This window comes from Panthera tigris, chromosome B1 (genome assembly GCF_018350195.1).
Source record: "Panthera tigris isolate Pti1 chromosome B1, P.tigris_Pti1_mat1.1, whole genome shotgun sequence".
Classification (NCBI taxonomy): Eukaryota; Metazoa; Chordata; class Mammalia; order Carnivora; family Felidae; genus Panthera; species Panthera tigris.
Window position 1 is genome coordinate 200,797,514 of NC_056663.1, and position 123,328 is coordinate 200,920,841.

The 123,328-nt window shown below is 63.2% G+C and overlaps 2 protein-coding genes across 20 annotated transcripts in view; one reads left to right on the top strand and one right to left on the bottom strand.

Annotated features, from left to right (window-relative positions):
- Positions 1–33,769, bottom strand: part of ABLIM2 (actin binding LIM protein family member 2) — a 140,179-nt gene extending 106,410 nt beyond the window's left edge. For all 17 annotated transcript variants that reach the window (XR_006217108.1, XR_006217107.1, XM_042985053.1 and 14 more), the window contains exon 1: positions 33,626–33,769. Coding sequence is in view for 15 of the 17 variants with exons in the window: in XM_042985053.1 (XP_042840987.1) it covers positions 33,626–33,635 (10 nt within the window). In the remaining 2 variants the exon portion in view is untranslated. The remainder of the gene's footprint in view (positions 1–33,625) is intronic.
- A 19,299-nt stretch (positions 33,770–53,068) lies between these two features.
- SH3TC1 (SH3 domain and tetratricopeptide repeats 1) lies at positions 53,069–99,982 on the top strand. Of its 3 annotated transcripts, none has more exons than XM_042985022.1 (18): positions 53,069–53,197; positions 73,447–73,668; positions 75,089–75,163; positions 77,238–77,365; positions 77,990–78,095; positions 78,848–78,994; positions 79,662–79,866; positions 80,664–80,740; positions 81,478–81,673; positions 84,106–84,239; positions 85,963–86,004; positions 87,688–89,346; positions 91,352–91,532; positions 92,540–92,690; positions 94,265–94,387; positions 95,051–95,201; positions 95,998–96,194; positions 98,579–99,982. In XM_042985022.1, exons 2-18 carry the CDS (start codon positions 73,479–73,481, stop codon positions 98,834–98,836), a joined length of 4,020 nt encoding a protein of 1,339 aa, XP_042840956.1. In that variant the 5' UTR covers positions 53,069–53,197; positions 73,447–73,478; the 3' UTR covers positions 98,837–99,982. The 3 variants fall into 3 exon arrangements, with proteins under 3 accessions (XP_042840956.1, XP_042840955.1, XP_042840957.1); XM_042985021.1 differs by lacking the exon at positions 53,069–53,197 and adding an exon at positions 67,758–67,915; XM_042985023.1 differs by lacking the exons at positions 53,069–53,197; positions 75,089–75,163 and adding an exon at positions 67,758–67,915.
- Positions 99,983–123,328: the final 23,346 nt, after the last annotated feature.

The window sequence follows — 123,328 nt, forward strand, 5'->3', positions numbered from 1 at the left end:
TTTACAGGCTGTGCCTCAGGTCAGGAGTAGGTCCCGCTCTCTCCCGCCGCCCTCCCCCGTGCTGCGTGTCGGAAAATCGCTTCAAATCACACGGGAGCGCTCCCTTCGCTAACCTACTTACGGGCCGACTGCTAATTATAATCACGGAGCTGGCCGTTCTCTCCGAGGCCGTCGGCAGCCTGGGCCCAGCAAGCAGGCTCCCCAGACGGGCCAGAGGGGCGATCCTGTCTGACCCTTCCAGGAAGTCATTCATCCAGTCCTCCACCAGCGCCGGCGAAGATGCTGCGGGTGCCTGCTCCCTGCCGAGCTCGGGGCTGGGCCGGGGCCCCGGCAGTTCCCGCCCCCAGGGGTCTGCACTCCAGGGCACAGCATTGGGGGACAGAAACACCCCACCCAGAAGCTCGTTGCACCAGACGCCTGAACTCTCAGGCCCGTTTCGATACCCACACCGTCGGACCGCAGGGAGCCCTGTCCCCCTGGGGATGCCACCTCGTGGAAAGCTGTTCCCTCCACCCCCCGGGAGTGACCTGGCCCTCGGCCGGCTCCCCACAGACGTGGCCTCTGGTTTCTCCGTGGGGCTGAGTGCGCCCACACGAGCCCTGGACCTGCCCCAGGACCAGACTGCACTCGGCCGGCAGCGATCAGCTCTGCTTGACCGGGTTCTAGGACGGGGACGTGGGCTCAGCACAAACGTTCGCAGGCAGAACTGAGCATGTTAAAGTGCTGCACGCTCCCGGCCAACTTCTGCCCGACACCATGACGTCCGGGGGCAGAGCCACCGGGGGTCCCCTGGGCCCCGCTCAGGGCCGGGGACACGGCAATAGGTGTCTGCTGGGTGGCTGAGCCGAACCTCCTCTCCTGTTCACCCCACTGTGCTGAACGTCCCCTTCACCCTCGGGGGCCCCGCACCCAGCCCAGCGCCTGGCACCTGCTAGGCGATCGAGAAATAGGACGAATCAACACATACCACACTGAACTGCAACATTTTGGGACAGGTGCCCGTCTCCACCTGCACGCCGCGTGCCTGGGCATCCGGCGATGTGACCGCCCCTCCTTCTGGAGGTCTGGACGCTCACCGCTCCGAGCAGTTCCGGGAGGCAGATGCCCGTCCCACAAAGCTCTTCTCCAATGTGGCTTTACCACATCTCCCACTAAGTGTCGGGGCGTGAGACCCCTCCCCTGGAACACGGGTGGACATCTGGGGACAGCCTCGGCCAACAATGTGATGGAAACAACTCCACGTGGCTTCCAGGCCAGATCATCGTGCCACAAACTTGCTTTTAAGGACGCTCATTCTTGGAGCCCAGAGGCCACGCTGCGAGGAAGCACGACCACCCCAAATGCAGAGCGATCGCACGCAGCGCGCACGTGAAGCTGTTCTGGCCGCCAGCCACGTGGGCCGCCAGCCACGTGAGCCACGACGCCTCCAGGGGCTCCGTCATCCCCAGCTCTCGGGTCACCCCCAGTCTTTACGCCTTCCCAGGCGAGACCACAGACATCGTGGAGAGGACAGAAAACGCCCCTGCCGTGCCCTTTCTGGATGTCTGACCCTCGGAACCCGTGAATGTCCCAGAATGCACGTTCGGTGCTGAAGATTTGGGGCGGTGTGTTATTCGGCCGCAGAAAACCACAGCCAGACCCCCAGAATCCCCTGCCAAGTCCCGACATGGCGTGCCTCCCACCTCTGCACACAGCCGGCCTGAGGCTCACTCCAGACCTCTCCAGACACAGGAACGTCCCTCCCTCCACGGCCCAAGTCCCGCGAGGTTGTGCTGGCTGCTTTGATTCAGGGAAGGAAATGCCCAAAGTCTGGCATGACCTTGTCTGGAGTCCTCCCTGCCACCCTGGGGTAGACACTCTTGTGCCCTTTTGGCAGAGTGAGAAGCCAAGCTCAGAGAGGTAAGCTAACCAGCCCAAGGCCACACAGCCAGGAGGGGTAGACTCAAGATTCAATCCCCGGTCTGCCCTCCTCCCGCCAACCTACCCTGGCTCCAAAGTCCCAAGTGTCTCAGGAGGTCCCCATTTGGACCTGGTGGGAGACTGTCCCCTTGAGCCCACGGGCTCACAGCAAGGGGACAGCACGGATGACGGAGCCCCCAGGGCAAGCTCTCCCAGCTGGCAAGCTGGCAGGACCAGGGAAGGCGGCCTTGAGCACCAGCAAGGTCAGGTCCTTTGCTCGGGTCCCTGACCTGCTCGATACCCTGCCCACAGCCCATAGGACCCATGTCCCCGAGGGACCCCCGCGCCTCCACGCCCCGCGCCCACCTGGTTCCCTGACTTCTCCCCCACTGCTTGCTGATCCCAGACCCTTTCCCAACGTTGTCCTCGACCGTCCCAGCACCAGCCCCGGCCCCCGCCACGCCGTCTCCTGGGAGTGCGGCTCCTGCCCCTTCACCCGCGAAGACGACTGACCTCTCGGGCCTCCTCTGTACCCACAACGCGCTCACAGGGAGCCCGCGTGCTGAGCCCCACGCCCTGGGGGGCGCTCTGGGCACTGGCTCCTCTCGATGCCGCAGCAGCCCTGTCAGGACGCTGCTCCTATTTGACAGACCTGAAAACTGACACCCGGCAGGGGGGTCCCCCTGGGCCACCGACTGCCACCTGGAACAAGCGACATCTCCTCTCCAAAACGGCCGGTGAACCCCTGGCCGCCTCTGCTGGAGACCCCACTGGGGGCTCCCGTCTCTCTCCGGGGCCCCCTAAAGGCCAGCACGGGGCTGGGGAAACAGAGGGCCCAGTTCACCTCAGACCGCCTGGCTCACGCTCCCCGTCCAAGAGGCCCGGGTGTGGGTGTGCATCCTGGGCCGCCCCGCCCGACGTGGGCCCCTTGCTCCCAGGGCACTGCTGCGGGCCCTTTGGGTAGGTTGGGGGAGCTGCACAGGGTCAACCCCACCAGACCCAGGGAGGCCGGGGGTCAGAGATCACTCTCCATCGGAGTGACAGCAGCTCGGCGTCGGGATCCCGGCGGACGGAGCTCAGACCCCGCTGCCCCGTGGTTCTTCCTGCCCGGAGATGGGAGCACATTCCCACAAAGTCACTCTCAGCCACACACAGCCTGGCGGGGGGGGGGGGGGGGACACCAGGCAGCCCCACGGAGCCTGGAATGAGCCTCATACTTGATGGGGGGAGGGACAAAAAGCCGGCCCTGTCTCCCTCCCTCCCTGCAGAGAGTGTGTGTGGTCAAAAGGGGGGTCCCAGGGGCCACAGAAAGAGCCTGTCTGTGACAGCTGAATTGTGTCCCCCCCAGATTCATACGTTGACCCCCTAGCCCCCAGCGCTTCAGAATATGACCTGACTTGGAGGCAAGGTCTTCACACAAGTGGTCAAGCTAAAGTGAGATCATCGGGTGGGTCCTGCTCCAACACGACCGTCCTTATGCACAGCGGACATCAGGACACAGAGGGGACCACGTGCAGACACAGAGACAGGACAGTTGTCTGCAAGCCGAGGAGAGGTCCGTCCCTCACAGCCGTCGGAAGGACCCCACCCTGGTGACACCTTGATCTCAGGGCCCCCCCCCTCCAGAATGTGAGCCGACATCTGCTGGACAAGCCCCAGTCGGTAGGACTTTGTTACTGCATCCCCAGGAAAAAAACCCACCATCCCCACGGGTGGAAAGAGCTGGAAGCCAGGCCTGGGATGTGCTGGTGCCCCACCCCCCCCCCGAGCCTGTTTTCCATCCGCAGGGGGACGATGATGTTACCCGCCACCCCCACCCCCCCGCCAGGCTTTCTGAGGAGGGAGACGGGGCAGGGCTGGCCCATGGGGTGGGGGGGGCTCCTCCCCGAGGCAGAAGCGGGGGACAACGCGGCCGTGAGCAGCCCCCGGAAGCTCAGGCTGGCCGCAGGGCCTCCCGCAGGCCTCAGCCGGGGCTCCTGGCAATTCCCAGGATGCTCCACGCTCCAAGCAGCTGGTCCGGGAGGCCTCTCCACCCACGTCCCCGAGGGTATTATTTCATTGCCGGAAGAGCGGCTCCTCCTGACCGGAGAGGCATCTGAGGACCTCACGGGTGGCATTCCGGAAGGTCAGGGCATCTGGGCCCGTCCTGGCCCCACACAGGCCCAGGGGGAATGGCCAATGGCAGAGAGGGGCGGGCCCCGCCCAGGTCACACAGAGTCTGGGCAGGCCGGGCGCGGGGCTGGGGTCTCCAGGCCCCCAGGCCGGTACTTGACCCTCCGGTCACGTGGCCACAGGCCACAGGCCAGAGTCCGACAGCGACCCTGTCTGGGTCGGAACGTACACCCAGGGTCCAGTACCCGGCATATGCCCCAGTAAACGTTCCTCAAATCTAACGGGAACAGGACACGTATCCGATGACTCAAAGCACTGCACCGGGCATCAGCACGGGTGACAATGACGTGTGTGACATCATCTTTCGGTTCCCGTGCCCGGGCTAAGTGCCAGGCGCTGCATTCGGCGGTTTCCGTCCCCGATCGGCTCCCAGAGCAGGATACGGGGACGGGGGACAGCTGAGACAGGAACGCGGGCCACGTGACCTCCGGCCCCAGCTGTGGCCTCCCACCGAGGTCTGTGAGGGCCGAGGCCCTCCCGCCGGGCCAGCTGCCACGGGACCCCGTCGGTGTGGGGCCCGCTGGCCGGAGGCTGCCAGTGCGCCCCCGGTGCACCCTGGCCAGTCAGGATCACCAGCCTGTGCAGCCCAGGACTCAGAAGACAGGGCTGCAGCCGTGACCCGGAGACACCCCGCCCAGACGGGGGCCCAGCTGCCCCACTGGACGCCGTCGGCAAGTCCAAGCCCCTAGGAGCGCCCTTGGCTTTGGATCCGGCAGGGGTGGCCACAGGGGTCTGAGAGGTCACTGTCCCCCCTTGACCTCGCCTCCCTGTCTGTGTCCCACGAGGACGCCGCCCATTTCCTGAGGCTCCTTGGGGCTCCTGTGGCACCTCTGCTGCCCACGGCAAGCGTCCAGGGCAGCGAGGGGCCCGCTGGGTGATGCCACTTTTCTCCGGGAAACGTGAGCATTACCAGCCTGTTTAGTGGTCTGTGTTGGTGATAAAGGGTCTCGGTCTGCATCTGAAAATCGTTGCCGGGGAATCCAACCACACCAGATACCCCAGGCCGCCAGGACGCAGGAGTGAGCCTGGAGGGGCGGGGAGCCTGCGGGACGTCTGGCCGGGGCTTGTGGGCCCCCGTTCTCACCTCTGCTGGGCAGCCGTGCCCCTCCAGGCCTCCGTGCCCTCCCTCCTTCCTCCGTGGACCGCCAGGGCCTGGGGAGGATAACACCAGACGCTCATGGGAGCCCCTGAGACACATCTGCCCAGCGGGGCGGCGTCTGGGGGTGAGGTTGGGGGTCCCCTTGGAGTCATGGGGCGGGGGGCGACCACCAGCGCTGACCTACAAGCGGGCAGAGACAAACTTCAGCTTCCCGTGATTTGGGGGCTGTAACGGCATAGGAGCAGACGCGGGCGGGTTCAGGGCGTGACGATGCCCCCCGTCCGTTGTGGGCCCGAGAGCTGTGACCACCCCACTCTGCAGATAAGCAGCCTGGGGCTCAGAGATGCTCAGCAGCTTGGGAAGATCACACAGCTGTAGCTGGAACGGGGAGGGGGGCGGTCACAGGACTGGTTTGTCCTCCTCGGGCCCTTCCCCCACTCACGTGCGGGCCCCTCTGTGCTTTCCTCCTGCTCGCTGGGCCACGGAAGGGCCGTGGCAGGGGAAGCATGTCCTGAGTCTAATTAAAACCAGGCATCCAGAGTGCTGGCCTGGGGCCCAGGGAAAGCTGAGACGTGCAGGACATCAGTTCGACACACACACCACACCGCCTGTCACCCCGACGTCTCCCGGGGCATTTCACGCGCACTGACAGGGTCCAGTGCACAAACCAACAGCCACAGACCCCACCCGCCTCTGAGCTCAGGCGCACCAGGGTCACCAATGCCCGGTCACACAGCCCGTCTGTGGTGACGGGCCCCTGCTCCACCCGGACAGGCCCAGACCTGTGGCCTTCTGATGTCACGTGGTGCCGCGTGGGAGCCCGTCCCGGAGCCGCTGCCCGCCCCCCGAGACCACAATTCCTTAGGTTTCGACAACAAAAATACCTTCTTTTTGGTGACCCAAACAGCACACAGAAGTTGAAGAAGAATTACAATCCCTGCTAACCTTCTACGCTGACATTAGCCACCGTGACCCTCCCAGCAGGCAGCCCCGTGAGCCGCAAATAAGACATTATCCGTATACGTTCTTACACACACACACACACACACACACACACGCACACACGCACACCTAGGACGTGTGACATGCTACGACCTGGGATGCGATACGATATAACAACGTAATCTTCTCGGGGGACAGAACCGATGCCCTGCCCTCGTGTCCCAGACGCACTCTCTTCAAAAACAATACCCTGAGCACGCGCCCAGGACCCACGCCGCTCTCCAGAAGGTGCCCCGCGTCCACTTCAAACGAAACTTTTATTGAGCTACAATTCACGTGCCACACAACTCACCTGCCTAAAATGCACAACTTTATGACTATTGGTGTAAAGGTGACCCTTGAACGACACGGGGTTGGAGGGGCCAACCACCCCTAATGCAGTTGAAAATCCAAGCATAACTTTTGAGTCCCCAAAACCTTAACGACCGCTAGCCTCCTATTGCCCAGAGCCTACAGACAACGGAAAGAGTCGATTAACATGTATTTTGTATGTTACGTGGACTATATGCTGGGGTTTTACAATAGCGTAAGCTAGGGGAAAGAAAATGCTATTAAAACTATCATCGGGGGGCGCCTGGGTGGCTCAGTCGGTTCAGCGTCCGACTTCAGCGCAGGTCACGATCTCAGGTTTGAGCCCGCGTCGGGCTCTGTGCTGACAGCTCGGAGCCTGGAGCCTGCTTCGGATTCTGTGTCCCCCCCTCTCTGCTCCTCCCCTGCTCGTGCTCTGTCTCTTTCTTTCGATAATAAATAAGCGTTAAAAAAAATTTAAAAAAATAAAAATAAATATCATCATAAGGAAGAGAAAACACATTTCCTGTGTTGTATGTATATTTGCTGAAAAAAATCCACGTATAAATGGACCTGCTCGGTTCAAACCTGTGTTGTTCAGGCATCACCTGTTTTCACAGAGTAGGGCGTCGGTCGCCACGATCAATTTTAGCACATTTTCATCGTCCCAAAAAGACTCCCCCGCCCATTTCCGTCACCCCCCCCCATCCCTCCTCTGTCCCAGCCCCTGACAACTGATAATTGACTTTCTGTCTCTACAGATTGGCTTCCACGGTTCATCCGCACTGGAGCGTGAGTCAGGGCTGAAGGGCTCTTAACGGCCACTAACATTCCATCCCACGAACGCATCCACCTGTCAGTTGACGGGCTCTACGGTTGTTCCCACTTTTCGGCCTGCTGTGACCATTCGGGCACGATCCCCTTCGTGTGGACATGTGAGTCCATTTCCCTTGGGTACGTCTGAATTGGGAAGTGGCCATTCGCACGGTGACTCCGTGTTTAGCCATTTGAGGACCCGCCAGACCTTTGGCTACATGGCTCTGCCGTTTCCCATTCCTACCAGCCGCAGGGGGAGAGCCTCCAGAGTCCCCACATCCTTGTTTTTCCGACCACGGCCACTGAGCAGGTGGGAGCTGCCCATACCCACGACTAGTGACGTTGAACACCTTTCGTGTGCTTGTTCAGACTTGAAAATCTCTTGCGGGGAAGCGTCTATTCGGACCCTTTGTCCGTTTAATGTGCTGTCTTTCTGGAGACCCGAGCTATAAGGGTTGTGTGCATGTTCCACGCATAAGTCCTTGATCACATACAACACTGGCGACGGCCGTCTCCAGATCTGCAAGCTGTTTTTATCTTCCTCACAATGTTCTTCGCGGGATGAGAATGTTTAATTTTGACGACATCCGATTTATTCGCGTTTTCTTTGGCTGTGTCCGTGCTGTCGTTTCTAAGAAAGCACCGCTTCATCTGAGAGCACAGAGATTTAGCCTGATTTTTTTTTTCCCTAAGGGATCCACAGCATTTTTAGTTTTTAGCTTTTACTATAATTTTACATAAATAGAACCACATTTCCTTTACTGCAATTTTTATCACAAGATGCCGTTTCTTCATCCGTCAACCGGGAGCAGCGGTCCCTACTGCACAGGGTCTGGGCCATCTTTCATGACCCCTGTTCGCCCCTCGCCACCAGCGTCCCCGCCCGCCGTCGGGTGTGAAGGACACGGTGTGTCCGGCTGAGCAGGGAGACCCATCCCGCGTCAGCATGGAAATTCCACTGGAGAAACGCACATCATGGTCACATGCCTGGGCTCCCGGGATCCACTGGGGATTTCGGAACAATCCGGCACACCCGCCAGGCCGGGGGGACGTCACCTGACCCCAAGCCAGCTGGTGCCGTAAGCACGGCCAGCGGGGGCGAAGCCACAAGCTTCGGGGAAACGAGTGTCAAATGTCCGCCGTGTCCGCTCACGACACCTCGGGCAGGGGAGCCACAATCAACCTCAGGTTACGGGGGGGGTCGCTGGGGCGCCCCCGGGAGCGGCCAAGTGCCCTGTCCAGGGCGCAGCAAGGCCAGGCCAGAGGGGCTCGGGTCTCACCGGTCAGCTTCCGGGCCACGCTGCCCCAGAGCTGCCCCGGAGTGTGAGGCGCGGACGGGGAGATAAGGGTGAGGGGGTCCCGGCCCCTACTCTGCAGGAAGAACCGGTGAGGGGAAGGATCTGTCCCAGCCGCCCGGACATGAGGTGCCCACTCGTGCCCAGACAGAGGCCCCATGAGGCGAGGCACCTGTGGGAGGCAGGCACCGCACCCCCTCCCCCCACCGCCCGGGCTTCAGAAGCTCTTCCTGGTACATCCCCGCCTCCCTCTGTTCCTGGGGGTCCAAGCTCCCTTTCCCCGGGTTTCGGCCTGTTCGTCTGTGAGATGGGTCACTCCACAGGGCTGTTATCAAGACGCCGTCACGGAAAGTCCCCAAAGCCTGGCATACAGTCGGCGCTCACAAGTGCTGGCCCTCACCACGTTCACAAACAGCGGCGCTCCGTCAGACCGCCTCCCTTCGTGTCAGACCCCCCACAGCTTGCTTGTGGGACTCAAGCTTTCCCCTCCGCCCGGAAGGTCTCGGCCAAAAGGGCACTTGCCAGCTTTACCTGTGTCTCCTCCCGGCATCCCCATGGAGCGTGGCCTCCTCTCCGGGGACCGGCACCGGGCGAGGCTGCGGGCCGCGGCTGAACCAGCAGAAGAGTCTCTGGGGCCGGCACGTCTCCACCCGGACTCTCCAGAAGGTCACGTGGCAGCTGCCATCCACACGCCCGAGGAAGGGCAGGGCCAACCCCTTCCCGGCACACCGAAATAGACTCCCACCAACCCCCAAAGGCGCACCTGTTTCCCCGGGCGTCCGGGAAAGGGACTTTGGAAAGACACTGGCGGGGGTGGAGGGGCCGGGCCCATCTCCTGCCCCCGTGTGCCCGGTGCGGGCAGCGCGACCCCACGGCCCGTGTGCTGGGACTGCCCGGCACAGCCCCACAAACAGGGGGCTTCACGTGCGACGTTACGTTCCCGCAGTTCCGGAGGCCGAAAGCCCCAGATCTGCGTCCACAGGGCCGCACGCGCTCCCTCTGGAGGCTCCCGGGGAGGATCCCTCCCCGCAGCTTCCGGCTCTGGGGGCTCCTGGCCACGTCACAACAACCTCTGCCTCTTTCTTTACGTGGCCTCTCCCCGCGTGTCCACGTGCCCGTCCCCTCCTGTCTCTGGTAAGCGCGCCAGTCACCGGATTTGGGGCCCGCCCTGGTCCCGGATGACTTCATTTCCAACCCTATTTTGATGACACCAGCAAAGACCCTTACTCCCAATAAGGTCACGTGCCAAGCTTCTGGGTGGACATGACTCGGGACGGACCTTTTGAATCCACTGCACGGCCCCAACGTGCCAGAGGGGAAACTGAGGCTCGGGAAGGACGCTGGTCGTGAACGGCGGTGCCGGGGCCCCGGGGGGTCCAGCTGACGCGCTGCACGTCCTCAGAGCCCCTCTGCCGGCTTCGGTCCCGGAGTTATACGCGCACAGTAAGCACAGGCCTGGGCCCAGCATGTGGCCACAGGGGACCCACAGGTGTGTGCACACCGGTCATCAATAACCAGCACCGGATCCACCGTTAAGAGGCTTTGGGGTGACACCAGCGGCCCTTGGTGCAGCGCTGGGCGGGCCGAGGGACCCCTGAGAAGGTACCCGGCAGGAAACACCCCATCCCACCAGCTCTAAAGAGTCAGGCGCAGGTGCTGGCGGCCGGGATGGGGCTTTCCTCACCTAATCTGACTGCCACCCGTCGCCACGGTCTGACACGTCCTCCTCCCCACCTGGTCGCTGGGGCTGGTGTCACTCAGGCCACCGCAGGAAACCCCCAGGGCTGTCTGGGCCGTCACTACCGGGCCCCGTGGGACCCACACGTGAGCACAAATCATCCATCCGGGGCACAGGGTTATAGCCTCTTTGGCTCATAAACGAGAGGAGTTTCCTGTTCCCCGATTCTGCCGTCCATGCTCTGCGTCCCCGTGCCCAGCTCCGCACAGAAACGAGGATGGTGACCATGACCTCAGCGCCCCTCTGAGCACTCAGCAAGTCCCACGTGCTGCTCCATACCCGAGACAGGAGCCATCGTGTCCCTGTTGTCTCCAAGAGGAAACTGAGGCAGAGAGACAGGCGGGGTGCAGCCGGCTCTGGTGAGCAGGAGGGGGCTGTGGGCTGTGAGTCGGGGGGTCCAGCAGAGCCCTCTGCGAGTGACCAGTGCCCCAGAGGGCACCCCGGAGGAAGGGGCCGGTGGACACGCAGAGGCCGAGGGGCAGCTAGTGGCTGGACACGGGGAAGGAACAGCCTGCGTGAGGCTGGACAGGAGACGTTCTAGGAGTGCGGAGGGCCCCCGCCCCATGAGGCTGGGGTGTTCGCTGCGGTGGGAAGGCGGGCAGGGGCCAGCCTCTGTCTTACGCCCTCTCTGAGCCTCTCAGCCCCGGGTCCCCTCCTCAAAGTCGCCCCCAGGGACCCCCAAGGCCGCATACCTTCAGTCCACCTCGGCCGGGGGCCAGAATGCCCACGAGGAGGGCCATCTGCCCCAATGCTGTCGGATCAGCCTCCCGGGAGAGGGGGGCCGCATCACGGTGGGGGCTCCGTGGACTCTGGGACCCTCGGGCAGAAATCACAGTGCAGGCCCGGGCTCCGTTCTTCTCCAGGTGTCTGTCCCGGCCCCCCGCTGCCTGGGCCCTGGCACCGATCACCCCACGGAGCCCCGGCCCCACTGCACCGTGCGCCCCCATCTGCAGTGGCCGTCAGGTCCCCGGGAGGCTGTCCCTGGTTCACGGGGACACTGAGGGTGGAGACAACCCTCACCCACAGAGGCCCGGGGTCCAGAGACTAATGGCTTCCTCCTCCACAGCCTCAGGTGGGCTCCCCGGCTCGAGGCGTGGAGGGGGTGCCTTCGCCCTGCCCCTTCCCCACTGGCTCTGCAGCGGGCAGGAGGCACCATGTGGCGGGCGCCCAACGGGAGGGAAGGTTATAGATTCCCAGCCTCGCGGGGGAGTCTCACCCCTTGGCCTGGGCCTCAGCCTTCAAGGTCAACCATGTGGTCTGAAGGCCAGGGACCGGGACCCCGACGGGCTTATGCTAGTTTGCAATTTGCACATCCCATCCTGGGGCTGTGACCAACGGGGCTTTGGGGGAACCACCCTCTCCCCTCCCCAGACCCTGCAGGATGAGCCCCTCTTTTCCTCCAAAGATGTGAGGTGAGCAGGTGAGGCTTCCGCCCCACCTAGAAACTTCCAGCCAGAAGCTCAGAAGAGTCGAGCAGACAGGCAGAGCGGGGCCGTGACACCCACCGACCTCAGGATCAAGGGCCCTGGGAGCAAGCTCTGGGCTCCGTGTCACTGGCCAGTGGCTTCCCAACTGTTCCCACGCCAGCACACAAATCGGACGTGTCCCCCAGACAGGGGCCCCGGGGGACAGGTGTGCATGTACCTTTCCGGAGTCTACCCCGGGGAACAGAGCACTCTCCTGCCCGGTAACTTCCTGTTTGCTCACGTGGCTGCTTTTGGCCAGTGACCCTCGGGCGGAAGTGACCGCGTGCAGCCATGCCTACAGGCCTCACACGTTTCCGCCTGTCCTATCGAGCTGCTGCCTCTGAACAAGGAGAACGTTCCCGCGCCAGCGTGCTGCTCCCAGGAGGAAGGTTCGAGCGAGAGCAGGGCCACCACGTGGAGCCCCAGCCAGCCACGGGCCCCGAGCCAGGGTGCGGGGCTCTGCGCGCTGGGCTGCGTGCTCCACGGTGCGTAAGCTTCCCACGGCGGCTGTAACAGACGTTCTGGAACCGGGGTGCTTACCGCGGTTCCGGAGGCCCGGAGTCCAGAATCGGTACCGCTGGGCTGAAATCAAGGTACCCGCAGGGCTGCAGCCGTTCTGGGGACAATCTGCCCCCCCTGCCCCCCTTCCAGCCTCTGGGGCAGACGGCCCTCGCTGCCTGTGGCCTCATCACCCCCATCCCTGCCTCTGCGGTCACGTGTTCTTCTTTTCTGTGCGTCTGTCCCTATAACCTCCCTCCGCCTCCTCTTCTAAGAATAACCGTGATCACATTTAGGGCTCACGCGGCTAATCCAGGATAATCCCCCCATCACAACATCCTTCCTTTAATCCCATCTGCAAAAACCGCCTCCCAAATACGGCCGCACTCCTAGGTCCCGTGGACAAAGACGGGGTACAGTTTGCAGGGCTCAGTCCTCGGTCACCACACACAGCCGTGGTTTATGCCGTGCGTAAATACATAGCTATTGGTTTTCACCAAACAATACCTACTTTTATCACTCGCGACGGGCGCTGCCGTTTCTCTAGCCAGTCCCCCTTCTTACATAACCAGTGCCGATGTGACCCACTGAACTGATTTCACGCCCACAAATGGGTCGCCACCTGCCGCGTAGAAACTTCTAGCCCAGCATCCACACCTGCCAGGGAGGGGGGCCCGAGTGAAACAAAGTGATCGAAAGAAAAGAGAGAAAGGTGCTCTTTCTGCACAGCGCGGGTGGGCGGGGCTGACAGGTGCCTGGAAGGACACACGCACGCTCGAGGATGTGGTCCCGGCCACCCTGCCTCGTGGACAGTCCTCCCCTGCCACCCACACAGCAGCCTGCACCCCACGAGCAGTCGGGTGCATCAGGCGGCTTGGGAAGGGGCTCCGACCAAAAAGGAAAGGAGTGTGTGGTCCCAGGCGGCCCCAGCATCTCCGCCAGTGAGGATCCTATGGGCTCCCTCCCCCTCCTCCCGGCACACCCCTGCCCCACATTCCGGCATGATCCTTCACTCCCCACCAATCACTGCTCTGTTGTTCACTCACATCTGCTTAAAAGACGAGAAACAAATGAGATCGGAGCCTGGAACTTTCCAGCAGATGGTACAGATTCTCAAGGTGACTTTAAAGGAAAGAAGACACCGACGCTTTTTCAGGGGCATAAAAATTGGGGTCTGGAGGGATCTGCGACACCGTCCGGGCCCTGAGCAAGGATTTCTAGGGCCCAGCCCCGGCCTCTCCTGAGCACTCAGCCCCCAGAGCCAGCTGCATGCTGGACACCTCTGCCTGGAAGCCCCCGGCAATCCATAGCGGGGAAAAGAGAATGCCGCGCCCGTCTGCGTCCACCTGCCGCTTCCCTCACCTCCCCTTCTGCAACTCGGGCCGCCCTGGGTGTGCAACCAGCTCCATCATCGCTGAGCAGCTGGGTGACCTTGACCCAGAGACATAACCTCTCTGAGCCTCAGTCTCCTTGTCCGTAAAAGGGGGATGCCTACCTGCCGGGTTGCAGGGAGACAAATGACAGGTTGTAGGTGAAGGCACCTGGTGCCCAGCCTGGGAGACGGTGGCGCTTGCTAAATGACGTCTGTCCTTCCCAGCTGGTGACGGCATCAGGTTTCCGCAGCTGCGGTGACAAATGACCCCACACTGGGGGGCTTGAACGGCAGACACCTGTGCTCTCACTGTTCGGGAGGCCGAGGCCCCGAGTCAGGGCATCAGCAGGGCTGGGCTCTAAAATCTGAAGGGGAGGGGCGCCTGGGTGGCTTGTTGATTAGGCGTCCGACTTCGGCTCAGGTCACGATCTCACGGTTTGTGCGGCTCGTGGGTTCGAGCCCCACGTCCGGCTCTGTGCTGACGGCTCGGAGCCTGGAGCCCGTTTCGGATTCCGTGTCTCCCTCTCTCGCTGCCCCTCCCCTCTTCACACTCTGTCTCTCTCTCTCTCAAAAATAAACATTAAAAAAATAAAAGTAATAAATAAACAAAGAATCGAACAAATTCTGCCGGCTTCCGAACGAGACAGAGAAAGCTTCGGAGGGGCAGTGGGTCCGGCGGAGGGGTCAGCAGCTGGGAAGCCTGGGGCCACGGGAAGCTGCAGGAGGCCCAGGGACACCTCGGTGGCCCCGAGAGCCGCCTGTAGGGCAGACCAGCCACCGAGAAGGGTGGGCTGGGGGGGGGGGGCGTGTTTCTGCCAGCCGGGCTACTGTGCCACCGACACCCTCGGACACGCACACCCCCCCCGGCCCGTGGGGGTGCCATCCCGCACCGAGATCGCCGGGGAGCCACCCCCGGCCTGACAAAGCGCAGTCCACACACCCATCCGCCTCCCGAGTCAACAAACACAGATGAGCAGCCGATAGGAAAATAGGCAAAGGAGGGACAGGAAATCTGCGGAGGCACACGTGGCCCGGAAATGGAGAAAGGGCTCTCAGTGCCCCCAGTCCCCGGGAAGGCAGCTCAAAGGTGGGGGGCGGGGGCTTGCTTCCCATCCTCTCGGCAAATAGGAACAGACACGCTGCCCGGCACCGGGCTGGGAGGGGACGGGACCGGGAACTCACGCCTCCTTTGGGCAAAGGCAGAAATCGGGACGGCCCTGGGGAGAGCAGTTTGGTGGAAGTTACTTCCATTTAGCACTTCCGGCCCCGGCCATCTGTCAGGTCTGCACGGGCACAGACACCTCCGCGGGGCTCGCGGCGAGTCGGAACACGCGTGAGGCCAGCGGGCCCGCGTGCCCCCCGCGCGGCCCGAACCCCCTCACCCCTCGCCGGTTCCTCCCCCCGTGTGAGCCAGCACGGGACGCAGGGTGGGACCCCTGGGGCTTCCACGAGCCAACGCGCTAGCCAGCGAATGGACCAACGCAGACAGGCCGCTGGACGCGCTCCGGGGAAAGGGGTGATGTGGGTCCCCCACGCGGCCACTCCTGCATCCAGCGCCCGGCACCTCGCCGGCCTCAGTTTCTCTTCTGTGCACCGGGGACACAAACGGCGCCCAGCCCCGGGAGGCCGTGGGGAGGGAAACCCAAGAGCCACGCGTAACGTGCCCCGTGAGGGCCCGGCGCCCGGGCCCTGCTGAGGGCAGGACCACGGGATGGTCGTGAGGCCACCAGCCGCAGAGCTGCTGATGGGACCGTCAGATCAGGACCGCATACCTGTGGCCACCGCAGATGATTCACAACAGGCAAGGTGGGAGCAGCCCGGGGGGGCCACCAGCAGGTGGATGATCAACAACGGAATACTGTTCGGCCCGAAAGAGGAAGGAAATTCTGACGCACGCCAGGCACGGATGAACCCCGGAGACACTCGGCTCAGTGCAAGGATCCCACTTCCACGAGGGGCCGGAGGGGTCAGATCCGCCGACACAAGTGGACGGTGGGGACCGGGGGCGGGGAGCCCCGTGTCAGTCCAGGGACACAAAACAGTTCTGGGGAGGAGGGTGGGGACGGCCTCACGACAACGTGAATGCGCTTAGGCCACTGAGCTGGACACCCGGAAATGGTGAAGATGGTGAATTTAATTTAATTACGCAACGAAAGCAAAACGTGCCAGTCGATGCTGTGCCCAGGGCGGCAAACCCCCAAAGCACGACGGAGGGGGGGCCCCAGCCGCCGCCTGCCGCCCACCGTGGCGTCTGCTCCGTGGGTCAGCGTCCCTGCGTCCCAGACAACGGGGCGCCGTGAGGGGGCCGACCAGGGCGGGCCTATGAATCACGCTCCCGGGACCGGGGAAGCGGGGGAATGAAGGGGCGGCATGTTTTCCAGCTCAGTGTGGATAAATTTACACCTCAGCGCCTGGGCCCTGCAACTTTCCCAAGCACGGGGCTGTGTTTCCCAGGGAGCCCCAGGCCACCCCGCTCTCATGCGGACGCTGTCCCGGTTCCTGGGAGCTGCGGCCCGGGGTCATGCCCCCCACCCACAGCTCAGGCCTCTGGGCTGCAGCAGATGTGTGCTGGCTCTGGGGCGGAGGGGTGGGGGGAGCACGGCGGGGGCGGAGAGGGGTGGGGGAGGGGTGCCGAAGTGCCTCCCGTGGGATCCCTGGTCGAGGGAGGGGGACAGAAAGGGCACAGATGCACCCAGACACGAGGACACACAGGTGCATCGGTGGGGGGTGGGGGGAGGTCAGGGAGAGCCGGCTGGAGGTCACCCAAACGCTGGCTGATGGAGGGGGGAAACGCAAGGGAAGGCGGGCCCCTGAAGCAAATTTGCAGGGGTGGGAGGAGGGACCCCTAGGAGCTCAGCGCCACGGCCCGGGCACCGGTGCTCACGAGGAAGTGACGGGCAGTGGGGTGGGGAGGGGCCGGGTCTCAGCCCCTCGGCCGAGCCCCGGAGTCCGCCCCCGATGCAGAAATCTGGATTATGCCCGAGGAAGCGGAGAAGAACGGGTACGTGCACCCCTGTGGCCAAAAGCAGCCAGGTGCCCATCAACAGACGAACGGCGAAGCACAACGCGGTCCACCCGATGGAGCGTCTCCCAGCCTGGAGCAGGAAGGACCTGGTGACACCTGCCACCACGTGGACGGACCTGGAGGACGTTACGGTCAGTGCAGCGAGGCAGCGGCAGAGACAAACACCGTGTGACTGCACTTCTGAGGTCCCCAGAGCATCAGATGCCTGGCGAAGGCAGAATGGAGGTCGCCAGGGGCTGCGGGCGGGGCGCACAGAGAATCAGTTCAGGGGACACGGTTTCCGTTGGGGAGATGGAGACACCCTGGAGACGGAGGGTGGTGCAGGTTTCACAAGAATGTGAATGTCCTTGACACCAATGTAGGTTCTACATTATGTGTATGTTATCTCAATTTAAACATGTTAAACACACAAAACAACAAAACGGGAAACACTGTCCACCTGGTGAAGGAAAGAGAGAATGTGGTCAGCAAAGCATGGAGAACCCGCTCAGAGCCACCCGCGGTCGCTGCGATACTGCTTGCCATAGAAGCTTCCGGAAGGTCGAGGAGACAAGCACGGGGTGCCACCTGAGGGTCCACGCAGAGGCAAGAGCCGGGAGAAAATACCGCAGTGGGGCCTGGGGGCATTCCTGTGTTGCTGGGAGTCACAGATTTTTCCTTTTCTGCTCATCAGTCGGCTTTTGCAAAACTGGATGCTCGGGGCCCCCCTGTAAGGTCCCCTCTGGCCAGAGTGGTACCCAGATGCGTGTGGGAGGCAGTGGAGGGCTGGTGACAGAGTTTAGCAGAGAGGCAGGCTCCGGCTGGCCAGTTAGGCGGGCGTCAGGCAGGGGTCAGGCGGGCGTCAGGGAGCCCAGAGGCCGCTGGGAGGTGGCGAGGACCAGGACACTTCCCGTGAGCACAAATGGGGCCTGGGTGTGTGAACCGTGTCTTTTAAAGCCTCTTTTCTCATTGAAATCATTGGGGTCACCTGCTGCGGGGCAGGTGGGCGGGCACTGCTCCTCCAAGGTGATCCCACCCGGCTTTGAGCTCAGCCGACCTCCACCCTGCCCCCACCCATCCCCCTTCCCTCTCCCCCCACCCCCAGCCATCTCAGGGCGGGGGGTGGGGCCCGGGGCCCAGGGCACAGGCAGCCCTGACTCTGGCCCTGTGGCCTCAGCGTCCTGCCTCCCCCACCTCCACCCCAGAGCCCTGAGTATTTCCGAGGATTCTGGAAAAACTAACGGTGTCACAAACACCCCAGAGCTGGGAAGAAACATGAGCTACAATCTTACGGAAGACCCGTGGGGACCCGCCAGTCCGGGCCCGGACGTGCCCCGCAGTTAATTACCAGCCCACCGTCCTCCTTCGCCAGACCACAGCCACATGGGGCCTGGTTCAGCGTTTGCCTGCAATTCATTTCCCTTCGCCAGAAGCTCGCGGGCACGCAGGGAAGTGGCCTTTGCCAGCCACGAATGCGACTCGGGTCTCTTTGTTCAAGCTGAGTCAAGTAATCGATATCTGAATAATTCAGTGTCCGCACAGGACACCGCGGGGGAGGGTGGATCCGCTGTGCTCAGTATTCGGGGCAGGTCCCTCGCGGGTCTGCACACGGGAGCCCCGTTTGCCAGCGTGATTCTGGGTTCTAAGTAGGAGGACCGTTGTCGACGACGCTCTCAGCGCACTGGCTCGCCCTCCTTTCCTCCGCATTCCAAATTTGCTGACGTTCGGCCGTGTGTCGCACGGTTCCATCACCTCGGACAGAGAGCGGACGAGTGTCTGAACAGGAAGGGGTACGAACAGCCCGGCACCTGCCACGGAGCTCAGAGGCCGGGGAGGGGCCCAGCTCCTCCGTGGCAGCGGTGGTGGGGCGGCCCCTCCTTGCCCGCCGGTCAACACTCCCCTGCTGCTGCCACGGAGGCCAGTGACCGTCCCCACCCACCGCCAGCCACAGACGTCCGCTGCCAAACTGCCGCGGTCCCTGGAGTCGGGCACGCCATGGGGAATGGAGAAGGTTCTACTCCAGAACTGGGACAGCCGCGGCCCGGCTGTCACCAGGGTTTCGGACTGGCCCGAGGCCCCTCCCTGGTCTCTGAGTCCCGCTGGTCTAGGTGGCACTGAGGCACTAAGGCCTGTGCCTGTATGGTCCCCTGCCAGCCTCCCTCGCCGGACCGGACTTCCAGACGGCGGGGGTCTGGGGGGCCTCATGTCGCTGCCCCAGCAGCCCCCGGCCGGGGAGAGCGCCGTAGCCGTTGAGATGACTCTTCACCTCAGACGCAGCGGGCACACGCCCTTGTCACCTGTGTCCCCTGGCTTCACAGAGTCACAGATTTAATGACATGGGGAAAGCCTGAAAAAGGGCTGCTTCTTCTATTCTCAGGAGAGCTGAGGGTGACGGAGGGCTGTGGACGGGCTGCGGGGTCAGCCTGCTGCGTGGGAGTAGGGGGTCCGGGCTTCCAGAACAGGGGCTGGCTGGCACGCCCAGCCTCTCTCCCGCCCAGCCGGTGCCACCTCCCTCCCCGAGATAGCACCCCTGTCCCTGAGCCCTCAGAGGAGGTTGACCCCACGTGACCCTCGAGGAACCCCAGTCCAGAGGGGCCAAAGGGCCACGGAAGACAGCTCGGCAGCAGGTGGGGAGGACGAGGAGGGGCCTCAGCACGGCATCCCTTCTGTTGCTCCCGCCTCCCTCTCCCCTGCACGGGGACCCGCAAGCCCTCCCTGACCCGGGCACGCCAGCTCTTGGGCAATAGCTCTCTTGCAGGGGTCGTGACACCCACAGCCCCCTAAACCTGGCCTGGCCTGGCATCACCGGCTGAGTCGCCAGCACCCTGGACCCCAGCAGCCCTGTCAGAAGACGCAGGGTCTGTGCCTGCGGAAGCACGAAGTCCTCCCTCTCCCCTCCTCTCCCCTGTGCCTCTTCGGCCCCTCACATGCTCCCTGAACACCACCTGCGAGCGCGATGCCAAACAGGCGCGGGAGACCACGTACAGGAGAGGCAGACAGGGCTGTGGGGCCCTGGCACCTTACCCAGGGCCTAACCTGGGGCACCGACACCGGTGGAGTTTCTCCAGCACACCCTCCAGTCTCTCCTCCAGGGCTCTGTGCCTGCTGCGGGGCGCCCTTCTCCCCACGGCTTTGTCTGGCTAACACCTACTTGCTTAATGCCACCTCTTCCAGGAAGCCTGCCAGGATTTCTCTCTCCGAGCAGCTTCACTAGCCGGCTTCTCTCTGTCCCCAGAGAAGTGCTTTCTCATGCTGTGTTTTCATCACGTACCGTCTGGCTTTCTCATTATGCCTGGACGAGTAACTAACTCAGGGTCACCTCCAGCACCTGGCCAGCAGATCGATACACTCAAGTGAAGCCACCACCTCTGCCCCCCCCCTTCCCCCATGGACGCTGGGCTGGTTGGCTGCGGGTTGGAAGATGCTGCCGTGCCGTCCACAGGACCCAGGGCGGGGCCCCCTCCTTTGGGGCAGAGAGAAGGGTCTTCTACGAAGGGGGTGTCCTTCCTGGTATCAGTCCCCCCCACCAGGGAGAGGCAGGTCCTCACAGAGGAAATAGGAAGTCAGTCAAGAAGGTCCAGGAAGGGAGGCATCAGAGCCCCGAGCAGGACATCAGTGCTGGTCCCCAGGCCACTGGGGCGGGGCAGAAACGGCCCTCAGGACCCCACTTTCTAGCAAGATGCCCTTTCCAAGGTACCCACCTTGGAGGCTGTGGGTCCTATTTTAAGAAAAGCAACGGTTTCTGTATAAGACCCTTTCAGAATGTTTCCTACCCTGTCCCCAGGGCTCTGGGCAGTGACAGCCACCGCCGACACCCCAGCCCAGCCGCAGCCCAGCCATCAGAGCGTCAGGAGCCCCCTGGCCTCGGCCAGCCGAGGTGTGGAGGAAAACCCCACACGCACATGAACCAACGCAGGCTCCGAGCTCAGGGACGGGTCACGCAGGGTCGCAGAGGGTCCCAGGAGGCGTCGGCGGGAAGCTGACCCACATTTGGTGCAGATCACAGGAGGCACGTCACAGGTCAGCGGGAGCCCAGAGTCCAAAGGGAACGCCCGAGGGCAAATGCTGGTTCCACCTGCCAGCTGGGGACTCCAGGTGGCCTTCTCCGAGCCACCTGGCTTCCACGTCCCCACCTGCAAAACAGGCATGTGGCCGCCACCCCTCAGTGTCCGGGGGGCCAAATGGCCAATACTTGTCCACTGCTCTCGTTCTCGCCACGGCCGTTCTCGCCACCCCCGAGGCACCTTTTACGGAGAAGCAGGTCGATCTGGAGACCTCACGAGGAGACACGTGTCCCTGGGGGAGGCGGCACTGGGGGGGGGGGGGGTCTCCCGAGAGCCGGCCAGGCCCGTGTGAACCCCGCCCCCTCGTCACCAGCCGCCTGACCTCGCGCACGTCGCGCGTCCCGAGCGAGAGCGCCCTGTGCGCAGCGTGGGAGCCTCGCCCCCGCCCCACGGGGATCCGCGACTTCTCCGCCGGGCCCGGCGTTACTAGATGCTCCGCGAGCAGCAGACATCGATTTTTATTAGACAAATCAATCGCTCCCCCGAGCTCCGGCCGCGGCGGCGGGGGCGGGGGCCCCTGCGGAGACCGGCACAGGCCCGGGCTATATTTAGCTTTCCTGCTGCAGCTCGGCGGGGTGCGGGCACCCCGGCTCTCTCCTCACGGACCACCCCGGAATCTGCTCCAGAGCAGAACCCCCTCCCGTCTGTAACTGCAGCCGACGCACACGCCCCCGTGAAACTCCCGTGCTGGTCACGCGTCGTGCCACCCACCGCCCCACTTCCACGGCGAGCACGCTCCTCCCGAAATGGGGAATGCGTCCCCGGAGCCGGCGCGGGGGCCGGAGAGCCGGGCAGCTGCGCTCCAATCAAGCCTCCCTGAGCCGAACCCTGCCCCTTGCGCGTCCTCAAAGTGGGTCGGCAGGAGCAGCCCGGCGTCAGCCGGGGCGCAAAAGGTGCCCACGACCCTCCCGCGCGCTGCTGCGTTTTCTCCCCGCGCGTCTTCCGTGCGTGCGTGGCGGACACGGAGCGGCGCGGGGGATTCCGCGTCCCCTGCTCCTCACCCGTCGCCAGCACTGACGCGTGGGCTCGCCGACCCCTCATCACCGTCGTCACGACTGCAGGGCACCCCGCCTGGACCGGCGGCTCTCCAAGGAGTGGGGGCTGGGAGCACTGGGGGGCAGGGGGCCGAGACCCCGTCGGGGAGTCAGAGCCACTTTCGGAACAAGATTCAGATGCTGCTTCCCGGGTCCACTCGCACCTCGTCCCGAGGGCACGTGCGGCATCGGGACCGGCTGGACACAGGCCAGAGTGAAGTCCAGCCGTCGTCTCTCAAGCCGGACATTGAGGAGACTTGCCCGACTGTGAACCAACGCCCCTCGGGCCACTAAAAACACATGTTGACATACAAAGGGCTGTTTATTATCCGTCGAGTTAACGAATATCTTAGGATCTTCTCCATCTTGACGTCCGGCTCAGGAAACGCCAATAAATACAACCCATTTAGAAGCGGGTCTGAGAGCCCCCACTGGACGGACAGTGATGAACGTGCCCCACGCTCTGGGGGCGGGACGGGCCACGGTGCACAGCGTGCCCGCCCTGCGCTGGACGACAAACCCGTGTCTGTGCTCCAGAGCCTCTGCAGAAAGAGTCCCGAAGAAGCGATTCCTCTACCAAAGGGCGCGGATGTACTTAAGGCTCGGTGGGTGTGCCTGAAGCTGGCGCCCCAGTCGGCAGTCTGTGACGGGATCCAGCTCATGGGGTTTGGGGAAGTTTAAATTTAGCCGAGTTAAGAGTCGCATTTTTTTTTTTTCCCCAATGAGAAGTCATCCTCGAAAACCCTCTGCCGGGCTGGAGACCCCACAGGGTGAGGACAAGTGCGGGTCCCAGAAGCGGTGGGCACGGAGGCTGTCTGCCGGATGCTGGGGGATGCCCTTCGCCGCAGGTGCGATCCGGTTAAGGGTCTCGAGACGGGGACCGTCATGGATGGTCCGGGCAGGTCCTGATGCACTCACGAGCGTCCTGGTGGGAGGGAGGCAGGGGAGACGGGCGGGAAGGGATGGGGGGTCGCTGCCCCAGAAGCTGGAAGAGGAAGGAGTGCGTTCTCCCCGGAGCCCCCGGAGTGGTGGCCCCGCTGACACCTTCACTTCAGCCCGGGGACGCTGGGGGGAGCGGCCCGCCGGCCTCCAGAATGGTGAGGAAATTATTGCTGCGCATCGCCCTCCAGTGAGGAGGGGCTGAGTCCCCCCTTCTCCAGCCCCGTGACCTCCAGCCCACGGCATCACCTGCCAGGAGAGCTTCCTGCACTGGGCTGCAATGAACCCCCCTAGAGGCCCTCACGGGCCCCCACCCCTCCCCGCCCTGGGGCTCGGGCACATAAGCCACTGCCTGTCCAAAGTCCTCTCGGCTCCTTCAAAGCCTGCTGGCTGAGCCACTGCCCACAAGGGCACAGACAGAGAAGGGACCGCGGTGCAGGAGACCGGAGGCCGAGGGAGGAGGGGAAGAGGCAGCATCGGTGGCGGGACGCGTCATGCCAGCCCTAGGCCTTACAGGCTTCGGGGGGCCCGGCTTGGCCAGGGGGACAGAGCGAGCAGGGAACTAGAGGGCCTGCAGGGGAGAGCAATCAAGGCAGCCCGAGTCCCGGGTGGCCTGCAGACGGGGCACCGCCACCCTTCGTCCCCCAGCACCAGGAGCCCCCACCCACCCAGCACTGGGGCCCCCGCCCATCCCGTGCAGTAGCCCTTGGCCGGGCCGCGCCCCACAACACGCTCTGGGCCCTGCAACCACGCCCACACTGCCCTGCACCCACACCCGCCCTGCCCTTTAGCCACACCCACACTGCACCCTACTCCCTCCCCCACTAGGGACAGGCAGGGAGGCGCCTCGCTGGATGCCGGGCTTCTTGTACACATATCGCATTTCCTGATTTCTGCAGCACCCCGGGACATGTGTGAGGGAGCTGATGCGCGTAACCCCGCACCCACAACTACTCCCCGAGCACTTGGCAGGCCAGGCCCGGTTTCAGTGGGAGGCGAACCACTAGATCAGAACGACAAACAAGGAGGCGGATCGGGGGGGCTCGGAGGCCCACGAGTCGATCTGGGCTTGAACGCGGGGGTGCTGGCACCACGGCAGGACAGAAGACATTCGCCAGCGCCATGGCTCCGGGCCCACCACTGGCGCGCACAGCTGGTCGCCGTCCTGACTCCTTCCTCACCGCCGGGCCTGACCCCTGCCGTGCGGCTCATCCGCTCTGGCCCCACCGGACGGTCTGCTGATGCCCGGACACCCTCCTTCCCCACCTCCCTGCCTTCGTGCTGAGCCTCCTGCCTCCCAGTCACCACTCACGTGCCGGTCCTGGGACTCAAGTCCGTGCCCTCTCCTCCAGGAAGCCTTCCCTGATGCCATACGGACGCGATCCCTCTTGTCCTGTCCCCATTCGGCCTCCCACCAGGTTCCGATACACCTGTTCCCTGTCTGTCTGGGTTGTGACCTCCACGGGGAAGGGTCCCTGCCGCCCTGGTCTGCCCAGCGCCCTCCGTGTGTCGGGCACAGGGCTGCGCATCCAGAAACGTTTCTCACGTCTCGGTCCGACCAGCTGCTGCTTTACCTGAGGCGGGTGGGTGAGAGAGGCAGTGGGCAGGGACCCAGAGGGCTGAACAGTGCCTAAGGTGTCGCACGGGCAAGAGGCCCCAGCCGTCACAGGGGCAGCGGGAGGTGTGCTCGGGGTGCCGGGGCCCCGGGTGGGAAACACCGCGGCCACTGCCATCACCTGCCTGCCTGAGAGCAAATCCTGTGTCCCGAGGTGCCCACACCCGGGTGCAGGGCTGGCAGGGCCCGCAAGACGCCCCCAACCCCAACGGCACGTGAGGGGTGAGGCCTCCGAGGGTGGAGGCACCTGCCGGGGGGACGCAGCCAGAGCTAGGACCCAGTCACCTCTCCACCAGACCGTCCTATGTCTTCCCACCGACCCCAGAGCCGCTCACGCACCATCCCGAGACCCGGGCTCACCCGGTACCGGGGGAAAGCAGATTGTGTGAGATCCCCCTGCCCCCACCCACCCGGGGGGTGTCAGACTGTGCCCCCAGAACTAGAGAAAGGCCTGGCTCCAGACCCCGCAGACGCAGACCGTCTGAAACCGCACAGATGTCGGGGGTCAGGTCTGACACTGACCACAAGAGAGGAAGGCTGGCTGAGGTCCAAGAGGGCCACGTGAGCAGGGGCGAAGTGGGTTTGGATCCAGGAGCTCGCAGGCTGGAATCCGGGCTGGTGACTTATGGGACACACCACGGACGTCCAGCCCCGGTTTCCCACCCAGTCAGGAAGCTGGGACTAATCAGGAGGAACGCTCAGAACACGGACCATCCGTGCGCAGGCCCCGCCCGGTCGGTGAGCGGGCGCCCTGGCCAGGCGTCCGGAGCCTGGGGCACGACCCCACCGCCCCGGACACCGAGAGGCCCACGTGAGCCGGAGCGGGAGCCCGGAGGTTCTCGGTAAACACCGGCCCCTCCCTGCCTTTCCTCTTCCAACGGGCAGTCCTCGCGCATTCATTATTCACGAAGGTGCTCCCCAAACACCGCCAGGAGCAGGAGGCCCTGGCCGCATGCGTGCACTGAAACCACACAGCCTCGCACCCCTGAGGAGGTCGGGAACAATCCCCCCTTTGCAGACATTGCCTCTCCCTGGGCCTCCCGACCCAGCAGCAGGGAAGGTGGGGAACGTGGGCCGTCGGAGTCGCAGGCAGCAGCTGCCACAAATGGTCACAGACCTACAGGCTTGAAGCAGACGTCATCTCTCACAGGTCTGGGGTTCCGAGTCTGAAATGGGTCCGCAGGGCCGGCTCCTCCTGGAGGCTCCCGGGGAGGACCCCTTGTCCGCCCCGTCCGGCTTCTGGAGGCGCCTGGTTCCTAGGCTCCCAGACCCTCCTCGGTCCCCCCTCCTCTGACCTCTGCTTCGGCCCTCCTCTCCCCTCTCCGCCTCCTGCTTCCCTCTCCTGAGGGGCCTGGATCACGAGGGGCCCACTGGGTAGTCTCCCCAAGGCAAGGTCCTTAACTGAATCCCATCTGCAAAGTCCCTTTCCAACATAGGCCCAGGTTCTGGGGACAAGGACAGGGACATTTCAGGGGGCCATTACTCAGCTCACCACACCATCCCAGACGAGGCATTGGGGGAGGGGCGAGACCTAACCCTGGGTCACACGCAGCAGGGACCAGACACAGGTCCTCAGCAGGAGACCCCAGCCCTGCCCACCGCCCACCAGCTCTGCGGAGGGAGGGCAGCGAAGTCCCCGAGAGAGCGGGGATAGCGTCACAGCCGGTCTGGAGCTCTGGTTGGAAGCCTGGAAGACTGAGGGGGAGGAGCTCCAGCACAGGGGCCGGGGGGGGGGGGGGGGGGCGGGTGGCAGTGGAGAAAGCGGCAGGAAAAAGGCAAGCAAGGGCGTCTGGGCACCACAAGCAAGGACAGCATTCTGCACACAGTGGGTGCTCAATAAACAGTCATCGGAACATTCTGGAATGGCTTTGAGCCCTTGAGGGGCTGCTGATGGCTGGGAACAGAGGTGGCCCCGAGCTGAGGCTGGACAATATCCGAAGTATGTGGGAGCCACAGCGGGTGTGGCAGCTGCGGTGACACCTGTCCCCTCCCCACCCCTAGGTCTCCCGTGGCAGACAAGGACGGGAGCTGGCTGACCCCTCCGTGCTGCAAACCCATGCACCACTTCGCTTTGCAACCTGAGGCTCCCCCACAGCACGGTGGACACTCGCTGGCCCTGGACCGGACGGGGGGGACCACGCCCACCCTGCAGGGCAAAGACCCCAGCATCCCACTCCCCCCAACACGGGACTGCCCTGAGGAGCTGCCCACCCATGTGAATGCCCCCACTCTCCCCCCTCCCCTTCTCCCCCCTCGTCCTCTCAACCTGTGCCTCCTGGGGTCGCTCCCCCGGCAGTCTGCCTGGACCCACGTCCTTGTCCCCAGAGGCACCTGGACTGCGGCCATCACAGGGCAAAGGCTGGGGGCGGGGGGAGTCATCCTGATGGATTTGAACCTGAAGTGGGGGCCACGGGGATGGTCCTGGCAACTCCTCCTTCTTGAACTTCACACCCACCTGCAGCCCCAACTGAGACATCATCTTCTGGTAGGATCCTGGGGCCGCCCACGTCCGAGGAGAGGCAGAGGGTCAGAGAGAGGCTCTGGACGCTGGCAAACACTGGAGAAGGCTGGGGTGCTCTTATCGCCACTTTATAGGTGGGGAAACTGAGGCAAAGAGCAGCTAAGCAACCCAGATGCCGGGACCCAACTAGCAGATGACAACTGGGACTGGAGCCCAGGTCAGCCTGACCCCCAAGCCACCGACGGTACTTTCCAAGGCATCAACACGACCTCTCTCGTTGCTTAGAAATCTTCAGGCGAGGCAAATGGCGCACAGAGCCCCCCAAACGCGTCCTGTTCAGTAGAAGCCTGGCTGGGCTGCCACCAGCCTAGGAGCCCACGGAGGCAGAAGGCGCCCAGGACCAGCCCCGGCACCCAGCGGGGCTTGCTGTTGGCTGCGGCCAAGGGAAAGTGAGCGCCACGAAATGCAAAGCACACGTTCCGCCCTCCCCAGTCCTGCCCACGGACAGGGAGGACGCGGGCATCCCGGCTCGGGTACGAGGCAGACGCCCACAGACGTGGCTTCCCTGGCAGGCTGCGGAGAAGCCTCCTTACATCAGGGAGCCTCCGTGTAAAGGCCAAGTGCTTCCTGCCACCGAATTGTCAGACGAGCTCTACGTGGCAGGAAAGGATGATGGGGGCCATGCTTCCCTGAGATGCTGGCTCAGCCTCAAGCTCAGACCATCTCTCTGGGGACAGTGGAGGGGGGACAGGGTTGTCAGAAGCGGGTCACATCCCTGAGGGTGACGGTAGGCCCTGTCTTTACAGACGGGTACGCTGAGGCCCAGAGAGGGAAGACAGCCTGCCCAACGTCACACAGCGGCCCGGGTGGGTGGAGCTGGGATTCCCGGGAGCTGAGGCACAACCCATGGGGCTGGATGATGCCAGGGGGGCTGGGCCGGGCGCCACAGCGGGGACGCGGGACAGTCGTGACTGCTGCTCTAGAAGGTCTCGGGGACCTGGGGGAAGGGAGAACCAGGGCCAGTGGGGCCGGGCTACAGAGAGGCTTGCGGGCTTGATGGGGTGAAATTCTCCCTCGTGGTCTGAGCCATGTGGATGCGGATCTCTGGGTGGTGCCAGGACCCCAGGCGGGAGCCCCTGGAGAAGGCAGGGGAAAGAGCGTGCCCTCTGGAGGCAGACAGAGCTGGGTTGGAGTCTGGCTCTGCCTCCCTGGCTCTGGGAACGCAGGTGCTACACCTGAACGATGCAAATATGCTTCATGCCCCAGGGGACAAGATGGACCCTGTAGTCCCCCCGTCACTACAAAGCATTATTACGAAATGGCCAAGCCTTATCCAACCCAAACTCTCAGCCACGCATTACTGGGGGGCAGTAAATGGCAGGAAAAGCCAGCTCAGGCAAGCGCAGGGGGCAGTGGGGGGAAGGTGGGCGCACAGAGCCCACCCACGTGGGAAGAGGAGTGTCTGGGCACATGGGGTTCAAACCCGGGTGTGGCGCGACGCCAGGCGGCCACCAGGCCCTTCTGGGTATTTGCTTCCCCTCCCGTCACGGGGACGCCTCCCTCCAATCATGGGGACACCCGGGCAGCCCCGAGAAGCACTGTGAGAACTCAGGAGCATCTGGCCGGGCGTGGGGCCCGAGGGAGCGTCCCGTGAGCCGTGGCTGCGGTGACACTGAAGTACGGTCCTTCCTGACACCCTAGAGGCCGCGGCAGTGGAAACATCCCCGAGTAAACAGAGACGCTCCGCTCAGGTTGCTCTGCCCCGCGTCCTACCAGCCCTGAGGCCCAGGGCTTTCCGCCCATGCGAGTCGGCACACATCTGGCCGGTCCCCTCCGTGGCTCCCAACGTGGTCGTCACCCACAACTGAGCCGCGATCCGAACACCACCGTGTTCTCCTATGGCAGCTCTTTTAGCTGACTTCTCCAGCCTCTCCCACACGTCAGGACCCGCACCCTCAGTCCCTACCCGAGACCCCCGGGGGAGGCGGCATCGGAGGCACACAGAGGTTCCACAATCAATAATGCCAGCAGGTGACCGAGCTGGAATGTCGACACCCGAGTTCAGTGGAGGCCTTGTCCTGTCCTGTCGAGGCAGGGGCAGAGCAAGGGGTGTGAGGAAGTCCCCGTGTCGGTGCAGAGGGGAGGGACCAGAGTCCTGGCAGCTGCTGCTGTCGGCCACCACGGCAGGCCCCGCCGAGGACCGGTGCCAGGACAGACCCTGCCGGCTGGGGCCCTTCCCACCCTCTTCTGTCATCACCCCGAGGCGACCATCTCCTCCGCGCAGCTCAGCTCTCCCACACTCCAGATGATGCTCTGGGGAGTCAGGGTCCCAGGCGGGTGACCTCTCCCTAAGCGAGGGTGACACTCCCCTTTCTGGGACAGTTAAGACCGGACTCGCCAAGAGTTCATCAAAGTCAAGGGCACCTGGGTGGCTCAGTGGGTTAAGCGTCCAACTTCGGCTCAGGTCATGATCTCACGGTTCGTGGGTCTGAGCCCCGAGTCGGGCTCTGTGCTGACGGCTCGGGGTCTGGAGCCTGCTTTGGATTCTGTGTCTCCCTCTCTCTCTCTCTCTCTCTCTCTCTCTGCCTCTCCTCTGCTCATGCTCTGTCTCTATCTCTCAAAAATGAATAAACATTAAAAAAAAAAAAAAGAGTTCACCAAAATCAGAACTTGATTCCAGAAAATATGCCATCTAACCCCAAATTAACCTCAACGACAGAATCCAAAGGTCCTGGGTGGCAGGTCAGGGGGTGCCCCTGAACACGAGAGGAAACAGGTCAGACTCAGGGATGCCCCTGCGGAGCCAGAGCGTGCCAGCTGGTTCTCGGGCGAGAAACCGCCCTTTTCAGATGGATTTCTGGGTCAGGATGATTGGTCTTCTGCACCTGATTCTGACAGAGTCATGCAGAGAAGCCAGGCACCAGGGCCCCTGCTTGTGGGAAGCTCCCTAACACCGTCCACCCCCACTCCCAGCCAAAGGACAGCGGCCCCCGCAGGACGGAATGTTCTGGAACTCCCACCAAGTCACGGACTTCGTGCGCCCTGCTTAGACTCGGCAGCACTCCTTGCCCACTTTCACTGCAAAAGGAGAACATACGCAATGAAGAAAACTTGGGAAAGTCGCAGAGGGTATATAAAGACGCAGACGTGGGGAACCTTCTTTGTCCTCTTTCCACGAGAGAGGCCGCTGCGGACATCATCGTGACGCGTGTCCCCCGGCTTTTCCTCCTTTATTGTGTCTGCAGCCTGGAGATCGCGGATGACGTACAACCCTGCCCTCCGCCGTTGTCTAAATTAAACTCGTCTGCTCAAGCGTTTCTCCCAACGTTAAAACCTCCTCACATACTGTTAACTAGAATGTTCCCCCCACCCCCAGGCCGTGAGCAGCTCCAGCGGGATGGGGACTGTGTTGGTTCTTGTCCACTGCTCTTCCCGGGGGGCCTGGCGCTGTGCCGGGCACACGGCGGGCGTGCGGTAAGCATGAGCCCCCCGAACGAGTGACCGCACGGCGGGCTGGTGTCTCGTCACTCCCCTCCACGTTTAGGCAGCTGCTAACTTCCTGTGGCACTGATGTGAGCACCTTTGCGGCTACCCACGGTGGGTCCTTGTCCACACTCGGGTTAGGTGAAGGGCTGTGTCTCTGTTCCAAATACCCAGGGCTGTGGTAACCAGAGTAGGGGACCGGGGCTCAGGTTCTGGCTCTGCCGCACTCTCTCCTCGACCCTGGACGGTTGCTTTCCCTTCTCCGGGCCTCAGCTTCCCCTCTGTGCATGTGAGTGGGTTTGCTCCCCGACATTCTCCAGATCCCTCGTAGCTCCGAGATCTTAACCAGGCAGCCATGAACTCAGGACAGTGGAGCCGGCCGCCCAGGCTCTCCACCTGGCCCTGCACCTGTTTGGGGCTGAACCGTGCCTCCCTCCAAATCCACATGCTGAAGCCCTACCCCTGGTAACGCAGAACGGGACTGCCTTTGGAGAGAGGGACTCTATGGCGTAATTCAGGTAACACGAAGCCAGTCACGTGGGCCCCAATCCAGCATGAGCGGCGTGCCCTTGTTAAGAACGGGAAATCTGGACCCAGACACAGACCTAAGGAAAGCCCTGTGAATACAGAGAGAAGAGGTCCGTCTACAAGTCGAGGAGGGAGGCCTCAGCGGGAACCAACCGGGCCCTCACCTTGAACTTGAACTTCCCGCCTCCAGAAGCGAGAGAATAAACGTCTGTGGTTAAGCCGCCCCGTCTGTGGTGCTTTGTTATGGCGGCCCCGGCACATTGATCCAACCGGCCAGGAGCCAGGAGCCTCTGAGCAGCTGGGGATGCCCACCTGCCAGGCCTGCAGCCGCCAGGGACAGTATCTAGGCCCAGACAGAGCATGGGTCTTGCTCGAGGACCTGGCATCCATCAGAGCTGGCCCTGGGGCCTCTCCCAGATCAGGGACTCCCCTCAACCCCACCTCGCCCGCTGTGACCCCCCACAGGCTGCAACGTCAGGAGACCACCACACTCCTCATCTGCTCGCCCCCGTGCCAGCAGGCCAAGGCTACGTGCAGAGCTAAGGGCATTCCCTCCATACCACAGGGAAACTGAGGCACGAGGAACCCGTAGCTAGCGCGTGGGATCTGGATCTAGGTCTGACACAGGATGCCGCCTCTGACAATTTCCCTGGCCACCCAAAATAACAGGCCACAAACCAAGCAGGCAAATACACGGGGCCCTGAGGCCACACCCAAGCCATCTCAAAGGTGACCCACATCATGTAACTGAAGGAAGACGTGCCTGCAGCCTGGTGGCATGGAGGAGGGGAGCCTGTGACCTGGGAAGGTTGTACAGACTCTCGGGCTTTGCCCAAAGGGCCCATCTAGGCAGCTGGATGCCGGACAGAGTGATGCCCACCTACACCTGTTAGCACCAAGCTCTGGGATGATGCCAGTCTTCTTGGCGGAAGGGGGGCATCAGGGCACTTGCCCTCATTGATGATGGAAGCCCCTGACCCGCCAGATGTGCACAGCGGCCACACACGAGAGCCAGGCGCCAGGCACGCGGGACCACCGCTCCCCCCACTGCGGTGTGGGGTGCACATAACGGCCCGGGGACACATCTGGGGCATGAGCCACAGGTGGACGGGAGCAGGCGCGCTGGCATTTCCAAAGGGCTGGGCAAACTCACAAAGACAAGGGAACGTGGCCGCCTAGCAATGACCGTCACAAGCTACTGAGGACCTACTATGTGCAGGGTTTCCCACTCGAATCTCATCCGCTCCAGGTGGCCAGGAATATTGTCTTCACACCCCAGGAAGCCGAACTCAGGAAGGTGCCACCATTCGCCAAGATCACAATTTGCCACCAGGCGGACAGCACGGTTCAAACCCCAGCCCCCTTGCTCGTTGGATTCACGACCCCGCACGGCCCCCGGTGCCCACAGAGCCCCTCTCCCAAGACGACCACAAATGCTGGTGCTCCTTCCAGGGTTCCCCTTGATTACAGGAGGGACCGGAGCCATCAATTATGATCACAGAAAACCTAAAATTACCCTGTGTGCACCCTGTCATTATCCCCACCTGCCATTAGATAAATGTGTCTGCAGGTTCTGCCGGGTCTCAGGGCGCCCCGCTCCCCAGCCACCTCCAGAGAACAGGTTGGCCATTTCAGAAATCCTCTTCTAGAGAATTCTGCCTCCCGCTGCCTGCCATTTGCTCTCAGCCACTCTCCCAACGCCCACTGCCAGTGCGGTCCCTCCTTCCTTGGTTGGAGGGGGAGGGGACTATTTCCCCTGCGAGATGGGTCCCTGGAAACAGTCCTCCTAAACCAAGAGCAGAGCTCGGGGCAAGCACTCGCTAAATGCACACTCCCTCCCTGGTCCCATTTCCCCCCAGCTTGTCCCGGTGGTTTCTGCACCATGGCCAAGGGCCATGCTGCAGTCTTTGGCGAGACAGGCTCAGAGGAAAGAGCACAGGAGGCAGGCAGCACCAGGTTTGAATCCCCACTCTGCTGCGTGAGCCGAGCAAGGGACTCAAGCCTGGTGAGCCTCGTCGCACCCTGAAAAATGGGGTGACGGCCCCTCCCTGCCAGGGAAGGTACGGACCAACCGTCCGCCCAGTGCCAGGCCACAGGAGACTCTCAAATCAGGGGCCCCTCTGGCCGCGCACCAGACTCATGCCAAGGCCTCCCTGCTATAGGTCTCAGTTTCCCCAAGCGCAGTAGGTGCGGCTGGCTTGTGACGCTGTGGGATTTTCCAGGGCCACACAGAGGCTGTCAGATCCGGTGGGTGCGGCGGGAGGCAGCCTGAGGGACGCGCAGGGGTGCGGGCCCGAGATGCCGAGCGGTGGGAGATGGGGCGGGTCGCACCCACCTGCGGGGTCTGTGCCCCCAAACCTGCAGCTGAAGAGCCCAAGACGCCGGGGGTCGACCTGACGCCCCCCCCCACCCCGCTCAGGCGGCGCGAGCGCAGCACAAGGGCGGCACCCCCTGCCGCAAAGCCCCCCAAGTCATCACACCTCTCCGTGGCAGGGTCTGCGGCGGCCCTGCTCCCCACCGCCCGGACCCGGTCGCCTTCTGCAACCTGCAGCGACCCGGGACCCGTGAGAAGCAAAAAAGTGGCGCCTTCCAGACAGCCGGGCGCAGCCACCCGGGCCGGCGCGGTGGGAAGGGGTCTCCGGCCCGGGCTGCAGAGCTGCGCGCGCCGCAGGCGCAGGGGCAGGGGGCTGCGGACCGCCCCTCGGGTTTGCCAAGACCCCGGGACAAGAGTTGGGTGGAGCCACCGGGTGATTTCCCCGGTGCTGCAGGTGCAGCCCCAGAATGCCCCCACAGCCCTCGCTGCGCCGCGACCCAGCTCGGGGACGCGCCGGTCCCTCGGTCCCCACACTCACCTGCACTCATCTCGGCGGCAGCAGGGAGGCGGGCGGTCCGGCGTTGCGGCGGCCCGAGGCTCCTGCCCGCAGGGGCCGCGCCCGCGCGATCGCCAGCCCGCCAGCCCGCGGGTTCCCGGGTCCGCCAGCCCCGGGCAAGGTCCGCGCCCGCCCGCAGCGCCGCCGCAGCCCCCCGGCGCGCCGGCCCCGCCCCGCCGGCCCCGCCCCCCGCCAACCCCGCCCCCTCGCGCGGCCCCGCCCCGTTCCGCCCCCGCCGCGCCGCTGGCAGGACGCGCCCTGGGAAGTGTAGGCGCAGCGCCCCCGCCGCTCCGCCTTCGCGGCCCAGCCGCCGCACGGACGAACTACAAGTCCCGGCAGGCAGCGCGGCCCGCGCACGCGCAGCCAGGCGACGCCGCTGCGGCCTCCCGCCGCGGCCGGTGGGTCTCTGCGGGGCTGTCAAAGCGGCCTGGCTGGCGCCTTGGCTGGCGGCGGCTCCCGAGAGCCCGGGAGTGACAGGGAGAGAAGCCAAGGGACAAGAGCTTGGTGCAGCTCCAGTTGAGTCGTGGAGTTGCAGGGGGCCTGAAGACCTGGGCCAACCCCCGCCTCACCCAGTTGTGCAGACAGGGAAACCGAGGCGGGGCGCGGGCTGGCGCGCGGCTCCCGACTCCAGGTCTAGGGCAACACACCGCAGGCTCCCGCCGCGCTGCACTGGCTGGCGCCTTAGGAGGGGCCGCGTCCTACCCCACGGTAGTCCCCGGCCCCAGTCTCTCCCCCCCCCCCCCCCGCTGTCACCGACTGCCCTCTGTGACGTCAGGAGCCCAGCACGGGGCGGGGTCCGAGTCCTGGAGAGGGAAGGACTAGGGGTGGGCCTCAGGAAAGGACTGGGAGCGGGCAGAACCCGCTGGTGCCTGGTACTGACAAAAGGGGTCCTTGGGGTGCAGGCGACTGGACTGGAGGAACATTCGGGAGGCAGGCTTCCGGACCTGGCACGGCGGGGTGAGGTGGCGGGAGGACGATTGGCTTGGGCCGAGGCTGTTGGGAGCTGCAGCCAACAAGGGAAGGAGGGCTGGCCGCAGAAAACGTGGACTCTGAATGGCATACCGAAGCGGGAGCAGATTCTCTGGCCCATCTACCCTGGACTCCCGGGAAAGCCCAAGCCCAGCAGAACCGGCCACAGGCAAGGCCGGTCAGGCCCGGCCGGGCGCCCTAGCAACCCCAGGAGGCCTGCCCTGGTGGCTGGCCCTGCAGCTGCAGGCTCTAATCCCTGTTCTGGGCTTTTCCCCAGAACACAAGCGCGGTGTGGTGCGAGGGTCCGATGCCTCCCTCCCCGCTCGGCTTCCCCTCTTAACGCGACCCTGAGCAAGACCCTTATGTGGGCATCAGGACCGATGAGCGAAGTCGGCTGAGAGCATGAAATCTGGGTCATCGGTCTTGGCCGGGCAGATGCAGGCCAGCAGGGACGGAGGAGCCTGGGGTCTGACCCACCTGGTAGGGAGCCCAGCTTCACCTGCTCGTGCAAGGTGCCTCGTGTCCATCATCCAACCAGACAGAGCTCCTGCCTCACAGGACGGTTCTGGGGATTACACACGCTAATGTATGCCGTGCACGCCTCTGAGTTGAGATCGATAAACGTCTTGGACATCATGCCATCATTATTACTGTTGTTCTCAGTGCCTTGCACGGGGTCTGCGGCAGAGCGGGCTCTCCCCACAATCCCCACAAACGTCTGTGGAGTGAAGGGGGAGAAGGATGGAGGCAGGAGAGGGTGGGAGCACCCCTGCCACCGCTCACCCTCCTCAGGAAGCTCTCTGCCGAGCCCCCCGCAGTCCTGCTTCCTCCCTGGCAGAAGCATCAGCACCCCTGTGTCTCCAAAGATCCCTAGGAACCTCCTGGAAGCATATGATTTCCTCCGCAGAGCCTGGTGAGGACGGCAGGGAGGCCGAGGTCACACCGCCCGGCCTCGGGAAAAACCAAGGTGTGGATGCGGGTGTGAGTCAGGGTGGGTGTGCTTAGCCTGGTTCCTGGCTGGTCCCAGAGCTCAGCCTGCTGTGTGGCCACCCCGGGCCTCCCCATGGAGCTGGCATGAAACAGCAGGAAGGGGGCGGGGGGTCACAGCAGTTTTCAACCCGGAAAGACCTCAGGGTCATGTGATTCTGGTACATTCTTTCAAGAGGACGGAACCTAAGGCCCAAGGAGGCCCTGCCCAGAGTCACCCAGCAAATCAGAGGTAAGGGAGGGGCTTGACCCAGGTCTGTGGCTATGCTGCCAGCCCTCCGCCCTCAGCAGGTGCCCCGGCAAGGGGACCTGTCACCGGGGCAGGCCTGCTCGCGTGTCCTCTCTTCCTGCACAGCACCTGCCGCCACTGACTGATTGGATAGACTGACCCACACTTTGGTTCTCATCCCTGGTATTGTGAACCAGGTGTGACCTCGGGCAACTTGCTCGCCCTCTCTGTGCATCATTTTTCTTACCTTTCAAGGCACAGTATGAACCCCAGTAGGGTTTGTTAGGAGAATAATGGAGTAATGTGTCTGGCAAGAAGTCAGAGCCCCATAGGTGTTATTATCACCATTGTTATTAAAACAGATCCGGGAGACACATCACTTCCCCTAAAGACTGTTTTCTTTTCTCGTGTATTTCTTACATCCATCCACCTACCCCCCATCCATCCATCCATCCAACCATCCATCCATCATCCATCCATCCATCCTTCCTTCCTTCGATCATCCATTCATCCTTCCATCTGTCCATCCTTCCATTCTTCCTTCCTTCCATCGTCTATCCGTCCATCATCCATTCATCCTTCTATCTATCCATCCTTCTTTCTATCCTCTATCCTTCCATCCATCCATCCATCCATCCACCCATCCATCCATCCATCCTTCCTTCCATCATCCGTCTGTCCATCCATCCATCCATCCTTCCTTCCATCATCCGTCTGTCCATCCATCCTTCCTTCCTTCCATCATCTGTCTGTCCATCCATCCATCCATCCATCCTTCCTTCCTTCCATCATCCGTCTGTCCATCCATCCATCCATCCTTCCATCATCCGTCTGTCCATCCATCCATCCATCCTTCCTTCCATCATCCGTCTGTCCATCCATCCATCCTTCCTTCCTTCCATCATCCGTCTGTCCATCCATCCATCCATCCTTCCTTCCATCATCCGTCTGTCCATCCATCCATCCATCATCCATCCATCCATCCTTCCTTCGTTCATCCATTCATCCTTCCATCTGTCCATCCTTCCATTCTTCCTTCCTTCCATCGTCTATCCGTCCATCATCCATTCATCCTTCTATCTATCCATCCTTCTTTCTATCCTCTATCCTTCCATCCATCCATCCATCCACCCATCCATCCATCCATCCTTCCTTCCATCATCCGTCTGTCCATCCATCCATCCATCCATCCTTCCATCATCCGTCTGTCCATCCATCCATCCATCCATCTATCCACCTTTAATGAACACCTTTAGTGTACTGGGCACTGCTCTAGTTTTTAAAAAATGAGAATTTTTTTCTCAAGTCACATGACTCATTATAGAAAATGATGCCACCTGAGGCCCTGAAGGCAAAGGGGGGCGGGTGTCAGAGGACCTTCAAGGGCTCCTTGAGACAAGGAGGTTCCAGGCTAACAGTCAAGGGACAGCTGGCTGGGTGGGCGCAGACACAGAAGGAGCCATAAGGCGGTGGGGGCTTGCCTTCCCCGCCCCCAGCCCCCTCCTGCTGGGCTCACACCTCCTGCAGACAGAGGGACACCCTTGTGTTCTGGGCCCCTGGCAGACAAGGAAGGGGCTTCACCTGCTCCTTGAGGGCCCCTCCCACCTCAAGTGCTTATCACAGCTTTCACTGGGGTCTTCAAGCCCCTCACAGGTGCCCCAGACAGTGGCCCCCTGGCCCTTTCTCCCAGCTCCATGCCCCTTCTTGCCCCACATGCCTCTGCCTCACCGTTCCCACCTTGGAACTTACATGGTCCATTTGATTTAATCCTTCCCACACCCCTTGAAGCAGGGCTGTGGTCTTGTACCCTATAGGCTTGGAAAGGGGACAAAACCTGGCCGGGCCTCACGTCGGGGAAGCACAGAAGGGGTGGAGATTTCCAAGACTCTCGTGGACTAGGTCGGAGCGCTGGCCGGAGCCTCTGACCTGCAACACTGGCCTTTGTCCCTCCCGGATGGGCCCCGGGCACTCGGCCTGCTGCCTCTGGCACTGTCACGGCCGCCTTGGGATCCGGAGGCTCTCAGGTGTGGACGCTGCTCCGAGGCCGTGCTCCAAGGAGGACGGCGGTGTCATTGGGCCAAGACGTCAGAGCACCTGGGCCCACGAACCGCCCTGCCCGGTGCTGACAGGCAGGTGCTGGGTTGCACAGGAGGCTGGAAAGGGATGGTCAGAACCCCGGGGAAAGGCCCTTTTCTTTTCATGATAAATGCTCCTGCGAGAAGCACAAGCACCTGTCACTGTGCCACGGGCCTGCAAATGGCTTCAAAATTGGGGGCACTTGTCCTGAAAATGTTTATTGCCCCTTTGAGACACACGAAGGCCTTGGGACGTACAGCATGTTGGGTGGAGAGCCGGGTGGCCCCCCAGGGGCTGACCTCACACAGTCTGGGTCAGGTAGAGATTTGGGTCGGGTTTCTCGAGAACAGCCCAGGAGGGACTGGGAGGCAGAGGGGTCAGCGACCATGGGCCAGGGGGCTACTCCTATGGGACAGAAGAGCCTGGATGGAGGGCTTTTGTCTCACCCTCATGGGACCAGCCTCATGCTCAGATGGTGGGAGCTGAGGGGCAGTGGAAACTGCCCCTGAGCAGAATGCCCAGGGCCAAGCCAGGCCAGGCGGGCAGCCAAGACCTGGGACAGCTCTGTGCCCATGAACCCTTCTTTACTGGCATCACCATCATATCCCCATTTTACAGACAGGGAAACTGAGACTTTAGCTTAACCCAATGCAATCTATTCCCAAGTGGAAGAGCCAGGCCCTTTGGAGGAGGCTGTGGGCTTTTGGGACAGTGCCTTCTAGGTCTGGCACCCGGGAAGCCAAGCGACAAGGCTGAGCGTCCTGGGCCAGGGATGTGGAGCAGGCCTTTCTGGGCCCCAAACTATGCCAGGCCCGCTGCTCCCTGGGCTGCTGGAAATGCTCCCACCCTCACCTGGATAACTCAGGCTCACCTTCTGGAGTTCTATGGAGACTTTCTCCTTGGAGAAACCCCCCTGACTAAGCCAGGGGCCACCTCTGCTCCCCGCGGCATTGCCCGTCACTGCCACATCACTCCCCGGTCTTGCCATTTGGCTCCTGTCTGGCTCCCCAGCCAGACGCCAAGCTTGCCAGGCAAGACTTGGTCATCTTGGGGTCTCTGGCACGTGCTGGGGTCTCCAGAGCATCTCAGGGTCCGCAGAGCACCCTGGGGTCTCCAACGCAGGGGAGAGTAGCCACTAAACCGTGGTTTCAACACGCTCCCGGCCATGGTCCCCTTTGCCACCCCTCGCTCAGCTCTTTCCAAAAGGAAAGAGGTCATACTCCCCTGAGCCCCCCTCCCAGTGTTCCTGACCTTGTCCTGGGTCTGCTCAGGCTTCCCACAAGTTGCTTCTACAGAGAGCAGCACAGAGTGGCTGGGATCCCCCGGGGCCTGGTCTAGAAAGGTGTCGCCCTGAAAACCCAACTGTGCCAGAAGCCCCCAGTCAAAGTCACACGGTGGCCAGCGGAAATAGACAGCATCTGGTAGCCCTCAATGACCCCAGGGCCCCTCCGGGCACAGTCTGGCTGCAGCTGTGGGTTTCTCTGTCCTTCCTTCACCTCCAAATACAGCCCAGCAATTGATTTACTTCACAGCCAAGCGGGGGAACAAATGAAATAGGTTTTCATTTGTGGGATCTTTCCAGGCACTCAATAGTCTAAAACCATGCCATATGAAGCCAAGGGTAAAAGCAACACGTGACTGGGGCGCCGGGGTGGCTCAACCGGTTGAGCGTCCGGCTTCGGCTCAGGTCATGATCTCGCTGTCCGTGAGTTCGAGCCCCACGTCGGGCTCTGTGCCGACAGCTCGGAGCCTGGAGCCCGCTTCGGATTCTGTGTCTCCGTCTCTCTCTGCCCCTCCCCGACTTGTGCTCTGTCTCTCTTTCTATTAAAAATAAATAAAATGTAAAAAATAAAATTAAAATAACGTGTGACTCGTGTCTTGCAAGAGCCTTGCTCTCGCAAATGGACATCACACACCTCGAGTGTCCGGCTGACTCGAGCCCAACCTCACCGTCCCACGCCTACGGCTCACCTGAGTTCCCCGGGGAAGGTGGGAAGGAGGAGTGTGCTGGGGGGGGGGGGGCGGTCACAGGTGCACTGCCTGACTGCAGCCACCAGTCCTTCCACCCTCGCCACCTCCGGGTTCGGCAGACCCGGCAACGTTTTGCCGTCACGGAGCCGGCTGGTCACGGTGATGGAATGAAGTCGGAGATACGGGTCTCGTCCTGGAAATGACTCCGCGCAAGACCTGGCGTTTGGGCTGCCGATCAAATAGCCTTTCGCCTGATGAAATCGTGTGCCTCTGCGGCAGAAGCGGACGGGGGCAGTCGGGAGCATGTGAGAGCAGCTCAGAGGCAGGGAGACACATTCACCCAGCACCTTGCGGTGCTGGAAGCCGGGGAGGTGAGGCAAGAGCCGGTCCGGGCCCCCCGGGAGTAACTGGAATGTACAGAGGGACTGCACCACGTCCTGTGGCCGTGTGACAAAAAGCACCACAGAACACAGAAGTGTGTCCTGAAGGCCAGATGTCTGAGGTGCTGGCAGGGCCGTGCTCCCCGCAAAAACTCCCGCGGAGCGTCTTTCCTTGCCCTCCCCCGGCTCCCAGGGGCTCCTGGCGCTCCTGGGAGTGTGGCTGCCCCACTCCAGCCTCGCCTCCCCGTGCTGTCCCTGTGCCTCCTGCAAGGATGCCAGTCCTTGGATTTAGGGCCTGCCTACTCCGGCCGGGCCGTGTCTTAGCCCGTTATACCCACGAAGACCCTATTTCCAAATAAGGTCACCTCACAGGTCCTTGAGGGTTGGGATTTGAGCCTCTCTTTTGGGGGCCCAATCCAACCCAGCACCATGCTCCATAAGGGCCCGGGAGGAAAGCTTCAGGTCTAAGGCCTCCCGGTGGGAGGGCAGAAAACGGGCTCAGACGGACAAGGTCACACTAGGAGTCGGGTCCCAGCAGGCCGGAGTCCACTATTGTCCCCAGCTTGTTGATGACAAGGTGAGCCCATGGCCTCATAGGGGACGCCAGGGCAGCCCTCCCGGATGGGGAGACCACCTCTTGTTCTGGGCAGCGGAGGGCTCCCGACAAAGCCTCACGTGGCACCTCCTCACCTCCGGTCCCAGCCGCCGCTGACCCCCAGGCTCATCAAAGCGAGACACGTCACCTCTCAACGCGGCACCGCAGCCCCGGGCTTTGTGTGCAGGAACAGTCCTGCCTCCTGGGAGAGGGAGAGGGCCCAGGCGAGGACCGTCCTCCCCAGCTGCCAGCGTGAGCAAGGGGTGGGCTTTGGGGAGGACCTTCACCCCCTCGCCTCCTGCAGGATTGCCAAGGGCTTTGTCCTCACCACCTCTCGCTCCAGCGCCCTTTCCAGCCCAGACGGTGAGCACCGCGTGGTTTGACGCACGAGGGGCCTTAGGTCACCACGGCTAAGCGATGTGCAGAAGTCACCAGCGAGGACAGGCCTGGCTGAGGCCCGATGAGCGTCCCTCCGAAGGCCAGCACAGGGCACTCTCCACTAGAATTTTGGGGGGCTCCAACCAAGCCACTGGGAGCAGACACAGGACTGAGGGGTTTGAGGACAATGCCAAACGCCACTGTCTGGGGCAATGCTAAAAGATGCAGGTTCTGGTGTTTTCATATTAAAAACAAAAGCAAAATAGTGTCCCCCGGACCAAGCTTGCCCGTCACCCCATGATCATCTTGGTCATGTTTCTGGGAGAAGCGTCTACACTCGCTGTCTGCACCACCTCCCCTCCCGTTCACTCAAAACCACCTCCAGTCCCCACCCAGCCGCGCCCGGCCACACACCGAGGACCCCCTCGGGGCTCCATCCTGTGGACACGGCTCCCTCTGGGAGCTGATCTGCTGTCTCTGCAGGTCCCACACCAACCACCTTTCCAGAACACTCCATCGTTTCCTGCTCTCACCCCTCCCGGTGTCCATCACTGGGTTCTCCCTCCCTGGAGGGTCTCGGGCCCCCCTCCTCCCTCCCTCCCTGGGCAAATGCACACCCACCCTCGTGGGGAGGAAGCCCCTTCTCTGATGGTCAGTTTCACGGGTCAACTCAGCCAGGCTGTGGTTCCCTGCCAATCAGCCAAACACTCACCCCTCTGGACGTGGCCTCGAAGGTTGTTTTGCAGGTGTGGTTAACATCTGTTATCATTTGACCTCCAGGGAAGCAAATTGCCCTCCATAACGTGGGTGGGACCTCATCTAATCCTTTCAAGGCCGTAAGAGCAAAACTGAGAGCAAAACTGAGATTTCCCGGAGAAGAAATTGCACCTCAAGACTGCAGGGTCGACTCCTGCCCGAGCGTCAGCCTGCCCTCGGGATCTTGTTCTTGCCAGGCCCCAGAATCCCATGCGCCGATTCCTTAAAAGAGACCCATATCTACCCCCTGCCTACCTACCTATCTACCCACCCATCATCCATCTGTCCATGCATTCTTTCTTCCTTCCTTCCATCCATCACCCATCCACCCACCCACCCATCCGTCCATCCATCCATCCCTTTGCCTCGGGCCTCAGTGGGTCACAGCTCCCCAAGGGCTGCACTCCTCACCCACTTCACCCCCCAGCCCTGTTCGCATCCCACCACCCCTGGACCTCCCACCTCTGGACCTGGGTCCCACGGCTCCACTGAAAGGCCTTCCTCTCCTCCTCTTCCTGGCCCTACCGATCCATAAGAACTGGTGTAGACACCACCTCCTCCAGGAGGTTCTCCCTGACCCCTGAGCTGAGCTGGGCACTCCTCTGGGTTTCACTCCTCTTATTACAGGTCTGGTCACATGAAACCGTTGATGAGCGTCCTTGTGTCCCGCACGAGATGGTGAGCTTTGGATGCTGTGAGATCCTCAGAGAAAAGCTGGGATCTGAAGGACCAGGAAGGACAGCTAAAGGAATGGGCTGGAGGGACAGCCCAGGCAGGGGACTGTGTTTCATTCGATGTTTTAACTCCAGTTCCTGGGGCCCTAACTCGTTCTGGAGAGTCCTTGGGGTGTCTCACAGAGAAAGATTTGAAAACAGTGATTAAGAAAGTGGGGTGAAAGGAAATGAGGTAGAGAATAGCAGGAACTTGGGGCTGAGGTCTTCCACTGACCCCTGCCCCGGGTGGGGACACCAGCCGAGGGCAGTCCCACCTGAGCCCCAGCAGAGAGAGGGACGGGCCAGTTACATGCCGTCCTGTGTCTACATGACTACAAACAGTTGCAGAGAAGAGGTGTGGCTGTCCTGTTCTTCTAGGTCCCGTGGGCGAGGAGCCTGGCCTCGCCCACACCCCACCCAGCAGCAGACCAAACCGTCCCTTCCTTCCTGTCCCCGTGGGGAGCTGGCCAGAGGCCTGGGTGCTGACTGAGCATCCAGGGCACAGAGGGCCTGGCACAGGGCAGGTGAGGAGCAAGTGTTTCCCGGAAGGAACTTGGCTGTGTTCATGAAGAGGCCGATTTTTTTTAACAGGAAAGTGGCACATAATTTCACGGAAAAGATTGGCTACTGATACCTTAAAAAATAAAACTACTAGTTAACTTATCAGCAAAACGAGTTTCTTTGGAGCACAGCAGAGAATCACAAACCCGCATCAAGTGGCCAGACTAAAACCACAGGTGAATCCTTAGAACCGTGGGGGCTCTTTTATAGTGGTGGGGAGGGGGGCACTATTGTAAACTGAAAGTCTATTGGATGAAACTGGGAGTTGGAAGTGTAGTGGCTTCTCATTGGCTGGGCTGTGCTAGTCTCTTACTGGCTGGGCTGTGGCAGTCTCTTATTGGCCGGGCTGTGGCAGCCTCTTATTGGCTGGACTGTGGCATTCTCTCATTGGCTGGAACTGTTGCTGGGGGAGGAGGAAACCTTCCTTCTTCCGGCTGGGTTAGTAAAATACTGGCCACAGTGGAATCCGCCTGCAAGGTTCTTCTCTTTCGGTTGGGTCTGCAATTGACGGGGAGGGAGTAGGGCTGAGAGCTCCCCCTGCTGGCCACCGGACTCCATTGTAAACCACATTTCCTTTACTAATTTTCACACTACCGTCCACTTTCCAGGATACTGTTGGGGAGGCGGCGGTGGGGGGTGGCGGGGAAGCTTTATTGTTTCAAGGCCCATCAGTCTCTGTTCACTGGCCCCTGGCAGTGGATTCCTCTAATTGAGGGCACAGCATCAAGGAGTCCTGAGTCCCAGCCATCCCAGCTTTTATGCCAGCCCACAGAGGTGGACAGACAATGCCCCCAGCAAAGACCACCCTGGCACTTTCAGCCAACACCAAGGGACAGAAGGGAAGGGACAGGCCTTTAACCATACCCCACCCTTCCCGATAGCTGGGGTCTCAGGGTCAGAGGCTGTACAGTTTGTGATCATGATCTAATTAAGTATGTGAGCGTGGAGACCGTGGACAGCCCGTCAGGAGCTCCTTCGCCTCCGTGTCCTGACTGCTGTTTATCTAACTTCCCCCTTCCCTTGCTCTTGCTTTCTCACAGTGCCCAGGTTTCTGTTCAGAGGCCACCACTCCTCCTCCACACAGCCCACGGACTTCCCAGCAGCCGGCCCCCACTCAGAAGGTTCCGATGGGTCTAAGGTTGACAAAGATCAGCTACACCAGTCAGCACCCAGCGTTCCCTGGACACAGGACTTTCTCCAGGAATGGCACGTGACCCAGTTCAGACCAATGGCATGTGAGCAGTGGCTTGCTGAGGAATGATGGAAAAGACGTCCTCAGCCTGAGGACAGAGCTCGGGAAGACTCCCTCCGTCCTAGTCTGGATGTTGTGGTGGCACATGTACCCCAGTGACAGCTGTTGCAATTTTGTCCCCACTCGGGGGGCCAGCCAGAGGAAATTGTGACAAAGTGGGGCCAGAGCCCCTGGATCCAGCCAGTCCCGAGGCCCAGCTACCTCCGGACTTCCAGATCCAAGAGCCAAGGAAGACCTTTTTGTTTAAGCACTTGGATTTGAGTTTGTTGTTGTTTATAATACCCCCAAGCCCCTAAATCAACAGTGTTTGTGACTCACTGAAATAAACACGTTTAGAACGGTGATAGGGTCTCCCTCCAGATGGCACAGGGTTTGGATTGGTCCCGGCTTAAGCGGCAGAATCGTCCTGGGGGCCCTCACCTCTCACCTCCCCACCCCCCCTCGTCTGGCTGGCATGCTTGGGGAATCCCCGAGAGCGTCTGGCTTACCTGACCCCTCGTCAGAGCCAGAGAGAAAGGTGACATCTTTCAACTCTACTCCAGGCAAGACGCAGGGAGAAAAGGCTATCATCCATTGTATGTCAGGGAAACCCCTTAGAGGTGAGCTGAGAGATGAAAGGAGATATGTGCCCCTGCAGGTGCTCCCTGGGTCCCCAATCCTCCACCCAACAGGGCAGACAGAAAACCATACAGACCGGGGTCAGTGTTCAACTTACGGACAATCGACAACGTTGTCCATACAGACTGCCGAGGAAGCGCTTAGACCAAGGCTCCCGTTTTGCAGCATGGAAGGTGTGACGTGGAACCCCAGACCGTGGGACCCACTCTCTGGGAAGCGGCCAGCTGACGGGACGGCCCACCCGAGGCTCAGCGCCCCACCTTCCGCTTTGTTTCCTGTTTTCCAGGGTGTGGGGTGTGCACCGAGCCGACAGGCCGTGCGTGGGGCCGGAAAGCAAGGGTGGGAGCGAGATCGGCCCCTGCGAGTCATTCTCAGGGGCGGGGTGGCAGACTTTGTGCTGCCCGCTCTGTGGTCTCCGGCTCCGTGAGGTCAGCGGTCCTGGCCCAGGGTGGTCGGAGGGGATGGCGATGATTCCACCAGGGGACAGAGCAAAGGCTCTATTGAAGTTGAAACTTGCTAGCGAGGACCTCGTCCCAACGGACCACAAGGCAAAGAGTGACTGTACCGGGGGTCGTGATCAGCCCTCAGCCCGAGGAGCCGGGGAGGCCCCTGCCTGGTGGGGGCCGGAGGGCACGTCTGCCATGCACAGGATCACGGGGGTCTCGCGGTTCTTCTGTGCCCCGGGACAGCGGTGAGTAGTGGCCAGTGATAGGGGAGTCCGGGCCCCCCTCCCAAGGCCGGCCGAGGGGGTGTGGTGTCTGTGGGGACAGGGGCGGGGGGAGGAGAGCACCCTCCTGAAATCCACTTTTGAAACCTGCACCTTGATTATTGTTGCCTCCTTTTTCCAGGCCCTTCGCAGGCTGTTGTGAAGGAGAAATGGGGGGGGGGGGGTTGCTCGGGGATTCTTGCAAGTAACGAGTAGCCAGACCCGCGTTCTAAACAGCAAGCCACCTGCTTTCCTGCGTTCGGCCAGTGAGAGAGAGACCAAGAGAGACAGAGTGAGAGAGACAGATACACAGAGAGACAGAGGGACAGAGAGAGTGAGAGAGACAGAGGAGAGAGGCCTCTGCGCAGCACCAGGCTCGTTCCAGCGGTGGGAAGTTACTGAGAGCAAACGCCGGGACGGGGGGTTCACGTTCTGGTTCTGCTTCTGGTTCTGGGTAGAGCCACCTGACAGGCTCCTTGCGGAGGCAGGCGGGGGACAGAAGTCCCCCAGGGGCCAGGAGGACGGGGAACTCGACTGACTTAGCAGGGCTCTCTCTCTTGGCGACACACCTCTGAGACGGGCCTGGCGGAGAAGGGACTTGAAGGATCCCAGCTACCGTCTGTTGAAGGAGGATCCTCATCGAGCACCCGGGGGCGGATCCAAACACGGCTGCACAGGCTTCGGACCCGCAGGCCACACAGAGCCAGCGGGCGTCCAGGCCGAGCCACCAGCTGGCCGCCTCCTGGCGAAGGCATTGAGTTCATCGTTAAAGGGCTTGGTTTGGAGAGGTGACAGAATTGTTTCGAATTCCGTGGGGCGAGTGCGTGAGCATTAAAATTCACATAACTGTGCACCCAAGCAAAGTACACTTTGGCGCATGAAAACTGGTAAAAATAATAAAAACAACAGCAAACAGGGGCCCTCCCAGTGCTGGACACACATACTTTATTCACATTCCTCGCCTGACTCTGTGCGATGATCTCTGTGCCCAGGTGAGCAAGCTGAGGCTGATCGGGAGAGAGGCCTTCCCAGGGTCACATCTCTGGAGGTGGCAGCTCAGGGACCGGAGACCCAGGCCCACCCCGGTGCCCTGCAGGGCCTGGCACGTAACAGGTGCACAGGGCCAGTCTGGGGTCTGGAATGTCGGCCACAGCCGGCCCTGCCCTTTCACTGCGTGAGGGCCGCAGAGAGCGGGAAGTGCCTGCCTGCTTGGGCCTGTCCTTCCGGAGAAGTCACTCCCGGTGGCTTATTGACCAGGATCTTCTGCTGCACAGCTCGCCTGCTGGACAGAACGGCCCGCAGCTGCCCAGAACCGAGGCCACCATGCCTGCCCCTTGGAGGTTAAGGCAGAGAGCGGAGGTCCCGGGTGGCCTGGCAAAGACAGCCCAGGCATTTGGGCCAGAGCGAGGGAAAGCGCCCGGCATGCCCCAGGGAACCTGTCCTCCCCTGTGCTTTCCTCGGGGTCTCCTGGGCCCCCACCTCACCCGTGGCCTTGCTGTGCTGGCCTTCCTGGATCCTTGGAAGATGCAGCACTCGGGAGTGCTGGAGACCCGGGCTCAGCCCCAGCAGGGTCCCAGCTGTACTGTGTGACCCAGGCGAGCCTCCTGACCCTTCAGAACCTCAGTTTACTCATCCATAAAATGGGGATGATGACAATGTAGTTGAGGAGAAATAAGACAGAAGAAGGGAAATCTCTAGGGGGTTAAGCTATCAGTCAGGACCTGCCCTGATGAGCAGCACCTGAAGGTTTCATATAATTGATTGATTGATTGATTGATTGATTGATTTCAAAAGTCTTGGGGCGCCTGGGTGGCTAAGTCAGTTGAGCATCCGTCCGACTTCGGCTTGGGTCCTGATCTCGTGGTTCATGAGTTTAAGCCCCACATCGGGCTCCGATGTCAAGCCCCACATCTGACAGCTCAGAGCCTAGAGCCTGCCTCCGATCCTCCGTCCCCCTCCCTCTCTGCCTCTCCCCTGCTCATACACTCTCTCTCTCAAAAATAAATAAAACATTAAAAAAAAAAAACCAAAAAACTCTGGGACTCCGATGAAAAGGCAGTTGAGGGGACCTGAGGTTTCCCAGGTGGACTCTCGGGGGCAGGTGGGAGTGGGGAGGAGAGAACTCAGGCATGACCGCATGTCTGCTGGTCCATGGGCAATTCGCGTCACAACTGGGGACACCCAGGCTCAGAGAAGGTGAGCACCCTGCCTGAGGTCACACGGGCCTCCATCAACGGAGCCAGGAACACCACCGAGATCAAGGGATTTGTAATCACAGGCGCTTCTTAGTGGATCTCGAGGACCAAGAGGGCCACCAGAGCATTTATGAGACTCTCCCTCGTCTTTCCAGAAAATCAGGTCCCATTTGTCATTTGCTTACCAAGGTGCAAACAGACCTGCGGCGGTCCTGTGTTTCCTTCTCCAAATGAGGAGCTGACTTTCCGGGGCGGTGGGGGAAGGGAGCGGACCTTCCGGCAAGCCGAGACCTGGCCTCGGAGCACCGCCAACCGCCCGCACCGTGGACATCGCCTGCGCTTTGCCCCCTTCAGCCCCAAGCTTGCTGGCTCCACTGCACAGACGGGGAAACCGAGGCACGAGGAAGGTGTGCCCCCAGGGTCAACCGGAAGCCAGCAAATGTCAGCGTCAATAGACGTGCAGACCCCAAGAGTGCTCGGTGCCACCACCATGGTGTGAACCGCCTTTCTCGCCTTCCCTCAGGTACACACCCTCCGGGTGAGTGGGGGGTGGGCCCTGTGGTTTGTGCTGGCTTATGAAACGTTTGTCCCACAGGTTCTGTGACTCAAGGGCTCTCGTAAGGCTGCGGTCAGGCCGTCGCCGGGGCCGTGGTCCCCTCCAAAGTTCTGCCAGGGGGATCACTTCTGAGCTGGCTCACGCATGAGTCCCATTTCTGAGATCAAAACGGAAGCTTAGCGAGGTTAAGTGTCTGACTCAAGAAAATACAACCTAAATTGTCAGGGTCAGGTGCATTTGTCTCCCCCCACCCCTCCCCGCAAGGAGGGTGCAGCCAGGGGACGGCTTGCGCCTGTCCAGGTGGGGCGGCATTTGCGGTCTCCAAGGGAGGGGACCTGCGGCCACTCCATGGGTGGATGTCGCTGCGTTGAGTCCTGGCATGGCCCGGCGGGCCCGGTTCCTGACTTCACAGATGTCCCTCAGGCCAGGACGGGACATCTGCCCAGGGTGTCCTACTGATGTCTGGAGCAGGGGGACCCGGGCCGGGTTTGCCAGCTGAAAGCCCTGTTTCTCTTCTCTGTCACTCAGCTCGCTGCCCGTCTCCAGCGGCTGGAGCTAGCACGCGGCTGTCACCGGGACGCAGTCAGCTGACGACCCCGTGATCCCCACTTTGTGGCTGGTCCCGAGTCCTGCCTGTGGGGTCCCGCCTGTGGGGTGAGTGGGCCCCACTCACCAGCTGTGTGAGTTCGGGCTCCCTGCGTCTTCTCTCTACCCTTCACTCTTAAGAGGGTGAGACCAGAAGCCCGACCCCCAGGGGGGCTTTGTGGACAGGTGGGGTGACCCATGTGAGCCCAGGCCGGGGCATTCTCATCCGTCGTTAAGCTAGTAATGCCGTTGTGTGATAAGAGTCGGGGATCCAGGGTGGGAGAGAACCAGGCGAACCCCAGCCCGCCACTTCCTGGGTGAGCCATTGCTGTCACCAAGGAGGGGCGGTCATAACCACAGGGCCTCCGGCCTCCCCATGGGGGTGGCCCGCAGGGGACCCAGAGCCGGTGACCAATATGGTCTCTGTGCTCCGTCTTCTGGTTTTCCACTAGAGGGCAGTGGTGAGTAGGAGCCGTCCCTCTAGGTTTGGACAGACATGGGGACATGGGACCCGCAGAGAGCTGGCCTGATGTCTGGATCTGGACGGGGAATACCGAGGCCCAGTTGTGCGGGGGATTCGTCCCAAGCCACTCGGAGAGAACCGTCCCCCAGGCTCCCTGGGCTCATCCGTGGGCTTGTTCACAAGGGTGTCGGGGGCCTCCAGCCTGGGGCCACTGAGGCCGCCGGCTCCAGGAGCCCGAATTTCAAGTCCCTGCTGCCATTCTCAGGCTCACAGACCCGCTCAGATCCGCCTTCGTTCACAAACCTGCGTGCAAAAGACGGTCTTCATTATCAGGCTGGTCGCTTTCCCTGATTACGGAAATAGTCACCTTCAGGTTACGTTGTGAATGTTGTTTTCTCCAGTCTGATTTTGCTGCTTCCTCTAAAGAGCATTTTCAAAAGCAAAAAGGGGCTCCAATCGTCCGCGGTCCGCCCCACCCCGGAGGATGCTGTGGAGGACGTCCTCCTGTGCTCAGTGACGGGCCAGCCAGGGCCCAGCACCCCCGCCCCTCCACTGAGAGTCCCCGGCCCCCGCACAGGGGTGTGGGGAGGACAGCCCTGTGGCCCCATCAGAAGCACCACGCTCCGGCTCCTTGGGGCGTGCAGAACACCCTTTCAAGTGTACAGGTGGTTGTCCCCCTCGTGGTCCCCTGTTCCCGGCCTGTTTGTCTCGCTGGCCGCAGGGAGCTCAGCGCTGTGTATCCCACAGGAAAACAGGTCCGTGAGGCCCTTTCTCCACACACACGCTCATTTCCTGGGATCTCCTGGCTTCTGTGCATCTCCCTCACTCCGATGTGACCGCATGGGCCCTCAGGGCTGCCCCGTCCAGTCGTGTCCCCTCGGGGGACAGGTGGCCGGGCCAGCCCTTTAGGGCCCCGGCTGCAGAAAGGAAGGTGCCCTTGGCTTTACTGTTAATAAGCAGGATTTCTAATATGGTGTCTAAAGGACGGAGACAATAAATTTAGGGCTTAGGTGACTTGTTTTCAAGGGAGTTCGGGGCCCCCTGGCGCCTGTGCCCGAGGCGAGACGGCGGCCGGCCACCTCATCCACACCAAGGAGGCCCTGGGGCTTCTTACACGCGTCCTTAGCCCATCAACCCTAGGTCAGAGGGCCTGTGGGACACCGCTGTGTCGCCGACAGAATTCTCTCTCCAAGAGCAAGGACAGGCATGGCGCCACCCCACACGGGCCCCTCAGCCAGGACCACACACACGCAGGTGAGGAGGAGTCGTGACCCCCGTGGTCTGACCCACAGGGCTCCCAGCACAGACACTTCCAGCTTGCAAACAGGGAAACTGAGGCCCAGAGATGGCTGTGTATTATCTGTATGGAGCCGGGATTAAAAACACAGGGCCCCTGGGGCGCCTGGGGGCCCCGTCGGTGAGGCGTTCCGACCCTTGATCTCGGCTCAGGTCGTGATCTCACAGTTCGTGAGTTCGAGCCGCACGTCGGGCTCCTTGCTGTCCATGCAGAGCCCGCTTGGGGATTATCTGTCTCTCCCTCTCTCTCTCTCTGCCCCTCCCCTGCTCTCTCTCTCTCAAAATAAAAATAAGCATTAAAAAAAAGTACAGGGGCCCTGACCCAGTGTGGTCCCGTGAGAGAAACTGTGAGGCCGGGGTAGGGGGTGGGCAGAGCTCCTAGACCCCAAGACTCCAGCAGGGGAAAGTCCCACAGTAGGACCCCTGCTTGCAGACTTTCGGGATCAGACTGTGTCCACATTGCTGTGTGGCCTGCGGCCTTTATTGTCCCAGCCGGCAGGAGGCCCAGGGCAGCCTGGTGGGGTGCTCAGAGCCTTTGCGATCAAAGGCGTGAGTGGGGTGCCGGCCCCCTGCAGGCCCTCACCCTCACCACCTCTACGCCCCTCCGGGCTGGTGACCGGCATCCTCCCCTGGGCACCATCCGAGAGCTTGGAGGATCCCCACGGGCCCCAGGACGCCCGACAGGTTCCTGGGGACCGAGCCACGGGGCTTGGCCGCTGGGCCCCCACTAGGCCCGGGAAAGCGGGGTCACAGCTCAGTCCCTGCAGGATGCCACCTAGTGAATCGGTGGAGCCCCCACGTGACCGTGGGCATTGGGAAGCTCCCCGGCCCCGAGTGGGCCAGGCGGGAGAGCCGCCCCATGCAGCCAGGCTCTTGGGGTTTCCGGAAGAGTGGGGCTCTGGCTTCCTTGTGTGATCTCTGCCCCCTGGATCCTTGAGAGGAATTCAGAAGTCTCTAGGCTGCACGTGCTGAGGGCAGCTGGCGGTGGGTGGCCCTCACGGGGGTGGCAGCTCTGGGACCCGGCCGTCCTCCCTGGAAGGAGCCCCGTCCTGGGGCAGCACCGGACACACGGACAAGCCCGTGAGGCTTTGCGGGAAGGTCTCTAGACTGGACAGCGTCGGGGCCGCCTGGCCGGTGCCATCGGCTGTCAGCCGTCAGGGCCGTGCAGAATCCTACCCCGCGCTCTCACAAAGCGGAGAACGCCTCAGACACTGCCTAGGTCATTCGTTCACGCGTCCCCACGGGTGACGAGGACGGGCGCTCAGGCCCCACAGCCCAGCGTGTCCCGACTCCTAACTGAGCCAGTGACTCCCTGCCCACCTCCGCCCGTGACGGCACGAATCACCTCCCGTGGCCGAGAGTCACCGGGATGCCTGGTGAAAATGCACAGCTGGGGTGCCCGCCCCCAACAGTCGCGAGCCGCTTATCCTCACGAGCACTGACGAGGTAGGGCAGGTGTCTGCCTCCCTTCGCGGTCAGGGGTCTGCGGAGGGGACAGGGCCGGGCGGGTCAGCGCCCACCTGTCGCTTAATCTGAAGGTAGGCGTGCCCTTTGGGGACGGGGGTGTCAAAGGTCACTTGGGAACTTGTTGAAAATCCAGATTTCTGGGCCGGACCTTGGAGTCTAGACTCCAAATTTAAGGACACGGCAGGTGACTCATCATGAGCAAATATGGGCTTCTCTGGACCCCACACGAGAGACCCTGCCCCCCTTCGCTGACCCACTGCTGACCTCACGCTGGGCCCGGCACACAGTAGGTGTCCAATAAGTGTTTGCTGAGTGCCCCAGCCGGCTGCCCCCAGGCCGGGCTACAGGAAGCAGGGCCCGCTGGAGGGGCGAGCTCTCTTCAGCCCAGCTAAGCGGTGGGTTGTCCCCGCCCCCTGCAGCCGTTCAGGGGCCAGGCCTCCCTCCTCCTTGAGGGTTCCTCCCCCCCCAATTCCCCGCACACCAGGCCTGGAGCCTGCACTTCCCCCCAGGCCACCCCTCCCCTCCCAGCTCGGGAATGCTGACCGGGGACTTCCGAGCAGATAAGGAGGAGGAAGGTCAAGGGGGAGGAGACTCGAGGGGCGGGCCGTAGTCGTGGGCGTGACCAATGACCTGGGCGACTGTCGGGCCACCTGATTGGAGCCTGAGGGCCTAAAGCGTGTGCATCCTGCCCCGGCTGGACCCACCGACCTGTGGGGCCCGGGACCAGGAGGCAAGTGTCCGCGGCAGCAGGCAGCCTCCCTCCCTCTCTTCCTTCGCTGGCAGCGTCTGCCCCCTGGCAGGGTAAGTCCCCGGCCACTGGGCTGGATCTGCCCCAGGAGGAGCCACCCCTACGCGGCGGCGGCCCGTGGCCTGGCTCAGCTCACCTGTCTGGACAGGTGGGGTCAGGGGAGGGCGTGCGTGGGGCGTGCCTTCCAATCCCGCCTGGTCGGGGAGCAGCAGGGCGGGCGCTGCTTCAGGCTGGGATTCAGGTGGCCAAGGAAAGGCCAGCCTGGTGTCCCCACGCCTGAGAAAGGAGCTGAGAGCCGGCAGGTGACGCTGGATGTTGTCGCGGTGGCCACTGTGAGGGGGGGATGTGCCTGCCCCCAGGTTGGGGTCCCGGGAGGGCTCAGGAGACAGTGGGCCCAGGGGTTCTGATCCTGGCCCAGCACCTGGGAGCTAGTGACCCTGCCCCTCTGTACCTCAGTGTCCCTGTCTGTAGGGTGAGAGAGTCACTGGGGCCCCGTGCAGGCCCACACTGGGTCAGCGGCCTCCGTCTGTGCTGATGACCATGGAGAGGAGCCACAGCCCTGGGCTGGTGGCAGGGGCCGGGGTCCTGGCTTTCCCTCGCCCTGGTGTGGCCCTACCTGCCTGGACTTCAGCACCCTGCTCTCTGCCCCCGCCTCTTTCTCCAGCCCCCATCTCAGCCCCCAGGGGCCAAAGTCCCTGTCGCCCCGCCGGCCCCAGGGACGACAGCTCCTTCAGAGGTGGGCCTGAGAGAGGCTTGGAGCAGGGAAGGGCCGTGGGGAGAGGAATGGGGCCAGATATGGACGAGACCAGGGAGGGGCCTTGCTCCCACAGTCCTGCGACCCCCGCTGTGGACTTGGCACAGGCTGACCGGGGTGAGGGGCCCCTCCGTGGCCCCAGGTGCTGCTCTGCTCTGAGCCTCAGTTTCTGCACAGGCACAAGGACCCTTGTGACCGTCCCCCTCCCCAGTGGCTGCAGGGTTCTCGGGACGGACCGTGAGGGTTCCTCCTCCTTGATTCACACGGAGAGGCCCGAGGCTCTGGGTGCCACAACGTGGCCGAGACCCCTGGAGGGTAGCGGCTGGGCCAGGATGGGCCGCCCGAGGCCTGCCTCGGTGTCCTTGAGCCCCGCTGAGGGAGGTGCAGGTGCGGCGCTGGGAGGCTCCTGGGCTGGCCCAGGGCCACAGCAAGTGGACCTGGGACTTCGCCCCAGGCAGTCGGCTGCAGGCCCGGCTGTACCCTCAGTGTGTGGGTCTTAATGGTTCCCTCTCCACCCGCATCCTGGTGTTCCACCTTTTTCACCTTTCAGAACAGTTTTAGATTTACAGAACCACTGCCAAGCTAGCACAGAGTTCTCATACCCTCCCACCCAGTCTCCTTGACCGTTGACATCTTACATTAGAAGGGTGCGTTTGCCTCAGCTGGTGCACAAGTATGGGTCCACTGTTCTTTTTTTTTAATAAACAAAATTTTTTTTGAGAGAGAGCAGGGGAGAGGCAGAGAGAGAGGGAGACACAGACTCCAAAGCAGGTCTCCAGGCTCTGAGCTGTCAACACAGAGCCCGACGCGGGGCTCGAACTCACAAACTGTGAGATCATGACCTGAGCTGAAGTTGGACACTTCACTGACTGAGCCACCAGACTTTATTCTTAAGTAAAGTCTATCCTTGGCTTGGATGCCCTTAGATTTCCCCTTAGTGTCCCCTCCCTGCCCAGGAGCCCGCCCAGGACATCACATGACATTTTGTCCGCCCGTCTCCTGGCTCCTCGGGGCTGGGATGGTTCCTCAGACTTGCCATGTTGTGACGATTTCTGCGAGGAGTCCCGGCCAGGGGTTGTGTGCGAGGTCCCTCGGCCGGGACTCGTCTGATCGTCTCCCGTGCTTACACGGGGATCGCGCTTCCCTGGGAGGAAGACCGGGGTGGTGGAGTGCCCTCTCCTTGCGTCCCGTCAAGGGCACCCGCCGTCACTGGGATGCTGACCTTGACCCCCCGGCCGGGTTTGCCGGGTTTCCCCACCGCCCGGCCCCCTCCCCGCCATCCCGCACTGCGCTCTTAGCGGGGAGGTCACGGCGCTCAGTGCCCACCTGAGGACTGGGGAGGGGGCCCCCCTCCTCGGGGGTGGTGTCTCCACGTAAATCCCTGGAGGTTCTTCTGCAGGGGAGAGATCTGTCCCTTCTCCGTCCTTTATGTATTTGCTCATGGATTCATCCTGGATAGACTCATGGATATCTTACAGTTTGGGTTCTAATCTGATACTAATTAATTTTCTTGCTCAAAGCTTTCTAGCTTTGGCCATCGGGAGCTCTCTCAGTGGGCTCCTGTGTCCCCTCGACTCACCCCGTCCTGGTGGCATTTCATCCATTCGCTCAGCCGCTCATTCGCTTCCTTCCTCTGTGGCACCACAAGCCAGGCCCCACCCTGGCCCTTTGCTGGCCTGGTCCTAGAGCCGGCCGTTTCTCCAAGGGTCCTGAGTCCCTCTGTTGGAGGATGGTCTTAGGACCCAAGATCTGCCCGCACTCTGGGCGTGCTTGCGGCTGCCTAGGTCTTCTCTTTTTCACACAGATCTGCAAGGCAGCGCGTGTGCGTCTAACCCGTCTCCGTACGCGGGTCTAAGTACTTTGCACACACACCGATGTGAGCACTTCCGTATGCGGAATGTGTCTGTGTCAACTGAGACCTGATGTCCCCGCCCGTCACCCATCGCCGTATGGATTCTTCCAGCCCCTCTCCTTGATTTTCTGTAACCCTACTCCAACAGTGACAAACCTGGCTTTCACCATCCACCGTCCACGTACTTAATTGTTCAAATTCCAGCGGCTCGGCACCTGTGCAGAAGTCTGAGAATGTGTCACCCCTGCCCCGTGCTGAGCGGCGATACCGGCTGGCGCCCGGTGAGAACGTGTGGCTCCTTTTGGCTTCGGTCTGGCCCACCCGCTGCCACCTTCAGTGAGGGTGGCTCACGCCTCGGTGACACGGACCCCTGCTCTGCCCCCTGCCCCCCTCCCGGCGGCCCCGACCTCCTACCGCGTCCTTATCCGCACACGTGGTGTGCACAAGGTGTCACAGCACCCGGTGACTCGTCACCGCCCGGCAAAATGCCCGCGCTTCACCTACTCAACCCCCCTGCTCCTTTCTTCCCCTCACGGTTTCCCTCCACAAACGCCAGCAAACGCAGACGCGTTCCGACCCCCTTTAGAGCCCAAGACGCAGCATGACGCACATATCCCCACACCTCAGTCTCCCCCGTCGCTGGGTCTCGGGGACCTTTCCCGGTCGGCCGCGGGGAGCTTCCCGTTCTGTGCTGCTGGCCGCTGGGTGCTGGCTGGAGCGACGTCAGTCCCACGCCCGGGCTATTCCCCAGGTGCAGCTGTTGTAAGGAACCTGGACGCCCTGGCAGCCCCGCCATCTCCTTGGTGGGTGGCCGTGTGCCCTGGGGGGAATTCCGGAGGCGGGGCTGCCGCTCAGGACCCCGGTTTTGTTGGTGGCTCGCCCGCCCTCACACCGGTCCCGGGCACCGGCTGACCGAGGCCCGGTCTCGCTGAACCGGGAGGTGACCGAGTCCCTTGGGATCGTTTTGCACGCCTGGCTGGGGAGCTTGAGCGTCATTTGCTCTGTCTTAACAGACAGGACCCGGTCCCACTGCTCTTCTGCGGGGTGCTCGGTCTTTCCTCTGGCGCGGCGTAGGGCCGGCATTGAGAGGGCCGGCTTCTCAGGCCCGCTTCAGCTAAAAACAGCCGCTGGCAGCGGGGCCCAGGCCTGGCCCGACTCAGCGACAGGTCAGCAGCAGGTTTGGTTGTTGGAAATGAGAAGGGGCGCCTGGGTGGCTCAGCTGGTTAAGCATCCAACTCTCGATTTCGGCTCAGGGCATGATCTCGCGGTCTGTGAGTTCAAGCCCCGCGTCGGGCTCTGTGCGGACAGCTCAGAGCCTGGAGCCTGCTTTAGATTCTGTGTCTCCCTCTCTCTCTCTGCTCCTCCCCCCGCTCACACTCTGTCTCTGTCTCTCTCTCTTTCAAAAATAAATAAACATTAAAAAAAAATTTTTTTCGGGCTGCCTGGGTGGCTCCGTCGGTTAAGCATCCGACTTCGGCTCAGGTTGCGATCTCACGGTTCGTGGGTTCAAGCCCCGCGTCAGGCTCTGTCCTGACAGCTTGGAGCCTGGAGCCGGCTTCCGATTCTGTGTCTCCTTCTCTCTCTGCCCCTCCCCTGCTCTCTCTCTCTCTCTCTCAAAAATAAATTAAAAAAAAATTTTTTTTTAAATGGGGAAACACCAGACCAATCGCGACGGAAGGACATTCCCCAAACATGGTTGTGGCCAGTCCTTCCCAAAAGTAAGGTCATGAAAAGCAGGGACACTCGAATATGGTGGTGCCCTCGGTGGCTCTGAGGACTGGAAGGACATCAGGGGGAAACGGAGGCAATTGAACCAAGTGTGGACTTTGGTGAATAATGACGAGTCAGTGTGTGATTCGTTCACCAAGGGTGACAGGCGTGCCACAGGCATGGGACACGTTAACCGCAGGGGACGCCGGGTGTGGGTGTGTGGGAGCTGCGTGCTTTCAGGGCGACGTTTCTCTAAATCTGAACTGTTTTAGATACAATTAGATAAAGAAAGAGGCTGTGTCTGCAGGTGCCCGGCGCTCGTGGCCCCGTGTCACCGGGCTCTCTCCCGTAATTATGGGGCACCCACGCCCCTGTCCCAGACCCCGTCCTGCCCATGGATAGGGTGCCTGAGGCTGACAGGTAAATGACTCACCCAAGGCGCCCGTTAGCCTGGGATTCGGGTCAGTGAACAGGACGTCGCTGAGCCCCCGCCAGGCACCGGGCACCATGTTAGAGGGCGCAGTGCCTGTCCGCCCTCGGCCGGCTCTGGGAGACTTGCAGGGGTGCGGTGAGGGGTGAGCTGTGGGAGGGTCGGCCGGGCCCGGGTGGACAGGGCAAAGGCAAAGCACTCCCTCCCCTCCTCTGCCAACCCCTCCCACAAGCGGGAGCAATCCCAGAAGGCTCCCAGAGGCGGTGATCGCCGAGTCCTGTTTGGAAGGAGGCATGAGAGTTCGCCGGGGAGGGAAGACCGTGCTCCAGGCAGAGGAGCATCCTGTGCAAAGCCCTCGCTCACGGTGGGGAAGGGCCGAGAGGGGTGATGTGCGGGCAGCTCCCTGTCCTCCCTGATGGGGTGAGTGGGGTGGCCGATGATGGGGACTCAGAGGAGAGGCCAGGCCCAGCTGAGGAGCTCCGCAGGATGTTTATTTTATACCTTGCGTTACAACCCGATTCTACTTTATTTTGAAGCTCCTAGTGTTCTCGCTTTGGCCATTGGGAGCTCTTGATTGGCTCCTGCGTCCCTTTGACATCATCCCACCAGGGTGGGATCCATCCATCTGTCTGTCCTTTGTGCCCCCCTCCCTCCCACTTCCTACTTTCTGGGACCATAAGAAGCTCTAGGCTTTGTGTTTAGCTCAAGCTGGGGGATGTAGCTCACGTGCCCAGGCTTGGCTCCGAGCGCCTCCTCCAGGCAGCCTCCCCAGCGGTCCCCAGGCAGGATCCTGGCTGTGTGGCGGCCCCGGCCTCTCTGGGCATCCCCTGTCACGGTCGCTCCGGCTGTGCTGTCTTGTCTCCATACGTTTCCTTGGCTGCTGTCACCAGTAGGGCTCTGCAGGCGGGTCTGTCTGACGCCCTGGGCCGGGCACCGAGTAGGGCCGGCAGGTGCGGGGCTGGGCGGTGCTGCAGCCCCCGAGCCCTGCCCTCATTGTATAGTGATGACCGTAACACCTCTGCTTTGTGCGACCCTCTCCCCACGCTGCGCACAGCCAGCGTCGGGTCCGCGGGAACCGGTGCAGACAGCTACCCTCTCTGCACGCAGGAGAGGGAGGGGGAGGAGGTGCACATCCCACAGCGAGTGAGAGGGGACCCTGGGGGTGGCCGCTAGGCTGTCGTGGAAGCCGTGACACGGCCCATGAGAGCTCGCGGCTGGGCGGCCGGCGTGGGAAGGGCACAGGTGTGGGGCTCAGAGCCCATGGCGGGCCGTGCGGAGGAGGCTGTGACCCTGACCCTGTCTCTGTGACATGGGTCACAGGGCACAAGTGCTGCGGCCAGGGCCCGCCCGGTGCCGTTCACACTCGCTTCGGGTCTCGTCCGCCCAGCTGGCCCCCCACCCCCGGAGGCCAGGAAGGAAGGGAGCCCCTGGATAATGGGCAGGTGGAAAAGGTCAGCGTCTGTAGGGCTCAGGGCCTCCGAGGGGCGTCGTTCAGGGATCCGCCCCTTCTGCGAGCCCGGCAGGCAGATCTGTGCTCCCAGGCTGGCGCTCAGGGTCCTGCGGGGCTTGGGCCGCCCACCTCGCCCTTCAGCGGCTCTGTGTCCCCGTCATTTCACAAGCGCGTGTGGGGCCCATCGACGCCCCTGAGGCGCCCCCGTTGTGGGTCCTCGTGTGTTAACCAAGCGACAGCCTCTACAGAGACCCCAGTTACAGTGCGGACGAGCTCAGGGCGCTGGGGGCTGGGGCGGGGGGGGGCTTGTGCCGCTCGGCTCAGGGGAGGCTGGAAGGAGGCAGGGCCTGCGGGACGCTTTGGCGAGTGGCGGTCAGAGCCTGGTGGAGAAGCTGACCAGGAAGAGGGACGTGCAAATGCAGGGCCGGGGCCGGGGGCTCAGACGGCCACGGGTCGGGGGCCGTGGGGGGCAGGTGTCCAGGTCCCCCCAAGAGGAGTGCCTTGTGCTCCAGCCCCGCCCCCAGGGCTCAGAGATGGCACCCTGAAACCGCCAGTGTGGACAGACAGACAGACGGCTCCAGAAGTCCCCAACTGCGTGAGCGCACAGGGCCGGTGCGGGCGGAGAGGTGTGGCCGGTGCAGGTACAGAAAGAGGCCTTCGGAGGGGGCGTGTGGTCCGTTGGGCCGAGAAAACAGGGAGGCGGACGTGGCGGGAGCAGGTGGCCTGGACGAGGCCGGTTTTGAGGCAGGGGTGGGGGTGGGGGGGCGAGGCTGGGCTGAGCAGGGAAGGAGGTGCTGCTGGGAAGGGAGCAGGAAGAGGGGAAGTAGGCAAACAATACGTGCCCCCCGCATGCCCTCAGCGACCTGGGGGCTGACAGGGCCACCCTCCTGCGTGTCCCAGCACAGGCCAAGGGGGCCTCGGGAGTGAGTCCTGCGGAAATTCCCGCCTAAGCCTGCCCCCCCCACCCCCCCACTGCCCCGACGTGGGCCTGGTTTCCAGGGAGATGGGTCAGGGCTGGGAGGACTTCACCTTCACGCCCGGGAGGCCTTTGGGAAGTGTGTGCTCTGCTGGGTTAATGTTTGCGTAAGCGAGTTTCCAGATCCGCCCCCTGGTGACTGGGCTCCGGGGAATGTCCAGAATTCCAGCCGGGGTCCCACACCCAGAGTCAGGAATGCTGCTGCTCTGGGGAGCAAGGTTCAGTGGGATCAGGGTGTCCCTGGGGTCTCGTCTGTAAGCCGGGGCGACACGGGCCGTCACTCCCGCCTCCTCCATGCACCCCGCCCTGGGTCACCCCACGGCCCACAGCCAGACGGTCCGGTGGGTAGGACGCGCCTGTACCACAAAGGGAGAAACCGGCGTGCTCCTGAGACTTGGCCACTCGCAGCCGTGTGGCCCCTTGGGACCCCATCCCTCGTCGAGGAGGGGGCTACTGAGAGCTGGCGGGCACCGTGGCGCCCCTGCAGGCGTGAGGCACAGGCTCCCTAGGCGGGCAGCGAAGATAGTCTCTATGCCTTCTAACCGGCTTGCTCTGAGGACCCGAGGCGTATTATTTGGGGTGCAAGGAGGGGCGCCCCACTTAAGTCTCCGTTTCTGGAAGCACCTGGCCTCCCTGGCCGCTCCAGATGCAGGAGGATGGTCTGGAGGAGCGCCCGGCCAGCTCTCGGGCCGTCCTGCCCGGCCGAGTCAGCGAGTCCCTGGCGTGAAGGCCGGATGGTCATGACCGGGGGAGGGGGGGGGGAGGAGGCAGGGAGCGTCATCAGTCCCGGCCGAGGCTCGGGAACTGCTGACAGCTTCCTGCAGCCTGTGACCCGGCCCGGGGTGGCCGTCAGTCATCACAGGCCTGTTTGGTCCCAATATCCTTGTTTTGCAAAGAGCAGTTCCTGAAATCTCACCGACTCGAGCTTTGCTCATCTTTGATTGGGGCATTTTCAGCCGCTGAGGCCAAAAATAACAAACACAGGCGGCGCCTTGCTGAGCACGGCCCCGTTCTGGCCCTTTCTGTGTGGCCGGTGGCAGCTGGGTGCCAGGCTCCAGGCCCGCGGAGTCTGTTTCCATCCCCGATGCATCTGTCCTCAGACCCGGGCGTGCCGACGGTCATGTCCAGCCCGACCTTCCGGGTTCCTAGACCCAGGTGGGGCTCGGGGACATGGGTCCCGGAGGGTGCGTGCTGCCCCGTCTGTTTGCCTGTCTGGAAAATTGCATTAGGCCGGGTCACATCTGCATCACACAGATGGGGAGCCAGAGACTGGGAAAGACGACGGGGTGTTCTTAGCGTGGACCACGGGAACTCTGGGGACCCTCTTTCCCGCGACCTTGGCTGAGGGGCATTCTCTTCCTGAGTCTCGGTTTCTTTCCGCAGTCACCTGGGTTTATTTGGTGCTCCTCTCCTACACGCGAAGCACTGGTTCTCGCTAATACTTGACAATTTAACCGTGTTTGCAGGTACAGCCACGACCAGGGGTTGGAGGGGGCAGGACGCAGCTTCATGTACTCTCCCCTGTGCCAGCTCCAAGCCTGTCCCCCGTCCCTGGCGCCAGGACTGGCCCCCACCCCGCTCCGCTTGAACCTTTGTACATCCCAATCCCAGGGCGGCAGGGAACGCCTGTGGGCTGGCTCCTTCCTGCCTCGGGGCGGGGGGGGGGGGGGGGGGGCGGATCCTGAGATGCTTTTCTACGTGTGCCCACCCCACCCATTCTCCAGAGCAGGGCCCGCTCTGAGGGCCGGATCCAACCCCTGTTTTGTATACAAGGTCTCACCTGCACAAGGTGCACCTGCTGTGGACCATTTCCTCTGTTTCACGCTCCCCTAGCCTGGACCCGCCTGATGAGAACACATCGTCGCCTCCGCTCTAGAACTGCCTGTGTGGCCTCAGCGGGCCTTGTTTTCTACCACCCAGGGCGGCTGGAGAGACCCGGAGCCCAGGGAGTAGGGAGAAGTCGCGCACCCTACCCTACCGCCCCTGGGGGCCTCTGCATTCCTGAGATTCACCACTCTGACCGGCTGTGGGTTAACCCTGGGGGCAAGAGCGTGACCTGGCCTCTCCAGCTTCCATAACGCCGCAGAGCTACGTGTCTGGAGTAGGGTTGTCTAGGTGGAGGCTGGGTTTAAGGGCTCTTCTGTCTGGCCCTGGCCCCGGGAAGACCTCTGCAACACCCCCTCTTGGCCTCGTCTTGAAAGACTCAGCCCAGAGGCCTCCACTTCCAAGAAGTCTTCCTTGATTCTCCCCTCCTCTCCTTTCCGTCCCAGGCTTCCCTTTGCCCCTGTAAGGACCGTGCTACTTTGTCCCACTCTCTTTCCAGGTCTGTCTCCCCAGTTTGCCTGTGGGACCTGATGGCCGGGAGCCTGGAAGGCAGAGCGGTGATGGGAGGGCCAAGATCGTTGATGGGGGTGGGGGGCGGGTAGCGTCGAACCCCAGAGAGCAGAGCTATCTCAACATCGAGTAGGGGATCTGGCAAGACGCTGGGCCACGGGCAAGGGAGGGTGTCCTGGGGAGCCCAGCTGGGCCGGGGGAGGCCTGGGTCGCAGTCCCAGAGAACTGGAAATACCTTAGGAGGACATGACGAAATTCAGAATCGCCTTTTACCTTCACTTGACCACAGCTGTTGCTATCCGCCCCAAGAGCTGAACAGTAAGAAATCAGCGAAGGGTGAAAGGCAGGGCCCCCTCAGCCCCCGGCGTCCCAGCTCTGGATCGCAGCCCGGGGTTCCATCCCCGCTGAGCAGGGGTGAGTCAGCGCCCCGGGTTCGGCAGGTGCTGCCCAAGGGCTCGGAGGAAAGAAATCTCTGCCTGTATCGCAAGGTGGAGTCCAGGGTAGAGTCAGGCGGATTTAGGGCGGGAGGGGGGCCGCCAGGAACCCTGGGAGAGCATCCTGGGAGTTACGGCCGCTGGGCTGGGCTGGGCTGGGGGCTTGCCGGTGCAGCTGCTCCCCTGGGTGGTGCAGACTTTCCCAAGGGAAGGACACATAACCGGTTTGGGTACTTCCCAGGGCCACCTGGGACAGCCTCCATCTGGAAGGAAGCCTTAGACTGTCTTCCCTGCAAAGGACCCTGGGGAGACAGGGACCGAGTGACAGCGAGTGGTCAAGGGACGTAGAGTGCCAGGCTCCCTGTGCTTCAGCATAACCGTCCACATGACCCCTCAGGGAGGCCCTGCCTGTGTGGCTCCTTCCCCCCGTCCCCTCTCTGAGCCTCCGTGTCCTCCGAGTCCTGCGCGACTCCCCGAGGCCACACAGAGGACACAGGCCAGGCCAGCCTCCCACCCTGAGCGTGGGCTGTGGTGTGTCAGGCCCCGGGCTTCCGCGGACGCGCGTGCTCTCCCGGGTGCGGGGAGTCGTGCCCACGGCTTCCACACTGGCTAGAAAACGTGTCTCTTCGTCCCGAGCGGCAAAAGGCGGGACGCGAGCCCTCCCGCTTCCCAAACGTGCTCGCCCCTCTGTCGGGGAAAGCGCTGCCCTCAAGGTTTGGTTTGCTTTCCATCCAGCACCCTCATAGCTGCACGCGGGCTTCCTGGAGGAGGGGAAAGGCGGGCCCCAGAGGCAGGTGCTCGGAAAAGCTCTACGGACACTCGAGTCTGTGGACAGCTGGGCAGCTTCCAGACGTGCCCCCCCCTCCCCCGGCACCTTACGATTCAGCGAGACATCGGCCGGTCCCTGTGATGTGAAAAGGGGCAGAATTGCCGTCCAAGAGAATTAAAATATTAAAATCAGACTGTGGTGCTCGAAGCATGGGGTCTGATGACTTGGAAAATGCCGGCCTCGGACCGGACTTGCTCTCTGGGTTCCTGGGAGTCAGGGCATCCGCCCCAGTGCTGGGTGGACCTGAGACCCCGGCTGGCGCCACTGCCTGCGGGCCCCGCGACCCTGGGCGGGAGCTGCCTCTGCGTCCAGTGCGTGGCGGTAACACTCACACCAGGAGGGCTCTAACCCACACGTCTAGCATCTTCTTGGCAAGTGTGATGGGATTTATTACCACAGCCGTGTTAGGCACCAGAGCCGTTGAGGCGTGTGTGGGTAGGGGGAGGGCACTTAGAGACCTCCACTTGGGACTCCACCTTCTGCAAGGGGGGCAGCGAGACCCCGGGAGTGACAGGCTCTCCCAGAGGGACTCACGGCCTGGGCAGTGTGGGCCGGCCGCACACCCAGCCTCCACGAGGGACCCTTGTTTGCAAAGTCCCCTGACCTAGAAAGCTCGTGTGCTTCCTCTGGAGGGTTCCTGGGGTGCACTTGCGGGATTGGGGTGCACTCCGGAGTTGGGGGTGCACGGTGCGAAATCGGGCACCCTGTGCTTAGGCTGCATGCTCTGGGGTCGATGCGATCAGCACAGTCCGGGTGCACCGTGCAAAGTCGAGACACCGGATTGGGGTGTGCCTTGGGGATTGGGGTGCATCCTGTGGAGTCTGAGTGCTCTGCAGCGCGGACGAACGCTGGGCACGCTTGGGGAGGCCCTGGGAAGCCCCCGCCCCCGGCCTTGGACCAAGAGCGTAGCTGCGGAGACAAACAGGATGCGGGGTCTCGGGCCGCAGCAGGGGACAATGGCCAGGAGAGGAAGTGTGTCCAGACCCTGTTATGGATGTGGAGCCCATCTGAGACCTCGTTCAGCACAATTTCCAGAAAAACAAAGGGAGAAGAGGCCAAGCATCTGGTGTCGTGCGCACGGTGGGGTTCTGGAGCGCAGGCTGGAGAACCGGGGGTCGCACCTCACAGGCTCGGGGGGAGGCCGAGAGGAGCAGGGGGATGCGTGGAGGGCACGCAGGGGGCGGAGAGGGAGGTCTCCGTGCCGGTGCCCAGCAGCAGCCCCCGGGGTCCCCCGGGCCGTGGCACAGGCCAGCCCCGGGCTGCGAGGGGCATAACGAGGGGTGGGCAGCCGAGAGCTCTCGTTTGCCTGGAGAGCTGTGCCCCTGGTGCCCGTGGGCCTCGGCCACCAGAGAGTCTGGACACGGGCATTTGTAAAATGAACAGACATTTACGTGCAGCCGTAGCAACGGTCTGCACTTGGTCTGTTGGAGCATTCCTGCGTCTAGTTTAATCCTCGTGATGACCGAGAGTAAGACCGCAGAATAGCATCTGACCCCATCTGGGGCTTCCGTGAGAATCCAAAACGCCAAGGTCGTGTGGCCAGCGCGGCAGAGCTGACCTTCAAGGTGCTGTCCACGGACGCAGGTGCCCACCTCCTACCCCTTGTGGTAGGAGCTCTCCCCTCCGGTGAGAAGGCCGGAGGGGTGACAGGGGGGCCCGGGGGTGCTGTGGGCCCGTCCGTGGGCATCCGCAGGTGCCAGCTGCCCTGGGGCCCCTGTGTCTGGATGGGGGAGGCAGGCCCGCCCCGGAGAGTGGCCGCAGGAGAGGAGCACCCATGCTGCAGAGGGGGGCGGCAAGGAGAATCCAACTTCCAATGCGCAGTGGGTCCTTCACACGGACGAGGGCATCACCGGTCCCCAGGGCTGTGAGGGCAGAGGCGCAGGGCGCTGGGCAGGCCCCGCTGGGCTGGGCAGGTTGGAAGCAGAACTGGAGTGGATGGAGGAGGGTGGGGAGACGGAGAGGCAGGTGTCTGCGAGGAAGGGGCAGTGAGGACTCTCGCCCGGGAGGAGCCTCAGGACAGGGCACCCGGACCTTGTTCAGGCCTCCCAGAGGTGGGCAGGAGGACGCGCCCCTGAAGGACGACGGGTGGCTGAGGCGCGACCAGAGGGCGGCGCTGTGGCCAGGCAGGCGGGTGTGAGTGTTCGCCAGCTGCCGCGTCCTGAGCCTGCTCCCCACTCCCACGGGCGTTTAGGGGTCCTGGGCGGGATGGTGGCCCACGGGAACCTCAGAACACCACCTGGCGGAAGAGAAGAGGAGACGTGCAGGGGTGGCCACGTGCTGCTGGGGGAGCCCGAGCGACGTGGCCGGGAGCCCGGGAGCACCCGGGGTCCCGGGAGCTGGTAGAGGCGGGAAGGAGCCTCGGGAGGGGGCGCAGGCCTGCCCAGGCCTGATTTAGACTTCTGGCCTCCAGACGGGGAGGGACTAAGGCACCCGGTCTGTGGAGCTCTGTCACGGCAGCCCCAGGACACTGGCAGTGTGACCCTCACAGCTGTCCCTCCAGGGAGACAAGGCCACACCTCCCAGAGGGAAGGAGTTGCCCGGGGAAGCAGCTGTACCCCCTGCTCCGGCCCCTGGGACCCACAGAGGAGCGTCAGATCTGCCCGCGGCCAAGGAGACTGTGAAAACGCCTCCCCCTGACCCTTGGCTCCCGCTGTGGGGGTCTCTGTGCAGCGGGCGGGGTGGCCGGGCTGGGTGTGTGCCGGGCATGGCTGTGCCCGTGACCTGCTGGAGCCCCCAGAGGGAGACCCTCGCCCGCTCTCGGCCTCAGTGGCCGGCTCCACCCAGTGAGGCACTTGGGCTCTGGCCCCGCAGGGAGGGAGGGGAATTGGTAACTTTGGGTGGCCGTGGGTGACACCAGGAACCGGTGAGAGGAAGGACAGGCGGGCAGGAGGGTGAGGACCGTTGCCCCCAGGTGACTAATGTCTGGAGATGTGTGTGGCCGTCACAGCTGGGGTGTGGGTGGTACGGGCATCTTGCTGGCCGGGCCGGGGTGCTGCTGAAATCCCACGTCTACACAGCAGCCACTCCCCACGGCAAAGAGCGATCGTCCCAAGTGTCAGCAGTGAGGCCCTTAGAAACCCCGGCCTCGGGGCTTTGGCATCTGTCAGACCCGTTCTGGGCTCTTCTAATCGTCACTGGCCTTGGGCATATCACGTGACCTCCCTGAGCCTCAGTTTCACTGTGTGTGAAACAGTCACATTTCTACTGAATTGGAGATTTTTTCCTGGTCTGATCCAGGCCAGTGTGAAAGCCTGGCCCGTCTGAGCACAGGACAGGGGAGAAGGTGGCTTTCCTGCGGTGATTCTTGGGGTCCGACGGGAGCCGTGCCCCTGCCTCAGTGAGCACACGGGAGGACGGGGCTGCGGGCTGACCCCAGTTCATTCCCTGCCTAGCTCTCCCCCCACCCCCCCGCCCTGGTGAGCGGAGCCCAGATCCCCAGGTGGGGCCCAGAGCCGGTGGGAAGTCAGGGAGCAAGGAGAATCGTGGTCCGACCCCGATCTGTCCCTGGCGGGCCAATGGGCTGGGGTAGCACCTGGCAGAGGGACGGGGCTGCACGTGTGTCCGTGCGTGTGTGTCCGTGTGGGGCAAGTGGAAGAGGAACAGAGCAGGGCTGAGGTTTGGCGGGGCCGCTCGGCCAGCGGCTGGTGCACTTCCCCAAGCCCGGGGCCCAGGCTGGAACCTGGGTGGTTCCCCGGCTCTCACAGCCTGGGGGCTGGGCGGTGGGCAGGCGGCCGGGCCTGGAGCTGGTCCAGGGAGGAGCTAAGGATCCACGCCAGGCAGGCGCGCTGGGCCAACCTCTCGCCGCCACCGGCCCGGGGCGCAGGGAGGAAGTGTGGCAGGAAGCAGGGGGTGGTGGCAGCCGCGGTGCGGACAGCTGGGCTGTGGGCGGCCGAGACAGCCCGCGGGGCCAGCCAGGAGGGGCCGGGAGCCGCCACCGGGTGCCTGCGGTCCTGCCGCCCACCCCCCCCCGGGCGGGGAGCGGCGTCTGAGCAGCGGGAGCAGGTATGGGGGGCGCTGGGCCGGGCGGGGCAGGTGTTGGCCCCGGAGTCGGGTCTTGCCGCGCACGGTGGGGTCTAAGAACGGCCTCTCAACTTTGGATTTCTCGAAGCCTTTTCTGCTGTGTTGGGACCGTGGGAGCAGAGCCGTGGCCTGGGGAGCCCGGAGGTCTGGGTCCCGGTTAGCAGACGGCAGCCGGGACTCTGGGACGCTGGCCCAGCCTGGCTTCTGTGAGCTCGCTTGACCCCACTCCGTGCGGGCGCTCAGCTGGCCTGTCCCCCGGCTGAGCACGCGGCCTGCGATAAGGGATTCCGGGTCTCGGGGGTCTCGTCCCCCGCCCTGGAACGGCGCCACCTCGGGCACACGCCGCAGGGGAGGCCACAAGACAGCCCAGGGTGGCTCTGCAGCGGTGGCCTGGCCACTCCGAGGTCACCAACCCTGGGCCTCTTTTCCGTCAACTAGATGGGGCGAGTGCCCGGACCAGGGGCACCCACCAGACGGTCGTGGGGGAGGACACGGGCCCAGGATTTCCAACGCCAGGTCCTGCCCTGGGTACGTGCTCCCAGCACACCAACTGAGACCCTCTCCCGGCGTCCAGTGACCCCTCCAGGCGCCCCAGGACCCCCAGCTCTGTGGCTGAACTCCTGGCGGGAGGCGGGGCGGGGGCCCGAGACAGGTGCTGCACTCAGCTCCTCTGGGTTCGAATCCCATGTGTGCTCCCCCCCCACCCCGGCGGGGCCGGGTCCCTGGCTGTAAGCCTCAGGTTGGCCACCTGTGAAAAGGGCACAGTGGCAGCCCCCTCCCCCCCTCCCTCGGTCGTCACGACGATTAAACGGCCGTGCTTGGTTAGCACTTCGGGGTAGTGTCTGTTCAGAACGTCAGCACCGCTGTCGGTGACCACGACGCGTCCCGTATGGGCCGTTCTGACTTGATTCTCACAAAATCCCATGACGCGGGTGAGCTCCATCCTGCCCCTGGCAGAGAAAGCAGGCGCGGGGGTCACAGGTGAATTAGTTCCCCGGGGCGGCCGCGACACAGCCCCACACGCGGCAGCCGGCGATGAGACCTCTCTCGCGGTCCAGGGCCCCAAAGTCCAAAATCAAGGTGTCTCCAGGGTCGAGCTCCCTCCAGGGGCTCCAGGGGAGGGAACTTCCCGCCTCTTCCTGGGCTCCAGGCGCTCCTGGGCGGTGGGCCACATCCTCCGTCTGTCCTCTGTGGTCACATGGCCCCCACCCCGTGTCTGTCTGTCTGTGTCCCTCCTCTTCTTATAAGACACCTTCTGAGGTTCCCTGGTGGGTACGAATCTGGGGGACACTGGTCACCCCAGTCCCGGGGTGACCAGACAGCTGTCAAGAGATGCTTCTTGGAGCTTGGACAAGGTCTGCGTGGGCCCACAAGGTATTTGTTCAGTACGAGCCCAGTGAATGCTCCGACCAGACCTCCCTGAACGTGTTCCGGGCTGGAAGGGTACGACCTCGCCCTCTGCTAAACCCACACTTATTAAGTGCCAGCTGCCACCCTGGAGTACCATCTGTTTACTGGTCGACGTCCCCGTGAGGCGCGAGTTTTCGTTCTCACCCTCCAGGTGAGCTGAGGGGGGCACGCAGGCTTTCCCGGCCCATCGACCCCACGTGTCTGTGCTCTGGGGCCACACTCCCCCCTCCTGGGCTGGGCGCTGGCCAGGGCCTGGGGGCTGCTGCGGACCCAGCAGGTGCCCCCTGGGTTTGTCCCAGATACACCGAACAGAGAGGGAAAGGCCGGAAGGGAGAGTCTGCCGTTGATGGTGACCAGCGAGCAGCCCCCCAGGGCCGCAGGTCAGCGGCCCCGGCAGTGTGGGAGCCGCGTCCACGGCAGGAGCCACGGCCTGTGAGGCCAGGCAAGGCCATTATAGGAACCGGCGGGGAGGGAACTCCGGGCAGAGATTGGGCTCACTTCCTCATCTCCGGCCGCGACTAGGAACCCCGGGCTGAGGCCTGTCACTGGGGGCCCCGCCTGCTCGGGCACATCCATCACTGAGCAGGGGGGAGGGTCTGTGAGCCCAGGAAGCCTCCCCTTTCCTCAGGAAGCTGTCCCTGAGGCTGCCGGGAGCCCGGACGATGGGCCCGGACGCACACACGGACGGGCGAGTCCTGACCCGCGGGCAGAGGCGGGCAGAACGAAAGGCTGACATCCGGCTGCCGGGGCCCCTCCTGTACCCAAGGTGGGGACGCGGACCTGTCCCCTGAAGGGTGACGTGGCCGGCGGGGTGGGAGGCCTGGGGCCCTGCGTGGGCTTCGCAATGGAAGGGCAGAAGGACGGTGGACTGACCTCAAAGCCCCTTGAGCACCCCGGTCCTGACATCCACCTGTGGCGGGCAGCGGTGCGGGAGCAGGTGTGGGGAGCAGAGTTGGTGAGGCGAGGAGGGAAAGAATCAACTGGGGCTTGGACGTGGCTGGGGGCTGGGGCGGGCGGCCGGCACGCGGAGCCATATCCAGGAAGATGCGGAGGGGGCCTCGTGCTTTCGAGGAGGGAGACGGCGCGGGGAGCAGGGGGTGCAGGCACCAGGGCCTGAGTGACGAGGCTGTGTGGAGACGGCCCTGGGTGACTGCAGACCCCGGCGGGCTTCTTCCCCTGGGCCCTGGCAGCATCCCTGGAGAGGGGAGGGGCTGTGGGGCCTGGCCGTGTGCGAGGGGGTGGGGTGCTGGCTGCTCCCTGGGTCAGGTGCCTCCTGCCCCCCCCCGCCAGGCTGTGCCCCTCAGATGGGAATCAGGTCCCGGTTGGAGGAGGGGCAGGGGCATCGCCTCTGTAAGCCTTGGGGGCCTTGGGCTGCTGGGGGAGTGTTGGTCCCTGTAGGGCGGGGAGGGTCCCTGTTTCCCCGTAGTGAGGGGCTGTCTGGCAAGGCCACACGAGGGGCACCAGAAACCCGGGAGCCCTGCCTCTGCAGCTATTGTGGCCGTTCCGACTTTTCCTTCTTTCCGCCTTTGTCGTTCGGATTGTAGAGGCAATCCTGACTTGGAATGGGCTGAGAAGGCCCCGGCAGGAGTGGCTCTAGCATTTCGGGGAATGAAACGGAGGGTCCGCGGGGCGGTGGGCCGGGCAAAGCCCCTGGGGGCCGAGGCCCACCCCCCCCCCCCGAGTCACCATCCAGGAGCCTGGGGCGTGTGTGGCCGCCGGCCCAGCCGCCACCGCTTGCCCAGTGCCCCTGGGACGCCTGCTGGTGCCCAGCCCGTGGAGGACACGTGTGACTGGACTGAGTGTGTCGGGGGACGAGCAGAGGCTCCCACGGGAGCCCTGACCACTAATCCCCAAGGCCAGGAAGGAGGGAGGGCGGGGGCCTTACCGGTGACCCTGCGCGTCCTGTTCAGCTTGGGAGGAGCACAAGGCGGGAGGGGTCGGCCTGTCCCCTGGGGTCAGGGGGTGGGAGCCTGAGGTCTGGGCCCCCGCCCTCGCTCTCCACTCGCCCAGCTGTGAGGCTACTCATGCTTTGCCCCCCTTGAGACAGCAGGGCTGCAGCGACTTTGGACGTCTGGCTGTCTCTGGGGCTCTGCCCCACCGTGCCGTTGGCAACGTGGACGGCCACCTGTCAGCCCCTCCACACGTGGTCCCCACCTCCCCCTGCGCCCCTCCTGGCTGCCCGGCGCCCTTCCCCTCACCTCCAGCGTCAGGAGAGCTCTCTTTGCCCCCGAACCAGCCCTGGCACGTGCGGGTGGCTTTCTGGGAACCCGGCTCGCTCTCCAGTCCTCGGGTTTGGGGAGTCTGGAGGGAGGCGGGAACAGGGGCTTTGAGCGGATGGGGTTCTGTAAATAGTTGTGAAAATATTCCACACTGGGTCTAGTAAAGGTCCAGCTGCCCCTTTGTTTTTGGTGAAAATTTGAGGGGAGGAAATAAACCCAAGGCCCAGGGCGGCCCTGTCTCCACCTCCTCAATTCGTTCTGCACAAGGGCCAGAGGGAACTTTCCAAGGCACAGAACCAAACCCGCTACTCCGGGCTTTAAACGCTCCAGTGGCTCCTCAGCTTTCGTGGGGGTGCTCAACGCCTCTGGGGGCCTTCACCTCATCTGTGCTGCACCCCAGACCCACGGCGCCTCCCCGGCTGCCCCAGTGTGCGTCCTGCCTCCTGCCATGGGCAGCAGGTGCCTTGGGGAGGCAGGGCCGGGGGCCGGTGGGGCTCTCCGGGCCGCTGCCTCCGAGTTCTCTGTCCGCTGCCCGGGCCCTGCTCCCCAGCATCCGTCGGGAAGGGGGTGGGCCGGGAGGAAGCCACACTGGCATTGTTGTCCCCGGAGAGGGGGGCCGGGGGTGTTTTCCTGTCTCTGTGTGCTCTGTGCAGAGGGGATTCCCGCCGGCCTGTTCCGGCTTTGGCTTGAAATCCCATAGCTCATCATCAGGGATCAGGGAGGCCCGAAATAAGGGGGATTCCCTTAATTGTGCGTCCTAGCATTGTTTCACCGACCTCCATGTGAAACGTGACCGAGCAGGGCCATCCCTTGCCACCTGTGTCCCCAAGACCTGGCTGCACCCGGTCCCAATGGCCACAGCTGGGAGTCCTCCCCTCCCTTCCTCAGCCCTGGCCCTGCCACCGCCCCCCCCCCCTTCCTTTGGAAAGGGGACTCTGTTGCCTTGTGTCCTGAGTGGTGACAGAGCTCCCACCCCAGGAGCACCGTGTGTCCATTTGTAACAGCCTCTCATCTGTGACCCCAGGCACGAGTGAAGCATGATGACAGCTCCTGGTGGGGGGAGGGGGGGGGAGGGGGGGAGGGTGGCTGGGAGGCCCAAGGGCGCCCGGGGTGGGGAGCAGTGGCCCGATCCACCTCGGTTCTGCCTCGGCCACTTCCTCCTTCCCTGCCGTCCCCCACCTGCTTCCTTTCCTCCGCGGCGGCCCGGAACCTGGCCCATTTCCTGACCAGTGGGATGGGACCGCGTTCCAGCGGCCCCACGAGAGCCCAGGCCGAGCCCGCTGAGCCAGCTGGAGCCCAGGGGATCGCTGTAAGGGGCAACGGGATCTCTTGGGAACCCGGGGCCAGAATCACAGCGACACTGAGGCTTGTGCGAGTCGGACCCGAGTGGCTGCCTCTGGGGGAGTCCGTCTCAGCTCTGGCTGGACGGAACACGAGGGGGGACTCATCTCAAATGCAAGGTGCCGGGTGCCCCACGAGGACTTCTCTGCTCCCTGTTCCCACACATCCGTCCAGTGCTTGCAGGGATGTTCGAGCACCAGGACGGGTCAGGCTCTGAGCTATTTCCTAGTGGCCCGTGGGCCGGCAAGAACGGGGCCCCGTCTGTCCACCTGCAGGCGAGGCCGGTGTTGGCCTCATCACCGGGCAAACGCCGCACGTGTCTCGGGAAGAGCACGTGGCTGGGGGCTTGGGGGTTCGGAGGGTCGTCCTAGCCGGGGAAGCGGTGACACACAGACGGACAGACCTCTGAAAGGAAGCGGAGACACCCCCCGGGCAAAGCGGAGGCTTCTCTCCTGACCCCGGCCCCTGTGGCGGCCTCTCCGTGGGCACCCGTGTTCCCGGAGAGGCCTCAGCGCTGACCACCACCCTCTGCTCTCCCCACAGCGGCCAGCGGGCATGCGGAGCCCCCAGTGCTGATGGTGCCGCCGCCCGTCATGGAGGGCCCAGGGGACGCGGCTGGCGAGGGGCCGGCCCCGATGGGGAGGGGGCCTGCGGGGCCCTCGGGAGGCGGTGGCCGCGGCCACGAGGTCCAGAGAGTGGCCGTGAGCTCGTCGGTCGCCTGGGAGCGCGTGGGGCCCGAGGAAGCCCAGGCGGTGGTCAGAGGTGGTGAGTACAGCTCGGACCGTCCTCCCTGTTGTCCAGCCGCCCGCGGACGGAGCCGTGTCTGCGGCCAGAGTGTGGGTCGAAACAGAGTCCCGTGCCCCGTGAGTGCCCTCTCACCCTGCGAGAGACGGGGGCCCAGCTAGTGTTTCTCCAGGGGTGCGTGTCCACGATAGCAGAACTTGGCGTGGCGAAGGGGAAGGGGGCTGGGAAAGTTCTAGAACGGCTGCACCTCGATGAATGGCTCTGTTACAAACCTTTGCGTTCCCGCAGTCCTGCTTTGTCCTCAGGACATAAAGCCCTGGGGTTGCTCAGGATGGGACAGCCCATTCCTCTGAGGAGGACGCCCTGGGAGGGGCCCAGTGGCCAGGAAGGACCGGGCAAGGACCAGGCAGGGCCTCTTTCTGGGGGGGGGAGGGGGGAGATGAACCCAGAGACGTGGGCTCAGGAGGCTGTTCTGAGAAGCATGGCCGCGCTCCTGCCCGGGCCCTGGTGTAATCCTGATTGTCACTGGCTTGACTTGGGCCTCGGTTTCCCCACTTGGGAACCTGAGGGGTGGCGAGGTGATCTCCAGGACCCCGCTGTCTACCTCCTTGGGCTCTGGAGATGAGGGAAGGAGGGGAAAGACCCTCCCCGAGGCAGGGACGGCCTGTGCCTCCTGCCCTTCCCCAGGCTCCCCTGTCCTCGCGTCTCCTCCCTCCTCCCGGTCCCCTGCCTGGCTGCCCGTTGGGGGTCTCCCAAAGGGGGCTTGCCCTGCGTGAGCCCCCTCCACCGACCCTGCACTTCGGGGTGCGTCCACAACCCTAGCCAGGTTGCCAGCCGCGCCCTGCTCACCTCACGAGGCCGAGGGGGCGCGGTTCACCCTCGGTCAGTGACTGGTACAGACTGATCAGCACACAGCCTTGTCTGCCCCGCACTCTGGGTTCCTTCCGGGCTGTCACCTCTCCTCTGGGGTCAGCAGAACGGTGGCCCCAAAGAAGTCCACGTCCTGATCCCCAGAACGTACGGCAGAAGTGATTTTAGGGGTGGGGGTGAGTCGAGGATCCTGAGATGGGAAAAAAACCCTCAGGGTCAGAATCAGAGTCACTGAGGCTGCCGGGCTTCTGGCTCTGAGACTGGAGGAAGAACCAGAGATCGAGGGGGGCGGACGAGCTGGAGACAGACCACCCCCCGCCCCCATCCCACCCCCCGGAGCCTCCAGCAGGAGCCGGCTCTGCCGAAACCTTGGTTTTAGCCGGTGAGAACTTTCTAGACTCCGGCACAGCAAGACAACACTCGTGCTGTTTGTTGCACAGCACAGGGAGACCCTCACACCCGCCCCGTCCTCGTCCCCTCGCAGGTGTGCGGACACACCTCTTTTCCTCCAGAAATATTGGGGGGGTTTGTGCCTGTTCTGACCTTGACCCCCAAACCTGCTGTGTTACAGATGCCTCCCCGGCCCCTGGCGGCTCTGGGCCGGCTGCTGGGACCCCTCCCGGCCAGATGGGAACCTGCCCCACAGGTAGATGTCCTCACATGCCACATGGCACCACAGGGTTCAGTGTGGGTGGGGACGTGAATGTGGGGTCCCTGGGCACCCCCCCTTACGCCCACCCTCACTGTCCCATGGCCTGCGGGTTCAGGAAAGTCTAACGCAGAGATTTCCTCTTCTTCTTTTTTTTTTTTTATGTTTATTTATTTTTGAGACAGAAAGAAACAGAGTGTGAGCAGGGGAGGGACAGAGAGAGAGAGAGAAAGAGAGAGAGAGAGAGAGAGAGAGAGAGGGAGACACAGAATCCCAAGCAGGCTCCAGGCTCCGAGCTGTCAGCACAGAGCCCGACGCGGGGCTCGAACTCACGGACTGTGAGATCATGAGCTGAGCTGAAGTCAGACGCTTAGCCACCCAGGCGCCCCTAACCCAGTGATTTTCAAAGTGTGGTCCCCAGACTTCCTGCCTGAGGATCCCTGTGGGGGTAGGGAGACTTCCTAAATGCAGATGGCCGGGTCCCGTGCCCAGGTTCCCATCCAGCCCCGCTGGGGGAGGGCCCAGGACTCTGCATTTCCACTTGGGGCCCGAAGGCTGGAGTTTGTCTGCCTTTGGAAAGGGCTCCTGTGGAGTCTGTGTTTGCATCTGCCCGAGGAGGGGACACGGCCCAGTAGGCTGGACCACATGCAGGGGAAGTGACACTCTGGGGAGGCGTCACAGGTGGGACATAACCGGGTTAGGGACGCAGAGGAAGGAGCAGGGCCCTTGGGAGTGGCGGCCGAGGACTGACTTCTGGGGAGGGGGCCCCGAGGGCCAGGGGGCTTTCTCCGGGGCGCAAATGCGGGAGGCAGCCCTGGGTGGCGGGGGGGGGGGGGGGGAGGGGCGGGCAGAAGCCCCCTACCCCTGAGCCCCTGCTCCTGACCCCCAGCGGTGGCGGCTCACCTTTGCCTCGCCACCCTCCTCTTCCGACTTTCCTTCCGGGCAGCCGGCTCTGCCTGTGGTCACTCGGGATGACCGGGCGCGTTGAGCAAGCGGCAGATTATTTCTGGGTCCCTCCCTCTTACGGGAGCAGGGGCACATCTTAGAACCAGTTGTGAAATGTCGGCCACGCTTCCTGCTGGGGGAGTGGGGCCGATGCCAGGTTCCAGAAGTCTCCATACCGCCCTTCTCTCCCCTCCCTTCCCCTGTCCTCCCCTCCCCATCTCCCTTCTTCTCTTTCTCCGCCCCCACCTTTCTCTCTCCCTTCCCCCTCTCTTCTCCTCCGGCATCATCCCCCTCCACCTCCTTGGAGCAGTCCATGCCCTGGGGATCTCCGTAGCCTGGTTCGGAGGCCTCTTAGGAGGACAGGGGTGGGGGTGGGCTTGGGGCACTTGAGCCGAGATCTGAATTGTAGGGCAGCCAGGCAGGCAGGCCAGGATTTGATCTGGGAGAGAGTGCTTTAGGTGGAGGATGTGGTGAGTGCAAAGGCCCTGGGGCAGGGTGGGGGGATGTCCTGATGTCCTAGGGCAGCCGAGAGGCCGCAGGCTAGATGGGAGGGACAGAAGGGGCTGGGGGGGCGGGGAGCTTTTGTTCCGATTTAACTTAAATAAAATTTAAAATCTACTTCCCACGGATGCACTGGCCACATTTCCAGAGCTCACATTTCCCGCATGGCTGGCGGCCGCCCTTCAGGACACCGGATGGCACTGCCTGGGGGGGTGCCGAGAGCTGGGGCAGACAGCGAGCCAGAGCTCAGTGTCAGGGACCCCCCGGCTCTCCGTGGACCAGAGGATGGTCTGGAGGCGGGGGGCGTGACCCGGGGCCCCGGGGAGGGGTGCCACGGTGGGTTGGGCCTGGTTTTACAGCTGGTTTTACGAGGTGGACCCTCGTGCCGTGTGGTGCAGGGAGGTGTCCTTGGTCTGCAGGGCGGGGGCTGGGGGCCCTTCTGGAAATGGGACAGAGGCGGAAGGGTCAGTTTGGGGGCAGGACGGTGGGCTCTGGGGTGCCTGCGGGTGTCCGCTGACACTCGAACGCCCCCGTCTGGAGCTCGGCGGTGGGAGAGGTCGGGGCTGGAGGTCACGGTGACCCCCGTGACTTTGCTGAGTGCTCGCTGGGCGCTGGCCCCTTCCAGACCTGACCCTGCAGCTGCTGGCCGTGCGGAGGAAGACGGGGCTTCCAGACCCCAGCCTGCAGCAGGCAATGCGGGCCCGGCTCCGCCTGCTGGAAAACGACAGCCGCGAAGTGGCCAGCGTGCTGGGGGTGAGTCTGGCTCCTCTGGGTGGAAAACGAGCCCGCGGGAGCGAAGGAGCAGGGGCTCCGGGCTTGAGAACGGGGACAGAGGCCAGGGGTGGCCCCGGGAGGAGGGGGAGGTCCAGACGGCACGCGAGCACGAGCGCGGTGCCCCGGGACTGGCCGCCCTTCGTGGGGCCAGGCAAGCGGCCGAATCCCGCGGGCCGCTTACTGAGGGTCGGGCTCCAGATTAGAAGAGTGGCTTCCGTCGTCAGCGTGTCAGGTGCTCCCCTTCCCCAGGACACACGACGCTGTGCCTTGTACCCTCTGGTGTTATTCCAATGCCCCATCACCAGCAGGGGAGTTAGCTCACGGGACGGGGGTCAGAGGAGACGGGTGCAGGGTGAGTGTGGACGTCTGCATCAGTGCCGCGGGAGGGGCTGGGAGAGACAAGGGGCTGCACGGGGCTGAGAGCCCAGCCTGCCCGAGAGCCTGCTGTCCCTGGTGCGGAGTCACCGAGAGCAGGGCCCAGAGTCTGAGCCCCCAGGGGCTCAGGGAAGGAGCAGGGCTGGGCAGAGGCACTGGGGAGCCACGGCTGGCTCCTCCCGGCCGTCGGATGCCTGACGGCCCCCGGGGCTGTTTCTTCCCCATAAGGAGTTATCGGCCAGGCTGCTGTCTATCCACAGTGACCAGGACCGGATTGTGGTGTCGTTTAAGACTTTCGAAGAGATCTGGAAGTTCTCCACTTACCACGCTCTTGGTAAGGTGGTGACCTTCCCAGAGCTGGTTATGGGGAGCCCCCCCCCCCCCCCGCCGGAGGACACTTGTCACACGCCTAGCACGTTATGTCATAGATCGGGCTTCAGGTTAGGGTTGTTCACGACGGCCTGGGCAGTGGGGCTCGCTCACCTGCTCTCGGGGGGGAAATGGCGTGATGGGTGGGGGCACAGAGGCACGCCCGTCTGTGCCCACATTTGGGCCGCGCCCCGAGTTCCTCCCGGCGCTGCACCGTGTGGTAGCTTTGCACGGCCAGACCTCGGGGGACGCTGAGCTCAGACTGGCTGAGCGCAGACCGGGTTATTTCCAGCTCATCCAAAGGGCTCTAAAGCGCCCCCAGCCTGCCGGGAGGCATCCGCGAGGGTCTGGCCGCGTCCTCTCAGGGACCTCGCCCCACCACCTGGGTCTGAGGACGGACAGAGTGGACAATGAGAGCAAAGGCATCTTGCACACCTTGAGCGGGGCCTGTGCCAAACCCCCAGCACACTCAACCTTGAAGGCTCTTGTGCCGTCTCAGAGACGAGGAGACTGAGGGTCACAGAAGGCCAGTGTGTCGCCCACGGTCACGGCCGGTCCACTCACAGCCCAGGTGGTCAGACCCGGGGCTGCCTGGGTTGTAGACGGCACCGCGAGGCCCCAGGGCAGGGCAGGGCAGGGCTCCCCCCGCGCCGGCCTGTGAAGGTTTCCGTGTCTCCCTTTGGGGCCTGCCGGTCACCAGGCCCATCTGGCCCCCAGGCTTCACTCACCACTGCCTGGAAAACCTGCTCGTGGACCAGGCCTTCTGGCTGCTCGCGCCCAGCGAAGACGAGGAGACGACCATCCAAGTCCACGTGGACCAGAAGGCCTTGACACGGACACAGGAGATCCTCCTCGCCCAGGAGGGTGAGCGCTGCATGGTGACGGTGACGTCGGCCGGGGGCACACCACGCTGGGGCCACGGGGGCCACGGGCCGCAGGAGGGTCCTGGAGGCCCCAGTGTGCATGCCGGGACGGACGGGGGCTTCGTGCAGGGAGGAGCATGCGGGGAGTGGGGGGCACCCCAGCCATGAAGCGCCCAGGCCCTGTCACTTCGCTGTAGAAACCTGGCCAGGCCCCCAGGAAAGAAGAGAAAAGCGTTTCTGCCAAGTGGCACCGCCATCCCGGGTTCCTGACCCGACGCGGTCTTGCTTTGAGCGCCGAGGTGGCCTCGTCATTGGGTCGGGTCAGCAGCAAACAGAACATGCAGCTGCCGGTCTCGCCCTGGCTGCGGACGCGAAGAAAGGCGGCCGGCCGGCTGTGGCCGGGCTCCCGGGGGTGGTCCCGGCAGGCAGGACCCTGGGGACCACAGGAAGGGAAACTGAGGCCCCGAGGGTCTGAGGTTCAGCGAGGCTCCCCGGGCAGGTGTGAGCAGAGCTGGGACTCCAGGCCGGCGCCGGCCTTCCAGTCCCGGGGGGGGGGGGGGGGCGGCAGAGACCGGGGCTGGGGAGACCCCGCAGGACTGCCTTCCCGCGTGCGGCCTGGCGGGGACGGGTGGGTCCCACACTGAAGGCCACTGTCTGTCACTTCGAAGGCCCTTTCTTTGTCCTGTGTCCCGACCACCACGTGAGAGTGACCACCAGCCCCCGGGGCGCAGGCCCGCAGCCCCCGAGGCGAGCCGCGGGGGTCCCCCAGGGAGACGCAGCCCCGGCAGCGGACTCTAAGGCGCCCAGCCCCGGCACGTGCTCCCAGGACACGGCAGCGGTGGCCGCTCCGGAACCTCTGATCCCATTTCATCAGTAGGTACCGACCTTTGTGTCTCCGCTTCCGGCCCGGCCCATCCTGTGTGTCGTCAGGCCTCCTGGAGCCCCCACCGCGCCCCCCGCCCCCAGGCGCTGGTCCAGCCTCAGCCAGAGGGGCTGGACGGTGCTCCAGGCAGACCCGGTCCTGACCCTGTTTGTTGCTTCCGGTGTGTGGCCGTGACAGTGAGCCCAGCTCTGGGCCTCAGGGCTGCGAGCTGCCCGAGGAGGCTGACATTCCCTGGCAGGGCTGGCGTTCGATGGCACCAGACTGTGCAGCGTGGAGCTCTTGCTTCGTGTTCTAGCTCGTTCTGAAAAGCTTTTACGGGAGCCAGCTGCCTACCGTGCACCCGTAGGAAGGAGGCATGTGGAAATCTGTACAGATGAAAACCAAGGCAGAGGAAGCTTGGGTAGCACGCCAGTTCTTGCTCAGGAGCTGAGCGTGGGGCGTTAACTTGGCTTGGAGCTTCCTGGCAGCCAAAGCAAAGAGAGAAAGTCGATGATGACCTGATGCTTAGAATCTGTGAAATAGTTGGCAATGGCTTGGCTGCTGTCCCGGGCTAATGGAGGGAGGTTTCTCAGGAGGCCAGCCGGAGGAAGGGAAGGGGACTCCCTGCAGGCACGGCCACATGCCGAGGTCTGAGGCTGCCCACCTGGGCAGGTGTGTGTGTGTGCCTGTATGTGCATAATGGTGGCAAGTGGTGAGATTTGCTTGGGTCCCTGGGGGCTGCTGACTTATCCCGTCTACGCATCGTCCACTCGCCTCCCATCTGAAATCCTCTCGTGTCTCCCTCCAGGTGGGCCCTCAGGGTCGCCTGGGACCCCGTCGACGAGTCCGTGAGCGGCCCTGTGACGTCGGACGTTCCGCTGATGGGTAAATGCTTTCGCTGGCCTTTCTCCCCTGGGAAAGGCGTGGGCAAGGAGGGGCAGGCACCCGCATTCTGGAAGCTTCTGTGCTCGCCCTGAATCCTCCCCAAGCCAGAGGGGGTGGCTAGAATCCCCTGCAGTTCATGCTGCGACAACGAAGCTCAGAGAGGTCCACCGGCTGGCCCGGATTTCGTCGCACGGGGTGCGGGGAAGCCGGGCCGCGTCCCCGTCGCTGCCTCCGGGGAGCCCCGAGGGTCCCATTCACAGAGCACCCATCAGGCACTGCTTTCTCTCCGGCCGCACTTGAGACACCTCAGAGGGCCCTGGGACGGGAGGGCTAGGCTCCCACTGATGTTGCCGCGTGAGCTCATGAGGGTCCGGAGGCTTAGGTGTTGGGTCTTCTCCCGAAAGGCCAGAGTGGGGCTCTGACTTGGGCTCCTGGTCCAGTGCTCTCTGCTCTGCCCCAAGCTGGCAGGGCCCTGTATACCGGTGAAGTGGCTGCGAGGCCCCGAGGGAGAGGGATGTATGTTTACAGCCGCGTCCGCCCTGGGCCAAGTTAGTTAATGTCTCTGGGCCTCAGTTTCCCATGCTCGCTGTGCGGAGGAAGCGCCCCCTCCGGGGGCCCCTAGATGTCCAGCCCCTTGGGTGCAGCGGCCACACTTCGTGGCAGCCCTGACCAGCTGTTCTTGGACAAGAGCCCCGGGGTGCGCCCCCAGCACTGACTTCGTGGCCTCCTTTCCGCAGCCGTGGGCCTGGCCTCAGCAGTGGCAGACTACCAGGGCTCCGGGCCTGAAGAGCTGACCTTCCGCGGCGGTGACGTCATCGAGGTCCTGGGCGCCCGGGTGCCCGGCCTGCCCTGGTGCCTGGGCCGGCACACGGCCTCGGGCCAGGTCGGGTTTGTGCGCACGAGTGACATCAGTGTGCAGGGCCAAGTGTCTGAGTGAGTGGCTGAGGCCCTGCCCGCTCCCGAGCCCGCTCCCCTACCCCCGGGGGCAGCCTGGTGACACACGTGGACGAGGTCCCGGATGGCACCCCTGACCCTCCCCCTCGCCACCGCCCGGGCGCCTGTTCCCTTGTCCCCAGGGCTGGCGTCAGCCTCCTATCTGGACCCCTCGTGTCCCTCCTCCAAGTGCAGCCCGGGGCTGTTCTCTGAAATACACGACATCCCACGCCGGGGGGCTTGGCTCAGCAGGTGGAGATTCTGTCCCAGCCCACGGGGCCAGGAGTCCAGAGTCAAGGTGCCACAGGGCCCCACTTCCTCTGGAGGCGCCCTCCTCACAGCTCCTGGTGGCCACATGACCCCGGTCTCTGCCTCCGTCTTCCCACGGCCTCCTCACCCCAGCACGTGTCTCCGAGCCTCGTCCTATAAGGACACCAGTCATTGGATTAGGGCCCACCCTGCCCCAGTGTGACCCCCACCTCAACTGGTTATATCTGCAAAGACCCTTCATTGAATAAATCACCTCCCGAGGTCCTAGGTGGACATGAATTTTGAGGGACACTATTCACCCCCATACACCTTGCCACTCCCTTTTCTTTTCTTTTCTTTTTTCTTTTCTTTTCTTTTCTTTTCTTTCCTTTTCTTTTCTTTTCTTTTCTTTTCTTTTCTTTTCTTGATGTTTAAATTTGAGAGAGAAAGAGACAGAGTGTGAGCAGGGGAGGGGCAGAGAGAGGGAGACACAGAATCTGAAACAGGCTCCAGGCTCCGAGCTGTCAGCACAGAGCCCGACGCGGGGCTCGAACTCACAGACCACGACATCATGACCTGAGCCGAAGTCAGGTGCTCGAGATTCTAGGCCTGGCCTTCAAGGCCCCCCGCGACACAGACCCTGGTGACCGCCGATGTCAAAGGCTGCCCCTTGCCATCAGGCCCCTTCCGGAACGAGTCTGCTTTGACACGTGTGCCCCTACGTGAGACACCCTCTCCATCCCTGCCCTCCAGTTTTCCTGGGGCTCTCACTGGCCCCCAGGCCCCGTCTCCGACGGCTCATCCCTGGGGACCTGCTCCTCTCCCTGTGGGACCCCCAAGACCCTGCTGGTGACATGCCCGCCCCTGCCCTTCTGGAGAATTCTGAGTGTCCCCACGGTGCGGCCCTGGGCAGCAGCACCCTGGGGAGCGGTCAGTGGGCACAGCTGTGCCCATCCTTGGGTGGCAATTCCGTTCCCCTGGGCTTGAAGCATCATTGTCAAGACCTCAGTCATGAGCCCAGAGAAGGTGGGCGTAGGGACAGGGCCTTTACTGGGTCTGGACCTGGCCTCCCACGCCCGTCTTCAGGGGTCCTCTGGCCCTGACATCCCGCGGCCTGGGCAGGAAGCCTGGGAAAGCCCCGCGGACCCCCTCATTCGCTCCACAAAAGCTGATTGCACATCTTTCCTGTTCCAGACCCTGGGTTTTCATCCTTTGTTTCATGAACCACCTCCTGGTGCCTCTGCCCTTTCTTTTCCTTTATTTTGGCAAAATTTCAGACTTAGGGAGGTTGCAAGACGAGCGTCAAATTCCCGTAATCCCTTCCCCCCGGTCACCCAAGTGTTGGCACGTTGTCACATTCGTCTCCCGCTTTTCCTTCTCGTACTGACGCCGTCGGGGGTGGTTGTAAGCAGGATACCCCTTTCCCGGCGAGTGGCGCGGCGCGTGTCTCCTAAAGCCAGGACGCCCGCCTGGGCACCGCCGCGCGCCCTTCGGGATCGGGACGGTGACGGAGCAGCGCCCTGCAGGCCACACTCGGGGTTTGCCAGCGTCCCAGTCGTGTCCCGGAGAACCAGAGAAAGTTCCAGGCCTCGTGCCACCAGCCTCTCCTCCCTCGCCTCGTGGTCCTTTAGGACACTGACGTCTTTGAGGCACACGGGCCTGTTGTTCTGTTGAATGTACCAGAAGCTACTCTGAGATTTTCTTTAACGTCTCAAAACAGCTCCTTCCAGTTTCCAGGCGCATTTCAGAGTTTCACGTAACGCTGGTGATTTAGTCCCACGAGCGAAACGTGCCTGTTCCTTCTCTCCCTTCTCCGCTTCCCGTTTTTCATCTCCCGGACTTGGCGGGGACAGGAGCGCCCCATTTCTGTGCTGGGCGTCGTGGGGAGCCCGGGAGCTCGTGATGCGAAGGGGTTGACCTGTACGTCCACACGTGCACACGCACACATTTGTAACACATACTTGTGCACACCCACGTGCACACACACGTACGTGTGATACGTACATTCCGCCTGCAGCTGGACCGGGGGGGCCTTGTGGGCCGGATCTATTTTGTTTCTGTCCCGGTGACCTGGCCGCCGGGCACAGAGCAGGTGTGACGGGGGTGTCTGTCACACGGGAGAGTAGATGGGGGTCTTGGGCAGGAAACGTGCTGTTGTAAATAAAGCACCTTCTTTCCTCCAGGCTGGAAAACGTGATTTTTCTCGATGAGGAAGAGAGGTCGTTCTTCAGCAACGAAGGGCGCTTCTCGGACGAGGACGCCAGGCAGTTGCTGAGGAGGATGTCTGGCGCGGACACGTGCACCGTGTACAACTTGGGTAGGTGTGAGGGCGCCGCGGGGGCGGGGGGCACGGCTCCTCCCTCCCCTCCCCCTGGCCGCGGGGACGTCGCAGGACCTGCATCAGACCCTGGGTGCTTAGGACGGTTTCTGTGGGCAGGTTCCCAGAAGGACAAGAGGGTCTGCAGCCGAACCGGGAGAACCCGAGCCCCGGCCGGCCGGCACCGGGGCTGCTCGGGCTCCCGTCCCCTCGGCGGAGCGCGGACTGTTCTGGCTTCCGTGCTCCGCTCGGGACGCCCCTCCCCGTGTCCCTTCAAGAAGGCCCGCCCCGGGGCACCTAAAGGTGACCACACAGGTGCTGCTGCTGCCTGAGGGGCCCGTAGGGACGGCAGCGGGCCAGAGGCAGAGAGGGGGACGGGGCGAGCGGCAGGGAGATGCCCGCAGTGGCCGCGAGGCGTGCCCGCCGTGCACGGGGGCCCGGCCCGCTGCCCACGAGCTGCTGCTCCGCCAGCCTGGGTGACAGTGACCGCCCTCCGTGACAGGACCAGGAGCCCGGGCTCACGTGGCTGTGGGCTGGCCTGGTTGCCTGACCGCCAGGGACCGGGGCCGGACCCCAGGGCCACCAGCGCCTAAAGACGGTGCTGCTCCCTCTCCCCGCACTGCCCTGCGCTCAGGAAGGACCCTCTGTCGGCTGCCGTGCAGGGGGGCGGGGGCGGGAGCCGTGTCATCGGCAACAGAGGCGACAGAGGAACAGACCCGCTGGGGGACTGCCTGGGGCGGGGGGTGCAATCTAGCCGGTTCCTTCATCCTGTGCACGGAGGTGAATGCACGTGCGCACACACGCTTACACACACGCACAGTATACACGTGTGCACACGCACTCACACACATGTGCAGCACACGCATGTGCACCCATGCTTACACATACGTGCGGCATGTGCGTGCACGCTTACAACACACGCAGCACACTCATATGAAGCACACGCGCACACACACATGCGCGCGCACACACACGCGCACACTTACATGCGCGCGCACACACGCACACACATGCGTGCGCACTCACACGCGCACACTTACACGCGCACACACTCACACATGCGCACACACTCACGCACGCGCACACTTACACACGCGCGCACACACGCACGCGTGCACTCACACACGCGCACACTCACACACGTGCACACACACTTACACACGTGCACACACTTACACACGCGCACACTCAAATAAGGCAGCACACACATCCACATGCACATACACCTACACATCCATGCACACACGGGCACAGTTACACGTATGTGCACGCACACACACACTCCTCACGGCCCTGGAGCAGACACGACTTGCGCATCGGGAACTTTTCCACCAGTAACACAGTTAAACTTTCCAGGTCCCACAAATTGGTTTCTCTTCCTAAACAGGCAAACTTAAATTTGACCATAGCACCCATGTCAGCCCCCCACTCGGGGGGACATTCTGGGGGCCCCCTTCCGCCCGGCGCCCCTGAGCTTCCCGGACCCTGTGCATTTGTCAGAGTTCACACGTCTTTTCCCAGCAAATTAGCGTCAGCCCATTTTCAGGAGGTGGAAACTGAGGCTTAGGGAAGGGCTTGGCCTCTTGACCAGGGGATTCCCCCCAGCCCTGCAGCCCCTCAGGTCACTGGAGTGTTTCTGTCCTGGTGTCCCCACCCGTCCCGACACGGCCCCGACCTGGAGGTGCTGGCCGGAGGGTGATGCCTCTGTTCTCTCCCTTCTCAGACAGATTAGAAGAGGCCGACTTTGAGCCGCTGGAAGAACAAGGTGGGTTCTCCCCACACGGCAGCGTCCCTCCGGGCAAGGGGCTGGGCCCGGGGGTGCAGAAGCCACAGAGCTGGGTGCGGATGGGGCTCTGGGCGACGACCTCACACCTCCGTCGGGGAAGGCGGGAGGGGGTCCGTCCTGCAGGGGGAGGGGATGAGGTGAGGGCAAAACTCCCCCCTGCTGTGGTAGTGGTCCCTGCAAACGCACCAGCCCTCCAGCTAAGGGGGGGGTGGTCCCCTCCACTGCCCCGGCCGTGGCTGTCCCCGCTCTGTCCCCAGCTAAGGTGGGGGTCCCCTCCACTGCCCGGGCCTGTACTTGGCCATGGGTTCTTTTCTTGAAACCTAGAACATCTGAAACTCTCGGCTTTGAGAAAGTGAAATGCTGGGTCTGGAGGGTGAAGGGGGTGCGGGGGGCTGGGTTTGGAGTCTCACGCTGGAGAAGCCCCTCAAAGATTTGCTTCTTCCCCTGGGAGCTGGTAAGGGAGACCCCCTCCTTCTCCCTCCACACCTCCATCTTGACCGCCCCACAGAAGGTCTGCATCGGGGAGAATCTGGGGACTTGAATGCCCGAGGACCCTTTGGGGTCCACCTAAGTAGAAACAGGGAGGGGCCACTTGGGGTACTCGATGGGGAGGCTCAGGACATCCGGGGCCATTCCGGGCCCTCCCTCCAGCCCGGGCCTCTGCTGGGTGAGGAGGGCAGGACTCGCCGGGATGGGAGGGGGTGGGGGCGGCGAGGTTGGGGGGCGCATGCGCACCTACACGTCGGATTAGTCAGGTCAGACGTCTGCTGCTGAACCACACTGAATTCTTCTTTATTCCTCGACTTTACGGACGAATAAAGAGAGCGTTAGTTTTGAACGTATTTTTTATGTGAACTCGAAACAGAAGAGTCTTTAGATTCTGGTTCTTTCCTTGCAAACAAATTCCCCTTTAAGCTCGTGTTTTTCCAGCAGGAGCGTAGCTGTTTGCTCGTTGGCTGTGTCTTTGGGTACTGACCCCATCTGAAGCCAACAGCCCCGCACACGGGCACTTTTGGGTACGGGTGCCCCCAGGTTCTCCAGCGCCTCGTCCCTTTCCTTCTTAACCCTTTAGTAACTGTGGGCCTCACATTCTCGAAGCAGCCAGGGTGAAGGTGGAGACCCGGGGGTCCTAGCTGACGTGGTCCCGGGCGAGAGCTGGACCAGGGACCCAAACATTGTCCTCCATCGAGGCGGGTTTCATCAGTTCTGGGGGTGGCTCCCGAGCACGTGCTGCCCCATAGCTCTGGTTGGCCCATGATGATTTCACGGGAGTCCTGCACCCGACAGGAGACCCCCAAGTGCTGAGGAAATCCCACGGAGGCGGGGGCAGCCAGGAATGTGGACGTGTCCATCTGTTACGTGGCTTTTCCTGGAGGGGAAAGGACCCTGGTCGCTGAGCGGTGCTCTCAAACAGGAAGCATCGGAAGGGGTTACTCGGCAAAAAGCTCGGCCAGATCGATCCCTATTCTCATAACCACGACCGAGTCCGCACCGGGTGCGAGGCGCTGGGCTCGGCGTTGCGCGTAAATCTTGGGCTTCGGGCAGGGGAGGCTCGGGCAGCACCTGACAGGGGTGCCGAGGCTCGGAGGGATGTCTGTCCCTTACCCCGGCCTAGGCCCAGATCGGCCTCTAATCCACCCGGGGGATTTTGGTGGTTTGCAGAATCACCTCACCGGGACCCAGAGCCACGCGAGACCCTGCAGAAGGTGAAGAACGTTCTGGAAGAATTGAAATCCCGCCAGGACTGCCCCGAGGAGCCAGAGTCCTGGGGTCTCTGCGCGGCCTCCGGCGGCGCGAGCCCACCGGACCCTGAGGAGCCCCCCTTCTGCCTGGACGCGGGGGCCGACCGGACCGACCCGGAGGCCCTGGGCTCGCTGCTGCTGTTCCTGGACGCGCCCGGCTACAAGGCCTGCTTCCGCGGCCTGTACGACCTCTCCCTGCCGGGGCTGAGCGCCCTGTGCGGCGGCCGCACCGACGAGGAGGAGCTGGCCGGGCTCCTGGCGCGGGCGCGGGGGGCGGCCAAGAAGGCCGGCCTCCCCATGGCCCTCGCCAGAGTCTGCTTCCTCCTGGGGCGGCTGTGCGTGCGCCGGCTCAAGCTGTCCCAGGCCCGGGTGTACTTCGAGGAGGCGCTGGGCGCCCTGGGGGGCCGCTTCGGCGACCTCTTCCTGGTGGCGGCCGTGTACTGCAGCCTGGCCACCGTCCACCTGAAGCAGAGGAACAGAGACAGGTGCGCGCAGGTGACGCCCAAGGCCGCGGCCCTGCTGCTGGGGACGCCCGGCCACGGCTGCGGCACCGGGGCCGGGTCGGAGCTGCTGGCGCACGCCCTGCGGCGGGCCGTGGCCGGCCGGAGCCCGCAGGCCGAGGCCCGGGCCTGCTTCCTGCTGGCCAGGCACCACGCCCGCCTGCGGCAGCCGGAGGAGGCCCTGCCCTTCCTGGAGCGTTTGCTGCTCCTGCACGAGGCCTGGGGCTCCCCGGAGGCCGCCTGGCCCGCCGACTGCTACCTGCTCCTGGCCGACACCTACAGCCGGCGGTGCCTGCCGCGCCTGGCGCTGGGCTGCGTCAGGGCGGCCTCGCTGCGGGCCCGGGCCTCGCTGCGCGCCTCGCTCCGGAGCGTGGACCTGGTCCTGCGCAACGCCCCCCGCCTGCCCCGCCCGCCCTCCCAGGCCGCGCCCCACCTCCGGCGGGCGCTGGCCTCCCTGGGCCCGGGCGCGGGCCGGGCGCTGCGCGGGCCCCTGTGCGCCAGCCTGGCCCGGCTGCACAGCGGCCACGGCCAGCACGGCAGGGCCGTCGCCCTGATGGCGCAGGCCGCGGAGGCGGCCGCCGGGGCCGGGAGCCGCCTGGCGCTGGACTACCTGCTGGCGCTCGCCTGGCTGCACGTGCTCGGCGGCCGGAGCCCGGCGGCCCTGGGCGTCCTCGAGTGCGTGCGGGAGGGGGCGGTGGCCGGCGCCGAGCGGGAGGGCGTGATGGCCAACGTGGCGGCCGTGGCGCTGACGAGGACGGGCAGGACCCGGCAGGCGGCCGAGGGCTACTACCGCGCCCTGCGGGTGGCGCGGGGCCGGGGCCGGTGGAGGAACCAGGCGGTGGCGCTGGCCAACCTGGGGGCCCTGTGCCTGCGGGCCGGCGCCGGCGGCCTGGCCCAGCACTACTGCCGGGAGGCCGTGAAGCTCTTCTCGCGGCTGCCCGGCGGGGAGGGCGGCCAGGACTTCACCTGCGTGCTCCTGCGGCTGGGCCGCCTGTGCGCCCGCAGGGCCCGCGCCCGGCAGGCCAAGTGCTACTACGAGTGGGCCTTTCTGGTCGCCGCGGAGATGGACCACCTGGAAGGTGAGTGGCGGGCACGCCGGCTTCGCGGAAACGAAACGCGTCTTCTCCCCGCGTCCGTCCAGAGCGCGCCCGGGGCACTCGACTCTCCCGCCGTCGAGAGCGTCGAATGGCGGGAACCCGCAGGTGTTTGCGGGTGCCTTCGAGGCCGGCTGCGGGGCGGCTCTCGTGGGAGCCCGCCCGCCAGGCTCTGGGCAGGCTCCAGCCACAGACGGCACCCGTGCGGTCCTCACGGGGGCCGGTCGCCAAGGGTGGGAAACAGATGCCCGGGTAAGGGAGCCGCAAAAGGGGGTGTCATCGTGACGACGGGGGCTCCCGGTCCCGACGAGTGGGACCTCCGTGTGGAGGAGGGTTTAGCCAAGCATAGGATGGAGGGCAGGCAGACGGTGAAGCCCCTGCAAAGGCCCTGGGGAAAGCTGGGCCATGCAGGGAGATGCAGAGTTTGGGGTGGGTGCCTCGGGTGGTGCGTGGCGAGCACCTTGGCTGGGGGCGCTAGGCAGGGATCCGGGACCCCAGGCTGCGGTTTGGCATTTTTCCCGAGAGCCCTGGGGAGCCGTTGAGGGTTGTAGAACACTCGGACGCTCACGGAGCCTGGAAGGGGACCCTGCGGATCTCCAGAAAGAAGCAAGAGCTGGGTCCCCAGATGTGCCCGGTGGCCTCGGGCGGGTCCTGTCTGTGCTCACAGCCCTGTTGTCCCCTCTGCCCCATGCTGAACCTCGAGGAGCCTGAGGGCCACTCTGCTCCTTTTTGAGTTGGCTTTGGCAGCCTGGGTCTCCCCGGGTTCATCCGTTGTATCTGGGTTGCCCTTTGTTGGCATAAACCCTTCTGAAAGGCCGGTGCTAACATCCCGTCTTTCACGGCTAATCCCGATCATTTATGCCTTTTCTTCTTCGTCTGGCTGCAGATGAGTCCATTTTGTGAATCTTCTCAAAGATCCGTCATTCAGTTTCATCCGTTTCTCTCTCTTGTTTTTTCGATTCTCGACGTCACTATTCTATCTTTACTCTTGAATCTTTATTTTTCCTTCCTTTTGCTCGCTTTGGATGTAGGTACCTCCTGTCTTTCTCGTTCCTCGAGGCGGAAGCTTAAACTTTGCGTCTGAAAATTTTCTTCTTTTCTAAGGTAGGCATTTACGGCTAGAAAGTCCCTCTAGACGCGGCTGTCCCGCGTCCCACGTCCCGCGGGGTCAGGGTCTGCCGTGCGTTTACTTCCACTCATCTCAGAGTGCCTTCCGGTTCCCGTCGCGATGTCTCCCGCGACCCCCGGCCGTCTGGCAGTGCGTTTGTCACGTCCACGTATTCGTGGATTTCCCGCACTCCCGTCCGTTACCGATTCCTGGTTTCATCCCGCTGTCGCCGGAGATCACGCTCTGTAAGACGTCAGGCTCTCGCATTTACGGAGCGTCGCCCGCTGATTCGGCAACTGAGAACGCGATATGTGCGGTCTCCCCGGTCACCGTGTAGTTCTGATCTTCTGTGTCCTTGTCGGTGGTCCGCTTGGTGGGGAGCGCGCCCGGCCGTTCTCGGCCGGAGCCTGGCTTCGCGAGGCAGCGCTGGCTCCGGAACGCCGGGAGCTGGGTTTGAATCGCAGCCCCACTGCGCGCTGTGTGCCCCAGACTCAGTGTGCCCGCCTGCGGCATGGTCAGCCCGGTGCTCCCTGCCTCGTCGGCGTGGGGTGAAGGCAGCGCCTGTCCGTCACCCCAGGAGGGGTTTTGTGAAGCAGAAGCAGGCAGCCCGGTGCGGTGGGAGAGGCTGGCCAGGACCCCCGGGCCCGGGACGTGTAGACGCGGTCAGCGCGTGACTGTGACGTGCCCCACCGGGCTCATCACGGCGTGCTCTTGGCTGTGCGGCCTGGGGCGGATCGCGTAGCCGGTCTGGACTCAGTTTCCCCGCTGCACTGACCCCACCAGAGTCATGGAGGAGGCAGGCACACGGCAGGGGCCTTCAAACCCTGCAGATGTCACCGCCGTGCGTGACGGCGATGCCTTCCTCCCGTTCTCCCCGCCCAGGCCAGCTGCTTGCCGTCCAGAGGCTCTGTCACTTCTACAGCACGGTCATGCCCAGCGAGGCCCAGTGCGTCGTCTACCACGAGTTCCAGCTGTCGCTGGCCCGCAGGGTGGCGGACAAGGTGCTGGAGGGGCAGCTGCTGGAGACCATCAGCCGGCTCTACCTGTCCCTGGGCACCGAGCGGTGAGGGCCGGTTCCGCGGGCGGGGCGGGGAGGACCCCGGCCCTGGTCCTGGGGTGGCCCCTCCTCAGGGACCACTTCATTCCTTAGTGTCAGATTAGCTCCGAGCTGGCCGGCCTGGGGGTGTCCCCACCAGCGCTCGTGGCACAGGGTTCCCCTGAAGGGTGTCCCCTCGTCTCCACGTACAACCACAGTGGAGGCAGACCGTGCGTTCCTGGGCCATTCTTCATGACACAGTGGCTTTTGTAAGCTGACCTCTGCCTGCCCTGAGTGTCCACCAGCCAGCCCAGCTCTGGGCCAGGCAGTTTGTTCCCAGCTGTCCCCTCAGATGTGAGGACAGTGGCCACGTGTACCTGAAGGATTCTCATCCACGGGGAAATAGCTGGCTGTCCCACCTGCCTCTCCGGGGCAGGGTTTCAGGGTCCTCTGTCCCCTGTGACGCCCACACTGACCATCCCGATCAGATGGACGGTCCCGGGAACGTCACTGGTAACACCCCTCCCGGCTGGGGACTCACTGAGAGGCAGGGAAGGAGCCAGGTTTCCACAGGACTTAGGGGGCCCCTGCCCCTCCCACCTGGGCCTCCGTTTCACAGTAGGACCGACGGGCAGTGACCTTGATCACTGCTTCTCAAAGTGGGGGAGAATATCGCCCGGGAGCTCGCTGCAAAAGCACATTCTCGGGCCCCACCCCAGACCTGCTGCGGCAGAAACCCTGGGAATAGGTTCCCGCGGCCGCACTGGAGTTTGAGAACCACTGGCCTAGGCTGTCTCTCAATTTCTGCCCACACACACGTTCCCCGCTGCACCCAGAGAGGTCGCGCGCCTGTGTCCGGGGAGTGGGGCAGGGGCAGGATGGCCCGCTCCCCGTCCCCGTTTCCTTCCAAAGAGCCTCCCTTACTTTCGCCGGGCGAGCCAAAGCCGGCAGACGGGCACCAGGAAGAGCCCGGTCTGCTCCCCCGGGGACAGCGGGCCCGGGAGCGCGAGCTCTGACCCCCGCTCTAATCCCAGGGCCTACAGGTCCGCGCTGGACTACACCAAGCGCAGTCTGGGCATCTTCATCGACCTGCAGAAGAAGGAGAAGGAGGCGCACGCTTGGCTGCAGGCGGGGAAGATCTATTACATCCTCCAGCAGAACGAGCTGGTGGACGTGTACCTGCAGGTGCTGGGGCGCCCTGTGCTTCATCCCCTCCCCCGGCGGGGCACCTGCTGTGTGCCAGCTGCTAGTGCGGCCCCAGCCCTGGACCCCCAGGCCAGGACCCCAGGCCCTGGACCCCCAGCCCTGGGCCCCCAGCCCTGGACTCCCGTTTCTGTATTCCCAGCCCAGGACCACCACCCTGGACCCCCAGTGCTGGCCCCCCCAAGCCTAGACCCCCAGCCCTGTATTCCCACCCCTGGACCCCCACCCTGGACCCCCAGCCCTGGGCCCCTAGCCCTGGACCCCCAAGCCCGGGACCCCCAGCCCTGGACCCCCAAGCCCTGGACTCCTGTTCCTGTATTCCCAGCCCAGGACCACCACCCTGGACTCCCAGCCCTGGCCCCCCCCCAAGCCTAGACCCCCAGCCCTGTATTCGCAGCCCTGGACCCCCAGACCTGGGCCCCCAGCCATGGACCACCACCCCTGGACCCCCAGCCCTGGACCCCAACCCTGGGCCCCCAGCCCTGGACCCCTAGCCCTGGACCCCCACCCCTGGACACCCAGCCCTGGACCCCCACCCCTGGACCCCCACTGCCCGGCATCTTCCACAACAATCTGAGCCCCACCAAGGGGCCGGAGGCATGTGCCCCTCACCACGGCCACCACCGTGTTGGTACACAGCAAGCGCTCAATAAATGTGCAAATGACGCGTCCACCGCGTTGGCACACAGAAGAATTTTCTTCAGTGGCTAATGGCGTGCCTCCTTAAAAAACCCACTTATCACAGATGCTCCATTTCCAGTCGCGTTCCAAGCTTGACATGGCTTGGAATAGATTGAGAGGCTCGTGAGGCCAATGAGTGTTTTCACTTTTGAGGGCTTGCTGTGTACTTTCCTGGGCCATGGGCCGAGGGTCCCGGGGCTCACCGCTGACGGGGGGGGCAGGCGCCTCGGGGCTGCGGGCAGGGGTGCGGTTGTGCACAGAGGGGCCGGGAGGGTGAGCTCCGTTCGGTTTGGGGTGCAGGGTGCGTGGGGCCAGTGCCCAACTGGGAAGAGGGCTTCCCGGCAGTAGGGGATTCACAGGGGCAGAGGCCGAAGGTTCATGGGACTGTGGAAGGTTCTGGATTGCCGGCAGGACTAGGCCACTCTTGTCCACTCAGCTGGTGTTTGTTGAGCACCTATTATGGGCCAGGCACCGTGCTGGGCCCCAGATGCAGCAGAGAAGCAGCGGTCTTAGTCGTCTGCTCGGAGAGACAGGCAGGTGTTGCTAAGGGCCACGGAGGGACACAGTGGAGGGGACCCCAGCGGAGAGAATGCCGGGGTCCGGGTGTGACCGCCGGGACCCGGAGGCCACCTCTGAGCTGGCTCCCAAACTCCTCAGCAGCCCGCACTTGCGGACCCCCGGTGCCCTAGCTGGACGGGCCTCCCCATGGGACATAGTGGGAAATGATGTCCCCAGCTGCACAGGGACTGAACAAGGCCAGTCCCTCTGGAGGGAGAGGAAAGAGTCACCCGGAGCACGTGTTGTGGGTCCTCGGGGTTGCCTCGAGGGTCTGGGGGAGCCCTGTGGGTCTCACGAGAGCTTCTGCACGCCCGCAGGTGGCCCAGAACGCAGCCCTGTACACGGGGGACCCCAAGCTGGGGCTGGAGCTGTTTGAGGCGGCTGGGGACATCTTCTTCAACGGGACCTGGGAGCGGGAGAAAGCCGTGTCCTTCTACCGGGTGAGCCGGGCGGTGAGGGTGGGCCTCAGGGGTGGGGGCGCCTTCCATGAGAGTTTGGGGGGGCCGGTGGAGGCCTCCCGCCAGGAGGGAGGACTGCCCCACGCACCCGCTTACTTGCTTGATATTTTCGCCTGGGATGATCTTGTCCCCCACCCTCACCTGGGAGGGACAGAGAAAGGAGAGGCCGTTTGAGGGACGGAGGCAGCTTTAGGCTTACAGCCCCTCAAACCTCGGGCAGGCCAGTCCTGTTCCACTTTGCAGATGAGGAAACTGAGGCTCAGAGAGGCACAGGGGTGTATCACGGGACACACAGCCCCGGGGCCCAGGTCTGCGTGTGCCTGCCCGCCCAGCTCACGGCCTGCGGCTCAGCCCTGGGGAACAGAGAAACGTGCGTTTTTAGAGTGCGGGGTTGGGCCCTCCTGGTCAGGCTCTCGCCGTCCGGGGATGGGCTGGTCCCAGGCTGCTGAGACAGATGGGCTGCAGGCCACATCCCAGCTTGCTGGTGGCTCAGTGCCCTGGGGCTGCCGGGACCTCTCTGAGCCGAACACAGATACAGCGGGATGATGGGGAGGACGCTCCCAGCGTGCGGTCGGGGCTCTGAGGGGGTGCTGGCCCCGGGCCGGCCGCCGCGGGTGAGGTCTGACCCACCCGCCCATGTGGCAGGATCGGGCGCTGCCCTTGGCCTCCACCACAGGGAACCAGGAGGCCGAGCTGCGTCTGTGCAACAAGCTGGTGGCACTGCTGGCCGAGCTGGACGCGCCCCGGGAGGGCCTGGAGTTCGCCCACATGGCCCTGGCGCTCAGCATCACCCTGGGTAAGCCCTGCACCCCGGCCCCGGCGGGGGAGACCTGGAGGGCGGGCGCAGAAGGCCCGAGGCCGTGGAACCCGGCCCGCGTGCGGGGCTGCTTCCGTCTGCAAGCCGCCTCCTCCGTGCAGGCGGGCTGGGATGCCCCGGGGGACACGTCACGTTCACGGGGCGGCTGGGCTTTCTTGGCCAGCTGAGCACCAAGGCCGGCCACCGTGCCCCGCCGTCTGGACACCCCGGCTTGTCACCAGCCCCGGCACGCGCCTGTCTGCGTGCCGTCCCTTACCCTTGTTCCTCGCCACACTCAGCCAGCCCCGCTGTCACCTGGCTGGCGAGATCCCCTCACTGCCGGGCACCTTGTGTCCCGGCACCTAACTGTGCTGTTCCCAGCCACCTGTCTTCCCCTCGGAGACAGGACTGGGTGTGCAGACCCCACAGTGCTCGCCTGGAAGGGGGACGATCTGGAGACATCCGGAGGGCGTGGGGGGGGGGGGCAGCAGCTCATACACCAGGAAGGGTGAGCATCGTCGTGTGTGCGGGTGGACCGAGCCCCGGGGTTTGCGACTGCCTGACTTTGGGGCTCCCTGTCACCCCTTCCGGGCGCCACGGGCAGGTACAGAGCAGGCCCCACGGGCAGGTCCACCTTCCTGGGGTGGACAGCGAGCCTGCAATATCAGGCCCATTGTGCAGATGGGAAGAGTGAGTCTCGGGACAGGAAGCGGCCGGCTTGGGGGCCGGAGCTGGCCTGTGCCCGCCGCCACCCGCAGCCGTAGCCTCACGCGTGCCCCCTCCCCTGCGACCCTAGGGGACCGGCTGAACGAGCGAGTGGCCTACCACCGGCTGGCCGCCCTGCACCACCGGCTGGGCCACGGCGAGCTGGCGGAGCATTTCTACCTCAAGGCCCTGTCGCTCTGCAGCTCGCCCCTGCAGTTCGCCGAGGAGACGCTGTACTACGTGAAAGTGTACCTGGTGCTCGGGGACATCATCTTCTACGACCTGAAGGTGGGCGGGGGCGGGGGCGGGGGGAGGCGGGGCTCGGGCGCGTCGGGAGCCCTCGCCCCCGCGTGGAGGGGGACCGCACACGGGCCCCGGGGCCCCGGCGTCTCCGGGCCTGGCTCTGCGGCACAGGCAAGGTCAGCAGACGCCGTCGGAGCTCCCCCAGCCCGTGGGGGAGGCTGACGTGCGAACGGACCCTGGCAGCCACTGGGTCAGAGCAGACACGGCCGTGTAGTCGGGGGAGCCTCCCGGGCACGGTAACGGCAAAGCCGAGTCGTGACGGTCAAGCAGGAGTTAGCCGCCGAGGCAGTAGGAGGGGGACAGGACGTTCCAGGGGCAGGGGGACGAGTCACTAGAGACCCACCGGAGACCCAGGCTGTAGGGTGCTACCCAGATCCAGGCACCTCCTCCAGGAAGCCTACCACTGTGGGCAGAGCGACTCCTTCCTGGAATCCCGAGTCCCCTTTAACCCTCATGTCCCCCGGGGGTTTGTAGCAGGGACACCACTCCGGGCAGTTCCTGCCCTGTGGGGGCTGGAGGCACTGGAGCTGGGACCTCACAGACCAGAACCCGGAGATGTCTCTCCATCACTCGCCTGCACAAGCAGGGGCCCCCATCAACCCACCGGGGCCTAGCGTCGTCCCTGCGCGGTGTCCCTGCTCCGTGTCGGCTGAAGGGCGGGTGCCCGAGCCCAGGGGCCGACTTCTCCCTCCCCCTCCCCACTGAATGGCCCCTCGGAGCTGGGGTGGCACCAGAAGACCCCCACCCAGTTGGTAGCCCCCAACCCCCTTCCCCGGGGCAGCCTTGGCTGTGCACCGATGACACCTGGTGGTCACAAGTGGTCACTACAGCCTCCCGTGTCTTCTGGGTGGTTCTTGGGGAGCCTGTCGGCCGGTGGGGGGGGGGGGGTACTGCAACGAACGTAGCCTCACTACCTTCCAGTCTGTGTGACCCAGGCTCCGTGTGATCCAGGCTCCGTGTGGTTGGTTCTGCCTGCGAACGCTTTACTGTTCTAGAAGAGTGGAGCCCCCTGGAGGCAGGGCAGAGGCTGAGGGCCAGGCACGGTCAGTTGACCAGGGTAGGATTAGCAGAGCTCCGTGGGGCTCCAGTGCCCGGGATCCTAGAACCCACGAGCCTCTGACCCTGCGACCTGCATACACGTCTATGTCCCAGGCTGGGCTCCGGGCCGGGCCCTCCCCCTGTGTCGGGGCCACGGAGCCTGGCGGTGGGGCAGGACTGGCCAGCCTCACCTGAGCTCTCACACCCAGAGCCCTGTGTCGTCTGCAATACATGCCCTTGACCCCTGGCCCATCCGAGGGTGGGGCCTGCCCCGGGTGCCATGTGACTGATTCCTAAGCAGCTCTGTACGAGAGGGGGAAACAGGCTGGGAGGCAAAAAAGGTGTCCAAGATGGGGGTCAGGAGGCCGGGCCGGGGGCAGCTGCAGGCCCAGAGGTAGCTGATCTGACGCCCAGGCCCTGGGGACGGGGACCTTATCTCTCCACGGTGTCACGGGGCAGGGCTGCAGCTGAGAAGCCCAGGTCCCTGAGCCCGAGAGGCTGGGACCAGGCAGCTTCCCAGAACCACCATGGCCGCTCTGTCGACATCACGTCTGTCCTCACCGTGACGACGGCTTGGAAGTTCCATCAGGGGCCACGGGCCGACTTCACACCGTCAGCCACGTGCCCAGGAGGGCGAGAGAGTCCTCCAAGCCCCCTGTACGGGACAGGCCTGGGCAAGTGCCGCTCTAGAGGTTGGGGGGCCATGGGCATCTTTGCCAATGGTCTCCCTGAATCGAGGTCATCTGTACGCGGGGCCTCAGGGACGAAAGAACAAGGCTGGAACGGGACAGATTTGGGCGTGAATCCTGTTTGCCGCCCACTGGCTGCTCCAGGCACAGGTGTGCACGTCCACACGCACACACACGCACACACACGCACACACATGCACACGGATACACAACTCCCAACCACCCACTTTGGCCAGCTCCTTAGTGAAGCTGTCCCCTCCTCCAGGCAGCCCTCCAAGTCCACCTCAGGCTGACTCAGGTGCCACCCGGGGCTGCCACCGGCTGCCGGTCACCCCTGTGGTCGACGTGGCCCCAGAGTCGGCCGTGGCTCCCGCCCTGCACGGGGTCCAGTGCCTGGTAGGGGCTCGGGAGTGTTTGTTGAACTGCTCTGCGTACCTGCTTTTATTTCCTTGTCTCCTCTCTCTGTGTGGGGGCAGGGAGGAGCCAGGGCTGCTGAACTGGGGCTTGTCCCAGTTAGAGTGGTCTGTCGGGAGGGACTGGGTGGAGGTGATGGGGGGCCAGGCACGGAGCAGCCTCTGGGGACACAGGCCGGCCAGCCCCTGCCTGCAGCCAGGGGGCGTGTTAATGTGGGGCCTCCTTCAGGACCCCTTCGACGCGGCGGGGTACTACCAGCTGGCCTTGGCAGCGGCCGTGGACCTCGGCAACAAGAAGGCCCAGATGAAGATCTACACGCGCCTGGCCACCATCTACCACAACTTCCTCCTGGACCGCGAGAAGTCCCTCTTCTTCTACCAGAAGGCCAGGACCTTCGCCACCGAGCTCAACATCCGCAGAGTCAACCTGGCCCCGGGGCAGTGCTGGGGGCGGGCGCCCTGGCTGGCCCCCGGCCCCTCGCCCTGAGGTCCCCTGTCTGCCCTGGCTGGTCCCCGGCCCCTCGCCCTGAGGACGCCTGTCCGCCCTGGCTGGCCCCCAGCCCCTTGCCCTGAGGACGCCTGTCTGCCCGGCTGGCCCCCGGCCCCTCGTCCTGAGGACCCCTGTCCACCCTGGCTGGCCCCTGGCCCCTCGCCCTGAGGACCCCTGTCCTCGCCTCTCCTAGTGTCTCTGGGAGGCTCATTTTCTGGGAAACAGAGGCAGGACAGTAGGGGTCTGATAGCAATAAACAATTTTGCGGCAGCCTGCCAAAGCCCGCAAGGCCCCCTCCCCTGGCCTACCGCCTGGGGAGCGTCCAGGGACCAAGCCCCGTCCCCGGGGGCCCGCCCTGCTGCTGTGAACTGGAAGGACTGAGTCGGACCAACCAGGGCCAGGTTCCCCTGCCGGCCCCATGCGGTGTGGCCTCAGGCAAATCACGCCCCTCGCACCCATTTCCTGGCCTGTCAGAGCGGAAGGCGGTGGTGGGATCCCCTGGGCATCTTCCCCCTTCCCCGTGCCCTCACTGTGTGTCAGGCTCTGTGCTCTGCCTTTAACCCTCACGCCGACCTCCCCGGGCCCGCACCGTTGGGTCTGTTATTGTCCCCATTTCCGGCCGAGGCACAGAGAGGGTAGGTGCCCTGCCCGCCGTCACACAGCAGGTAGGTGGGGCAGAGCTGTAACCACTGTACCACCTGCCCACCTGCCTCGGGGGGATGTGTCAGCATCAGGACCCAGGGGCGCGTCCTGGAAGAAGGTGCTAGCACGTCATTGCACCTCCGCCCCTTCCTGCGTCCCGAAGGCGAGCGAGGGGAACGCGGCCCACACGCTCCCTCACCTGAGAGTCCTCTGGCCCAGCCCGGCCGGTCCCACCTGCGCCCGCCAGCCAGCCAGGCCGGGGGGGGGGGGGGGCCTCCAGCCCTGTGCGGAATGTGCTGCTGTGAGTGTGTCTAGGGGCTCATCTGGGCCCCCACGTGCCAGGAACCCTCCACTTACAGTCAGGGAAACTGAGGCTCAGAGAGGCCGTGGGCGTCCCAAGTGGTTCTCACCCGCACGGCACTGTTCCGATCTCTTTTTCTTTAATTTATTTTGTCAAACAAGGTGACATGCACGTAAGATCAAATGAACCATTTAAAGTGACCGACTCAGAGGCGTTTTGTGCCGGTAGATGTGGCTCAGCCACCCGCCTGTGCCTGGTTCGGATACATTTTCGTCTCCCCGCAGACGCCGCCCGTGTCACTTCTCGCTCCCCCTCCTCCCCGACCCTCCTTTAGCAGAAGGGGAAACTGAGGCCGGCAGGGGCCCTCCGTCATCCTTCCTGCCTCTGACGCTGGGGTCTGGGGGAGCCCCCGCTCCTGGTCCGGCTCAGAGGCGGCCTGCAGGCCCCGCCCCGGCCTCTCCCACCAGGGGGCAGCAGAGAGCCTTCCAGAAGCTGGCGCAGAAGCCGGGGAAGCTTCTTCTAACCTTGACCCCAAACTGGCTTCTCGCGGTCGCTGGGAGGGGAACACGGGAGGAGGCCGCACTGTAATTGAAAACAGGACGACCCGACGACCCGCGCTGGGCCTGCAGCCTCCCCGTGTCGGGTCGGACTGTTGGGCAGGTCACTCGGGGGCCACCACCTGCCTCAGAACCCGCGCCTTCCCTGACCTCCAGCTGTGGCCCTCACCCCTCCCGCCCGGGGTTCCCAGCGCCCCACCCCTGCCCGCTGGGACCCCCCCCCCGCCCCCGTTGCCCTGGGGCAGTGGGCCTGGTGGCCCCGAGGGCACGTTCTGTCGTTCACCTCCTGGGTTCCACCCGCAGCCCCCCACTCAGAGGCTGGGGATTTGGGGTGAGTTCACTGGAGCCCCAGTTTTGGTCGGAAGTAAAACGAGACCGATGGCCCCCGTACGGGGGTCGAGGGAGGACTCACGGAGCCGAGGGCTCGGTGCCGGACCCCGGGCTAAGAGTCGCCTGCTTCCTTCTGACTTTGCACCGCGGGATGCGGTCCAACAACCACAGGCTCCGGGACTCTGAACCAAAGGCTGAGTCACTGGTCGCGTCTCTTAGCCTCTCAGACCCTCAGTCTCTTCTTCATCTGTCACCAAAACCAAACCTACCGCAAGGTCCTGAGGAAGAAGAGAGAGCACGTGCCAGGCACAGAGCTGGGCGGCCAGTCCCTCGTGTTCGGCCAGGGCCAGGCGGGGGCGGGCAGCGGGGGGACCCTTCAGAGACCAGGGCCCCAGGCGGTAACCCCGGAGCCCCTCTTGGAGCAGAGCGCGTGTGAGACGGGCACGCGCCTGGCACCCGTGCGCCGACCGGGCACGCAGCCCAGGAGCCCCGCTGCCCCAGCCGTAGAAGGAGGCGTCTCCACCGGGTCCGTTCGGGGACCCGCGTGCGGGATCACCAGCTGCTGCAGGCCGTGCTCAGGGCTGAGCCACGTGGGGATGATGAGGGGGGACAAATGGCCCCTCCTCCAGGAGGAGCCCCCCGGCCAGGGTTAAAACCACTCCTTGCCAGGGGTCCCGGGAGACGCCCATCCACCTCCCCTAACAGAGAGGGAAGGCAACCCCCCCAGGGTCACACAGCCCTACTTCCTAACTTCAGGGTCCCGGACATCCCCACCCCGGCTTGGCCATCTCTGCCTCCGTGGAGACCACCTCTTTCTCGGCACCGGCTTCTTACGAGGGACAAATGTTGACCCAAGCGTAGGTGGGTCCTGGCTTTGGAGAGGGAAACTGAAGCTGAGAGAGGGATAGCGACCGTCCCAAGGACACACAGCATCCGTCATCCTCATCGTCACCGTGGAGCGACGGCAGCCCCATCACCTGCGAACAGGGAGCGGGCGGGAGCTGCGGGCGGTGGTCGTGCCTGGTGTGAGGCTGGGCGCTCTCCCAGGCCGGGTCTCTGGCGACGGGAAAGCCCCCCTCAGGGAGACCTGGACCCCCGGCTGCAGAGGGCCCTCCCTCGCCAAGGAGAGGTGTCTCAGAGGCCCTGACACTCTGCTGGGGACAAGAAGTCTGCGTGGACCGTGGTCGCAGCTGCGTTTGGGGGGGGGGGGTCAGCCTGAGCTTCCTGGGCCGCGTGCACCTGGCCTGGGAGGGGGTCTGTCGGCCACCGGCTGCACGGCTCAGGGAACCTGTCTGCCGGCCGCGGGGCGGGGGGTCTATGCGAGCCCAGGCTTTGCTTCTCTCTGCCCCTTTGTGACCCGGGACGCCCGGCAAAGTCACGTGTGCCGATGGGCCTTGCCCTCCGCGAGCCTCGGCTTCCTGTACGCGAAGGACGAGAGAAGTTCCGTGCCAAGGTGTTAGGAGGGTTGATGGCGGCTTTCGAAACACTGGTGCCGTAACAAACGGGGGCTTATTGGGGTCACCACGGCCAACGTGCAAGGTGAAAGAGGACAGGGTGTGCTTTCCCCCAGACGGAAGGCAGAATTCCAAAACGGCCCTGGAGAACCCCCTTCCCTGAGTGAGCTGCACCCATGGGGTTTCACTCCTAGAAGTAGGTTATGTTCCATGGAAAAGGTGAAGTGGGTTTGCGGAGGTAACTATGTCTCATCAGTGGACGGGGTTACTCAAACAGGAGAGTATCCTGGTGGGCCTGACCTAACCAGGCGATCCCTCTAACAGAGGGTCCAGCCTTCCCTGCAAGGAGAGATCTAAGCTGCTCTCCTTGTGGCTTTGAGAAAGCAAACAGCCACGGTGTGAACTTCCCGTAGAGGGGCCACATGGCAAGGAGCTCCGGGGTCCCCTGCGGCTGCCCTCGAGCATGGGGACCTCAGTCCTGCAACCACAAGGAACTGAGTTCTGCCAACAACCATGTGGTTTGGGAGGGGTCCCCGATCCTCAGCTCAAATCACAGCCCCCGCGGACACCTTGACGGCAGCCGGCTGAGACCCTGAGCAGAGAGCCGGGCCCAACTCCTGACCCCCAGAAAGTGTGAAGCAGCAAATGCGTGTAGTTTTCAGCCGATAAGTTCGTGATCCTTTGCTACGAGGCTCGGATAACACACACCAAGGCCAAAGGCCAGGCGGCCCTGCAGCCTGACCCCACCTTGCAGGGGCCGCGTTCAGCCTCCCCGCTGGCTGTCCTCCCCAGCGCTGTCCTCGCCTGTGCACCTGTGCGCCCACCTGTCCGTGTTCTCTGGGCTCCACTCGTCCACGTGTGAGGCCTGGGCCTGGCTCCCGCACCTGCGGTTAAGGAAGGAGAGACGGGCAGGGCCGGGCGTCGGGACCCCGGGCTCTCAGCCACCCTCCGCACGGCTGCGGACCCCAGACAGTCTGGGTCCCCCTGAGCAGAGGGGGATCTTCTGGGTGGGCCTGCGCCCCTGGACACGAGGGGCGGTGCAGGGCCTTGCCGTCGCCCCGGGGCAGCCATTTCCAGCTGCGAGCACGGCCCTCGTCCACCCTCGCCTGTGCTCCCCAGGCCAGCCCTCACCTCCAGCCAGAACCGAAAGCATTTCACAACCTCTGTGGCTTTGGGCTGGGTTTGCATGGCGTCCCGGGGAAGAGGGAACACGGGGCCGGGGTGTCTCCGGGAAACAGGGGCGTCCCCCCCAGAACACGCAGGGTGGGCTCCGCGTCTGTGACGGCTCTGGTGCGCCTGTCTGCAGGGCGGGGGAACCTCTCTGGAGACCCATCAATTTGGGGAAGTGGCGAGGCTAGAGGAGGGCTGGGCGGGGTTTTCAGAGAAGGGCAAGGGAGGGAGCTGAAGCTGTCTCAGGTTCCAGAACAGGCCCCACCCCTGGGGCAGGACAAGGCGCGGGGGCGGGGGGCAGGGGACAGGCCCAGAGCAGGCCCCTCTCCTCACATTCTGCACCACCCCGCCCCATGGGGGCAGCCCCTGTGCACATCCGGCCCTGAGCCCGTCCTTACCCAGGCTCAAGGCCCGAGGGCCAGCAGGGAGGATCCTGCAGAGTCCGGTCATGGCTGATGCCCCCAGGAATTCTCGGTCCAGCACGACAGACACCCGCTCCTGCCTCGGCCTGGATCCTGGAGCCCAGTGCGAGGTTGGGGGGGGGGCCCTGACCAAAGGGACATCTGCTTTCCAGGACACGGCCCAGACGGTCCTGCCTGGGCAGGGTCGCCTCCCACTTCTGCCTGGCCCTGGGGGACGGTCCTCCCTGTGCAGGAAGGGACCTTCTTGGGGAGCCAGAGCACTCTGGACTCAGCCGCTCATCTGGCTGCACCCCAATGTCTGCCAACACCGTGGGGCAGACCCACAGAGGACCCCGGAGCCACTCGGCGGATGCAGGAAGGCATTCCGCGTCCTCCCAGCCCCCCCGGGGATAAACACCCTCAGCAAGTGAGACCCGCCCCAGCTCACGAGGGCTTTCTCCCCTCTGTGGAGCCTGAACGGGTTCCGTGTGGGCCGAAGGGGGGCCGGGTGGTGCCCCCCCACTTCTAGTCCACCTGGTCCTGAAGGTCACAGAAAACCATCAAACCAAGGAAAATAAACGAGTGGGGGCCACCCGGGGGTCTCAGTCGGTTAAGCGTCCAGCTCGTGACTTCGGCTCAGGTTGTGATCTCATTGTTCGTGAGTTTGAGCCCCACAGTGGGCTCTCTGCTCCTCTCCCATTTCTACTCTCTCTTTCAAAAATAAGTAAACTTAAAAAAAAATTTAATGATTTTATTTATTTTTAAGAGAGAGAGAAAGACAGAGAGAGAGGGAGACACAGAACCCGAAGCGGGCTCCAGGCTCTGAGCTGTCGGCACAGAGCCCGACGCGGGGCTCGAACCCACGGACCGCGAGAGCGTGACCTGAGCCCGAGTCGGACGCTTAACAACCGACTGAGCCACGCAGGTGACCCTAAATAAACATTTTTAAGAAGTGATAAGTCATCCTGCATGAAAAGACATCACAGACATGGTGTTAAGACAAGACACAGACTTGGAGAAGACACCTGCATGCGTCCCAAGCGGGGGTAACTCTGTGTGTGTGTGTGTGTGTGTGTGTGTGTGTGTGTGTTTACTATATGTGATACGTGCAGCATATATATGCACGTGTATACAATATAACCACACACACACACACACACACACACAGGGTGGACTGTTTTGAATAAAGGGGCAAATGCCACAGCAGACGTGCACACACAGTCCCTGGCCAGCCTCACGCAGGCGCCCCGGGAGACGTCCAGGTTCGTGCCCAAGCACCCTTTGTGTCGGCAGATGTGATAGGAGGTCGGGTACCGTCTTCCCTGCAGAGACGGCGTCTCCTCCCCCCTGAGCGGCTCTGGCCGGTGCACATGAGCGTGCAGGACGCCGGCAGAGGCTTGGAAAGCGTGGCCGCACGCTCGGGGCTCGGCTGCTTACCGCGGGCCGGGAGCCCTGAGGCCTCGGCGTAGCCAGCCGAGCCCCCTTGGCGAACACGAGGCCGCCGGCAGGAGAAACAAGGTGCCCCCGACGACCGCCATCCTGATTCGACTCACGTGAGGTTTGCCACCTTGAGGCTGATTCCCGCGGAGGGGACCCTCCCAGCCTGGCCAATCCCGGGGGCCCACCCGAGGTCACTGAAGGCAGCTCTGGGAGCAGACGCCGCTGTCCGGCTGTCCTGAGCCTGTAGCAGCCTCCCCGGCACCCCTCCCCCCTTCTCCCCTCCCCCGTCCCGGCCCCGCTCGGCAGCCCTCGACATCGGGTGGGTTTTGTTTTTAATTCCGGGAGGGCCGGGCTCGTAGGGCTCAGAGCAAAGTCTGGAGGGCTGAGAACAGCTTGGGACGATGAACCTGTGTTTAACAAACGAAGAACGAAGCCACCAGAGACGGTTTCCTATTAGAAGCGGCTACTGTTACAAAATAACCTACAGGAATAAAATACATAATCGTAGGGATGAAAGTACAGCACCGGGAACTCCGCCCACAATGTTGTGATGACGTCGTCTGGTGACAGGTGGGAACCACTCTATCATGGCGAGCATTGCATTAAAAAACAAAAATGGGGACATACATGTATTACACACTTATTCAAACGGCCAAATCCAGGACTCTGCCCCCCCCCCCCCCAACACAGGGCGAGGACACAGAGCGACAGGAGCTGCCGGCCACGGCTGGCGGGAACTCAGAATCGCGGTGCGGCCGCTTCGGGAGATCGGCGGCGGTTTCTCACGGAAGTAAACATCCGCCACCGGATCCCGCAATCGCGCTGCTTGGCGTTCACCCAAAGGAGCCGACGGCTTATGTCCACACCAAAAGCTGAGCTCGGGTGTGAAGGGCATCTTTATCCATAATCACCAAAACCCAGCAGTAACTAACGTGGCCTTAGCAGGTGATGGACGAATAAGCCGCGGTCCCTCCAGACGGCGGGATATTACCTGGCGCTAGAAAGAGACGAGCCATCAAGCCGGCAAGAGACCCGGAGGAAGTGTGGACGCGCATGACTGAGGGCGAGCGGCCGGTCTGAAAAGGCCGCACGCCGTGTGGCCGACCATCCACGGGACATTCCGGAACAGGCAGGACGGCGGGGACGGTAAGATCAGCGGGGGCCGGGGGCTGGGGGCCGGGGAGGGCAGAACAGCTCGGGGCCCAGGGGCGTCGAGGGCAGTGGACCGCGCCGGGCGAGACCGTAACGGCGGGTCTGCCTGCCATCACGCGTGCGTCCGAGCCCGCGGAAGGCACACGCCGAGAGGGACCTTGACGCGAACTGGGGGCTGCGTACCCACGCGGGTTCGCCAATTTAACAAAAGCACCCTCTCGTGGGGGCGCTGGGAGTCGGGGAGGCTCTGGGCCAAGGGGGGGGGACTTTGACTACGAAGGGCCCCTTCTGCCATGGGGCCCCCGAACTCCCTTAGGGAATCAGATCGGGGTGGCGGGAAGAACATTATCCAACGCGGCTCCAGCAACAGAGCGACTCTGGCCGAGGGCGACGGCCTGTCAGACCCCCCGGCGTGGAGGCCGTGGACGTGTCGAGAGTCCTCCGGGGGGCACCCGGCTGGCAGCCCCCTCGAGGAGGGTGTGAGCGAGGGCCGGCAGGATGGGACACCCCGCCCCCAGCACCAGACCCCACGGCCAGCAGGGGCGTCCAGGGCTGGGGGTGTCTCCTCGGCAGCTGAGCCAACCGTTACCCCTGAGAACCGAGGGCAAGGGGAGGAACACCCCAAGTTGGCCAAGTTCCCATCCTAAGGTGGCCACGCTTAAAACCAAAGTGAGGGGCGCCTGGGGGGCTCAGTTGGTGAAGCATCTGACTTCAGCTCACGTCGTGATCTCACGGTACGGGAGTTTGAGCCCCACCTTGGGCTCTCTGATGTCCTGCCGGAGATCCTCTGTCCCCCCCTCTGTCCCCCTGTCCCCCCTTCTGTCCCCCCCACCGTCCCCTGCTGCGCACTCTCACTCAAAAATGAGTAAACAGTAAAAATACATACACAAATAAAACCAAAGTGACTGGGCCCCTACGAATGGAAAGAACACGGTCTCTGCAGTCACTGGGGCCCGACTTTCTTGTCATTTGGCCCGAGGTGGAGACCCGGCGTTGGAATTTTTGAAAGCCCACAGAGTCCAGTGAGCAGTCTTGGGGACCACCGAGGGACTGAGTCTCCGCTCTCAGACCCTTCCCGCTGCCCGGGTTGCCGGCGCTGGTGGGCTTGGTGCCGGCACGTCCCTCTCTTCCGCGGGCTGGGTGGGTCCTTTGGGGGAAGGGGCAGGGGTGAGGGAAATGCGGCAGGTGGACGTAGGGGTCTGGACTGCGAGTCAGTATCTCAGGATTTTTTTTAACTTCATATTCATTTGTTCAAGGATAGGAGTGTGTTAGCTTCCTGTGGCAGCTGTAACACACGCGGGGGGCTTAAAATGACAGAAATTGCCCTCTCACCGTCTGGGGGCCAGACTCTGAAATGGGGGAGTCGGCTGGGACTCCTCCCTCCGGGGGCCCGGGGAGAATGTCTTCCTGCCCTTTCCGGCTTCGGGAGCTGGGCTGCCGCACGGCTGGGCCGGTGGCTGTGTCTCTGGAACCTTCCAGGGTGCATCCTGGAAACCTCCCCCGTCACCCCCCCCCCGCCCCGTGTGTGTGCTCACACTCTGCTCCCCCCACCCCCCAAGAAGGACGCTTGCGAACCCAGGTCGGGCCCACCAGCTAATCCGGGATAACCCCCCTCTTCATATCCTTCACGTAAACTCATCTCCAAACTCCTTGTTTTGCCGTATGAGGTCACGTTCACACGACCACGGTTAGGATGTGGACATTTCTCGGGGGGGGGGGTCGTCTTCCTGCCGCTCCCACCTGTCGAGGGCCATTCAGCCCCCCTCCATTGCCCCATAGAGGGCAGTGAGGGAGGTGGGGCTGTGGGTGTAATGTCAGGTAGACCCCTGGCTGTGGGCCCCCCACCAAACACAGACGGAGGCGGGCAGGGGGCGCCGGTCCCCTCCATACCAGCTGCCCGAGTCCCCCCGAGGGAGGGACAGGGGGAAGCCCGTCCTGGAGCCTGGGAAGGAGACCGGAGACCGGCTTCCCGGCAGTGGTGGGTCCCTGGGAAGGTTGGGCCGTGTGAGCGCGGCTGGCCCTGTGGGAGGCAGGAGCCCAGGCGGAAGCTGGCGGTTTCCTCCGGGGAAGCCGGCGGCTCAGGGCCTCCACGGTGTGTGTGATCCTGCCTCCCCCCGAGGGCTCCTTTGTTCTGGGTCTGGGGTCTGGATTCTGAGAGCTGGGTTTCCTTTCCTTTGGGAGGGGTGAGGGGAGGACCCGCCCCCATCACCTGTGTCTGTTTTGACACTTTGCTTACTCACTAGTGGCTCATTTCTTTCACGTTCATGAGGGCCGCGGGCCTGCGGCTGGGGGACAGAAGCGGCACCGGGAATGGGGGGGGGGGGTCGAGAAATTAACAGCAAGTGCTATTTGCCAACAGGCTGAAAATCTGGCTCGGGAGCCTGGAGAGAGCCTGAGGACAGGGAGCGGGTTGAATAGCGTCCCCCCAAATCATGTCCACCTGGAGCCTGGGGTGGTGGCAAAGCTCTGAGCCCAGGAGTCCGTGCCCCGCGGCCGCTCGCCAGCTCCGTGATTTGGGCAAGTTTCATGCTCTCCCTGGGCCTCAGTTTCCACATCTGTACAATGGAGGCGGCTGCTTCCCGGCCCGGCCAAGCCCTGCTCCTCTGCGGTGACAGATGGGAAAGTGAGTGTTTTTCCCTGAGGTTGTTGGTGGACCTGACCTTCCGCCTTCCGGGCGCCGGAGGTCAGTCCTGAGCTCTGAGCATCCCAGACGCCCGCCGGCCACCAGCTGGAGGCGGCCAGCCCCCCTCCCCGCTCCGGAAACAACCCCAGGACCGCAAGTCTGGGAAGAACCCTCCTCCTGGCCCTGGGAATGGCCCTGGGGACCAGGACTGTCTGCTGGAGAAGACAGTGACCGGCCTGGAAACACTGACACGCCCCCAGACGGAGCAACGTTCCCACAACACCTGCCCACACCGCTCGAACTCACACGATGTGCACACAGGTGTGTGCGTGCACACCCACGCCTACATTGCACACGCGCACACCCGCACACACGTGTGCACACACACGAACACGGCTCCAAAGTAACTCTCGACCGTCGTACCCTCAGTACGTGTCTATGTAGAGAAAGGCAATCATTAAAGGAAAAATCAGCCCGAGTCCCACCTCCGAGAGGCGCAGTTTGGAGAATCTCCTCCCAGACCCGGATAGGAGGGATGAGTAGGCACATACCCTTTCTGATTTTTACAAAAAGGCATCATACGGCCCTTCCGTGCATATTGTCGTCTCTTTCACCCCGGGGACACCCTCTTCACGAAGCATGAAGCCTTTGTGCCCCGTGGGGCACACTTGCTAGAGAGCACTCCCAGGGGGCCGCATTCACGGAAACGTGGCCTTATAACACCCTCCTTCCAGTGGACTCCGTGGCCGCAGTGAACACAGAACGAGGCTCTGGGCACCTGGCACGGTTGAGACCCTCCCGGTGCAACACCACCCAGGACGCAGCTACGTGCCTGGGAGCAGGTGCCCAGGGAGGGCTGGGGAGGCTGGGCGTGGGTGAGAAACACTGGGGTCAGTCCTACCCTGGGCACCAGCCTGCCCGGTGACCCCAGAATGGGCGTTTCCCTGCCTGGGGTCCCGAGTACAACTGTGTGGGTGGAGGACAGGACCTTGAGCCGGGCCTTAGGGACAGGGGCAGGTGGAAGGAAGGCGGCCGTGCAGAAGGACAGTGTGGGCACAGGCCTGAGGTGGGGACCGGGAAGGGGTCGCATGGGATGGCCGAGGCTGACCTTGGCTAGAGCACGGGACCATTCCGTCCTGTTAAAGGAGCTGTGATGTCTTTTTGATTGTAGTGAAATATATTTAAGATAAAATTTACCTTTGAACCATTTTTAGGTATACAGTTCGGCAGCATTAAGCGCATTCATAACGTGCAACCACCAGCATCTCCAGAGCGTGGTCACCTCCCCCGTGCATTCTGGACACTCGCCCCTCGTCAGATGTGCCACCAGCAGGTGTGTGTGTCGGTCGCCTGTTCCCTCTGTTGACCGATTGTGTCCTTGACATACAAGGGGTTTCGTTTTGACGGAGGCCTGTGCCCGTGGCGTCCTATCCAAGAAAGTCACCAAATTCCACGTCATGAAGCTTTTCCCTAATTTTTCTCCCAAGAGTTTTATTGTCTTACTGTTACGTTTAGGTCTTTGATCCACGTTGAGTGAATGTTTGGATATGGTGTGAGGTAGGGGTCCAGCTTCACTCTTTTGCATAAGGATGTAAAAAGGCTTGTTAAATTTTGTTTTATTTTTTTAAGTGTGTTTATTTATTTTGAGAGGGACAGAGAGAGCTGGGGAGGGCCAGAGAGAGGGGGAGAGAGTGATTCCCAAGCAGGCTCTGTGCTGTCAGCATGCAGCCCGATGCAGGGCTCAAACCCACGAACCTCGAGATCATGACCTGAGCCGAAATCAAGAGTCAGATGCTCAACTGACTGAGCCTCCCAGGCACCCAGAGGATTTCTTAAAAGGAAATTTAATATATATATATATATATATATATATATATATGCTGCTTACAGAAGCAGTTAAGAAACATTTCTTGTGTAGAAAAGTAGTCAAAAAGAACATTCCAACCACAGACCATGTACAGAGAAGTGACAACTTCAAACATTTCCTCCTGTAAAAACTGTGTGTGTGTGTGTGTGTGTGTGTTGTAATGTCGCAATCATATAACACGCAGAATTTCCAAACCTGCTCTTCTCCCACCGTATCTGGGAGGCGGAGGCTCCCACTTTCCCTCACACCTCCTGAGCTGTGTGTCCTGTAGTCCCGGCTCCCGGCCCCACGAGCCCACAGGGATCCCGTGCTCCTCCCTCCACACCAATCCCTTCCTGCATCTTAACATAACCTGGTGTTTCAGGCCAAGACACGCTATTGGTTTTTGCTCTTTTCTTAGTTTTCCCTCTGCCGCTCTTTAGAGCAAAACTGCAGGTAAACATCGTCCCTTCCCTCTGCCCCCTCCACCCCCCTCCCAGCTCTCAGACCCCCAACAAGGCTGTCTGGTCAGCGGCCAGCAACCAGACCTCCTCCAAGCAGTCCAGAGCACTCCAAACATCCCCTCGCCTCAGGGCCTTTGCACAGGCCCTCCCTGCTGCCTGCAGCCCTCCTCTCCACAAACCTGCAGGATCCCCCTTCCTTCACCTCCTTCCCGTCGGGGCTGAGTGTCCCCCTCCCAGGGAGGCCTTCCCGGCTGCCTCAGTGCAAGCACAGTCCCCGCACGGCCCCCTCCCACTCAGCTGGCTTATGTTTCCCAGAGCGGTCACACCACCAGACACGTGTTACGCTTCCTCGTTCGTTGCCCGCCTGCTCCGTTTGACCTCAGCCCCGCACAGCAGGGACTCTGTCCACTGACCTAAGACCTGCCCCTGCCCGCTGTCCTCTGCAATGTTTACTATTTGCTGAGTGAACGCGTGACAGATACAACTTTGCCTTTAGGACTAAATTTGGCACTTGTCGTTGTGCGACCGATGTGTCATTACCTCCCTGACTCTGTGGTTAAACCACCTCAGAAGCTGCTTCCAGTCTTTTTATGCCACATGCTATGAACTGCCAGGCACACGACTCCACTCACCTCTGAGGCATTAGCTCATCTGGGGACGGTCTTTCGCAGCGAGAGTACATGGGCGTACCTTTCCCAGCCCTCAAAGATCTAAAGCACCAGTATGTTTCCTTCACAAACTAGAGGGACTTGATTGGAATGAAATTTTGGGGGGTGGGGCAGAGCTTTTCCTCAAAATTCTACACATTGTCCCATTGCTGCCTGAGACTTAGAACCACTGAGCCCGGTGTGCAGAGCCCTGGTGTGCAAAGCCTCCTGAGACTTAGAAATACTGAGCCTGGTGTGCAGAGCCTGGTGTGCAAAGCTCAGTGTGCAAAGCCCCAGTGTGCAGAGCCCGGTGTGCAGAGCCCTGGTGTGCAAAGCCTCCTGAGACTTAGAAGCACTGAGCCTGGTGTGCAGAGCCTGGTGTGCAAAGCTCAGTGTGCAAAGCCCCAGTGTGCAGAGCCCGGTGTGCAGAGCCCTGGTGTGCAAAGCCTCCTGAGACTTAGAAACACTGAGCCTGGTGTGCAGAGCCTGGTGTGCAAAGCTCAGTGTTCAAAGCCCCAGTGTGCAGAGCTTGGTGTGCAGAGCCCTGGTGTGCAAAGCCTCCTGAGATTTAGAACCACTGAGCCCAGTGTGCAACCGGTGTGAGGGGCCCCAGTGTGCGGGGGCCTGAGGACCGGCGGGAGCTGTCTCCCTGAGGCCACACGAAGGCCAAGACCAACACCCAGGGTGCGGGGTCTGTATCACGTCCTCGCACCTGCAGGAGTGGGTGGCCGCTCATCACGGAGATGAGCCCGCGCGGTAGGGGCGGGCGGGGACGCTCACCTCCCTCCCGACACACAATCACCACTTCTGTCTGTGTGTTCGTGGGGAGAACTTTAAGAGCTGCTCTGTGCAACCTCCAAGTAAACGGTGCGGCCACCGCGCCGTGGGGTGGGGCCCCCACATTTGCCTGCTCGCTGAAGTTCGTGTCCCCGGACCAGCGTCTCCCCACCCCCACCGCCCTCAGCGCCGGCAGCCCCCGCTCTGCTCTCCGTCCCGACGAGCTCCGCCTCCGTAGACCCACATACGGGCACCGGCGTGCGCTGTTTGTCTCTCTCCGCGCGCCCCAGGTCCGCCCGTGTCGTCGCAAGCGCCCGCAGTTCGTCTGTCTCACGGCTGAGTCACGCCCCATCGTCCACACTCGCCACATCCCCCTACCCGCTCGTCCCTCGGCGGACGCTGGGGTTGCGTCCGTGTCTCGGCTGCGTGAATGATGCTGCCAAGACCATGGGGGCGCAGAGAACCCTCCGCAGCCCGCTGGCACTTCCTTTAGGTCCATCCCTGAAGCGGGTCGTAGGGTAGTTCTGTTTTGACCTTTGGGAGGACCCCACACTGTTCTCCAGAGCGGCTGCCCCAGTGTGCATTCCCACCAACAGCGCACGAGGGTTCCCCTCTCTCCGCATCCTCGTCTACACCTGTTGTTGCCTGAGTTGCTGACTTTCGCCATTCTGACAGGTGGGAGGTGCTATCTCACCGTGGTTTCGATTTGTATTTTCTGATGATGAGTGGTGCCGAGCATCTTTCGTGTGTCTGCTGGCCATCTGTGTCTTCTTTGGGTGCAGGGGGTGCAGGGGTGCAGGGGATGTGGGGGTGCAGGGGGTGCAGGGGATGCGGGGGTGCAGGGGGTGCCGGGGGTGCAGGGGGGATGCATGTGGGTGCAGCAGGACCCGTACCTCATACGACACACAAAATGACCCGAAGGGGTCCCAAGCCCATAGAGAAGCACCAAGGTTTTATCGCCCTTAGAGAAAAACACAGGTGTCCTCGTGACGTTGGGGTAGGCTAGGCCTTCTCAGATATGACACCTAAAAACGCAAGCGAACAAACACAAAAACGGACAAATTGGGCTTTATCAAAATTAGACTTTTGTGCCTCAAGGACACCGGTTAAAATACAACCCATAGGATGGGAGAGAACTGCTCACAAATCATATATTCGATAAGGGACTTTTATCCAGAACCTACAGGTAACTCCTGCGACTCAATAGTTTCAAAAGGCCCCCCAATTTAAGGACGGGCAAAGGATCTGAACCGACATTTCTCCAAGGAAAACATACAAATGGCCGAAAAGCACACGAACATCATGAGCCGTCAGGGAAATGCAAATCGAAACCACAAAGAGACGCCCTTCACATATATTAGGGTGACTTCTAATGCGTTTTTAGGAGACGGAAAGTAGCAAGGGTTGGCAAGGAGGCAGAGGGCGGGAGCCCGGGGCGCTGCCGGCGGGGGCGCAGGGCACTGCGGTCACCCGGGAAGACGGGCTGGCGGCTCCTCCGGAGGTCGGTCCGCGAGCCCCGGCAATTCTGCTCCCGGGAGTGTGCTCCCAAATGCTCCTTGACGGTCACTGGATGAACCAAGCGTCGCGTGCCGTGCGGTGGACCCCCTGTGCAGCCGTGAAAGGGAACAGAGCGCCGACAGGTGCCACACTCTGTAGGGCTCCATGTGCCTGACATGTCCGGAGAGGGAGGGTCTGCAGGGACAGAGGAGGCACATTGCTGGTTGCTGGGGGGCGGGGGGGGGGAGTGGCAGCTAACGGGCGCAGGGTTTGTTCGGCGGCGTCCTAAAATTAAGTGTGGGGATGCCTGCACACGTCTGTGAACACATGAAAACGCACTGACGCGTGTACTTGTGTGGCGTGTGAATCACGTGTCACTGAAGCCGGTACAGTTTTCCAAACTGGAGATGCCAGCGATGGGGTGTGCAGTCGGAACCCCGGAGGGACGGAGGAGGAAGTCCCCGCTGTGAGGCGTCCTGGGAACGAGGAGGTGCCAGCCAGGACCTGGGGCAGGGGCAGGGTGGGTCGGAGGGTGGATGAAAGCCAAAGGCGGGACAGGTAGGCGGAGGGCAGAGACCGTCGTCCAGGAGGGTGGGAGGCATGGGGCGCCGCTGCCCTCAAGGAGGGGGGCACTCAGTGCCCGGGGCCCCGGTCTCTGCCGGTGGTCGGCTGGTGCCCTGGCAGCCTGCGAGAGGCACAGTGCACAAGAGTGCGGAGGCCGGGGGTGCCCGTGCGAAGGAGGAGAGACGGGGCTCTGACAGTCACATGGCAGGCAGGACGTGTCCGAGCCTGAGCACGCGGGGTCGGGAGCCGGCTGCGTCACAGAGCTGGCTCGTGGTTACACCGTGCGCCCCCCACGATCTCCGGGCGCCAGCCATGCCCGGGACCTCCCGCCTGCAGCCAGATGCTCCCGGTTCCAGATGTCCAGTGAGGCCGGGCTCTGGGCCGCCGCTGGGGTCGGGCCGCCTGGGGAGGGGGAGCCACACAGGCTCTGGGTGAGACAAAGCAGAGGCCAAGCCCCAGCCGCCATTTCACAGGCCTTAGCCTCAGGCCCCCACGCGTAAAGTGGGGGCCTGGTGTGCACATAAAGGGGACAGTGCCCAGCACATCATGGGCGCTCTGTAAACAGTAGGTGCATAACCCCCGCCCCTGGGCTGAGCGCTCCTTGTGAATCTATATTTACTGTCGGGGTCCGGCTGCACACGGCCTCTGTGCAACAATCTAAGTTGCGGGTAACCCCAGGACACCCAACCCAGCTGATTATTGACTTAATTCACTGAGAACAGAGTACAGCTTCAGGCGTGGCATGATCCAGGATCCAGGACCCAGGCTCTGCTTTTTCTCTCCTCTCAGTTCCACTTCTCATGTGGCTTCGTGCCAAGGCAGACACTCCCCTCAAGGTCATCGGATGGTTACAGAGTCACGGGTCCTGATTCTCACATCTGAAGAAAGAAAAAGACTGGGCTGGAGGCAAAAATCTCCTCCAGCCGGAAGCTCAGGCAACTGGCTCCTTAAGTGGAATTGAATCTCATGGGTTAGGGGACCCACACCTGAACCAATCACCGTGGAAGGGGGGCGGGACATGCCCATGTGCTGGGCCAATCAGGGCCTACCCTTGAAAGGTGCTAGGACCTGAAACTTGGCTCCTGTGGACTGGGAAAGTGGGGAGCAGTTCTAGGAAGACAGTGTGACCTGAGGCCCGAGCCTGAAACGGCTGCAGGGTGGGCGCTGGGTCCAGGCTGAGAGGCCCAAGGAGCTGTGGGGACCCCAGCCTGGCAGGACAACGTGGGGCGTGGGGCACTGCCGACAGAGGAGATGCTGGAGGAACGAGGCAGGCAGGCTGCCCCGGGGGGTGTGTGAGAGGCGCTCCCTTCCCGGAAGGTGTGCAAGCCCCTTGGGACGACCCCTGGGTGTGTGTGGGGGGGTGCTCTAGCTCTGTCCCGGAGCACATCACTTTGTGACTGCGTGACCCCAGCCTCCAACTGGGCACCTTCGGTATTCCCCAGCCCACACCGCCCCCCAAATCAGGGCCCGCTGTGTGACCTGGGGCGAGTCACTTAAGCTCTCTGAGCCTCGGTGTTCTTCCCTGTGACGTGGGAATGGTAGGAGACCCTCCACCGGGACACGTGGGGACTCAAACTACAGGGCACACAGTAGTCGGCCAGAAATGACTTGGCGCTGGGACCGTTGGAGGGGGGCTCCTGGGGGCACCTGTGTCCTGTCACCACGTGAAAGCTTTGAGGGGGGCCCCAGATGGCCAGCAGCGCCCTCCTCGCCCTCAGCTCTGAGCTGCTTTGTCTCTGGCTCACCTTCAGCACAGCTGGCCCCTGGGGACCCCGGAGGACACAGCTCACGGGGTCTGAAGAGCGGCTCGGCCCGGGGGCACAGGGAAAGGGGTTCCAGACTCCTGCCCATGGCTCCTGGCAGGTTTGCCCATGCCTGACACCCTGGACGGCCAGAGTGACTGTCCCGGGGCATCGCCCGGCCCGAGGCTCCCACGAGGCCGGAGAAGGGCCTCGGGGCCTGAAGGCCGGACGGCTCCCGGGAGGCAGGCGGTGGAGGCCCGCGGCCACCAGCCCGGTGGGTGGGGCTGGCGGTCCCGAGAGCAGCCGAGACTGACGGAACAGACAGGCCGTACCCTCCCAGGAGAGGGGTCACGTCCAACACCTCCCCCGTGGGGGATGGGGCAGGGTGGGGTGATTTCCCAGAAGGGCCTGGGCTGCAGACAAAGCTGAGGGTTGTTGTCTTAAAAGAAAGAGCCCAAGCCCTGCTGGCCGGGGGCCCCGATTTCATCATTTCCATCAGCCGGGCCCCTACCCTGCCCATCCTGGCTCAGCCTCCCCGCCTGGGCCTCGGCGTCGGCCGGTTCCCAGCCAACTTGCGCACGAGAGGTACCGGTCCCGCTGCCTGGGTTAGAATCCGGATTCTGTGGCTCGCTTGCCGTGTGACCTCGGGACGTCACTGGACCTCTCTGGGCCCCGCATTCTTAATGCGTGAAACGGGCACGTCAGTAACAGCAGCTGCTTCGGAGGACGTGGTAAAAGGGTTCGCGCCGCTGCCGGGGAGAGGCTCGGTCCCTGTGACCTCATGTCGATTAGCCTGGTTGTCTCAGCAACCCACTTGCCCTCCCCGGGCCTCAGTTTTCCTCCTATAAAACGGGTACGAACAGAAGTATAGTGCTGAGAAAAGAGCACGGACTTTGGGGTCAGACCCAACCATTCCCTAATCCTGAGTCCTTCGTCCAATGGTTCAGGGGCCTTGGGAAAGCCACTTAGACTCTCTTAGCTCAGTTTTCTGCCTCCACGAAATGGGCGTGATTGGCACCCTGGGTGGCATTGTTCCCAGAATTTGAGGAAAAGCTCCGAGGAGGGCAGAGCCGGGTGAGCAGGGCAGAGCTTGAGGGCGGCTCCACTCTACCTGGCCGCAGTGGGGTCCCTCCCCGCCTCCAGGACCCGCTCCCACCCTCGTCCGGCCATCTGCCCTCCCACCCCTCCGTGCCTCCCCTGACGCGCTCCCTCTGCCATAGGCTCACCCAGCCCTCGCCCCCCAATTTGTTTTCTGTGTCGCGTCACAAATCCTCACAAACCTAGCGGCTTAAAACCACACACCTTCATTGCCTCGCTGTCTCCGTGGGTCAAGAGGCTGGCACACTGTGGCTGGTCCTGGCCCAAAGTCTCGCAGGGGGTCGGCCAGCAGCACCCCCGACCGGAGGCTCAGCGAGGAAAGCGTCTTCAGGGTGTTGGCAGAATTCATTCCTCGTGGTTGCAGGACTGTGGTTCCCGTTTTCCTGCTGGCTGTCAGCTGGGGTCTGCTCAGCTCCTAGAGATCGCCCCGGGTCCTTGCCCCGCGGCCCGCTTCCTGGGCCCCTCGAACTTCCAAGCTCTCTACGCTTTAAGCCTCAGACTTCAGGAAGGGCCCAGTTCCTTTTGAGGGCTTGCCTGATTAGGTCAGGCCCACCCACAGTCAAGGGGAAGGGAATTACGCAGGGTGTGCATACCAGGGGGCAGGAATCTTGGGGGGCATCCTAGCACCCCACCCATCTCCTCCTTTGGCTCTTGGGAGCCCCAGGAGGAAGCTTCCTTCTTCTCATCCCCCAGTAGGTAAGAAACTGGGGCCCCAGGTCACCTAGCAAATGACTAGAGAAGAAACAACTGGGGACCGGCCTCAGGTGTTTACGGCCTCCTTTTGTCCATGAGGGGACTGATGTATTCTCTACAGCCTTGTGGGGTCAAGCGGAGTCCAAAGGTGGGAGTTACAGGAGCAGAATTTAACTCAAAGGAAGAACATTCTAGTAACCGAAGGGACTGCTTTGATGGTGGTGAGCTCCCCGTCATCAGAGGTGTGTGAGCAGAGGCCCTGCCAGGAAGCCTGGGAAGGGGATGCTCATGTCTCCTGGTGCGGTCACCCAGCACCTCTGTCAGCTCGGTCTCTGGATATACCTTCCTGCCAGCGGGGACCATCATCCTCTGGAGAACGCCGAGCCCGCAGGTGATCAGACACGGACGGGACGCAGCTCCGGACTCCGTTGCCTCCGTGACTAGGTCAGGGATGGACAGCAGAGCCCCCAGGGCCAATGAGATGCACTGAGACTTCTGCAGGGCTGCTGGGGACTCGCCCTGGAGCACGGTGCCTGGTTCTGCTGGTGGCCGTCATGCAGCCAGCACCAGGGAAACACAATCCAATCCGGAGGACATTGGGAGTCCCTGGATCGGGCCATACCTGATGCCAACCCACCGTGTCAATTCCCTTTTGTTGAGGCCAGTTGGAGCAGGGCTTTCTGTCACTGACCCTGAAGGACCGGGAGCTGAGGAATCATCTTGTCCCTCCAGGTGTCCTGCCTTCTTGCACCCCCTTCCTGCAGCCCCTGCCCTGGTGGTCGGAGCCCCTCTCGAATGCCACCCACTCAGGAAGGCCCTCCAATCCCCGGGTCCTGGAGTGGCCCCCTGCCAGGCCCCCAGGTTTCCTTCCCCCCGGGAAGGGTAAGGTCGCCCTCTCAGAGGGACTCGCTTCCTCTAAGTGTGGTGGATGCCAAGGGGAGGGGACTGCAGACAGATGCTCCCAGGTCACTGACCCCTGGCCACCCCACCCTCTGAGTCACCCACTGATGTGGGCTGATGAGTCTTATCGCAGGCCGAGGTGTGGCCTGGGATGGTCTTTGAGGTCCCCAAGTGACATAAGCTATGACCTCACCCCATGTGAAGCCCAGGCCTGGACGAGGGTCAGGGGACGGGGTAGAGCCTGCCCGGCGTTTGGACAGCTCGGCCCGAGGACCAGGGCCCGGCAGCCCCGTCCGGCTCTCCGCAGAGCTAGAGGCACGGCAGGGGGCACCCCGGGGGGGGGGGGGGAGGGGAGGCAGACCCCGGCCCAGCCCAGGTCCGGCCCGGATGCGCTCAATTCCATTCCAATCGTGGGTGGTAACACTGTGTGACGCCCAGCGTGCTCCAGCCCTGGGGAGATGAGACACTGTCCCTCTCTGCAAGGGGCTGCCACCTGGAGCCGGGTCAGGCATGACCTAGATGGTGGTCGTATCATAACTGCACCCCAGGGGCAAGGTCACTGTTTACAGCAAGAACCCTCGTCCGCAGGTGCAGGACCCGGAGCCCCACGGAAAGTATCCCCCTTTGCCCAAGAATGTGAGGGTGTCCCCCAGAAGGCACTTGTCACGAGCTCATAGATAGGGCAGAGTGCAGAGCCAGGACCACCCTCCGGCCGGCTTCTGCTGCCGTGACCCCAGGCCCCCCCCCACCAGCGCTGACCTGGGGACAACGCCTCGGTCCCTGAGCTACGTTTTCTTAGACGGTCCCACGGCAGCATCTGTGGCCCTTGCTACACGGTTCCCAGGGCCCTCAGTCCCCACAGACCCTCTCCCCTCTTCTAGAACCTTCTTGCCCTGCTGTCTTGTGTGCCCCAAACTACATGGGCTGAGCCCAGCCCGTTCACGGAACAAGGGTTCGTGGAGCTCTTTGCCTGTGGCCGTGTGGCACCTGCGGAGGCCTGGCGTGGGGCACGTGTGCTCATGAGTGGGCGGGCGAGGTGGTTCCCACCAACCTCAGGATCTCAGCCCCTGCTCCCGACTTAGCTTCTACAACTTTCTGCCAAGCGCAGGCCCCACTGCCGGAGGAGTGGCAAACCCCCAGGAGAATGCAGGTCACGCCTGCTGACCAACGGAGCGTCTCGCGGGATCCCTGAGCTGTGTTGGCCCGGGTCCCCACCGAGGAATACTGCACAAGGAGCCACACAGGCCCCACCGCGGAGCGTGCTGTCAGGACGTCGGCAGCATCTTCTTTCTGAGGCTCCCCGGGGGACCCTTCTCTCCTCGACGGTGAGAAAAAATAGGCTGCTTGGGATAATGGGCTCGTTTCCATCACATGGACATCACGTTTCCCTCTTTGCCCTGGCCACAAGGAAGCTCGGAGACAAATTTATGGGCATGCGCTAAAACTATCCTCTTGTGGTAGTAACAGTTTGCATATTACCCTCATTTCCGGCTTCCCATTATGTTTCTTCCCTCCCCCCCCCTTTTATTTGCTTTGCTCTGTTTCTCTTTTCTCTTTTTTTCTTGTTCTTGCTCACGAAGAGCCTTAAACATGGGAGCGGGGAGGGGGAGTAAATGCACACGAATGGATGACACATTTATGCCAACAAAATAGTGTCCAGCATTTGTGGGCAGTGTCGGAGAGCGGATGACAGTGGCGGACCAGAGAGGGCCTGGCAGGGTGCCCGGGGACACCCGCACAGCCCAGTCGTGAAGGCTGGACCGTGGACAGCCTGCCTCCCGTTCCCTGTAGGTCCTGACAGTGGAGCGTCTGCTTTCCTTAAAGCGCCACCCTTCGAGGAACGCGCACCCACGGGAGGGCAGGGCTCCGGGAGAGACTCAGGTGCCCAGGAAGGGGTCCCATAGCCTCCCTTGCCCTGCCTCCTGGGGGGGGGGGGGGGGCGGTCCTGGTTCGCTGAGCGGGAGGCAGGAAGGAGCACGAGCAGCAGGGGGCGCTGTTCCCACTGTCTCCCAGGCAGTGGCTCCTGACATCTGGAAACAGATTCCAGCAGAGGTCTGGGCCTGGGGCCAACCCGTGCTCGCTGCAGCCCGCGTGAGCCCAGCCTGCCCACGCCAGGGGCGCACAAAGGTGACCCCAGGAACCACACCCCACCGTCCAAGTGGAGGAGGGAAGCTTGTATGTTTCCTTTCACTCTGGGCCTCGGTTTCCCGCTCTGTGCTAGGAGTAAACACCCCTTTGCAAGGCGGTTGTAAAAGTCAAAGGTGACCGTTGGGGGCAGTGTGGTCCGGACGGAAGAGCTCGGACTGGCAGAAAGACCCAGACTGGAGTCCCAGCCTGCCACACGCTGTGACCTGCGCCTTCCGGAGCCTCCTAGGCACCGTGAAAATTGAGCCAAACAACGTATGCAGAGCCCCCAGGGCCCAGGAGCAGCAGTAGCTATGGAGGGCCGTATAGCTCTGTCTGTAGCAGCGGCCAGCCCTGGGGGAGCCTCAGTTTCCCCACCTGTAGACAAAAAAGGTGAGAAGAAATGAGCTCTTGGCCCTTCCTGAGGTCTCTGCTCTTCTGGGCCCTGTAGAATCTGGGCACCAGAAAGCACTGCCCTGAGGGATGGGCGTCTGCAGCATGATGGGACCCCTACGAAGGGTCTGCTCTGGGTCACGATGCCCCCATTGGGCGGGCCACTCCCTCTACCGCTGAGGCCTGAGCCCGTCCGGCAGGAGATGCAAACCAGGAGCCCAGTCCCGGAGTCCCCAACCCCTGGCGTTCGGGGTCATTCCAGGAAAGGGCCTGAAATTCTCCACGTCTTCAAAGAAAAAGACATTTCCGGTTTTTTGGGGGCAAAAGCACATGTCCCTGTTGCCCCTTTGAGAAGAGGAAGCCCCAGCCTCCCTTCACACCCCACCGCCCTGTTGTCGTCCATGCTCGTGGCCACTGCCTCTCGGGACCCCACGGTGCTCACGGCTGGGGGCCCCCCAGCGCCTGCCCCGCGTCCCTCCCCCGCTCCTTCTCCTTCCTCTGGGCCCGCGGTTCCCACCCTGGGTGGCCGTAAACTTGGGTGAGAACCGACATCTCTGTGGTCACCAACGCCCCTCCCTGAAGGGCAGCGTTTCCTTCCGTGGCGAGGTAGGCTCGAGCCACGGAGCCGCCTGCGACCGTCGCCGAGAGAAGCCACAGGTGTTTCCATGACCACCGTGGCTGCTGGGGGCACCCCAAGCGTCCCTTCTGCTCCGAGCTGCTTGCAGATCTCGGCTGGTAACCCCGCCCCTGGCCAGACGCTGTTATTTAACACGTTCACAAAGAGGCCCGTGTGTCCATCACAGACTTATTTCGTTGCTCTATTTTAATCTCTGCATTTGGGTGGCTCCTTTCCGTCGCAATGCTGCCCAGTGTGTTTCACGCGTTTACAACAGCGTCCTTCCGAGAGACAGCCTGCCTCCCCAGGCTTCAGCAGGTGCCTGGCGGGGCTCACGACACAAACAAGGTGAGGATCTCCGGTCCCAGGGCTGGCGCGCGGGCGTTTTTTCCCTGCTCGACATGCCGCCACTCTGACTGATCGGCTTCTGCTTCGGAGCCTCGGCTCCACGAGGTGGTGACCAGCTCCTGGTTTGCCGCCCGCCAGAGGAGAGTCCCGTACCCCAAGCCCTCCGTGGGCTCCTCCCGGCAATCCTGAGAGCTAGCAAAGTGCTCTTCCTTCCCCTCTGGTGGAGGGGGAAACTGAGGCACAGAGCTGTGGACGGCTGCCAGGGTCACAGAGCGCTGAGGGCCGGAATCCCCAGACAGGCAGAACTGGGTCAGGCATGTCAGTAAGAGGTCGCGCCCTCCACGCTCTGAGGAGGGAAGTCCGGGCCTAGGGCGGTGCTTCCTGAAGGTTTTGTCCCCGGTGGAGGTGGGGAGCCAGGCCGGGGTGACATCTGCTGGACCTCCAAGCTGGACTTGGGGCAAGGAGGAGGGGGGGGACGCGCTGGGGAGGCGGGGCAGGGAGATCCGGGCTTGTCGATTTCCACGGGGAGAGGAATCCTGGGCACGGACAGGGACGCGGCTGGCACCGGGACTCCGGGAGCGCCCGAAGGAGGCCTGTGCCCTGGTGGCTCCTCCCGCCCGCGGCCCCGCCCCTCAGGCCCCCCAGCAAACCCGTCGCCCGCGTTTCCGAGGCCAGGCCGGCCGGCTGCGTCTAGGCCCCGGAAGGCCAGG

Excerpts from the sequence above, each read along its gene's own strand:
- SH3TC1 (XM_042985022.1), top strand. The coding sequence starts at position 73,479 with ATGGTGCCGCCGCCCGTCATGGAGGGCCCAGGGGACGCGGCTGGCGAG. Across the intron at positions 84,240-85,962 it reads GTGCACCGTGTACAACTTGG|ACAGATTAGAAGAGGCCGAC; the intron begins GTAGGTGTGAGG and ends CTCCCTTCTCAG. Across the intron at positions 89,347-91,351 it reads GGAGATGGACCACCTGGAAG|GCCAGCTGCTTGCCGTCCAG; the intron begins GTGAGTGGCGGG and ends CTCCCCGCCCAG.